Here is a 137,249-nt window from a genome sequence, read left to right on the forward strand (position 1 = left end):
CCGCAACTTTCTGTTGGTGTCATCAGTGCTGACGGAGGTAGAACAGAAGTGTGTCTAAAAATGTCCTTTGGTTCAAATGACCCCCTTCTGAGTCTTAGAAATGCAAGAGCGAGGACATGCTGCTTTCCTGTAACAGTATAGAAATAAAGAAGTGGATAAATATGCAGTGGTGTTTGACCTTTGAAAAAAGTCTCTCCCTGAACTAAAATGTGATTAATGTTGGTGTGGGTAAAATTCAGATGTCACTCTTTAGAAGTCAGTTGGGTTGGGTTCAAAAATATTGATCATTTTAAAGTTACGATATCAGTTCATAAAATCCTTGGATGGGTTTGTGAACACACTTCAGTTTGTTTTGTAAAACCACATCACTGTTGCTTTCCTCTGATGAAGGCATGGGTGCAGACAGTGCCCTCTGCTGGAAAACATGGAACTTACTTCAATCTGTCTGATGCGCTTCTGGGCTGTATATTTTCTACTACTTTTGAATCATTACTTATAAAGGTACTATAGAGCTGCACAGTGTGATTATTCTATTCAATAAAAATGTAACACATTAATATTGTTAATGATGCACCAGGTTAGGGAGATCCAAATGATTCAAATGAGCTCATCAAGACTGAGCAGTATTTAACCTCGGTTTAACACTCTGCTCTTTGCTGACTTGGTCAGCGTAGCATGTGGTATTGACATGCAATGGGTTAGTATTTATCTTTTGAGTCTGCTTTTTGAAATTTCAACTGTGATAATCCAGTGTTTTTTTTACTCTGTGCTCAAGGTCCACCTCTCTGAAGCCTTATAACCTTTCCTTTGCCTCGAGTTTTCTTTTCAAGTTCATTAAATTTCAAACTCTAAACAGAGCCTCTGAATCCAGTTTGTGGGTCCTACATTGGGACATTGTGAATCAGAATTGAAATCATTTCAGGAACTCAGTCGTGACAACCAGCCTTGTAAACCAGGGCAACCAATGAGTGATATTTATTTTGTTTGGCCAAATGATAAAACTTCACTATTTAAAATAACAAATGATACATGCAACTGTGCACCCTAATTAAACATTTATTGAACCGCACTTTGAGTCCGTCTCCAATCGACACTTTGTGTCTGCACTGTGAGGAGTTTTGAATATAAATAATTCATAACATAGCAGTAAATCAAGCAACTCAATGTTGTCAAAGTTTTAGCAGCATTTATCTGACAACAAAAATCTTTAAATACATGAATAATTATTAGTTAGCCATTAGTTTAACCGCCCTGCATTTGCAAACTTTCCATACTCTTCTTCAACTTGTTCATGATCCTGTTTTGTCGTTATCTGCATCTGAGAGCAACAAACATTTTTTTTGTTTTACCCTCAAAACTTTTTGGACTAATTGCAAAAATACAGCACAAAGTGCAGAACGGGTGTCATAAAAAACCAAAACACTTTTATTGCACTCTGTATTTTATTGCAACATGTCATAAAGGTAATTGTCCTTCACAAATGCTCACTCTATAGCCCAACACACTGCTATAAAACGTCTTTTCTAACAACTGTCCCGGGCAACACGGTCTCAGGTGTCCCACTTAACATTCTGCAGAGCTTGTTCACAGAGACAAACCTTGAACAAAAGTGTTAAATCACAGTAGGTGGTTTCGCTGTGTTGCTGAATAAATACAATCCTGTTCTTTTATTTGGGGTAAGAGTGCACTGATGTGTCACTTTATGTCACATCTGTTGACCTTCCACTGTGGCACCGTCTGCCACTGCTGAGAAGTTGATAATAATGACTGGGACAGAAATAGCGGTGCAAGTCTTTCTAAACAGTGACTCTTTGATATCAGACAGAAATACAGGATGTGACTCACAATTTGTATCTTGTATTTAGAACACTAACGTCGGGTGATTTTTCACCCACACAATTATGAATATGTGATTTTAATTATGTTGCTGTTGTCTGAGTTGCATGGGTCCTTGTTTACCTTCATGTTGTTTACTGACACTATCAAAGGTAGGAGTGATTTTTTCAGGTGGGTTTTACCTGAGGTTAGGCTCATTTTCTCCCCAATGATGATTTTTTTGTTTTATAAGATGTATGTTTGGAAACAAAATAAGAGTATTTTCGATTTACCTTGTATTGTTTTACAGCAGATAGTGTATTTACTGACAGCGTGGTCACCTGGGTGAAGGTGGTCATTCCAAGCGAAATAAAGCATAAATATCCTGATCCAAGGATATTTAGGCTGCACTGACTAGTTATGGACATTGAAATGAACTTCTTTTCAATTCACTTTTTACCTTTACTACTATGAATGCAGTCTAGCATTGAACGGTAAGTGGTAAAGAAAAATAAAATTATGCAAAATGAATGTAGTATAGATTGACCACTAAAATGACACAAATGTGGCTGTGTATGATGACCTCCATAGTCATAGATTGTGTTATTTGTGCGTGGAGTTATAGTTAAAAGTAAAGTAACCCCTCAAAAACACCTTTGAGAAATGACTGGAAGCGGTACTTAGAAAATGAGTTTGTGGTATACAGTATACAGTATACAGTATTACACAGTGGTATACAGTCTTAAATAAGTCTTCCATTGTAAGTCGCTTTGGATAAAAGCGTCTGCTAAATGACATGTAATCTAATGTAATGTAATGAAATATATGAAATAACATTCAGAGGCTTGCATATATAAATGTAAATGATATAAATGATGTATTATTATTATTATTACTATTATTATTATTATTATTAATAATAATAATGATAATAATAATAATACTAATAATAATAATAATAATAATAATAATAATAATAATAATAATAATAATCAAAAGTGAGTTCATTTTTGTTGATTGGTTGCCATGGTTTCAGTTCCGGTAATCGTTGAGGGAGCCATTGCCCGTACAAAGGCCGTAGTCCGCTCGCCGGTTCCATTGTTGCCTGTGTCACTTCCGGGTTAGAGGTCGCGTCACCGACAGGTATGTCCGCACGTTGTTTCACTTCGCTGGTCGTTTAGTTTAGTTTAGTTTAGTTTAGTTTAGTTTAGTTTAGTTTAGTTTAGTCTCGTCATGATGCTGAAGGCCTTGGTGTTGTGTTGTCGGGCGCCTGGTTGTTGTGTGCGGCTTCGTGCTCCCTGTGCGCGCTGCTGCGTCTCTCTCTGGTCGCTGGTTGGTGCTAGGTGGCTAATGCTAGTGTGGATGTAACGGTCCGTTACTACAGTATAGTTGTAAGGTACTGCGATTTATTAAATATCTGATTTGTTTTATTTTGCCTTTTCATTTTATAATTACACAACATGTATGTTTAAAGTTTCTATTTTTATATTTTATCCTGGTTCATTGCTAACTATTTGTATACTGTATATATTTCCAGATTGTCTACTTTATTATTGTATTTTATTTAATATTTTCTCATTCCAGCTTATTGTCTATTTTACTATTTAATAAAGGTAAATAAAGAAGGTATTCACTGTACGTGTATTAAAATGCAACTGCATTAGTTGTAACGTACCTGGCAGTTTCTAATGTTCTTCTTGATTAGGTGTTATTGTTAAGCACCTCTTTGGGCTGCTGCTGCTGCTTTGTGTTCACTGTGTTTGCTGCTGCTGCTGCTGCTGCTTTGTGTTCACTGTGTTTGCTGCTGCTGCTGCTGCTTTGTGTTCACTGTGTTTGCTGCTGCTGCCGCGGATGCTTCACAGCTGACTTCCATCCCAAATACATGCTGCACAGGACGATTGTTCGGCCTGTTTGACTGGGTACTGTTCCCCTTATACAGAGTGACTGTGTGAAAGTGTTCATTATTTTTGCGTCTGGGTTAAACGGGAATTTGCTTATGTAATTTTATAAGACTTTGTTTTGTAATTTATGTAATTGTGTTTGTTTTGGTTTTCTTTTATTTTCTGTTGTTATCTATTCAGTGGTTGATATCTGGTTTGTTTAGGCCTGTGACCTGCCCATGTTTATAGTTTTGTTGGGCTTGGAGTCGTCTTTTTCTTCGGTTTTGTGTAACGCCACTAATTTGTTTATCCTCCCCTTCTCAGTTGCTGTAGGCCGGTTGTGATGTGGTGGTGGCATCCCCCCGTCTTGTCTTGCTGTGTCCCTGGGAGCGGGTTTTTCGTCACTGAGAGTGTCTGCCACGTTTTATCGAGATTTTAGAATTAATGTTTAATAAAAATTTCATGTTAACTTGGAACCATGTCTCCTGCCCCCTGAGTGACCTGAACTTGTGTGCCTTGTGTCCAACAGTAATTCCCTGGGTGAAATTCAAGCTTTCAATATTAGTTTCCGACCTTCTCACCTCCTACGCTCGCCACACATGTATGCATCGTTACTACAAGGTATCAGATAATCTGTTAACAGTAGTTACAGTATGAAATTGAAGAATCAGAACATTAAACCTAAAGCAGATTGAGTCATAAACAATATAAACACTTCTCAATGGTTATCTAAAATGTGTCATAAACATCAGAGACATCCTATGTTCAGCTGTGTGGGGTCTTTGGTCTTCAGTGGACACGAGTGTCACTGGTCTTCAGTAGATAGTGGACACACGTGTCTTAGGTCTTCAGGTCTCGTAGTTCTGGATGTAGTGGTGTAGTTTTCTTCTCATTCACGTCTGTGACACAATAACATCAGATTTCTTGTTGAAGTAACTTTGGTATCTTGAATAGAAATATGTCATTTTTATTAGAGGACAATTCAATGACATTGAAACAACTTTTTAGTGAAAAACAGTGTTTGTTTAGTGCAGTCAATACTATTATAGCCTACTAAATGTTTATCTGATGTTAGAGGTCACCTTACTAACTAAAAACCAGCAGCTATTTATGAAAATAATATAAACAATAACCTGAATTACAGCCAAACTCAAGTGAGTGAAACAACTGAAGACATAATCAGCAAATGTGACCATCAGAATATCCACCTCCTAAACCTAGAATAAAGTCTAGTCTCAAGTTCCATTCCAAAAGCAGTGACGGCAGGATTATATTTTACAGTAATTACAAAACCAAAAAACATCAATCGTGTGCTTTCACTCAGAACTGTAAATGGCACCAGAAGTGTTTACCGAGTTACATTTTCTTGCCTGAACCAAAACAAAGCAGCGGTCAGCTGTGATGCAACACCGGCTACTAAAGTTAACACGTACTTAATAATCCAGGAGGAAGAAGTCAAACTGTGCGACCATCTTGAAGCACATGTCGTTGTCCACTGAAAACCTTCCCAAGGTTAACTCTCGTTTTGTCTCTCGCTCGATCAAACTGTCTTTTTCATTTTTTAGGCGTATCCACTTTGCTTTCATTGGCTTAACCCCGATCTCTGCCTAAGGCGTGTTTTAACACGCTGTGTACTGTGAAGCAGAACGTTGTCCATGCGTACTTGGACCTAACGGTCCGTCCCAGATCAGAGGCTGAGGAGACAAAGAAGGAGAAATACTTACGTTGTGGAAATGATGATCATTTATCATATCTCATCAATAGAAATGTTGCCCTGTGTTACTTTAATCTTGTTATTGTCCGACTGAAATGAATGTAGATGCCCATTTTTTTTGCTCCAAAATCACATCCATGTATATGGAGTCATTTTTCTGTGCGTTCACCCGCTTCACAAACCTCTCGAGTTTCCAAAAGTTGCTCTCTGAGGCACGAGTCTCAAAAAAGGCCTTCGCTCCCCCTTTTCATTGACAGTGTCATTTAATGAGAGGCACTTACAGTAGACTCTAACACAGTTAGGAGTTTCATGACAACCTCAGGAGGGAAATTAATCTCTCAAATGAAATTGGTCTCAGTGCTCAATATGTCACCCAGTTGGATGCAACTTCATTCCTAATCATTGAACCTCGGTGAATTAAAGCTCATTTTCTGAACGTGTCGCTTCTTGTGGGCTCTCACAGCAGGATTCAGGCTTTCAACCTCACCAGCTTCGAGAAACCTTCCCCGCTTCCCATTTGATTCAGGGATTAGATTTTATTACAGATTTGAGCTGGACAACCTCTGTGACAGCCAAGCAATCTCCCCTTTTTTTTTTTTTTTTTTTCCAACTCGTGTTGATAAATTTACATAAAGCTAATGGAATTTTGGATTGAGATTCTTTTCCAATTCTCCTACGGTTTATGAGCACCAGAAGGATGGATTACAGCACATTAGGGAAAAACAATCTTAGTCATGGAACCAGGAAGTTATTTGTTGACTGATATATTGTTTCCAGCAACTGTGTCTGTTGCTACTACAAGTACTAAAATGACAATCAGCTGTTTTCATTTGGCCGTACCCACAAACAATACACCGTTTAACTGTACACATCTTCAAATGTCATGTTACGGGATAATAAAAAGACTATTTTCAACAACAAGACAAAGACATGGTATCTTTTTCCCTTTGGTGGAAGTGTATTGTATAAGTGTGTGTAAACAGTAGCTCTCGTATGAAGAGAACCGTGTGCCATACAAGCAAACAAATGATACAACCACTCATAGTCCACATCTAGGACAGGTCGGCAGCAATAGAAAACAAGTAATACATCGTTTCACTTTGCGTATTCATGAAAATATCTGTTTTTATACAAAAATTAAATACAGTTACAGTATGTTACAACTTTTTTTTTTCCATAAAGTGGAGCTGAAGCATGACCGCGAAGCTTCCTAGAGAGGAACAAAAATAGACCGTACTACACTGGTACTTGTCAAGGGGCTTGATAATAATACATGAGCAGCATTTGGCAAAACAACAGACACCCTTTAGCAAATAAATCACCAGAGTCACCAAAGCACAGGAAGTGAGAGAGGAAAGGGAAGAGTGACAGAAAGGAGAGAAGAAGGTAACGAGTAAGGAAGGAGGCAGCAAGGCAAGATGTTTTAAGATGTCCCGTCCACATTGTTATTTTTTAATGACTTCAGATGACGCTTCAAAATCACATGTTTGGATTTGTACACAGAACATGTTTGTTCTCAGAGGGTCGTCTTCAGTCATCAGCCAATGACACAATCACTCCAACTGTTAAAGACAGCAGTGACTTCATCACAAATCCTTCTCTCTCTCCATATAACTTCCTTACGAGTAATACCGTCACACAGGACTGTGGCCGTGGATACACAAGAGAGTTGCTTATGCCAACCGAGCTTATTGTTCACATGTCCTTTTTTTCCCTTCATGTCCTCAAGGTTGAGAGTTAAGTCTCATCCTATGTAGTCCTTGGGTTTAGTTGAGGACGGGAGGTCTGTCCAGTTTCTCAGCAAAGGGGAACAGTCAGCAGCGGGAGCACTATGAGGGCAAGAGCGAGGTGGCAGGTGATCAGTGGATGATGGAAAGTGGCCCGTCCAGACAATTGGTCATCACACTCCCCTGGGCCCTGGCAGCTCGCTCGCTCGCACAGGATGCCCGTGAAGCCAGGGGAGCAGTGGCACCGCTGATGATGGTGGCACGTGCCGCCGTTCTGACAGCGCAGCATCGCGTTGTCACACACACGAGCTGCAGAGACGGAGCAAAAAAAAAAGGAGGAGGTGATTAATAGATCACTCAGGGATACGGCAGCAGAGAACATCAACAGGCAGGTTCACAGGGCACAAGCTGCCTCCTCTGGTCCTGTCTGCATCGCTCTGTGTCCTTACAGCTCAGCTGACACATTAGAGAAGGCGAAGCCAAGGACTTTTGTGAAGGAGTGCAGAGAGGAAGAGGCGACAAATAAGCAGGCACATGCTGTATAGATACAAGAAAACAGCTCACAGCTTTTCGTGAATGCATGTCCACGACAAAAGCACACACACAGACATTGTGTGGATATTTTTTGTGTGGAGTACACAAAGGACTTTAGAGGAAATAATGCTGGCCCAACAAAAGAGCAAACAAATCATTGTGACGATGAAGTGAAGTTAACGAGTGAATGAAAGGATGTCAGAGTATTAACGGCCGTTGTTCAGAAGTTAAATAGTTTCCTTGGAAATGCAGAGAGCAGAAGATGAGGGAATGACATCTGGTCCCACAACAACAACAACAACAACAACAACACCGCCAATACTTTTGATAAGCAAATACAGTAAGTGCCTCCAGGTAATTCAGAGTTTGCTGTTATTAAGACTACAAGAAACATTGTTGAGCTATTAGCAAATATCCTGTACGATTTTAGGCTGTTCCAAACAAAAGATGCCCAGCATGAAACAATACTGGCAATTTCTTTGATTTTGGCTTCTGAATGGTGGTCCTGCATCAGTGGTGTCCAAACCAGGCTGCATACAAATGCACTGCATTTTAATAAATGCATTTGCTGCTTAATGATTTCCTTCATTCAAATAACAATGTCATTAAATGCAAGCTACTTAGCCAAACGTTTGCAATCTCCTGCTTCTTTTCAGGGCAAATGTCATCCACCATTTTTATCACGCAACTATTTGACAAACTCATCCTTTGTTAAAGGTTCAGCGATTCAAACGGCCACTTCATAGCATGCTTGTGGTGATGTTTTCAGATGATGTACGAGCCACTGCTGGGAGCTGGAGCCAATCCCAGCAGACACAGGGCGAGAGGGGGGGGTGGCGACCCTGGACAAGTTGCCTGTTCATCACAGTGCCAACATACACAGACAAACAACCATTCACTCTCATAGTCGGAGAACCCGGAGAGAACGCACACAGGGAGAACATGCAAACGCTACACAGAGAGGCCCTCGGTCAGACTGGGTCACAAACCCGGGTATTTTTTTGCTGTAAGGTAACAGTGAAAGCCACTAGGCCGGGGTGTGGCCCCCAGTTAGTGTCTTTTTACACTGAATTCCTTGGCGGCAGCAACACTTTATTGGCAATTTAAGCAAATCAAGCAAAACATTTTTTCAGTCCTGGAACTGGGTTAGGGTTAGGGTTCTCTTCTCGTATTAGATGTGGGGGCCGTGACACTGATAAGAAATAAATTGCCGCTTTGTCTTATTTGTTCTTTTTAAGGAAAATATTTACTGACAGTGTCAGAGAGTTAGGATGACCATGTTACAGTGTGTTTGCTGCTTAGGGTTACGTCTACTAACCGATGACACCCTAACATGAAATGACATTTTAATCAGCATGACACAGTCAAATACAATTGTTATTATGGGATGTGGGATAGAATGTCTGGAATCTGCTGCCTCCTCTTTGAATATTTCTCCATACACTTAAAGAAATGTATGGACCAACTGCCAGAGTGCAATTTGTCTGCCTCTGCTGTGCAGCACTAGCACATGCTAATGATGTTACCAACATGCATTGCAGCTAATGACATAGCTAATGACGCTGCTAAGTCGCGTCGCAGCTGGTGTTGGGTCTGATGACTTGCGGTGTCCGCGTGCATCATCATTGACGTATTAGCCAAATGTATCTGCAACATGCACAGTGTGATTTCTAATCTCATTGTATAGAAATTTACAAATGTATCTGCAACATGCACAGTGTGATTTCTAATCTCATTGTATAGATATAGACTGTTTCCATAAGATAATACTCCTATTTCCAGACAAACAGAGACAGAACAGTTCCAAATTATTCCAGGAAGCCTCTCTGCTGGCAGAAGGTAAGATCCAGGGAGAAGTAATATTTACTAAGCGATTTCAGTGTAATTGGATCGCTCTCTCTGCATAAATAGTAATCACAGTTTTTGGTTTTCAGAAATGTTGCTCATGCATCAGAATAAACTCAACAAATAATCATTGCTGCTGCCAAAACTGATTAAAAGCTATTGGGAATGTGTTAACGTCATGATATTCCCACCTAGTTCACTCAGACAGCACTGCTGGTACAACACAGCATGTGTTACCTGTCCATGCAGACTTTTAGAATCACTTTGGGAAGTTGTATGTCATTTTATGCAACTTTTTTGGTGCATCCACTTTTGACCACCCTGAGACATTTGGTTTGCAGGCTTTGTTGTATTCAGCTATGGAGCGATGAGAATTGATAGCATTATAAGAGCGACCGCTGCAGTCATTCAAACTGCTTATTTAAAAGGCGGCAGGTTTTGTGGCTGTGTTGCATGATAGATCCCTCTCTGTATGATTGTTGAACACAGGGGCAAAATAATGAGTCTGGCAACAAGCCTCTGCTCTTTGATTCAATGACTAACATGGAGACCTGACATTTATCACTGGTGTTTCACATCGAGTAAAGATTTTCCGCCACTAAACTTCCTCGATTGATGCTGGGATATTATGGTGTTTTATATTTAGACACACACACAAACAAAGTCCTGAGCGAGTATTCTTAGCAAGGACACGAGATATAATGCATTCCCTCGCACCTTTGTCATTACAACTAAATGTGTAACCGTAACCTAAACCCATTGCCATTGTAGCCATAAAACCAAGTCTTGAAACATCTCTTTAAAGTTGTGAGCACCAGCCCAGATGCCCCAACAAGGTCAACATGCACTGCATAGACTAGAGATAAGCTGAATAAAAATTGTGGCATGCAAATTTTGCTTGGTTAGATTACTGAAAACTAGCTTGTAAATCTACAGCCACTGTAAATTGAGTGTAAATTGAAATAAGGCAAACTATTGTATTAGCTTGTTAGTAGTTACAGTTTAACATAATCTGTAATATCCTATTAAGAGAAAAGAATGTCTTGTCTTAAAACTTGATTATTCTCTGTGTGCAAAACTTTTTACACATGATTATTCACCTTTTTAAGGCAAAATATAAGAACAATTTCCCAGAAATTAAAAAAGTCTTACACGAACACACACACACTGATTTGTTTCACTAGATAAGTGGTTGTTGTTCACGTCCATTTCCATTTAAAGGGCAAATCAATACTGAACAAGAAAACATATTTATTGTGCAGATGTGTTTGAGTGCAAGGAACTGATTCTCGATCATTTGTAATAAGAGGCAGCAGTGCCATTATGAGAGGGGTCAGAATATGATGGTTATTATTATTCGTGCCAATATTAAAAGCTTTAATCAGTTGTTGAAAAACCGTTCCTTGAAAGCATTTTTGTGCGCATGTTTTACAACCAAATGACAGAAACCTAAAAACAACAATTTAGATTCCTTCAGAACGATTTTAAAATGATCCAGGAGAAACCACATTTTGGAGTTTGAGTGTGTTCTTTTTAGGGTGTTATTTTTGGTTAGCAGCAATAAAAAAGCCTTTATAATGCAGTTCATTGGTTATATAGTAGCACTTTTAGCATCTTAGGATACATAAAGCACAAAAAGAAGCTACAGGATAAATATTGGACTTTGTCAGGTGGTCAGAAACACAACTGAGCCCTAACCCCGCCTTTCATAACTGCTTTCCATAGATAATACTTAGCTGATAATATGTGTGTGTAATGTTACTTCTGCCACCCTTTACAAATTCAGACATTACTGGTTCAATTAGGATTAAATCCTAATGTTTTTAATTAAGCCTTATCCTGTAACTGCATGCAATATTAATAGTATGCTACAGCCTGGCCCAAGTATGTCTCAGGCTCTTATCAGTGCCAGTCCAAGAACGAGACCAAGACACAAGTCACACTAGTCATGCGTGATAAAAATGATCACCTCACCAGTACAAATGTTTGCAGGCCCTGTCCTCAGTGGTTTCAAACATTCAATGGCCTTGTGGCAAATAATACTAATAATATTACTACTACTACTAATAATAATAATGATAAAAAAAAGCTGGTTTGCTCATTTTGTCAGTTAATGGACCATCGCTGCGCTGTGTGTTTTTTGTGTGGGGTCTCTGTTGCCTCGCCTGTGCATTAAGTTTGTTGTGAGTGGTCGAAGGATTATCTGTCTGCCCTCCACCAGACCCGCAGGACCACTGTCACTCTACAAGCATCTGCAGTTCAATTAGTCTGTTTAAGCCCAGGGAGTCACAAGTCAGCAATGCTGTCATTTCAAAACAAATCACACAGTGATTTATTATGTGTAAAATAACATTTGACAATATGCATTTAAATCAATTTAAAGCTTCTTTAAAACCATAACATTTCTTGTTTTCTTATTAGTCCATCTCTGTTTGGTCTTTGTGAACAACATTTGTGTACCGCGTCCTTCATCTGACTAAAGGAGCATTCGTGTGTATACAGCAGCAGATACAACACACTTTTTTGTGTTTTTAGTTGTACTAAAACCTATTATTGTATTATTTTATTGTATATATATATATATTACCTATTTTACAGTTTTATGTATATATATATATATATATATATATATCTTTAGCTCTTGTCTCCACTCTATCCTACTCTGCACGGAGCATCTGGAGCAAAAACAATTTCTCCCCGGGGATTAAAAAAGTATTCAGATACTGATCTTTACTAGTGCAATGTTTCTGTTGCCTTCATCAGTCTTAAAGTAATAAATAAAATAAATGTAATTCTTGTCAGACTGTATGGTTTTAATGTTTCACGTCCATAAAAATAGAGGTCAGGTGAATTGGAGACTCTAAATTGGCCATCGTTAAGAATGTGAGTGTGAATGAGTGTGAGTTTGTCTCTGTATTTGCCCTGCAGTATGTAACCTTCCTTCTCAATGATAACTTACAAGAGATGGATAAAAAATAAAAATAAAACATGAAAGCAGCAGTGGCTGACATTCTTTCACACAGAAAACATTATACTGTACAAATGGTACAAGGTGAGGTACATTTCATGGCTAAAATTGGTGGGATGTCCCTTTAGTCATAGAGAAAATACAATATCATCTCAGTGTGAATGATTTTCCACACACACAATGATTTTGCCTTATATTGGAGTGTTGACAAACTTGGCCCTGACACTCACTACTTCTCGGACTTGCTCTGGCAGCAAGTGACAACACAGCAATCAATTCCCAGCTGAGCACCAGCTTGCTGTCCCTGAGACATATGTGCAGCTCACACCTCTGTCACATGTGATGTTTTAGCAGTAGATGTGTTATGACAGATGCATTCTTGGGCCTTGGTGTTGCACCAAGCACCAGATAACATTCTACACAGCAGCAGCAGAGAAGTAAATAAAATGTCTTCTTGCTGCTTATCTGACTAGAAGTGTGTTTTTTAATGTCAGTTCTATTCTTGACATACTGTAGCACAAGATATAATACAATATACGGCAGTGTGGAAATGTTTGTGTTGTTTTTATATCTGTGAAATTCTGTGATGATTGGCATTTGGATTGGAATGATACAATGATGTAATGCTCAAACACAATTCGACCAGTAACATCAATTAGATTCCACTCCAGGTTTAAGAGAGCCAGGATCATGCTTTCGTTCAAAAAGCTGGAAAACGCATAAATTTTCTAGATGCGTTCAACGAATTGCGTGGCCATTATAGCATTGACAAAACAACAAATCTAGGACATTTGCACAGTATTGTACATCTGATTATTTTGTAATTTGATACACGCTGGATCCACTTTGATTCACGAGATATACATCAGGCAGTTCTCTGCTCCTCAGATGAGAGAACGTCCTCAGACACCACACTTGCTGTCCTCAGATACTCGCAACATGACGACTGTCAGATACACAAACACATTGGAATGATAAGAAGTTAAAAGGGACAAATCTTTTCTATTACTGTTTATATTTAGTAAATTGGTACTTAACCAGTTATTATGGATCCAGTTCTTGCATAATATAACATAGATGTGTATAATTCTTCTTCTTCTTTTTTCATTTACTCTGAGTATACTTCTAGGTTGTGAATCTCTTATTTTCTGTTCTTGGTTGTTTGAGTTTCTATAAAGAAAGTGTCTTCCACCCCCAGGGATTAATGCAGTATTTTAGATTCTGAATCTATCGATCTATACATAAAATCATGTTTACATTTGTTTTATAGGGCCTTTAAAACCATAGTGTCCCCAGTGCAATTAACTATAACTGGAGACAGTTTTCAGATACAGGATCTGCTAATTATATGCACTGAGACAGAATAGTGTTGCTACAATTACACTGGATCAATATCTTTTGCCATGGTGTCAGGGTAAGTTGAAACCTGAGTTCAGCTCTGCCTCCTGTGATCATATTAACATGAAGGCTTCATCATTAGTCATGACTCGGAGCTCTAAAGTTGTCAGCTGCACAGGATCACTCGACAGTGGCAGAGGATATTACTGCATCTAAAGTCAGCGCCAGTAAATGTGTGTCACGTCACAGAGAAGATTAACAAGACCTGTCGGAACTAAAACATCAAAAACCACTACATGTCACTACCTGATTCAAATAAATGTCAAGTGTTATGGAAAATTGCAAATTAATTTCAAGTTAGGTGGCAGAAAGAAAATGTTCCTCATGGACACACGAGCACCCGGATGGATCGTAGGTCAAAGGGATCACCATTCACTGCCCCCCAACAACTGATGGCTTAGCACAAAGCATTGAAGAAGAGTAAACGCATGACATTTGTCCAAAGTGAAACCGAAACATCATTTAAAATATAAGTTGTAGTTTCACATGTAACTTTTGGCAAACAGTAGGGCTTTGTTACTTTGCTACCTCTTCTTCCTCTTGACTTTCAATGATTACTCTTGGGGGGGAAGAAGCATGTAATAAGATACAGAACACATGTGCATGGTATTTTCTTTCTTTTTAAATTTTAAGCACAGTGTTGCTAATTTAGCGACTTTGTCGCAATATTTAGTGACTTTTCAGACCACCAGCAAAAACCTACGAGTGACAAATCTAGCCAAAACCTCATTTTGTGCCGTCTAACATGGGCGAAATATGCAAATACAGCGTGGCGATGTCTCGGATATGTTAATTAGAGTGGAGCATGTTCTGGTGACGTGTAGCTACTTTTGAGGCTTCGTTTATCTAATTTCCTTTCAAAGTAGCCTAGTTAGCTACAGTGTGTTAGCCATGCAGCTTTATCGTTTTCACCTGTGTGTTAATTAGGTAGCTTATTCTAAGCTACGGCGAGACAACAGAGCTCATACATGGCATTTCTGAAATTGTCTCATTGGTCCTTGAAACTGCTGCCACTTTTTTGTCTCTCACTATTTGTATTCACTCTGTTTTTATTTTATTTTGTTATTCTTTATTCCAGTGAAGACTTAAGTAGGGATTTGTAGGATGCATAAAAACACTGTTATAATTCACGAGGGTACGTAGCTAATTAAAGTTCCAGTGTGGAACCTCTATTGCCCCCTGTGGACCTCTGAGTAATTACCACAACACTGCGGTAGTGACTTGACCTAGTTTTTTCTTCCCAGCCCCTCCCCACACACACACAGACACTCAGGTTCATGCAGCAATCCTTTTAAGGATTTGTATTGACTTCCATTCATCTGGATAGCCTCATCAAAGCCTAATCCTTACCCATAACCAGTTCATTTGAACCTAAAATCAGTTAAAATCTTGGCCCTAAACTTGACTAGTTTCTCAAAAATGAGGTTCTGCTTAATTAGGTCATCACATTTTGGTCTCAACGAGAACTACTGGTCCTGAAAAGGTCAGAGCTTAAGAAAGAAAAGGTATATTACGTGTACTTTAACTCTACTTTACGTCCATGTTCATTGTAAGCAGTAGAATCCACTTCTGAAACTTTCTGTGGGTGTTTTCAGCCGTAGAGCTGCTGTATGAAGCTGTTTGGCTTATTTTTGCTTTGGGCTTCTTCTGCCTCGTCTGCTCAGTCATGATGTAATATGCGGCGCTCTGTGTGCAGCATGGGAATGTTGCCACAGCCACGAAAACAAAAAAACAACGACACTACACTGAAAGAGTCACACAGAGAGTGATGTGGAGCTGACTGACTTCAGCAGCATCGTGTGAACTCATTTGGTTTAAAGGTAACGCATATTTGTTTCATTTAGAGCTTATGTAGAATTTTGTGTATATTTTTTTGTTTTGTAAGTCACAGTGAAAGGTTTTCCAACCTTGCCAGTTCTTATTACAGTACCAAGAAAAAAAATGAGAGAAACTTCCCCCCTTGATCATGGAAATCCTAAAACTCCTCTTCCTGTGACTTACCACTCACTACAGAGGATATTTGCACCTGAGGATTAACGGCAGATAGCTGGAAATCAATCTACACAAATCCCCCCTCTCTTCCTCTCTTCTTCTCCTTTTTCTTTATTTCCTGAACATGGCAGAAAGAGTGCACCTCCAGAGAGCATTCAGTGGTAATTAAAAAGGGGGCATGATCAAAGAGGTGAGGAAACTGTGGACTCGGTGATCACGGGGGCATGAGGTCTATTCCCAACAGTGTCCTCACAACAAAAGATCAGTCTTGTGAGGATGAAAGTGTGCTTGTGTGCATGCAAGATGGAGGCATCTGGGCTTTGGAAAAACAACCTCCTGCAGGTACATATATGTGTATATATACACACACATATATATATATATATATATATACATACACTGCTAGTTGCATATTCAACATTACACTCACCCACCAAATTGACATGAGGCATTGCGTTTGTTTGTCGTTGTATTGTTAATGTCATGCTGAAGTTACAAAGCCTATAAGCCTACCTTGGTTACGATTTGCAACACCAAGAGATGAGGCATTTGCTCGATCTGTGTAAAAATGGAAAAGGTTATATATTAAACTGAGTTGTCATATTGTACATGCTGTTGTGTGGTTAAAGCACAGGGACAGCATGCATGGATTTGTTCATTGGGAAGATTTTGGGCATGTATTTAGATAGATAGGCCGTGTTGGAATGTGCATGCAGCTTAAAGCGGAACTTTGCAAGTCTGGTCGCTTTTTCGCCTTTTAACTCGACAGAGCTCCCCCTACAGTTTTGGGGTAAATATTTTTTACGACACCACCGTAAGCATCCATCCATTCTCAACCCCTTTTTAACAGAGCTGGGAAACACAAGCCGTGGAGCCATGTATGTCCATGCTGGCTGGCATCCGTTTTACATTACTTCTGTGTTTTTCCAGTCCTCCAACAACAGTTTTCTCTGCTTCTTTTTCGCCAAGTCTGCCATGATGAACATCTAAAATAACAGTAACTGCCTTGATATAACAGCCGGTACCCAGCGAAGGTGTGTGTAGGGCTGTGAAGCAATTACACAATACACACACACTCGGGTTCTCTCAAGACCTGAGGCTCCAATCTCCCTGCAACAAGCTATTTAACCATCACAATGACCCCCATGCTGTTAAATTAGGGAGGGTAAAAAATCCTGCATAGTTCCGCTTTAAACGAGTGAGTTTTCCACAAGGCGAAGGCAGAAAAACCCACATACAGTCACCGCTTTTGTTATCCAGTTGAGATGAGTCACGTTCAGGCATTAACATGCACAGGGATGCATGGTGGGAACCACATATTCATAAAAGTTTTTGTTCCTCTAGATTTGGGCAAATACAGTATCTGTTTGCACTTGTAGATCAAATATGTTCACATGGAAGGTACACATCATTCTAACTAATGCCTGTTCATTATTTATCCGTCTGTCTATCACTTTGCAAACCTTTGCAGCACAGTTTTGAAATATTTTTGCTAACTAACACTAACTTGAGCAGTTTCTTGTCGTCAGGCGTCCATTACTTTTCTTTGAGTTGACTGAATGGAATTAGAAGCTGCTCAAAACCTCCTTGTGATGCATAATTCAAAACAAAGTTTTCCAGTCTCCACTGACATAGTGTTAACTGCCACTTGCTGTTGCACTGGCATCAGCAAATGGACTGACGTCATCAGCCACCACTTTCTTTTCAGGAGGACAACATCTCACACAATATGAACTAGAACCACGGCTTGCAAAACTGTTGGCAGGAAGTTCAGTGAACATGGTTTGAACAGTAATGAAAATGTGTGTTGTACGTCTTTGGAGTTGTATTTTGTTCAATCAAAAATAGATACAAATGTTGTCAGTGAAATGAAACAATTCTACGTGTTTCAAGAATCTTAAAATGAAAATACATTGGAGAAAACTTGTTTCTTACTTGTATTTATTGTTGTTATAGAAGATTTAATTCTACATTATTGCTTTATCAGGATTATATTCCCACTGTAGTAAACAAACGTGGTACTTTTAAAAGTAAAGACCTACTTACATTGGTACAGTAGACCAGTCTTTTTTTGTTTTGTTTTTTAATAATGGGAAACTATCATGGCCAATATTGCAATATAAATCGTGACAAGTGTGATTTGGTAAACGAACAATTTCCAAGAAATGTTTGGTCAATTAATGAAAACTTTTTATGTATGTTATTTAAAATATACATACATAAATCTTCACTAAAAGATGGAAAAAATCTGGCAAATTTGTACCCAAAATAAATCTCCCGTGGCCCATCTGTGGGTCCCCACCTGGAGTTTGGGAATCACTGCTGCAGTGATTCTACCAGCACGGCTACATAAACCTGACACCTGTCACTGTAGTTTTAGTGTCTGAAGCTGAAAACCAAATATTTCATCTCAAAATATTTTAGCCCTTATGCAGACTCTGGCACGCTCTCCTGAGTAAACAAACACCACATGACATTCTCTGTCAGAGATAAATCAGACAGTAAAGTCATAATCATATTTGTGGTGTGGGGAAAGAAACGTGTGAGCGAAATGCAGACGAGACGCAGCACAGACGCAGCACAGACGCAGAAGGTGCAAGGACAACAAAACACGGAGTAAAGCATCAGTGACAACTTTAGCAACGTCTCCACGTAGTTAATAGGCAAGTTGGATTTGGTTATTGGTGATTTGGTTGATTAGTCAAAACTCGAGCAACATTAGTTGAGCAGCACTACCGAATTCCAAGTGCAAGCACGTTTACTATAGGGTTAAACCTAATGAATCATTCCTCCCACCAACACCAACAGCCAAGCTCTTCACCAAGAGAGGAAACCATTAGTCAACATGCAGGTATATAAAAAAACATGGTCAACTTACGCACTGGTCCATGATTGCTGGGAATACCTGCAAAAAGAACACATAAACGTGTCATTTAATTCTCTAAACGTCATACAATTACAAAAGGAGACAGGTTTTTGTTGTGTGTTGCCTTCAAGAATTCAAGCCCACCATTACTAATTCAATTGTTCGCCACAGTGTGAACTGATTAAGGTCAGTGTTGGATTGAAGAACCTGAGAACCTGAACAATGCATGATTCAACGCCTGCCTTCCTCTGATGATAATAACAGGTCTGTCACTGATGAAATGTCAACAGAATCAAAACTCCCAACATGGACATGGAGTAGATTCATTAGTATTCTCATATTTTGAAATAAACATGTAATTGTGCTTAATTTGTTATTGGTTTCTCTTAAAACAGTCATTTTTATGGTAATATTTGCTACTTTATATTTCAAGCACTGAACTAGGTTTTGTTTGTGGCCTGGAACTGACTTTGGCAACGTGATGCAGCTTTTGTCTGATCCCTATTTGTTATCTGCCTGAATCTGCTGTCGTCCTGTGATGTTAATGTCATCACTGGGCAAAACCAACCCCATAATTAGCGCAATTTCTGATTCTTTTCACAAGCTTTTATTGCTTTGTCCTTCTGTGATTATGTTGCTGTGGAGGCTTTCGTGTTGTTTGCACCCCATTCATCACCTCATTACCAGTTTGGGGGCTTTCACAACAACTGTTGGCGACAGCACAAGGATGCAGCAGCAGGAAAAGTAGAGATTTTAAGCGCCAATTTGCAAGCGACCTAACAAATTCCTTATTCCTAACAAATACTTGTTATTTTTGAGAAATGGAGGGCAGACATTATTGCCCTTTGAAGACAAAACACATTCTACAAACTGATCAAACTCTCAGCCCCTACCCCTCTTAACCTGTGAACCTGTTCGGGAACACAAGATGAGTTGACGCTCCCTGCAAAGTGGACTGCCAACATAATTCCCGAAGTGATTCTTCTTCTGATCTGCAGGCAGCTTGTGGATTTTTATAACAGACCTCCTCATTTCAGGGAAACACTTTTGAATAATACCTCCTCACTCTCTGCCAGCAACAGCTATAGCCCATAGAAACCCAGGGCTCCATTTTTGGCTCTAATTTATCAGATGAAGGGTCACGGACGTCCATTATATCTATACTTGTGAGGATTTGAATATGTAATGGACCTTGCCCTATTTCTACCTGTGAGATAAATGACCTCCGTGATTAAAGAGGAAGACTTGGTGACAGATGAACGCTATTAAACCATAATTACATTTAGCATGTTCAGCACATTTGTCTTGATACAAGGGCTGTATAGTTAATATTCTCATTGGAAATATGAGCTTCACATAATGGATAAAGGCATGTTACAGGGCCTGGGCGTTACTTATGAGAGAAATGGGAATAATTCAAGACAGAAGTGTCTTCATCCAACACCTGAGGGACCAATATTGTTACGTCATTTTCACGTGCAACATTATTGCATTTTATGCCACTGCCAAACAAGTGCTAATATTGCTTTTGATATGGCTAGACCTCGGTTTCATCAGTTCAGTGCAGATGCGGCCAAGAGTTGGATTTTTTAATAACAGCCTGTCAATCTAACCGTGAGCACCACACTCAGAGGAGACTCATAACACAGAGGAAGACGTGCAGGGATAAATCCAGCAATATCTCCTTAGAGTTCACAAAAGTTCCCACAAGCGAAATCCCACACACAATCTTAACGCGTTGCATGTGCACAAAGGCCAGACACATACAGTTCTGTGCACATGCATGCATATTCACAGCCACATAATTATACCTTCTCATGCTTCCTCATACCAATAACTGCATAATCCTCCAATTCATCGCTGACAAACCACAGAAGAAGAAGAAAAAAAGAGAGAAAAGTGATAAAGAGCACTTTTACTGGACAAACTTACCCACACAAAGTCAGTGGATCAATAGCAATATCACATTTCTGAGCAAACCTAATCAAAGAACCACATCTGAGAATATGAGTCAGACAACCAAAGCGTACATCGGAAAAACCTGCTGTCAAATCCACCGCTGCCATGAGAATTTCTGACTGTAAGTCTGACTCTGTGTGAATGGAGAACCAGAGGGCTGGATCTTCTACCATCTGGCCTTGCTTGTCTGTCCACCACATCATCCCTTAGTGGCTGTATTAGATTTATTGAGGCAATGAGCCCCCTGCCTCAGGCATGGGATTTGATATATGTGATTCAAATCCCGTCCAAGATTATAACTAGAGATAATGTAAAAGAGCACCTTCTGCCTCAGAGATAGCACATGAGCAGAAAAATATCCAGCATGAGTCGAGGCGTGAATGGAAATGCACCGTTTGTATCTAAAAACAGAAACAGGACAGTGGCCAAAAAAAGACATTAGTAAATGCTGTTATTACATGACAGCGTGATCAGCACTTTTTACCTCATGAGGACGATCTGGTAATGTTACTGAATAATACAATTTGTTTGTCACTTTACTTAGTATGGTTAAAGCAACAGTATGCAATTTAAGCATGTTGACGGGGTCCTCAACATCATCATCATCAACTGTCCTAATGTCCTCCTTCACAACATCCATGAATCTTCTCTTCAACATCCTTTGTCCAATATAACCACAATCCGTCCTCTGCACGAGATCAAAACTGTCTCACCCTTTCCTCTCTCCAAACTGTTTAACCTGCTGTCTCTCAAACATTGTCTCTTGTTTCTGATCCTGTCCATCCCTCCAACAAATCTCTCAGCATCTTCAGCTCTGCCACCTCCGTGCCGCTGTCTCCAAGCCACACATCATAGCATGTCTCACGACCATCTTGTGGGCCTTCCCTTTCACTTTGCTGATATTTCTGTCACACATCACTCCTGACAGCCGCCTCCACCCTCTCACTGATAATAGTGTATTTTTGCATTCCCACTCTAGATCTGAACCTTTGGGAAAGTGTGAGAGGTTTGCAACTTGATTAGAAACTGTCAGAATCTGGTCCAGCTGGGTCAAAAGTGGTGCTGAGCTAAGACTTTAAAGTCAGTAAAATTAGGTTTCATTATGGTTCAATTGCTACAGCAACAGAACACCCGGCCAAAGTTGGGTTAAAATGTGTTTATTTTCTGAAGTCACGTTAAATCACACAGGTTTATGTGAGACCCCAAAATCCCTGGAATGGCCTCCCTGACATTGTTTGATTAAACACCAAGTGTGTGGTCCTGAGTCTTCACTGGATCATCTCGTCCGTGCTTTCTTGGGATTAAAACATTGAAAATCAGTTAATCAGTTTTGTTGTGTCTGTGGTCTCCCACCTTTTTAAAGTCAAGTCAGATTTGAAAATCCTTCCCTTATTCCCAGCCAAATGATATCTTTTCTAATTATATGTCATGTTTATACCCACGTCAGGGGCTTACAGCACAAAGACTGGGTTTGCGACCCAGTTCAGACGAGGGCCTTTGTGTGTGGAGTTTGCATGTTCGCCCTGTGCACTAGTGGGTTTTCTCTGGGTTCTCCGTTTTCCTCCCACAGTTGAAAAACATGCAGAATTGGACACTGTGAATAGTTGTGAATGTCAGAGTGAATGGTTGCTTGTCTCTGTTCACACTGTGTCAGCTGGGATTGGCTCCAGCAACCTCCGTGAACCTCATGTGAAGGATAAATTGCTAGACAATGAATGAATGGATGAATGAATGAATGAATGAACATCCATGTCAGACCTGTTCATTTAACATCCTGCCTTTACCAAACCAAAGACAGTAAGACAGTTCTCAGGGCTACATTTGAAAGAGATGCTACCCAGAGACAAAGATGCTACGAGGTGCATAAATACCCCAAAGGCAAGCAAAACAACAACATTGAAAGACTTACATATATTTGCAGTTCCTTTGGGTATCGGGAGGTAGGAGCCCACACTCCAGGCTCTTCCATGGTAGTGGCGCTTACAGCGGCTACAGTCTGGCCCCGTGGTGTTGTGTTCGCACTCGCAGCCCAGCTTCCCCTTGTCAAACACACAGCTGTTGGCATGCAGGTTGCACTTGCATCTGAGACAGAGAGATAACAACAGAAGACAGGGACATGGATGAATCGGTCTCATTCTGAACCTATTGAATCAATGCCCTCTAGAGGGAGCGTGCTGATTATTTGTGCATCTCAACATTTTTGACGGGGGTAAATTGAAATCCTGGTGGGTTATCTGACTTGGATCATGTCTCCACAAAGATCCATTATGCTCTCCCTAAACAAAAAAGTAAACGAATCAAAAACAAGGCCTCATTTGTCGCTAACCCTAACCCAGGTGTAATAAAGTAATGTTTGCCACACAAATGAAAGACACTGTATGTTTCACTAACTGAGCACAAAACAGTGACCTGATCATATCTTAAGAAATTCACTTTTTTAAACTATTTTCATTAAAATGACTTTGTTACTTGCTGAGGGAAGAAAGCCTACCAGTCAGTGGAGGTACTTTATTAGACATGAAACCGTGTTGACGGATTCTACTGACAGCAGCAGGGAGAAGCCCTGACGGCTGCCAGCGCACCAGCGAGCCCACCACTCCTTTTTGACCACAAAAAATAAACGTACTTGTATTTCCAACCCTTTGGAAAAAAGAACAAATTGGCTGCAGTTTGAGTCTCACTCGTGTAGACCTAAAAACCTGAGTGGGCAGAGAGTAAAGCGCGTACGCGCAGAATATAAGCTTTTTGATTTCAGCGGACGTTGTGTTTACTTCCAGTAAAGAAAGAGTTTAACCGGAGGGAGAACAGCCAGTGTTTGTTGTCACATGAGATATTACAGTTTCATATTCCACTTGATTCCAAATATAATCCACTGTATCTGATCCCTGCTCCTAAGGGGGTAAAAGGTTACAATCGGTGACCTCAGCTGATTGGGAAATTAGTGGGGGGGGGTTTTATAGCGTTAGGAATGGAGGACGATAGAAGACCAGACACAGAAACCCTCCCCAGAGGCTCGGGAGGCTCATGGTTTCATATCATGCCGATGTTTGTTTTTACAAAGTGCTTCCAAGCGAGGATTCCTCCCGTTTGATGCAGAGGAGCTGCGTATCTGTTGCATACAATCATCAGTGAACAGCAGTCAGAAATACATCCATTCTAATTGACTTCCTGGCCTTACAGTGGCATCTCACATTATATAATGTATAACTATACCATGTTCTACTTGAGAATTTCTACTTCAAAAATGTCCGGGTTTTTGAATCAGTAAAGTTCTACAAATCTACAATTACAAAATCAAAGTAGTGGATATCTAGCAATGAAAAGCCTTTATGTAGTTATAAATCATCTATGCCAATAATTAATTATTTTAAAGCGAGGCGAGCTGATGAATACACGCGTGTAGAAAAGCACTCACAAGACGCTGGTTACTCCCACAATACAAGAATGGATAAATATAGAAACCTCGCATGTTATGGAGGACATTACTTTCTTATGTTATGGACTATGGGTCAAATATGTGGAACCTTTGCTGCCAGATTTTGTAGAGGTGTCAATCAAATGATAATGTAATGCCTTGTTCTCCTGCTATTTTATTGATTCCAATTTTATTTCATTTTTTATTTTATTCACCTCTCCTGGACATACTTCAAATATAGTTTCTTGTTCTAATGGGCACTTTTACCCTCTCTCAATTTGTGTGAAAAGTTCATAAATGTCTGGACGGCAGCTGCTTTTCATTGGCTGTGCAAAGTCCAACATTCTGCCTCCCTAATTCAAACGGTAATAGAAATAACAGATTCAGGTGTTCTGGTTCTATTTTTAGAGATTCAAAGTACATCATACTCAAAATGATCATACAAACAAAACATCCATGCTTCCCCTGCAGTAATAGCCATATTAAAGTATAAAGTGATTACTTAAAAGAAAACAATCATCATCTTTCCTCAGGTTAAGCACGGTCTCACACTAGTGGATGCAGCTGCATGAGCCCACATCACAGCAGCTAAACACTATGTGCCTCTCACCACATCGTCCCTCTAGTCCTTAACTTTTTAATCAATTAAAGTCCCTGCTCCATAAAATTAATGACTGGCTGTAGCTCTTCTGCCGTGCAGACAGCTGCAGCTCCCTGAAGTCACGAGTGATGAGATTTGACCTTCCACTTAATTAAAAACCAGCAAAATCTGGATCATTGGGCCCAACCGGTGTAGGTTGCGCGCTGATAGAGTGGAGAACGTGGGCTCGGGGGAGTTTGGGGATGTGATGCTTTTGCCGCTGGCATTGTCATATTGAAATCTGAGAGTTTCTCTGTCCCTGGTTTGGGTCACAAGGGGAACACGATCCCCCTGCATGTCCACCCTCTTTGAACTGGCACCATTACAAAGACACGTTTTATAAAGTTTTAATGACCTTTTATACTGTGTTCAGCCCAGTAGCAACTGCTATTATCCATTATCCAAACAAGAGACCGTCCCGGAGGAGACACTGGAAAGCAGCTCTTTTCCTTCTCTTAGAGACAATTAAAATGAATGAGGTTATGGTGGAGATGTGAGTAAGTTTTCATGTTATGTAAAAGGACTGAAGCTGTTGGGTCTGTAAATGTGCAACAGCAACAAAGAGCAGGTTACACCGCTTCAGTCGTCCTCAAATCAAATCTTCTGTGGTGGAACTGTGAATTTTTCACTTTTTCATTAATCTCTGGTTATTGTTTTTTTTTTGAGAGCAAAGGCAGGACGGTCAGCGGCAGCCAACCATTCCATATCATCCAAACTCAATGATCGATTGTGTTTATTAGAATATGACAATAAAAAGCATGGTATGTGAAGAGGTTTTCAACAAATAAGACAAAAAGTGTTTCATATACAGACTTTTACTTACATTTACTTTACACACACACACACATAATTTATATAGTTTATATGTAAACAAATGTATTTCTTTCTTTTTTGGGGGTGAGGGTTTTTTTCTCCACAATTTTGTGTGTTTAGTTTCCTTGTTTTTAAATGTATTATATTCTCATGTTTGAAATGAAGCCTTAATTTATTCATGTATCAATATAAAACTAAAATAACTGATATTACTGAACGTAATGCAATGCAACTGATGATGTGACCATGAAGGCAGCTGTATCTGCCCCTGGTCTCACTCTTCTGTCTCTACTTCGCCTCCCTCTTTCTTTTTCTCCCCCATTTTTCCTTTTACCACAGTCGGTCGAGGCAGATGCTGCATATTCTTGAGTCTGGATCTGTCAGAGATTTCTTCTTCTGTGTTTTCTCTCTCCTCTGATGCCTCGTGCTCGTGCTCATTGTGTGAACTCCTGGGTTTCTCTTCCCTCTATAATATTGTAAGGTCTCTGCCTTACGTTGTGAAGTGCCTTGAAATAGTGCATGTTGTGATTTGGTGAAATTAATTCTGATTTTAATTTCAAAGGCTCATTGTACATTAGGTTGTCTTTGTTTAGGGTTTGTGAGTTTACGTCGAAGATTCCTGCCCACCCCCAAGTACAACAGAGCCAAATACAATTGAGCCTGTGGAGCTCATATCACTGAACATGTTTTAAAGAAATTGACAGTGGCATCTTTGTGCAGAAGTAAAACTATTGAATTATCCACTGGACATGGTCTCACCCGTTTCCATGGGGGCTATTTCTTCAATTAAATTTTCTCACAGCGAGGTCTGTGAACAGTTCAGAGCGTCCACAACATTAACGGTGGAAAGAGATATTGCTGCTGAACTTTCTGTGAATGAGAGGTTTCAAACGGCACAAAGGAATTTATCTTCTTTGTAGTGGACGGTCTGGAGGCAGGAATGTCACAGACAGCAGACAGAAGCACATAAAACCAGTAAAAAAAAATAAACTTTAAATAGACCGACCTATTATTAGCACGGCTAAATGAATTAATATGTACCAATGTTCATTTTTACTTATTTATCTGGTCTTGATGCTCCTGGCTTTTTATTTAATATTGAAAAGCCTGACTATGAGATAATCTACATCGTCATATGGCAATTATACAAATATCGATTTCTTTGGCCTGTGTACGCTACAAATGAAACCATGACCCAATCTCTATATAATGAAGAAAATGTGAGGTTTTCAGGTCGACAGTGTGTTATCGTGGAGGAAGACAGCTGCACTGCCCTGTATCTCTTCTTCTGGCTGCTCCCTGCACTATTCTGACAGACCCAACGTGTCTAACACAGCTTTCCATTCCTGTGACAGCTCCTTGCATCTCTGATTCATGACAAGAGAGGTGCACAGAACTTGTTAAAAAAGAAGCTCAAAGAAAGGGAGACTGAAGTGAAAGGTTAGAGGAAACTTTCAGTCACTAATTTTCAAACTGAAAGCTGGAAAATAACTTGATGATGCATATAGTTATTCTGTAAGATTCTCATGATTCAAAGCCAGGTTGGCCGAGACTCTTCCTCTGTGGAGTTTCATGTTCTTCTGTGAGGGTTTTCTGCAGGTGATGCAGTTTAAATACATGGACACTGTGAATGTTCCAAAAGTGTAAAAGTGAGTGTGTTTTCAACCTTAGACAGTGTGTGATGGTCATGTGTTGCATTACCTTCTGGACCAGTTCACAGTCAGTGTAAGGAGTGGGTAAAAAATCTAACAGACTTGTTCGTTAGAATACAATTTTTCAACAATCACACCTGAAACACCTGAAACTTCATGCACTTGTTTGCTTGATTTTAAATGAGGTTTAAATGTGGTTGTGGATCAACTGTGTTTGACTGCTGTCTCACTTTATAGTTGCAAAGTTGAATAAACCACAGTTTTTTTTCCATGTGAGACATTTTTTAATAAGTCACAGATAATAATAGTCAAATAAATGATGGCTGGATTCCACACAGATACTTAAGTTTCAGATCTTGTCACATTAAACAGTTTTTTATGAGAATGTTCTTCCATTAAAAAAACACACAAATCATTAAGTCTTTTCTGAGAAAGTGTCAAAGTGGCTGTAACATGTATGACGGGATCAGTGCAGGAAGTCAGCTCATCAATAATTACATGTAATGTGAATATTGTAATTTTAGATATTTTTATGAATGGTGACATTGTTTATTAAATTATAATTTTATCTTTACTTTACTTTTTTTAGAAAAGCCTAACCAGGGACAGCGGCCAGTGATTAGCATGATTAGCTTCCAGTTATCAGTGAAAACACTGGCTCTTCTTCAACAAAAGTCCCGCCCACAGTTCATGTAAAGTGTTATGGGCGATAATGTGGATAAATCGGGCTCTGGATCCTCCTGCCGTCCACATCATTTTAAAGTTCCCAAAAAGCTGAGAAGTTAGATTTACGTCTCATGAATCAGACAGATTCAGAAGAAACTGAGAATCCTGGATTTTGTTTTCTGATGTTTTCTTATCAGACACAAGCCAACAGTCATTTGAATAAAAATGTGATTAAATATAGTTGAACTTTTATCCATTTTTGCTTCTCATGAGTTGATCTCTCTTGACACTGAGAAAACAACTCCCAAGGAGAAAGGCAACTTTTAGGATTTACACCAGCATGTCAATGTCGTTATGGTCACATGACATGTGTTCTGTGTTTGGTTTAGATGTGTTAGTATAAGTGAAGGCACGAAGTTCAAGGTGACAGAGCTGAAGATGCTGAGATTTTCATTGAGAGTGACCGGGATGGACAGGATTAGAAATGAGCATATAATCCAGGGACAGTTGAGGTTGAACTGTTTGGAGACAACGTAGAAGAGTGAGGGTTGAGATGGTTTGGTCGCGTGCAGAGGAGGGACAGTGGTTATGTTGGACAAAGGATGTTGAAGATGGAAGAGGAAGGCGAAAGAGAAGGTTCTTGGATGTTGTGAAGGACGACATGAGGACAGAAGAGGACACAAGGGAGAGGACAAGATGGAGGCAGATGATCCGCTGGTGTGTTAGTATGAATACATTACTTCTGAAACTGAACGCTCATCTGAAAATGCCACTTTTAAATGAAACCATAAAGCCTAAGATACACTCTATCTGATAAACGTCTACTGTGTATACGAGGATTCAGACAATTAAAGGGAATATTTTCTGACCTGAAAATATAAATTGTCTGAGTCCTGTTCATGTTTATGCAGATTTTCCTGCTGGAAAGCTTGTAGGCTATTTTAAAATGTAAAGCCATTACACACTGAGTGATATGACTCAGCAAACCAGTCTCCTTCAGCCCTATATTTGACCTCTTCCTCGTACAAGGTGCCCATGGTCAGGACTTGTAATGTGCTTCCACGCTGTATAAATACATTCCGAGGTTTAATGGAACTCAAGCGCTCACATTCTGACACTTTGACCTCGCTGAAAGTTTCAGGTGAATGTCAGTGTCTTACGCGGACAGAGAAGAGAAAAACCTGCCAGCAATGTGCACGAAAAGGGAGAAATGACATGAAGGACCGCTAATTATGAGAGCTGCTTCTATTCTATGTGGATGTTTATTTCGTCTCCTTACAGGTGTTTTATTTTGGGAGAAATATACGTTTTACATGCCTCCATGTTGTTATTGGGAAAGGACTTAGTCCAGTGCACTAACATTAGCAGACTCAGCTTTGTTTGGTGAAATTTAAATACAATAGGCTTCAGCAGTCAGAGCTTTAGTAATATAAAAATAAATTATAATAACCCTGGACATGTTGGTGCGTTCTCCTTCCTCAAATCTTAAAAGCAAACTAATCACAAACCTGCCATCATCCCAACATTTCAGGATTGAAACGTTTTATGATTAACGAGGATTTATTAAACATCCGTTTTTTCCTTTGCAGGCTTTGCCATCGTGTTTTTTTGAGATTGGTTAGAAATCAGTTATTACACTGTTTCTCTCGTCCAAAGTCCAGTAAATACCATGTGGTTTGCACAAAGGCCTTTGGGCCAAAATACATTTTACCTGTTGCTATGTTACAGACTATTCAGTACTTTCAAGTTGTCTGCAAGGTCTACAGAGTTTAAACTAAACCCACTCTTAAAGTTTCAACACTTTTCACTTAAATTTTCAATTTTATTTGTATGGACAAAGTCGATGCCCAGTATAATGTTACGTTGTGAAATATCCTCACTTATCTAATTACTCCTGACATTTTGACTCTCTTTCCAAATAGAATTTGGTGCTTAAAGTTTCAGGTTTTATTTTAAATTTTTTATTATAGATCGCTACAACAACAGAAAAAAGGTAAGATTGATCTTGGGGGCGGGGGAAACTGATAACCCCAGTATTGAAGTCTCAGAGCTGCTGATTTTATACACATGTTATAAATAAACTTCCCTGGAAATGTTCAAGTGAAAGGGCATACAAAGTGTTATGTGCTTTGCTTACACTTGATTAGACTTGATTAGGACTTTTTAGGTTCATTACTGTGAATTAAAAACATATATTACTAATTAATGCCATGCTTCCAGGTTGTCTTTCAAAGTCATGAAGATGCACATTTGCAGGAAGAGTAAAATGACTCTTTTCCTACTTTAACAACAGCTTTTTGAGCAGGAATGAAGACAATCCGGCTCATTTGAGAGCAGTCCTGTACACGGACTCCTCACCTTTTCAGATGGCATTGAACTTTTCCAGGAGGAGAGGGCAGAGTCTGCAGAGTCACCTCATTACCCCGGGCTGTGTCACCGTGAAATTGAAGAGTCTGATTAGGCTTGTTTTTGTCGCTCTGTGCTGTGGCCAATTTTGCCATTCTTTGGGACGTAATGCAATACATCTCAGGCAAATTGTTTGCATCGCGCCATCGAAATATAAAGCAGCCCCACCAGAGCTCGCTAAATTGTTGGAGAAATATTAGGAGTGGATTACAAGTTAAATCCCCCTGCTCCAATTTTCTGCCGAGGCAAAATGAAATTTGAATTTGCTTGGCTGGGACAAGTGCCACTGGAAGACTGTGATTTGTTTCAATGACAGGGCTTATTATTGAGGTTGTGCACTGATGTAGGCATACTGTATGCTAATGTCTACCTCCAACCCCCCTCCACCCTCGTTCTACCACAGCCTGCACAGTGGAGGGCCATTTCATTCATGTGATGTCACTGAGCCACTGAGACGCCATGAAAAAATATTATAAACATATATGTATATATATAGCCATCATATATATATATATACACACATATATATATATACATTAATATGGAAATCTGAGCCCTGCTGCACGCTCTACTGTGTGTGTGTGTGTGTGTGTGTTCAGAAGTATGCAATTGCTTACTGCAGACACTCACCCACTACAGTTTGAATGTAGAAACAAATAGTAGAAAAAGAAAAAGTAAAAACAAACAAAAAAAACAGTTTCAGGCTCAGTGATGGAGCGAGTCGTCCTTCAACTGGAAGGTTGTGGGTTCCATTCCCGGCTAGTCTACATCCCATCCCATGTATCCTTGGGAGAGACATGTTGCTCCTGATGGCTTTGTGGGCAGCGTGTGTTTGGATATGAAAAACGTGTGTTAGAAAATGCTGTATGATTACAAGTGAATGGATACGAATGGGTGAATGGCAGAAACTGTAGTGCAGATTCACCACGGCGTGCGATGAGAATGAATTATGATTTGCTCTGTATTAATCAGGTGAGGACATACAGACGAGCCTTGACACAATTTGAATGCAAAGAGCCACAATAACCTTGTATGTTGTGCCACATGTAAGACGCGATGGTGCAGCAGGTGCAGCGAGCGGCCGATGCGGCTCCTCCACAGAGACAGTTTATGTTGACGTATTTTCTCTGGCACCAATGTATTATTTACAAAGAAAGCCTGGGCCTTAATGAGCACTAATTAAACGCTGGAGACGAGGCGATGACTGGCAGGAAAAATCGCAGCATGTGACAGACATCTGGTGGAAGATAAGTGAGCAGGCGTTTGGCAGAGCTGGAGCGAGAGCCGCTCGGTGGTTGTAGAGTAACACTGGGGGCTGCACGAACCTGCACTTGAACCTGACTTTCAGACTCTGTCAATCAAGCTGACTACAGCTGTCACGGTTCACAGGGCACCAGCTTGGTGCTGATGTGTGTGTGTGTGTGTGTGTGTGTTGAGTATTGAGAGAGAATGTGTGTATTGTACGTTAGACGCTGGATGAGAATGAAACGGTTTATGTGCGTACATTATGACATATGCAATATAGAAATGTGATATATGTGTGTAGCAGATTCACCTTAATTATACCCTTTCACCTCTTTCTTCAGCCGAGTGTGGTCTGAAAATACTGATATTTAAAATTAATCCTCAGGTTAAATTTGTCATAATCTGTGTCTTGTTGCTTGAATGATGAAGATGGAAAACCTAGGCAAATGATCACTTAAAGGCCCTCACTCTATACCATAATACTTTAAAGCTGATAGGCTGATATTTTTACACCTGAAATCACAAAAACATCCACCTGAGGCAGCGAACATTAAATGGAGGAGAAGTGAAATCTGCTGAAAGATGAGGTTGAGATGACGTTTTTTTTGCGTGTGAAAATTCTGAAGGTAGAATTCAGTATAAAAGACGTGGGTCGGGAACACTTTCATCCCGACTGTTTTCAAACACTGTTGGACGCTGGGTTCTGTGCTGTAACCTGTGACACTTGGCTGATCATTACATTTCATTTGGTTACGTTATGGATGGATCAGTTGTTCTCAGGGTTCACTGTCAGCTCGTGAGCCCCAGGTTGACACTTCTGACACTGTCTCTACTGTAATTAGAACATTGCTCAATTACGACAGTCTAGTGGCAACTTGGAGAAGCGCTGATTTTAAAGTATACTCCATAAACTCCCTGAAGCATAAGCTGCTTTGTTTTTACATTTACAAAATAATTTCTACTGTGCTGATGATTTTTACTGATGTTATAAATCAAATGGGAAGTAGGTGTCAGGCTTCTTTTTTCCTCTTGATGGCCATACAACAGAATACAGGTGACTATGTCCATAATGTTGGTATTTACATTGAATGATTCATGTATTCATTTGGTCATGAATGTGCTGCCATTTATTCCAGTGAGCCACTTAAACAATCTTCTTTTTTGCTTTCAGAGCAGGAGACACAAACAGTGAGAGAAGGAAAGGATGGAACAATATTCAAATGTGAGTGCTTTCAGTGTGTGGTGCAGGGAACGGCACAGGGTTATTACACATCCAACGTCGCTTCAACCTTTTTTCCTTGGATGTCTATGTGCATCCATCGGAGACCACATGCTGAAGATTTCCTCGGGGTTATTATCATCATCTTCTGTAGGTGTTTCAATAAGGCATGACGCTCCTTCTATAAATGCATGGCAAAGGAGCTACATATTTAGAGTCATTTTTAAATGTGAGTCTCTGTCTCTCTGAGCGTGTGTGTGTGTGTGTGTGTGTGTGTGAGAAAGAGAGAGATTGAGGCTACAGCACTTTTATGAGCTCACGATTCCCACCGGGAGAGTGAGATAGAGGGTTTGTCTGTGGCTCGAGGGAACCACTAGGGAGCATAATGTAACAGTAAAATATTTCATACTTTATCTTCAAGATTATTCTTTTGTATCCAAATTGCCTATGAATAATTCTCCTGTAAAGGCTACCTCAGAGGGCGGGCTCAGGGTAAAATATGTTTTTCTTTTGTCTTGGAAATGTTGCTTTTGTTTAACACTTGTCAGCATAGACAGTCGGTTGGTAACGAAACATCTTTCTCTAATTTCCATGAGCCTGCAGTCACGTTAATATTAGACACGCTGAACTCTTTGCATGCTCGAAAGCAGCATCTGCAGTGCATGACTGCACCAGGCAAAATGACGTGGCACGTTTTTGTCAAGAAAACTTGATATGTGAACAATAAAATGGATAAAAAGACCTGTAATGATTTATGGCGTGGAGGCAGAGCTGGAGCTGGCACAGGGACACTGGGAGTGACCAGGATGGACTAGAATTAGAAATGATTAGAAATGAGCAAATGTGAGGGACAGCTCAGGTTTGGAAATAAAGTAAGAGAGGCAAGGTTGAGATGACAAAGATGACAAAGAAGAAGATTTTGTAAAATAAAATAAATTAATGAATGTCAAGCCTCATCTGTATGCAAATGAGCAGTACTAACTGATCATTATATGCAGATGTTTCCATCCTCAACATCTGTCTTTGACTTAAACACTGCTGTTGTTGTAACATTACAACATTGCAACTTGGAGATGTGTCACTTCATTAAAAATAGTTTTTGAATAGAATTTTTTGACTTTTATGACAGAAAACTTCCATCCACTGTTGCATAGCTGATGCATAAACTGTAGCTAACTGAATGACTGACAGGAAAAACAACAACAGACAAACTGGTGCATACACTCTTGAACTCCCCATCGGGAAACAAGAAGAAGTCCATACATAAGTTCTTAGTCAGATCAGAGGGGCTGATGTCTGTCAACACGACATTGAATTCCTCTTTTAATATTTAATTGTTCATAGAATCAACACTTTCATACTGTGAAGGACTGAGCCATGTTGGACGGTTTGGTTTTTTAAGGTCACTCTCACAGGACACTGGGTAAAAAGGCAGTGAAAGAGAAAGAAACTGAGAAGTAGGAAAGGTGAGGGTGGAAAAAAAATAGAGGATAACATGGGTGAAGAGAGAAATAGCACATTAGCACTTATGGATTAGCTGCCTCTCATTCCCAGGCCCTGCTGCACCCTGCAGATGTGCAGCTCTGACCATGCAGCCAGTCAGGAGTGGTCGTGTCTTAATTAACGAGCAGACATCTGATCAATAAGTGAGGAATGATGGAAACGGAGATGTGAAAGGCAGGGGAGCCTGCACAGTTCAAGGTTTCTATTTCCTGTTGATGCAGAATAACATTAGCAATCGATAGCATGACAAACACAAACTCCAAACAGGAGCGGAAAAACAAATCACCATGTTCTTACTTTTCCACCATACATTTTCCATCATGCAGGAGCTCAACACTGGAAGATTTGCCAAAATAATTTAGTGCAATGGTATTCTCAGTGTCATAAAGCCAGTTTTATAAAGTTGTTTTCTGTGAAACTTCTTAGATTATTAAGAGAAATCTAGTGTGATTCTTTGTTTATTGTGTTGTGCAACATCTGAGGCTCCTCAGGATTTATCTGTATATGAAATTTTATTTACTTTTATTAGTGAACAGACTTTTCTTTTCTTCAACTCACCGCAGGCACTAAAAACTTGAAATTTATTATTTATATAATAGATAACGATCATTATAAATGTACACACACATCAAAATACATAGGTTTGTTTCTTTTAATCATTTCTATAGTGTAACAATTGCATTTACAGTATACATCATACAGGCATCTGTTTAGAGCCCTGACTTTCATCAACATATCCACAAGTTACCTGACATTGCAAATATTGAGCCCTATGTGTATGTATGTATGTACAGTATGTGTGTGTGTGTGTGTGAGTCAACGTTTATCAGCATTTATGGAGTATTTTAGAACAGGATGGCTATTGTGTGTGATAAAGCTTCCACATTTGGTTGTAGCCATGAGGCTGCTGAGGCTGATGGGAACTCCAATCAGTCTCTCCCCACCCACCTCTATCACCCTCTTTCAAGTGAGTTACTTATCCACCCCTGGACAGAAATCATATGTTTATTTTCTTCTCTCTCTCACTGCAAACCTTTAGTAGAAAATTGAATTTGACGCCCAAGGGCAGGATGGAAAATTGGTCAGAATAGCTTATTTTCCCTCATACAACCTTTTGCTTCTACTTTCTAATGAATGACCAAATAAGATATCTGTGGGAGAGATGCTGGTCTGTGCTGGGCAGCAGGTCTAGTCATTTAGAACTCACTTCATGTTTACAGTAAGGGTGAATATTAGAGATGTTTGTTGCGTCTCTGTCTGATAGGGCTGAAATTGCCACCCTCACACCACCATTATGAAATACATGGCATGTCATCTAAAACATAAACATCAATAAACGATGTCGACAAGTTGGTCCATTTTTTTTTTAAAGAAAGTACAGATTTCTGATGGTGTGAGTTATTTAAAGTGAAAATTGCATCTTACTTAAAAATGAAACAACAATTGTGCTCATTAATAAACAGGACAAGGCCACACTTGGAACTAGAGCCTGGCAATTCTGAACGTCTCTGTGTTTTACTGACGTGTCCCTGATGATTACCATTTAATCAGCCGCAAATGCTCTTAATTACAAGATTAGTCTCCTACCAATTAGCCAACATTGCTAATGGTTCTAATCTCCCACTGAAGTCGACTGAATTCTAATTAGGGACTAACTGTTTCAATTCACCTAGGCCCCATCTGATGGGTCATTACCAACCTAGTTATCCTCATATAAACCAACTGCAGCAAGCAACATGGGCCCCATTTGCAGAGCAGCTGTAGAGCCTTTATGAGCATCATGTGGGCCATTTCCATGTGTTGTGAAACGACAATGTTTCCATTCCCCAAGAATCACACAAGCATTTTGATGACTCACTGGAAATATTCTGCCCTGCAAAATTGGCAGCTGTGGTACTGACACGTTCAGGACATTTTAATTTAACAGAATTAAGGTTCTAAAATGGGGAAAACAATAGAACCATGACCTTGTATCTGAAAAGGAAAGAGATTAAACCAAACCTGACATGTTTTCTTTTTTTCTCTCATAGATCTAAGAAAAGTAGGCACAAATCTGAACATTGTGGAGAATTAGAAGAAAGAAATGGTTGAGATTGTTGGTGAAGACCAGACAAATGGGACTTGCATTATTTGACAAGACACTATTGTTGCAATAAACCTAGTAAAATAGACAACTGTTAGAATAGACACAATCACATGGTACAGCTTCACTTCAATTATCGCTCACAGGAAGTAACTTATTTTTTACTGTCTTTGTCAGGTCAGCGTTTAAAAGATATCTCAGACTGTTCCCTGATTTCCTTCACTCAGATTTATTTTAGTAACTGGGTTGAACTTAGTGTAGACCCCATTAACAGTGAGCAACCAATTCTCGGCTTAATTTAGACATTGAATATCTTTTTTCTTAGCATTTTGAAACTTCAAAGGTGCTTTTTGTGACGACAGCCACATACTTCCATTTATTCATTTGTTCATATTTGGTCTTTTGGAATGTCTGCTGCTATCTTGATGGTATTGTGCCTTCTAAAAGTCACAACCACATGAGAAACAAACACTGAAAACAAAAACAACAAAGTAAACTGTTGTGGTTGTTTTTACCAGCAAAGGGAAAGTTGGTTCCTGAGCTGGCCAACTGTAACGCCTGTCATTTCGACTCATTATTTCTGCAGGTTATTCCCCAGACTTCTTCCTTTCTCCTTGATGGAAAGCTGATCAGTATGTGCTGTCTTTGTTTGTGAGTATACAAACTTGCAGAAGATCTGCTGACTGGCACATGACTTGTTTATGCTGATGCTGTAGAATAATTACCACTCACTCAAACAACCCATTGATACCTTTATTCCATTCCACACCACTTTTTTCTGGTGTATACCAGTGTATATGGGCATGAAGCACGGTGTGCGTGAATAGTCCTTCTCTCAGCTCTCAGCCCACTTCTTGGTATTTTTCAAAATCAAGCATTGGGTGGAGTTAGCTTCAGAAGAGGGGGTTTGGTTAGGCTCTAAAGTGAAAGAGATGCTAATCTGTTTTAATGTATGTGAAGTTGAAAGTTGAAACCAGCAGCAGTACAATCCACCTGTATAATCAACAAAAGCCACCAACAAAGGAACATGTAGCTCTTACCTGCCCTGCACTTTGATGTCAGAGATTGCGTAGAAATATCTGGACAGGTTGTTCTCGTCCACCATGGTGGCTCCTGTGGCTGGCTTCAGCAACTTTATCCTCAGGTCAGTGATGGTAAAGAAGTCCCTCAGATTCTTGGTGGTATCCAGTTGGCCGTACAGAGAGGCCATGTTGTGTAGTCGAGGCCCGGCAAAGAGGGCAAACCGGTCCTTTATCTCAAAACGTACGGTCTTGTCGTTCTTCCACACGTAGCCTCTGGAGTAGTCCTCAGTGCAGATGATGTCCAGCAGGGTGCGCTGGGTAAGATCGCTCACTGTTTTGGGTTCCATAGTAAAAGCGTCAAGGCAGTCAGTGGCATAGAACTGGTATGGGGTCCAGGTACGGCCATAGTCGAGCGACTTTTCCAGCACCATCTGCTCAGGTCGGCCAGACTCAAAGGTCAGGACGATGTCATCAGTCAGCTCAATGGTCTTGTTCCATGACAGTGTGATGTTGACCTGCAGGGGCTTTGGATATTTCTTCCATGAGGTGGACTGCCAAAAAGTCGTGGGGTTGCGACCCTCAAAGTCAAACATCAACTCAGGAGGATGAGCCAGCTCCTCAGTGGTGGCGTCACATTCATTGTTGCACATGTAGGGATTTTCCTGTCAAGAACAACAAACACAGATACACACACACGTCAGTGCACATTGCAAAATTGCTGTATAACAAAATGTGGGGCAATTCATTAGAAAAATGTGTTATTTTTAATAAGTCATTTCTGTGAGATTTCACAAAATAAAGTATTTGTGCCTGAGTCAAAAAAATGTTTTTAATTTAGCTTTCATGGGTAGACATATGAAAATAATACAGTTAAGTCGCTCTATGTAGATTGAGGAGAGGATATTGAAATGTGGTCAAATATAGTTGAATTTTAAGTCAGAATGAAAGAGCAATAAACACTTGTTAACCACAAATAGCTCAGTGTAAATGTCTCTCCTCTGTGTCCAACTCTTCGTCTCTTGGGTCAGCTGTTGGTCTGCGTGGCCTTGAAGGTGATTTACTATTCCTGTAAATCCCTAACGTATCCTTCTACCATTGTACTCAATGGGATTTTCAAGCCAATGCAGGTCACAGTGTATTTTGTAATGTTGGCCACAGAGCCACAGAGGACAGTGACCCTCTCATTAAGATGACACTGAATCCCATATTCTTGTTCAGTGTATTCAAACCTCATGCTGCCGCCCAAATTGCCAGTGTAATTGAAATTCCTGTGCGGTATTTCAGCTGAGATGGGAATGGAATCCCGATGAGTGTTTTATATGAAACGCACAAAGGGACATGCATTTTTCATGGACCTACGTCTGCTCTCTGTACCACATAGACAGCCACAGATTCTGAATGTGTGTGTGGGGAGAGAGAGGAGATGAAGATGTGTTTGTTTGTGTGAGGGATAGAGAGCACTGAATGTGTTTGCCTGTGTGTGCACATGCAGTGTGCGTGTGTGTGTGTGTGTGTGTGTGTGTGGGGGGCGGGGGGTGTGAATGGGAAAGAGAGAGAGAGCTGAAACCAAGCCAGAGAACACAAACACACTCCAATTGACATTCCTCTCACCTCTGCTCTTGGAACAATGAGGTTAAGTGCTGATGAGATTCAGATCAACTGTAAAGCGGTTCAATAATAAGCAATCATCTGACATTCTACCCACAAAATTATCTAAAGGTGAGAACAGTGTTATCTGCAACATTACCCGCTTGCATCTCCACTGCTGCAGTGCATTCAACCCAGACTGCCTCATTGGCGAGTGAAGATCACAGGCAGGAATACTGATAAGCAGGCGCCATTACATTTCATTTGAAGAAAACACAATATGCACTTTTTGTCTTTGAGTCCTAAATGATTATCCTGTTATTTTCCTCAAAGAAAGAAGTACGATCTTTCCTGCTTTTTAGATACAGATTTCCTCAGTCATTTTTATTTCCTGCAGGGCCGTAACCTGCTCCTCAGTGATATGAGTGATAACTTTGCAATGAGGTACAACAAGACAGGAATTGTGGGTCACTAGGCCTGCGCGGCTGATTCAAAGCAACGTTTCATGATCCAGTTCGGAGGGTAATAAGGCTTACGCGTCTAAGAGTGGGAGAATAAAAGAGCGGGAGGGAAAGGCTTTAGTAGGAGTTTTGTGCGGCTCTACAGGCCTGAAAACAGAAACAAAGATGTCAAAGGGTTCACCCAGGCTAATAAACTGCACTTGTGTCAACTGTTTAACTAAGGTGTGTGCAGAAGCTCCTTATATTCCCTTCTTGCTCTTGAACAGCCTTAGAGGTCCGTTCCAAGACCTTGACAGTAGAGAGAGAGAGAGAGAGAGAGAGAGAGAGGGTGGGAGGCAGGGAAGGAGGCAGGGAGAGAATGATTTCCCTATTGCCATGCAGTAGTGTGAATGTTTCACTTCTATTTGTTTCATTTGTTTTAACGTTGGTCGGTGTAGGCGGGGCAGTGGGGTGGCTGCCTTTGCATCTTCTGAAACGGGCGCCTCATTCTCAGACAATACAGAGACGTGAGACCGCAGCTTCCATGGCTAATGAGAAACACTATTTCCCAACTGAACTGTGAGAGTAAATAGAGGCTTTAAAGAGAGAGAAATGTTCTTCATTCAGCCAGCACAAGAAGTGTTCAGAAACCAGAGGAAGGCGGTCATGAATTCAATCCATAATCATTCTCTCTGTGCCTGCCTCAAATTCAGGCCTTCAGGGAACAGATCATTCTAACAGAGGAGTCAGTCCCCCCCTCCCCCCCACTGTTAATAACACTCAATAATGCAAAGGCAGTTTTCCAATTGAACATTAACTGACATGTACCGTATTTACTTTCTCACAATAAACTGCGGCATATATACTGCTCTGCTTTCTCGCAGCATGGTGAAGGTGAAATGACAGCGAGAGGGCGGGACCTTGTATTGGATTTCCTGTGGTGGTTATTTAACAACAAAAACATTTCCTTATGAAGATCAATATTCTTCTCTGGTCATCTAAGACCCAGGGCTCCAGGGGAATGTATTGAAGAACAATAAGCTCTCTCAGCTTGATCCTTTACCTGTGATCATGGCTGTGGGAGAGTGAAATGGTCAACAGAGAATTAGAGACGGACGAGGGTTTTGTTCTAAAATGAGATATTGACTAAATGAAATATGTAACCTGCCTTTGAAGAAATTCATTTATAGGTTATTGTAAGGTTACATATATCCAATGCATAACAGGCGAATGAAACATATCACCATGTTGTCATTTATTTTCTCATATTTGTATTCATTCTTTTGAGTATATCACAGAATTACTACACTTATCTAAATGTATTGAGTTTACAGTTCTATATGTTCTAGGATGCCGTGATGTTCTCTGAGTTTGGAGGACTTCTCTACACTGGAGGTCTGCAGAGATAGCTTCTAGGAATCTAATTTTGAAAATTGTCTATACTGTTAGTAAGGTAGATTTTTATTTCTGTGATTACAAGACACTGTCTTTAACTCTTTCCCATTGCAACACACAACGGATATTTAAACACACTCTATGTATACATAGGTACATATATTGAAATAAATGTGATTTCATAATAATGATAACAAAGCTGTACTTGAACAATTCATTTCAATGCTAAGCTGGTGTAACCTTGACAGTCTCTTATTGGTATTGCTGACATCGTGCTTGCCACCATGGCTGCAGTGTAACCAAGCCCAGCCGGGTTCATCAATGCTATATGATCCGTCCGGGGGCAGTGGCTTAGTGCAGGAGGCCTGAGCAGCAAGTCTGCGGCTGGTCACAGCTAATGATGTCCCGATCTCTGCAGCCTATAAGGTCAATCCAATACCAGGGTGTCACACTCAGTGCAAGAGCAGGAGCACAAGTACAACAGTGAGTGAGTGAGTGAGTGAGTGAGAGAGAGAGACTTGAGCTTGGAATGTGAATCCAAATGTCATTCACTGGAATATAAAGCAATTTGGATACACGGCTCTTCAGATCCTCAGAAAGGCTCAGGGGATATTTATATGTAAATTGATGGGTTTGTTCAATAGTTCATATATTTTCAGTTATGGGAATCAATGAGCCATGACAACACAACACAACACAACACAACACAACACAACACAACACAACTAGAGAAAGAAAAGTCTTTCAAACATGCAAACACACATAAATATAGTAATAAAATATCTTATTTTCTGGACTGGCAGCACTGATGACACCCTCACACACACACATATGCATGAGCATACACAATGATGTAAGGGAGGTGTTGAGATGAGTGACATATGGCCTATGAGATTGACAAAGCGCAGCCTACTGTTGATGTGCCTCCTGACACGAGGGGTGGCTTGGCAGATAAATTCTCAGGCCAGTGACAGCTGCTGTTGAAGGATGGGTGCAGGCGATCCAACTAATCAGTTTAGCTGACAGATTTCTGGACACGAGCTCAGATCACAGATTGAACACAGTTTCCCTACAGCAGCCAAGTCCCTTTTAATTCCATTTTGTGATTACCCCTCATTACATTAATAATGCATTTTAGTTGTCTGTATATAAATAAACTCCTCATAGACGAGGTTGCTATTTGACAGCTCTGTTTGATGAATGCTTACTGAACTAATTTAGCTTGACATACTGAAGCTGAGTTACCCTTTTTAGGGAAGAAAAAAATATTGCGCCATCAGTTTCCAAACAGTTCTGGGAGAAACTTATGATGTTTATTTTTGGTGTCAACAGAGACTCACACGATATAAAGAGACCATTTAGTAAATAAATCACACAGCAGGTTAGTCTGAGGACACAGCACTGGTATTTATACAGTTTGTCAGTGTGTTGCAAAAATTATACAGACTTTAAAGTCTGTATTTTTCAAAGGTCTACATCAACTTTCATAAAAGCAACACATGCACGCCTTCAGTAAATATGGGTATGTTTTTTAAGATGAGAAATAATGTAATGTATTTTAACTGCAGACGTGTTTAGTAGGACAATAAATCTGATTTAAAATAGGATGTTAAACATGAATTTATACAGTATATTGTCTGGCATAAGAGAGGACATTACAAACTTTAACGCACAATGCTTTTATTTGATATTATTTTATCATTATTATAGATTTCTGTGATAATATTATTTGAATGACTACAATCTGAGAGATAATATACATTTAATGAGCCTCAAGTTTTATTTTGGTTTGAATGTCATCACTATCACTGTCATAGTTGGAGAGGGCAAAAGGCCACTGTTTTATTATCTCCACCACTTATATGAAAGTAAAAGTAAATGGGCAGCCTGTGGCAGAGTGGAAAGGAATTGCAGTGGTAACTGGAGGGTTGCTGGTTTGAATCCTCATTGTAAAACTGGACACCCTTAATTGACCCCAGCCAGGGGGAGGGGACCACATCCAGTGTATTCATATTACTGGTCCCAAGCCTGTATAAACGGAGAGTTGTGTCAGGAAGGGCAAAATCTCTGCCAAATCAAATATGAGGATAATCTGCTTTGGCAACCACGAGAAAGGGAGAATGAAAGGAAAGGAACATTTCCATCAATCCCTTGAGGCAATAAATCAAATCATTTCACAGGTCAAAATTCAGATTAAACTGTCTTAATTGTGATGGGTGTGTTTCTGTATGGTAATCCTGCAATGTAAAAGTACGCTTATATCACAATGACGAGGCTGTGAACTGTATGTGCAGTACTTTGTGCAGCTATGAGAGAAACTCTCCTTCTGGAACTGAGGTGTTGCTGGATTAATCATCCCATCACGATGCTCTGCCTCACAACACCTACAGACCTGTCGCTGGCCCAACCACCCCTCCATCACACCTCCAGATGACCACCGTTGCTCTTGAGTGCACCAGAGGAGGGAAGAACTTGACAACAGCTCGGTGGCACAACTTGACCAAACCACACGATACCCATCACAGAACACAATGAATTCTCACCTTCAGCAGGTGTGTAAAAGGCATACTCTCTTTGCCCCGCACTCACACAATACCTTGATATAACTTAAGGATGATGTGTTTGTGGTGATACACAGATGACAGGCCCAAAATGATATCAAAGAAGAGCTTGGTTTGCTTTTTAGAGGAGGAAATGGTCAAGTGTATAGTGAACACAGGCTGGCTGCGGATCCTTTCAGCTTGGTATAAGCCTTGACGGAAGAGAAGGCAGCGATGGGCCATGGTGAGATATTGGAAGACTCAGAGCTTTGGCAGAAACTCAATAGAGCTTTAATAACCAGCAGTCAGGGCCAGAGTGGCTCACAACAGAGCCGTGCTTTTCACTCCCCTGACCTTCAGAGAAATGAAGGACAGCAGGATTGCACAGCTGACCCGTGAGTGCTCCATCATATCGTGAGGTTGGAGGGTTATGGGTGTCAGAGATATGATAGCAGATAATGCCAATTCAATATCAAGAAGCATCATTGTACATGAGATCCTGATAACCTAAATGGTCAGTACATGTGAGTAGCAGCTTCAACATCCATCATCTGTGCCTTTAAAAAAACAACAACTACAACCTGCAGATATTTCCAAATCACATGTACAGAATACTTGCTGAACAATGCAGAGCATGCTTTAAAAAAAACCCCAGTCATTCCAGGCAATAATTGGCTTAACAATGTATTTGGATGAAAGTGAATAAGCCCAAATATGCTTGAGTAATTTAATTAAGTTCAAGTGTCTCAAAGAGAATGAAAAACAGAAATGAATGGAGCTTATTTTTCTTCTTCTTCTTTGTTTGGGCTGACAAAGAGACAAAGTTTATGTTTGGTTAGTGTAGAGAATTGAATGGATGGACCCTTCCAGGGTGTTCCCGCCTTTCACCCTATGTCATCTGGGTTACCAAGCGTATTTAGCCATGAGCAATAGAATTTAGTGGAGGCTGTGCACGTAGGGATGCAGCAGTGTTCTGTTGTTGATACCTTTTTCATTTTCAATCCCTCATGATTAACAAGACATAAGGAATTGGGTAAGGCATGAGGCATTTGCATCAGGTGGTTAAATAAATAGCACATCAGAGGCGGCAGACGTGATGGCCGTAACTTGCTATTGACCCAGATGTCAGATCAAAACAAAAACACAAACTTCTCCCCGTGCTCATGTTTCCATTTGCCACATGCCAAGCACTCCGCCCTTTGGAACGTAGCCCTCGCTAACGCAGTCCCTTTGAGGACTGTAGCACAGCCAGTCTGGCCTTTTGAAGTACACTGCTTGGCAAATCAACCGCTCCGCGATCCAGGGCCACAGCCTTCCTTAGGATTCATGGGGTGTCCGCAGATGAGGGAAAACGTAATCCACATTAATTAACACCTGGCTTCATTATCTATCCCATGTGTCAGGGTCCCACTGCGGTAAATTTAATACTGCCTTATTATCATGGGGAATGGCGGTGGTGAGCTTATGCACATTTGATTTAGTTTGTGAAATTCTCTCTTCTCTGTCTTTATTTCTGTGTATACAGAACTGCAACATAGCAAGTTGCTTGTGCATTTGTTGTTTTTGTGTATGTTTATCTATAATTGTGCATACCTGGACATTTTTCTCTGTGTGTAAGTGAGTGCATGTGTGTGTGTGTGTGTGTGTGAGAGAGAGAGAGAGAGAGAGAGAGAGAGAGCTTGGGTGTGTGAAAGATTAGATTCCCTCTGATGTCAGGATTCAATAAAAAGCTTTACCATTGCTGGGATGAAAGGATGTTTAATTCTCTCTCTATTCCAATGCAGCCACTGGATGAAACGTCTATAGCCTACGTGTGTGGTAAAAACTGATATTGCTCCTGTCAAGATACTTTGGGCACAATGTTTATTCAGGTTTGTATTTGTGTGTAATACAAACACATCAGAAGAATTTACAGGCTTTTATTGGCTTTAGATGAAAAAACATGTACATCCCTGATTCAGAGAGACACATTAACCCAGCCACAAGGCCACATCCAGTGTACCAGTGCTCTCTAAATCTCTATTTTAAAAGAGGGGTTTGGTGTATTTAGCAACAACACTGACCAGAGTCAGACGGAGTCTGTGCTGAGTCAGACGGAGTCTGCTCGCTCTCAGACGGAGTCTGTTCTGAGTCAGGTGGAGTCAGGCGGAGTCAGACGGAGTCTGTGCTGTGCCGTTCCATATGACACTAACTACCAGTGTAATAGATAAGTGGACATTTTCTTGGACCACCCATTGTTTTCTGGGCCCACTCATACTGTAATATCTGCGTATGACACAGTACTAAACTACACCAGCTGCTCATATATGAAGTGATTTTGGGGGTTTATCTATTCAAGCACACTAATGCAAATCTATTTAAATGTTTATTTGTGCACCAATGGCCAAAAAACACATTTGAATAACCACAAATAACATGAAATAATATTCAAATACTATACATGGGGTGTTGCAGCTTGTGTGTATGCAGTTAATATTATACGTTCCTACTTTCCCGATTGTCTTACCTTAGTGCTAATGCAATAGATCAACTTCAAAAGTATTTTTTTAAAAGTATTTTTTTAGAATTACATGGGCACCAATCATTCATGCCTGTGCATTAATCATGGAGCTAGAGCTGAGAGGCAATTAGCTTCACTTGGAAGCAAAGAGAAAGCATTAGTTTAGCTCGCTCCAAATAAAATAAAAGCCTTTCCACACCTAGAAACTTTTTTCTTTTTCTCTTCACACACAGTCATGTAAAACGTATCAAATGCAAACATGTACTTGCATCTGATTTTCTCAGCATTATTTTTGACATGTTGGACTTTTTTTTAAACAACCTTGGATATGTGTATTTTAAATGTTCATATCTTGCACCGCATCTCATACTGTGTGTGTGTGTGGCTATTAAACCATCTTTGTGTGAACATTTTGACCTTGTAAAAACATTTTAGCAGGCTTTTAGCAGGATGTGTGTTTGTGTGTGTGCATGTGTGTGTGTGCATTGCATGTGCTGTACATGAGATGGAAATTAGCTACAGCTAAATCTGGTACAAAGCATATTTCTTGTAATGTATTTTGTCCCTGACACAAAAACATTAAAAAATCTAAACTAAATGAATTACGTTAAATTCAATGGATCTTTGCTGTGGTTCATATTGTGTTGACTGGACCAACTAGACTTTTGTGTATTTGAAATCCTGGTGTTCATTTGCCACACCTCGCCTCTTAATTTAACACATAAGGCATGTGTTAAATCTAACTTCTGTCACTTTGACTCCATTTTATACTCTGGATGTCTCAATCCCCCCCCAAAATAGACCAATTAAACTTTCCTCTTTGAATTATTGATTATGACTTTTGCCGGTTATATATAAGCATCTTTTAAACATTAAAACCAGTCACTGAGGGACTCGGAGTGTTCCGGGGACACAGACTCAGTGCACTGACAATGAGATGCAGAGGTCATTACAGGGAAATGGATAGAAACTGGGATGAAACTGAAAGAGTGACAGAAAGAATGAGATGGTGTGAGAGTGGAATTGCGGCATTGTTCATCAGTGTGTTAGCTCACAGTGTGTCAACACCCCCTCAATCTTTTCATCCTGCATAGTTATTAGAGGCTTTTATTAATTTGAAATGTCAAAGAGAGGGAATAAAGCACTACTGAAATGTCACCCTTTCATGGAGCATGATAAAATCACGCCGGCCGCTCTGGACACCGGCATTTTCCCCCTCTGTACTTCCATCCCTATGTCGAGTCGACTCTCCTCTCTGCTGCACAGTCTCTTTCACTCTTTCTCGGCGATCAATATGGCCTGACAACATGATGGCTGGGTTTCCTGAGGGGAGCTGGGTCACAACAGTTGGCTGTCATCTCACTACTATTTCTCTATTTCAAGTCATGACTCTTTAATTCAGCGCTGCATTTCTTAAGATAAAATAATAAAAACAAATATATAAAAACTATAGAATTTTAGTGATAGCTCTCACCTAAAATTTAGGTGAAATTATTTTAATTTGGCAAACAATAATTGAAGATAATATAATTATACATGTATAATGTGTACATTCACCTGATTACACCACAAAGAGCCTTTCATATGTATATTAGGAGCCAGATTCAACTTCAACATTTTGAACTGCCATGTTTTTACAGTAGCCCGCAAAGGACAAACCGAAGGCTACATAGGTTTTCCATTACACTTGAAAGGAAAGGGTGAGGTGAGGATATTCAGCTGCAACATGCAACCAAATGCAATGAATGCTGCAATATTTACACACTGTGCCTTTAAAACAAAGTGACCTTTGCAAACTAGAAAGAATGCTGTCGTCATGGTAGCATTGAGTTGTACATCAGCTAATAAGTTTCACACTGCTACAGATGTTTTAAAGCATATTTATTATTCAGTTAGTAGTAGTTTAATAGGTAATGTACTAGTAGTGGGTCATTTATGTGGGAAGTGCTCTTGTTCTTCTTTTGTGGGTATTTTTCTCAGACATGGTTGGGCAAGATGGCTGACTTTGCTGAAGCACTACTCATTTCTGAAGTACATATTCTAAGGCTATGACAACCAAACAGTGTTTATACACGTATCCAAAAATACTTATTGTTGTTTAATCTCTTTCAATTACACACTGGATACATACTACTTTATGTACAACTTGAATGTGTGCATATTAACACTTTGTAAGGTCAGCGTTATATATTTTTTATTTACCTTGTTTCTGTGTTTTATTGGTTTTATATAGATTTATTAGTTTTTATTATATTTTAATAGACTTTGTATGAGCTTGACTCGTACAAGTTACGGTACTCTTGTCGCCAGGATTGAGGGGAATACATTTTCTCATAACTTGAAGTCTTCTCTGTTAACATGAATGTGAACACTGGAAAGTTTAAGTGTTTTGGTTTCTGCTAAGACAAATTGGAGTTCCAGTGGCAGAGGGGGAGACGTTCTTTCTCTCTGCAGTCTTTTGTTAAAAGAACAATAGGAGGTTCATCAAATGGAAGAAGAGATGATGTTGTTTTAACGAGGCTAAGGCGGGGGGATTGTGGAATGGATGGTTTATTTAGAAAATAAGTCTGTGTCAATTTTTCTCCTGACATAAAGTCAGCAGCAACAGTTGTTCTGCGACCTGTCGTCCATTTACAGTGTAAAACTCATGCCATTGGTAGTGTAGTGTAAAGAAGCCAACACAGACTTTTACGATAATGCTTTCAAAGTATTCTCCACTATGAGAGCGCTGCATAAATGCTTGTGACTAATCAGACTGGCCTGGACAGTGTCTTGAAAGAGGTGATGTCCTTCACATGTGGGAAATAAGTGGGCTGAGTAAAATATATTTAGACAGCAACAGAGAGCCAGGCTGCCAAATAGCTTTTGACTAATTCAATTACTGTATCTTATACAAGATTCCCATTCAGCTTGTCAAGTGTAGAAGGAGGTTCAATGGGACGTTTAATCACCGAGGGCAATGAGAGTGTGAATAATATAGGAAGGAATTCCTTTTATTTTGAACATTACAGCAGAAACTGTACCCTCTTATTTATGTGAAGTGGTAGAGGAGCTGAAATAGAATTGGCTGAACAGGATGCAACGAGGATGGGATTGAAACTGTAAATTATTCAAATGTTCTGTGGCTTTCTAAGAACTCATTGGTAATGAGAGGCACTCGATGCATATACTGATATTACGTGTTTTCTGTGACAAACACAATGACTTACTGATGTAATATTCATGCTTTCCTGTACTAAGCCTATTATGCACATCACATGTCTGCAGGAAATGAGCTAAATGTGGCTAGCTGAATGAAGTTAAAGCATTTCTTCAGATTATTTCTTATCTATAGCCCTTTAGGTCCCCAAGCATGGTCCAGTGAATGTCTATGAGCGTTTTCTCTCTCACCAAAAAATCAAACTTACGGGTGGATTAACTATGTGTAAACACACATAAACCACTTTTCTCAGGTGTAAACCAGTGTCCAACCAGTATGAGGCTCATTGACCCAAGCTCCTCCCCCTTTATCAAAGGTGGACCTGTTGCGTCACAGTCTTTCTCTCTTCGGCTCACACAGCTGCAATTCGATGTCAGATTACCAGACCATGTCCCCTGCACTCCTCCCCACTCTCCCTCCCGCCTCTTCTCGCTCTCAGCCCACTTCTTGGCATTTTTCAAAACGATCTATTGGACATAGTTAGCCTCAGTATAGGGGGTTTAGTTACCCTTTGATATCTTGTAAACTTCGTTAACGGTGATATTGAAAAGTAATTTAACTGAGAGATGCAGTTTAATTGTTTGGATCAAGTTTAGTTAAACTGTCATACTGTTCAGGACTGCAAGTAATGATTATTTGCATAATTAATCGACCAAATTAAGAAACCTCCTAATGATTTCCACAAACCAACATAAATACATTTTAACGGTTTCCTTGTTATAAGCAGCAAGGAAATCAGAAAATGTTTAAATTTTAAAAGCCGAAAATAACTTTAAAAATTTAAAAATAACCTTGAACCGATATGATTAGCAAAATACTTGACAGTCAATTTAGTAATTGATTAATTGTTGCAGCCCTAAAACTCTTTGAAACTTAATTTATAATATAATTTAGAAATATTTAAAACATGTTTGTTATAATATGTATGCCACTTGCTTACGGCAACCTAAAATACAAACTGACTGCTGCTGAAGAGCAGATGATTATGCAATGTCATGATAATTCAGCTGAATCTATACTTCCTGACTTATTTGAATCAAAGTTGCACTGACTTTAAAAAGTGGACAAATGTGTTGATTTCAAAGTAAGCAAGCATAATATCAAAGAATATCAAGGTTTGACAATCTGCCATGATTCTCAGTGAAAATAGACAGAACAAATATTACAAAGATTGTTGTTTCAATTTGGATGAAACTTAAAAGGGGAAGAGAATGTGTGAGGTCTTTCTGAGATTATGGGCAACAAAAGTTCTAAAAACGAAAAAGCATTTTTCCTATAATCCTACATCAAAATTAAAAAGTAACAAAGCACTAAAGTAAATAATTACTTTGCCCCATTTCAGACAGCAAACACGCTTTCACATGTTAAGCTGTCCAGAAAGTCGATCCACAAAGCCCATCGCTTTCTTTCATATCGCCATGCATAATTCATGTCTTTGTATTTACAACTCTTTGAGAATGAACCTATCACAGATACCAGGGAATAATTCAAGACACACACATCTCTATGTGTCAAGTGCTCATCCTATATGGAGCATTTAACCTCCACGCGTTCAACCAATGCGCGGATATTATGCATCATCAGGTGACGGAAAACAAGCGAGGGAGGAAATTAAAAAGCGAAAGAGGTGGCAGACGACTGAAAGAATAAATGATGACCCACCTCCCGTGCCCCCGTCCTGCAGTCAGGGGACATGTTGCATGTCATCTCAGTGTCTCAGTACGCAGTGGTGCGGTTATGATGTGCCGGGCAGGGCCACTTCACTACAGAGTCAAGGGCACTGGGGTGACAGGAAGCTAAACGCTCCAACTGTTCCCTGTCTCCAGACAAATATATGGCTGAGTGAATTTTCTGCCTGAAGAGGGAAAGGTACAAAGATCAAAAAGGGCCAGTGGCAGTTTCAGGTTTGACCTCTGAACTGTTTGGTTATTTCAGCACCTACATTGACACTCTGTTCATGATCGTGATGCTCAAACTGGTTAGTCACTGACACAAGCTGTGTTAGAGACCCACTAGATGGTAGACTCTGCTAAGGCTGGGAGATATGGCTTATAAATAATATCTTGATGTTTTCATACATCACATATATCGGGATATGGCGAACACAAGCAGCGGAGCCATGTCCATTCTTGTCGGCATCCATTTTGCACATTTCTGTATTTTTCAATTTCCGCCATTCAAGAAAAACGGGCCAGACGTTTACTCGTGTGTGACCCCTCGCTTGGTCAGACAGTCGTTTCCTCTTCCTCACTTCCTCCCACAACAGCTTCATCTGCTAAAATAATGCTATTGCGCCTTTGATCTTATGTGTGTGTCGTGCCATGAAGTAATCTGTGTTTCTCGCAAGAACTCCGGATTGTGAGGATTCCGGGTCCGCGGCTAACAGACAGTAGGGGGAGCGGACACATCCCCCAACTTTCACGCATTTAATCATCACAATGACTCAGGAGCTGTTGAATTAGGGCAAAAATCAGGCATGGATCTGCTTTAACATTAAAGGATATTTACGTGTCTGAGAAACAATAAAAGGGCCAATAAATATAGTCAAATTCTGCTATAACAGAAACAATTAGGCTCAACTGTTATTAAGTGAGTTTAGTGCATTTCACTTATTTATTCAACATTAAAAATATGATGATTATCAATGCAACACAGATACCTTATCTCGATATGGCGATATCCAAAATCTAAGACGATGTCACGACATAGACATAACAAGTATATATTACCCAGCCCTACTCTGTACTGTATAACAACCAATACATGAGCGTCCATGTTATAGCTGTAACATCTATATGTGCAAAAAAGTGCTTTCTGCTGTGCAATCCCTAACGAATGTGTCATATTAGATGTAATCCAAATTCTGACAACTCTGTGTCCATAAAACCTCTATTATTGTTCAATTTGTCTTAAAAGAAATGAAGGAGTGTGATCAATGCTCATTTCATCTGATCAGTGCTCATCACCCAAACATGATGTTTTGCTTTAGTGCAACTCTTTACATTTAATTTCACCCAGAGAGAATCCTGTCAGTAAAACAAGGCAAGTTTTGATGAATAATGACATTGCATGTTTACGTACAGTATATAAGAAACTGAAAAGCCTTAACTTGCTTTCGTGGATCTCTTTTGGGGAGAGGGAAACTATGGCAGCACTGATAAATCATCAGCTTGTAGGCAAACACATTTGCAAGGGGTTGTGTATTTGCACAGTCAGCAAAGACAGAGCAATGTTAGCATTTAGTTCAAGTCATGCTCTGGGCTTGTGTAATGTTAAGACTAATACTTTTGTATTTGTACTTTTATTAATCCCCGTAAGGAAATTCCTTCCCTGCATCGAACCCATCATCTACGAGGCACCTATGAAAACCTCCAGAATAAGGAGCAGTGGGCAGCCACTGAGCAGCGCACTATGCTGAATATTGATCTATATTTTTGACTAAAATTACTAACATAAATTAGGAGAGGGAGGCACAGATAAACAGCTGTTTGTGACTCCCATTTCTCTGTTCTCCTCCTCACATGTATCTTTTGTTATTCTTTAGTTTTCTACATAAACAACTAAAGAGACCCCTTGTGGAGCATGATGAGTGGATTGTTGTTGATTTCTAAAGGCCGTGGTGCACTTCTGCGTACAGCGCGCATGGACCCAACACGCATCGTGTGCATGACATGACCTGTGTCATCAACACGCACCGCGCACGCTGCACATGCAGCCCAGATTCTGGAACCGCGGACGTTTACCAGGGTCTGAACTAACTTGATGAAGGTACAGGTTGAGTTGCAGTCTAAGGACAGAGGTTCAGACTACATGACGTGAAAGAAAGAGGCATCATAATTCATTTATCATCTTCAATCAATTGTTGTTGCTGCTGTTTTGTAGTGTAGATTAGGTCAGATTAGATTAGATAAAATGAGATGAAATTAGATTGGATTAGGTTAGATGAGGTCAAATCATATTATTATATCATATTATATTATATCAGATTAGGTCAAATCAGATTAGATTAGATTACATTAGATTGAATTCAATCAATTGAGATTAGGTCAAGATAGCTAATCTGAGATTAGTGGTTCTATTCAGAGTGAAATGCCTTTTCATTTGCCTGTATGTCCATGGCACATTGGCAGAATCGGCATTAAAGCTCTTGAATCTTGAATCCATACCCGTAAAAAATACAAAGAAATAAATCAGATTAGGTCAGATTAGATCAGGTCAGGTCAGATCAGATTGAATTATTTTATAATGTATTTTTAAGCCATTATTTTAAAACAAAACTAATTGCATATACTACATATCTTTGAATTATTTAATCGTTTTCCTGACTGTAATTACATTATTTTACACCTGACAACAGGAGTGATGCGGGACTCCGACTGCCCTTTCAAACCTTTACAAGACTGGAAAGAAATGTTGGCAGCAAACTCACTCCAGGCAGCAATTAGGTTTCCTTTAAAAAACTAAGTGAGTTATTACTTTACAAACACATTTCCTATAGGCAGTAGAGTTGACTCAGTAGCCATTCTGCAGATTTGCTGTTTATGCCCCTGAACTCTCAGCCAATGCAGCAAAGGTTGCGTCTCCTTTCTTTAGTCTGGAACCTGTTTCTCGCTTTTCTAATTCTCTTACATCAGTTCTAGTGAGCATGGAAGACGCACATTGAAAGTTTACAATGGCTCCTGTCATTGCCATCAAAGATAAGTCTGCTGCATTGACTGTCAATAACATCGCAGTCTCCGAGCAGCTTAGCGGGAGCTCTCATCTTGTCTTTCCTCCCTAAGCCTCGGAGGGGGGCCTTGTGGTGAACCGACAGCCACAACCCCTTTCATCCATTCTGAGAGAACTGAATAATGTCGAGCAGAATAAAAAAAGACTGGCCAATAAGATTGAGAGGAGCTGGAATAAATGCCGTCACTGAATGAGCTTCACAGATGTTTATACAATTGCCAACATAACGCAGATGAATCAGCATGTCTGCAGATACTGTGGAGCAGTATCTGTGGGCCGCCGACTCCTGACTCAAAGCTCACATTCATTCATTTAGATCAGCAGCCAGACCACTGAGGATACTGTGTGAGGACAGAATGTCTCTTAGCTTTTCTTTCCAAGATTCTCCCTGTGGCTTTTAAAACCACCAAAACACTGTTCTAACTACTAGTGAGTCATTTAAACACTGCCTGTGTCTGTCTAACAAAATGACTTTTATTTACACTGCATATTCAGATTCAGCCAAAATAACATTGTGTGTGGATTAAACAGGCATGCACATTTACCTGGCAACCACAAATGATTCTGTCTCTCTAAAAATCAAAGGTCTTCCCTGAATGATATCAATTTCCCCTTTTCTCAACTGCCATTAAAATCCTAAAATGCAATGTGACTAAAGAGACTGGGAAAAATACTGTGATTGAAACAAGCATCATGGGAGGTTTTCGTTGTTAAAGTTGTGCTAATTTAACAATAGAAAGACAGAAATAGAAGCACTGAAGTTCCTATCCATCAAATATAAGGACAAAGTGCCTAGAAAGAGAGGAGCTGAAGGTAGAGAGCAGAAGGTAAGGAAAACCATTGATTGGTACTTGATTGATTCGGATTTTAACATCCAATAGAGCAGGGGTGTTAAACTCAAATGACCTGAGGGGGTCATTTGACCACATGGGCATCACATCTGGTCAGGTGGTCAGGTCGAGAGAAAAAAACGTTCAGTAAGCAGTGTTATGAGTTTACAATTCCATTATGATATAGCAATAATGACCTTTGTGGCAATATGAGGCACATTTTACTCTTTACGTGAAGTGTTTTATTTAATACAGAACAATATAAAGTTCACAATAAAAAAACATATTTATTCTGCAAAATCTATAAATATCAAAAACACTCCAAAACTCCAAATCTTTCTGCCCTTACGGAGAAACAAGAAGTTCTTGTAGGATGACTTTGGAACCCGACGTATCTATCAAGAGAGCCACGCAGAGAATTGGCATTTCAATATTTAACAGCCTCAAGCCGGTTCACTCCCATGATATTTACAGTATAATGATGAATTATCTACCTGCACACGGGGCTGTAATGTAATAACCATGTCACCTATGAATGGGTCTAATTATATCACTTGAGTCAATACTGAAGATTAAAAAAATCATTATTACAGCCCCTTCTCGCCACCTGAGTTTTTTCAAATTCAGCTGCGTGATCTCTGGCCCGGGATTGGTGCTCCCAGCTGTGCCAACCTGGCAACCGATGCTGATTGGAGACTTGACCTGAAGAAGCAGCACCTGACTAATATAACAGCAAGCTGGTTCCACAATGCAGGAGACTCCGCTTACCTCATGTGGTTTGTGATCGTCCGAGATGTAAACTTAATTTGTACAGTAAGAAGAACTCATTTCCCCAGACTGGACGAGGACAATGACCTTGTTTCGTCTGCACTTGAGTTTTTCCAAGTCACGATACACTAAAAGTGCTTTTTTTTGTTTTTCTGGTATTGTATCCAGTGAGGTTTTTATTTCTCATTATCCTCGAGTTAGGTAATATTTATTTTGTTTCCAGAGTCCTTTTTTTCTTGGGTCATTTAATTGATTTGACAGCACCTGTCGGCTGTTTCTGTTATAGTTCTGCTTCCCCGTTAGTTACTAAATTGCTGCCTAAGTAATAATTTTACTCATTGTTGTAACAATATTTTTTTGATCAATTGAAACTGGAAACAGCATAAAGGTTGAAACATATTAAGACATAAGTTATCTTGATCTGTAGAATAATTCTTTTGCACACTCCCTGTGTAACATGTGAACAGCTTTTAGAGGCCCTGATGTTCTGCACCTTAGAATCAGAACATGACTTACCCCCTCTCACCCTTTCACCTAAACCATCTTTATCCTTTGTTCTCAACCCTCAAGAGAACATGCCATGAAATTTGAATTAACACCAAAATACCTCAGCCATGTCAACCAAAGTCAAGACCCTGTCAAACCTTAAGATGTAAAATATCCACTCACGAACACGGACTTGGATAACATGAAAGACTCCAGAGGAAAGTGATTGGACCAGACCCACAACTGTAGGGAACTTAGTGATTGACTGAAGCTCATTTGCACTCTCCTCTCATCTCCCAACACAGTGTCAGGAAGCACTGGTGGAAAAGGTCACTGGTGTCAGTCTGCCTGTGTGCAGGCCCACAATGTGAACCCATCAAGCACACAACAGCCAAGTTCCCCATCATCTGCACAAATACACGTCACAGGTGATAGATGTACATGCCGTCACACGCAGGGACGTCTGAAAAGTATCAGTGACAGCAGGTGAGCAACCTGCAGACATTACAGCACGTCAACGTCTGATTTAATTAGTCATTAAGACACAAAACAAACTACATTTATTTTGAACTGTTGTTTTGCATTGTCGATTAGATGCGGTGAGATTAGATTAGATTAGATTAAATCAGGTCAGAATAGATTAGACTAAATCAGGTCAGATTAGATTAGACTAAATCCGGTCAGATTAGATTGGATTAAGTCAAACCAGATTAGATTAGACTAAATCAGGTCTGATTAGATTAGATTAGATTAAATCAATTTAGAATAGATTAGACAAGATTAGGTAACGTTATATTGGATTAAATCAAACCAGATTAGATTAGACTAAATCAAGTCAGATTAGATTGGATTAAATCAAACCAGATTAGATTAGATTTAATCAAGTCAGATTAGATTCTATTTGAGTAGAGTAGGTCAGATTAAATTCAATTAGATTAGATCAGATTACAGAGTACAGTAGCTACTATTAGGTCAAATGAGATTAAATTGTATTAAATTAGATTGATTTCGATTTCATTAGCTGTTATGAGTTGTTTTATGGGTGGCGCATGATGAAGGATCTTTCGTTATGTTTCATTTATAAAATGAAACTTTATCATTATGTGATAAGGATAGGGAACTGCAAGGAGAATGCTTATTAGCACTAAATGGATAATGTCTTTAGACAAAGCAGAATTAGTGACTGATAATCGTTTTACTTTATCTTCCGTCCACATTTCAAAGTCATAAATCAGCCTCAGGGTAACATGGAGGTCTGTATTAGGCCTGAGCGATAAGTCAATATCAATTAGCCAAATAAAGGTTCCTTCAATAGCAATCTAACACAAATCAGTACACTGATGTGATATTTATGTGTTGCACAAACACACTTTGGAGAATAAGAAATAATTGAAGAGCACATGAGCACATGTATTCACCAGTAACAAAGAGTAACACTGGTTAATACATGATTAATGATAGTTAAGTTATACTTATGCTGGACTTAACTTATAGTTAAGTGATTCATGTTTTACACTTACACTTACAATAAGTGTTATTAAGTTATAGAGTTAAGTAATTATTTAGTGCAAATATACTGGACATAAAGTAAAGTTTCAACTTTACACATCCATATGAATAATATATTAATTAATAACTTAATTAAGGTAAATAACATTAATAAGTGGTTAGTTAAAACATGAATTAACTGTTAATGCTGCTTAAAACAGCAGAAAGTAATGTTAATTAATGTAACCTTATTGTAAAGGCACACCAAAATGAAGGCGTCATGTTTAAAGTAACTGCATATAAAGCTTTATCTCTGAATAACTGAAAAGGGAGTTATTGTTACAGATACACTGTCATGTAGTGAAGTATTTGTCCAACCTCTTCAGCTCTCTGTCTTTGTCTTGTTTTATGTTAATGTTGTGTATTCATGATAATCTGGGCTGATTTTTTTTTTTTTCTCTCTATTGTTTTGATATAAAACTTGACAGAATGTCACACACGACTGGAGACCGGCTCTCTTTTTTTCTTCTCATCCTACAGTGGCATTAAATGTCTCAGTGCCATCTGGAGCCGTGCAAATACAAACTCTCTCTTTTTAAAGATGCCTATTTTAATTGGTAAATATTTACTTGCAGGCGCTCTCAGTGGACGGTGCACGTGACTTTTAATAAAGCACTTTAAAGCCTATTCTTACTGCTTTCTTTGAGTGTCATTCCAAACAAATGCAACCTGGGGTTGAACTGTTGATAATAGATAATAAGGGCCAGTGGAACATGATCCTGAACACTGCAGTGAACATGCGACGAATAACAACTCTGCCAATGTTAACTGTGATCTTTCCCCTGACTCTGTTTGTGTTTTTTGTTTGTTGTAGTTGAGTATGTGAATTTATTTATAAAACGGTGCTGCACAAATGTGTGGATTTCTATTGGGGATTAAGTGTTTGAGTAGGATTGATTGAATTTGGTGACAAAATTATATTAATATTAATATTAATATTTTCTCAATATTTTTCAATAAGTAACCAAAACCCAAACATTTTGGCTGCTTTTCTCCAAAGTCTGTAAAAAGATGAGGAAAATGATGTATTCATCCATCATCCACCGCTTTATCCTCCACCAGAGGGTCGCGGGGGGTGCTGTGCCAATCTCATCTGACATAGGGTTGTTCGGAGAATTATGTATAAATAATAAAAATAAAAGAAAGAACGGAAGCTTTTGTTTCTACAATAATGCGTCTTTTTTGGGCAAGAATATAAAAAGTGTTCCAGGGAAAGCAGAACTTAAGTAAATTATTTTTGCAGGACACACGTACACACGTTCCTCTGTGGCCTGTTGTATGTATGCAAGCTTTTTCATGTCTGTGTGAACGTGTCCACACTCACTGTGTGTGTGTGTGTGTGTGCATTAATCTCTGCTGTTGTCTTGTATGTACTGTTCTCTAGCCCTGACCCAGTACGCTGTGAGATCTTGCCCACAGCCTCATTTGTCTCCATCAGGGGACAGACGAGGTTACGACTCACCAAAGCGCAGTATGTTTCTGGCGGATCTCCACACGTGATATTTGGGGGGTCGAGGGCCACTCGCAGGTACTTTGTCATGTCAGTGGCTTCCGGCTGACAGGCCATGTAGTCCCATGCCAGGCCCTCCTCCGTATAGATCTGGGACTTACAAACGTCATAGTGCCCCCAGGCTGCTGGGTAATGTTGCATGGTATGTGCCACGCTGGTGCAGACAGCTTGTAGAGTGAACAATATGGGCCAAAGCATCGTTGATCTCGTTCTGTATGGTTTCTCTAGAATTCTTCTTTTCTTTTTGTTTGTCTTAACAGCTGCTGCTTCGTCACAGAAACAACAATATCGCTAAAAAACGTTTCTAAATGGACTGCAGCTTTGAACGGTGAAGTGAAGGGTTTGGCTTCATGTTGCTACTTATGTGTCAGCAGCTTCAAGCAACGATTAGCCCCACGTTCATTTATTTTGCCTTTGCTACCACTTGTGCTTGGCTGATGAGGTGTGTCGACAAGTAAGCCTCTCCAGAAGAGTTGAGTCCTGATGACGACGGGGTCAACTGACGGTCAGATGAGATGAGAAGAGAGGAGTGACACTCCTCATAAGTCAGCGGTTGTCAGACGCCTCAGCTTGATCTCCCGTTAATTGAGATATTTCGCCACAAGCGACATCCTAGACGTAGAAGAGAAGGACAGTTTGGTGAATAAAGTGCAACACATGAATACACCACAACACTTGAAACAGAATTAAAATGTCGGTTCGGTGCAAGGGCACTGAGGTGGATAATAAGTGGCTCTCAGTTAGAGGTGGCAAGAAATATCGTCTAAGACCATGGTTGTGTATCACCGGCAGAGCAGTGTGTGAAGTATACTGTATGTGAGGAAGAGGAGGATGATGGGAATAAATCTGCATCCTGTGAAAAGTCTGGAATAATACGTTTCAGAACCACTGATTCAAGGATAATGTCCTGATCGTGAAAAAGAGGCAATGAAACGCACACTGAAACTCCACACGTTGCCCGAATGAGCAGGATTCAGTGTCACATGACCATTAGTGGACTTACTTGATCACATGACCTCTCGCTGGCATCCTTAAGTGCGTGGCTGAAAACTTAAATGTTTCTCCACTGTAGTTCAATTGTGTCAGGAATTTTTACTTGAATGCTAAAGTTTAAAGAAAACAAAATTTGCTTTCCTGAAACATTGTGTCTATTAATGTAATCTGTAACAATTAATGACTTAAACAATCAAAATTTTAAAGGATGTCGTCTAATTATCATTATCATCAAAATCCCCCATAAATATAGACGTTTTTTTCTCCCTTCTCAGTCATGCATAATAATATGTATCCCTCTATAATAACCTTGTGAAAATTACTGTATACAATTCAAATCTAACTTGTACTGTGAGGCCTAATCTCCATTTGATATTCATACAAAAAGGCTCATTTCCATGTGTCGAGTCGCTGAGTTTAACTTATTGCTTTTGTTCCCCTGACTCTTGCTCCTCTGTCGCCGAAAGTGGAGACGTGTTGTCCCAAAGCCGTCAGAGGCATTTGGGGGAATATTAAAGTCAAATTGGGAGACAGAAATGGTCTATTTGAGGGATTGTACGTTTCTCAGAGCTATCACAACTCATCAGTCACATGGCCTAACTCATGGGATAATGGTGCCTGGCAGCAGTCAGTGGAGACCGGCAACATCTTAGTGTCTCTGGTGAAAATTGCATGTGCATAAAAAGGAGTAGCTACATGTCCATACAGCTGCATCTCACACAGTAATGACACCGTAAATAGACGTTAAGTTACAGACAATGGGCTCATATGGCCTGAGGTTTTGCCAGGTTCATGTTAGTGGGCACAGCTGCACAGAGAAAAGTGGTTAATTTAACATTTAATCTTAACAAACATGTACAGAGTCTTCGCTGCTTACAAATCCCATTCATTCTATTACTATTGGAGCAATTCAGCAGCACTTGTTGATGGAGAAGTGTTATTCAGGCGCTCTGCTTCCTTACATGGAGCTGCTGAACCACTAACTTTCCGGTCAGCAGCTTTGGTCTCCACCCTTCAGGCAACAGCCGCCACCCCCCCCAAGGTGAGTGGCAGCTGCTGCTGACATATAAATTTTCCAGTAACCTGGTGTCTGAAGCCTGTGGTGAAACTTTTATGTTCAGAGGAAAGAGCTGTGTTTGGATTTGTGTCAGACGATTGCATTTTCTATTGGAACAAAAAAGTAAAAGTAAAATCACATTAATGAACGAGAGGGCCATTAATAACACGATATGATGTAAAAAGATTTGGATCAAAAGATTTTGAAAAACAAACTCTTCTTGATGCATCCACTGTGACTGCGAACACATGCAGGCAGGTTCCGGTGCTCCCTGCTGATACGGCGGGGCATTAAAATGAGAACTGAATGCGTTTTGACCACATCTAAGGCAATTACTACCTTCCCTCGCCAACCTAATGCCCCCTTTAAAAATGACTCCAGGCCTGAATACATTACAAAGTGTAATGAAAGAGTGTTGTACGAGTCACAGAAATGATCTGCGCTGTTATTCAGACCCTTCAAGTGAGTCGTGTCAGGAGGTTCAGGTGGAAGGTGGAGGTGAGAATGAGATTCAGTCAATTAACAAGATCACTAAGAAGAATTTAATTGCAATTAAATATGTGATAAATAAGTATTTTTTTCTTTGAATTGGACATACATTACATGCTGTACAGAAAAAAGAGGGCAGGTTTTATCATAGCAATCCTAAGCAACAGCAATATAAATATGAAGGAACAAGGAAACAATATCAAAGGCTAAAAGAGGAACTGGTAATCGCAGAGTGCCTCAGTCCTAAGTCTAAGACACTGTGAGGAACCTTCTGTTTGAGGTACCGAGTTTGAAGGAGGAAACATGCACCAGGGGAAGTGGGGATTTATTTTTTCATAAGCCACTCCCTGATCTGACACAGACAAGCACCAAGATAAATCCTTTTTCATTATATCGAGGTCGACTTTCAATAAAAAGACAGTCAAATTAGGTACCGGCGGCAGCGTGAGGGAAAGTTCAAAGCTAATAAGCCATGGTTAATGGAGCTAGCCACAGGAATATTGGTTTTAATTCATGGACACCTGGAGGAATGCAATCTATACAGCTGAAAGTGACGGGATGTGTGACAACATTAGATCACTATATATATATATATATATATATATATATATAAATATACACACATATATATATATATGTATAAGCACAAAGTTTTTTTTAATCTGTGCAAATGCTAAAAAGAGTGTTTATGTAAACGATATGTGTCCTGTCACCTTTTATAAATAGTGTTGCAATAATTGTCATAATCATTTCAATTTTCTCACCAGGTACCTCATGTCCCCGCCTCTCCACCACATACTCACTGACACTCAGAATGCAAGCAGAAACCCCCGGAATCTCATCATTTCCCTGAGAAAAATATGAGGTCAGATTCTATATTAAAAGTCATCAATATTTGAGCAGCTCCCGATATGCAGAGAGAGAGAGAGAGGGAAGGAGAGAGTTTAGAGCTTAGGGTGACCACCTCTCTCACTCCATCTATCTCCCCACACACACACACACATCTCTTTTCCTTCACTTGTTTCTGAAGCCTCTGAAACACCCCCTTGTGTCCGCTTGCATTCCATCCCCTGGGCAGCTCATGCATGGCGGAGTGTTTTTAAAGTCAGCAGGCAGCCGTGTCCTGTGGCTTATATTGGTTACAAACTCTCAGTCAGACTCTTAAAAGAAAGCATGGTAAATGGATTCCATTCATTTTACAGTAATCCAGCCAAAGTGTGTCTTTGCTGTGTGTCTCTGACTGGAGCTCTGTGATCGCCTCTCTGTCCCCATACAGAGCCAGTGTGGAGGGGAGCTTTCCATGGTGCTGAAATCAAGAATCCACTCATTTACACCTCACTAATTACACTCTGCTTTGAGTTACTATATATTAAATGGTACAAATTGGTACACTGACATGACAGACAATTGCTATTTTGTTGTTTTCTTTAGTTTTAGTTTCGAGCACCTGGAAAGGATTTTGGATTTGCACATGCACAATGCCGCTGTGCTGTGTTTATTGATTTTGCTGACTTCCAACCAATAACTCCTGATCCATAGCCAGTTTGAGCAGACTGATGCTTTGTGGCTGGCCGATGAGTGCGACAATAAATGGGTTAATGCTTCCAATGCTCTGTGAGCCAAGGACAAAGCCCTCCGTATGAGTCACAGTGGGATCAACTGGTAAAACAGAAGCATGACGATACTGGCACATATTTGTCTTCTGATTGTCTTTTGCTTTCTCGTTGCCTCTTGGATCCATTATTCAACCTCCCAGTGCTGCCAATTCTCCTTCCCTACCCTCTCCATTTCTGTGTGACAATCCTTTCTGCTTCTGATCTATAAGCACATAAAACAAACACACGGGTTATATTGCTGCACTTGTAACCTGTGAGACTGAAGTCACATTGCTGTGCTTCCTAAAGTCTCCTGCAAATGGTATTTTTCCTGAAAGCATGTGGTTGATGTGGTGACAATGTGAGGATCCCTCAGTGTGGAGTCTACTCAGCTCACACGACGAAAATCTGCCGCCATGCATTATTCAAACTTCTTCTCCTGAACAACTAACGTGCAAAAATACAAAGCATGTCGCACACATTTGAAATCCAGGACATGAAACATTCATGCTCTCTGAATCCCAGGTCAGAAAACAAGGCAAATGTTTAACACGTTTCCTTTTGGCAATTTTAGTTTGGATGCAAGGGAAACAACACCCATTTACGTTAGGTGCATCATTAAGAGAGGCTTTGTCCGTTGTCTTCTGGGTCACATTTTGGCGCAGAGGCGAGACACACCTTGATCGGACTTTTCTGATCTTCTGCGCAACAGGTTTAAGTGGCATTCCTCAATATCCTGGGGATACATTTAAAATTAGAGCAGCTTTAGTTTGACACAATTTCTTTAAAAGCTTCCTCACCTACGATCATTAAGGAGTAAAACTCCTTAACGAGTGGGACTAGTGGATCTTGTGGAGTGGAGTTAAAGTGATCTCGCATCAGCTCCCACATTCCTCTTTCATTTGAGCCACTTTAAACCGGATTGCTGTTAACGATCCGCCCATGAAACAGCCCACTCTAATTACCCCCGTGTTGAAAATGAAAATACACACATTGAATGCTGAAAACACAACACTACTTACGTTTAAACGTGCTCCTGGGACGAGCTGCTCATTCAACAAGTTATTTACCAAGTCTCTCACTGATTCATCTCCCTCTCATTTCTTCTGATTTCCTCTCCAGGCGCACGAGGAAAAAGTGGTGAATGCGCAGGAAGCGCGCATTATTGTTATGGGAAAGCACGGGGTATTCTAGTAGCCCCAACTTTAGTTCACTTAGTAACTTATGGGGTTCAGAAAAGCAACATTTCCTCTCTGAAGAAGAAGAGTCCGCCACTCGTGCACATTGAGACTTTTCTCTATCGCCGCTGAATACGTGAGACAGGAATCCACGCGAGCTGTGTGACTTTACGCAGCGCTGCCGTTGGCGCAGCGTTCACCGAGAGGGCGCATATGACAAATACTTGAACTACGGGAAGATTCACGGTGGTCTCGATTCATTAAAGTCCTTTAAAAAAAACACATCCGGAGAGAAACTCTTTGAGTCTTTGGCAAGATTTCTCAGCTCTGCCGGGAGAGGAAGAGACAGAGGAGCAATCGTCTTTAAACAGAACCAGAGTCCAGTAACATGTGAGCGCTCCGCCGGGTCCTAAAGATAAATCCCATCTCCAGCCTCTTTTTTTTTATGCGGCTCTTAAATCCGTGTAACTGTGCCAATTATTAGTCTTTCTCAGACTCATTTATTCCAACAGGCGAGTGAGTCATTGGAGCACAGCTTGTTGTGCCACCAGGGCTTATACTGTGCCTCAAATGCAGTGTGTGGTTTTATTCTTTCTACTCAGAAAATTGCTGAAAATGTATTTCTTGAGTTTCTAAATTGTAAGGAAATGAATGGAAACTTTTGCACGTGACAACTTTACACATTTACATCGACGCTTACGAGCAATGTCGTATTTAAAGTTGCCCCATAACTACTTACTTATCAGTGCGTTCCACAGCAAACCGCTGCAAGTGCAACCTAATGCAAAATACTATATGACCCATACATCAGTAAAGTCAGTGAGGTTTTATGATCACATTCCAGGGGATATAAAAGCACAGCCACGCACGTGGACTTCACTGAGACGAGTCCTGCAGGGCACACAGTCTATACACAACACAATTAGAAGCCAGAAAAGGAAAAAGGGGGAAACCCCTCTGTTTGAACATACAATATCATTAGTTGTTTTCCTGATAACGCTGATAACCACCCAGAGGTCATACACCCAGATTATTACCACTCCAACAGCGCTTCAGTCGTCCCTGCTTTAGGAGAACAACACCAAAAACAGATCCTTACCTTTCATCTATGTGGGAGATTTGGAAGCGCTCTTGCGAAGAAGAAGAAAAAGGAAAAAATCAAAGGAGATAAAGAGAGAAAGAGAGAGCGAGGGAGAAAAAAACTCCTCTGGTCGAAGTTGTTGGTGTAATTATTCGAAGGCAGAGCTGAGGCAATAACTACAGTTAGGTGCGTGTGTAGCGGGCTCCCTTGGCGAGGAGTCAGAGATGTCACCCTCTCCACTACAGGGAGCCGAGCAGCACGGCACACAGCCGCGCTGACAGGTCGCTTTGAACACGCATTTTAATTGTGGTGTAATGACAACTGGATAAGAGTGACCGCGCCCAGCTGAAGGTCACCACTGTAATTGAAACGACTCTGTGCCACGATGTCGTCACAAATGAAACCTTATGATGCAGAATTAGTCACATTCATGTGTCACACACATTTCTGTGTGCGCGTTAAATGGATTGTGTTCCTTCCTGTTGCTGTTTGTAAATCGTTTAACAATAAAATACAAACATGCTTCCTGCTCTGGAAAGCACCTTCACATCTTGTGGAATGGACTGGTTTTCAGCACCACGGACAGCTCCTGCACGCTTCCCTTTAGGAAAACTTAACCACGTGCTCGAGTTAAAATCCAGTAGAAGTCAACATTTTAACAGTTGATGAATGCAGTTCATTGTAATAATCACTAATCTGGAAAGCACTGGATTAGATTTGAGTGCAATAAACTGCATTATTGAATACAATTAAGCTTTTGTGGATTGGTCTATTGTAATATTTTATTATTCTCTGTCCTTAGTTTTTAACGCTTCATATTTTACTAATATGTTATGCCTTCTTTGAATAGCTGTGTTTATGTTTATTATTTATTTTGATATATTATTCTCGTGTTTACATGAACATTTACATTTCATATCTTATATATGTCTGTCTATCTATCAATCTATCAATCTATCTATCTATCTATCTATCTATCTATCTATTAATACTCCCCTTCTATTGAATCAAGATGTTTTCTTCTTTCTTTCATTCCTATATCATTCATTGTGTCTCAAAATTAAATAAATCCAATGGAAAACCTCTTTTCTATTTCTTTCAATCCATCCTGTATAGCAGTGCATAATAATAACAAACTAACTCCCAGTCCTCTTTTCTTTGCTCTTCATCACTTCTTCCTTTTTGCAGAATGTAAACTCAGTGGCTAAGTGTTTCAAATTCCCCCCCAAAATAGCACCACAGTCGGTATTGATTTCAGGCAAATTAATATGCAATGAAGGACCTGTCATCCCATTAAAGTAGTGACAATGCCATTTCTGCTCTGATAAAGGCGGATTTTGGTGGAGGGACGGAGCTGAATGAGAACAAGACTCTCATCCCCACTGAGGCAAACGGCTCACATTGTATGTGAGGGTTCAGCCTTTGCTTGGAGCAACTGCTGCTCTTGACATTTCCATTAAATCATTCCTCCCTAGAAATACTGCCATAGCACCCTGCCAGTCACATCCATGACTGTACTGGATCATTTTAATTCTAAGCAGGATAGCTGGATAGATAGGTATATAAATATAGATAGATATAAATAATAAAATAAAACAATCATTTACCTGTATCATTATTTCTTTCCCACAAATATATTTTTTTATTTCTGGTTTCCTGTTTTTTCTTGTTTTATTTTGTCGTTCTTCCTAATGTGTGTACATGGCTTTGACTTCCTGTCCTTCTTGTTGATTGTCTGCTCCACCCTGACTGATTATCGCAGCCTCCCAGCGGTTCATTCACTCTGTTTGTTTTAGTGCACGGTTCAATCCATGTTGATTATTATCACAATGCTATGTCCGAGTTTTGCTCTAGAGGGAATGTTGAAGAAAGCAGACGAATAAAGTGTGATTTTTAAATATTAGACAGTTTTTTTGAATTTGTTGAAACAATTTTAAAATATTTTGGTTTGTGTTTTTATCTTTTATGGAGTCAGTTTTTACTCTGAAATCATATGTTGGTTTGGCAACCTCAGCATTGACAGCATGAACCAGAACAGACTGGGACATATTAGTGTTAAGCTGCGGACGAACGTTCTTGGCATTAGCTTGATTGACCTTGGCCACATCTTTAGAGTCAGAGTCAGTCAGAAGGCTAAGGTTTGTCCTGTGAGACCCTCAGCACCCACTGCACGGCACATTTAGACTTCTGCTAACAGGGAGGACGCTCAGGAGGGCCACATCAAAGTTTGTCCTATCAGCTGTAGTTTTTTAAACAAGCTGTAGTTGCCATTAGGTCATATGGCTCATAGTACATGTGGGGGGTGGCTCAGTGGTTAAGACCACCAGTGGTTAAGACCCTGTGAGCAAAGACTTCATGGTCGCAAGTTCAGCTCCACCCCTGGCAGGTTGTACTCAATTCCCTTGTAAGTCGCTTTGGATAAAAGTGTCTGCTAAATGACATGTAATCTAAAGAACATTATCATGATGACATTTTATACATTTATTTACTCTGTATATGCACTTGCGTATCTGTGCATTTTGTGTGGTGTGTGACTCAAAGCATTCATAGCACATACAAATTTAAATTGTTAATTTAATTATTTCCTGTCTGAATGTGAAACTAATCTTTATACTTGAATGATAGAACTTCTGAGTCTATTAGATGTCATGTAAAATCAATGTAAAGCTGTAAATTGCGGATGAACATGAATTAAAACCAAACTAGTTTTGCTAGCAACACCCCAAACTTAAAAAAAACCACAAAACAAAAAAACAACGATCTATCGTCTAATCTTTCCATCTTTGTGTTTGGAAAGTGACCATTTAGTGACCATTCCTCGAAATGTGTACAGTAGTTCCACAACAGCTATTAAACCATAGTTCATTGAATAATGATGCCTGCAAACTACACTAGCTCTGGGTTGTGGGAGTAAAAATGCTCCAGATGCCTGCTCTCCTTCTCTCTACTGTGGCTTCAGCTGGGCAAAGGTTGCGGGGTCAGCTGAACGAATCCACAAAGTCTTTTTTGAAATCACATCAGAGTGTCAGGAATCCCTCCATGCTTTCTTTCAGCAGAGTACCTCAGTATATGATGAGGATACAGAGGTGGAGGCTGCCTTCACTGCACGTCCTCTCCCCCCGGTGCCACCGAGAGCCCAGGCTGACAGAGATGGAGGGTTTCCTGTTTGATTCAGGCTTCCAGGGGTCTATTGATGGTTTCAAAGTGGAGTCCACCCTCCATGCTTTAATCATCTGTGACCTCACCTGCATGCTGGAAGGCCGCAGAGGGGGACGGGATCAGCAACACTGTATGCTTGAGTGTTTGTGTGCAAGCAGCCGAGAGAAAGTGGGAAAAGGCGAGAGAGAAAGGATAAAGGAGCATTCAGACATAGAGAGATAAGATGGGGTGAAAGAATGAGCATGTTGAGCCACTTTTCGACCCGGTTGTCATCAAATCTAACCGTGGGCTGTGGTTTCCTCCACACATGCATTGAGATTTGGAATAACACTTTCTCTTTTAATCCCATGCAGCTATGTGTTTCATCCTCTCATACAGTTTATTTTCCTTTAAATGTATTATTAGTGTATGAAATTCCGTCTTTGTCCAGAGGTGGAGCAAAGTGAATCAGCATGCAGGCACAATTTATGGCTGCCAAATTAATTCAATTTATTCCAAAGTCTTTCTTAAGGCCAAGGTTGTAATTATGCCATGCAATTAGGGGGGATATAAATATTAGATAACTTCCAATTAGCTGTCAAAGTTAACCTAAAAGTTGTTGTTTTTCAGGTGTGGGTGATTTACACAAAGACGTCAGAGTGCTCCAGGATTTAATTGATGCAAAATTCCCGTAGCAGCGTTCCCATTATCCACGATGGTTACATTTAAGCGAGGAGGTCTCTGCAGCTGCTTGCGTTTGTTGATTGTCGTTAATTGCAGTGACGTATTCAACCTTTTTAGAGTGAATATTTCAGCGACTGTGTGTCAGCGTGTGACAGTGAATTTTTTTTTAAGCAGGTGAGATATAGTTGTGACTCTGGGTTGTTACCACACATGAAAGTCTCTGCGTGTGTGAGGAGTGTGACATTTTTTTTCTGGAGAGGAAGCTTCAGCACAGCAGCCTGGAGCTGAAAGTGATCCGGGTAAGGAAGAGGATGGGAGAGTCAGGAAACACTTTGGAATTAGTTCAAGCACTGCAGTGTGTGTACTTGGGTGAGTTTAAATGTATTTGCCGGGTACAAACACTTTTAACGTTCATTTAAAATGTGTGTGAAAGTGTGTAAACAACCCTATTTGTTTCAGAACATAACATACAGGCTTATAGTCACATGTGTCTTTGCCAATTATGTGCTGTACTCTCATACAAATGAGGGGCTGAGCCCTCTTATAACCCCCCTCTGTTTCCGGCTCTGTGTTTTTAAAGTCCACATTGAATTAGTTTATTTCTTTTACGGGCAAGGTAACTTGATAAGTGTGTCAATGGAGGAGCAGGAAAGACGTAACATATTATCTCATGAGCTGAATACAATTATATTGAGTAGAGTTTGACACGTGCCTGATATGGATGAACGTCAACGTCTGTTACTGGTTCTGCCAAATATTCTTCAATTACTGTACAGCTTCTATGTAATTGCTGCAATTGATTCATCTGCATTTTTTTGAATACAAAGTTTTAACTTATTGGAATCTGTCGTCAGAAGAGTGAAAACAGGAGGATGGTTTTCTCTGCCTGTGTTTCCATCTCTCTGGATCTGTTTGTGCGTGGTTGTTTCTTGATTCGCTGCACCTCTGGGCCTTTCACGGCCTCTGTACAACTCCTGCTGCACTTAGTTTCTCACTTTTTCTCTTTGCTTCACCACAAAAACACAAAGTATAACGTCGGCTGGTAATATCAGTGTCTTTGTGTTATGTTGTCACCAATTATGTACAAAAATGTATTGACTTAAAACAATTTTAACTAATATTAACTAACAAACTGGAAACAAATACATTATAAGCACTCTCACCTTTTGGTGGCGGTAAATAAATCAATCCATGTGAGAGGAAAAGAACAACCTAGTCAACACATTGCCAGTCTATACACACCAGCCTCCTTTAACATGCACTGATGGTATCTGGACTTTGCTTTGTTAGCAAGAATCCAATTTAAAGACAAACTAACAGAGAATATTGATCAGTGCATTTACTACCAAAGCAAATTAAATGACACATAGAGTTGAATGTGTGTATTTGTGCTTTCCTTGCTACACAGATAAAGGAATGAAAAAAGCCTGTCATCTTTGCACTCCTGAAATCCAGAATCAAAAGTCTTATTGTGTGGGAGGCACATTTCCATGCTTTGCCAGATATGCGAGCACGCGGGTGGCACCTCAGCTGCACCATAACCGGGGCATATACGCAGCTGGGGCCCGGATCACGTGCCTTGAGGGTGGTGGGCATCTTGCCAACCTCTCTGGGAGCTGTTCTACATTTCACAACATGATAAATGGCACAAGTCACTTCTAACCGTAACAACAAATCAGTTGATCAAGAGCCCTGCCTTAATGTTTGAAGAGATTTGAGAAGCAGGGTAAAATATACAGAGGCACACAGAGAAGATGCTGCTGTGGCTGCCTGCAATGGTTGGCTCATACTTGGCACAAACTCATCCAAATGAGCTGACCTTGAATTAAAAAGGTCACTAGTTTGGGACCTTTCTGTGTGGAGTTTGCATGTTTTCCCCATGTATATATGGGTTTTCCTCCAACAGTCCAACAACATGCACAGGTTAATCGGAAACTCCGAAAAAGTGTGAGTAAATGGTTTTATAGCTGAAAGAGACCTGGAGAAATCTTGTTTTAAACAATGAAGCATTGATTCCAATGCCTCCAACAGTTCTGATTCATGTCTTCAAGGACATGTGAACCAGTTGAAATTTAGTAGGTGGGACATGCCAAAAATGTCCACATATTCTCCGAGCTTCTTCTTCTGCTGTGCTTTGACAAGCGTCAGGTTTATCACGTGATGAAGAGAGCAGATATGTCCTTGCATGATTGCTGGTGCACTGATAATTTATACTGTACTAATGTATACGGGGCCACACAGTGGTGTTGTGACTAACACTTGCGTCACAGTAAGAAGCCACCAGTTCAAATCCGAGTTTGTCTCTGTGCACGTGTCGTCAGTGTGATGAAAAATGTTCGTCAGTGACACTAAAAATAAAGTTGATATGACAAAAACTATGAGCAAAATCTACTGACACTTTCGTCAATGAGTAAAAACTACAGGGAAATATAAGGGCAAGAAGAACCAGGAAGAGAACCAATAAGAAGAGAAGAAGAATAAGAAGAGATCCAATCAGGATATTTGTGAAGCACGGAGGTTAGCTTGATCTACGCAGACGTCAACACGGAGGACGACACACAAGGAAAGCAGCAGATATTACAGCGTTAGTAACAAAGAGAAGAGACCACATAGTTCAATTTCCCGTACGTTTATAGAAGACAAAACCTGGACATTCTAAAATGTCTGCAGGTGTGAATATGAGCGTCAGTGGTCTTTGTATGTTGGACATATCCACATCAACTGGGACTGGCTCCAGACCTCCACGACCCTCATGTGGAGGATTAAGCGGCAGACAATGAATGAATGAATGAATGAATGAATAATGTGCACAGGCTGACCAAGACACTTCAACTGTGCCTCAATCTTTGCCAGGATGACATCTGGTGAGACTTAACGGCCTCGTCTCCTGGAAACAGTGGTCAGTGGTTACTTGTTGAATTGGAGCATATTGTATAAGTTCACATCTTTTCTGTCATGGGGAATAAAAAGGAAAATCAATAGCACAAATCAAGCCAAGATACTGTTATTGGCTGAAAATTCATGGCTCAAAGATTTTCAGTCTTGTGTGTGGCCACTATCTCTAAAATGAATTGTATCACAGATAATTACAGCTGAATCGCTCTTGTGATGGCACTCTGGAGACAGGTAGCAGCAGAGTGTAACCAACCAACCAACACTGGAAGCATGTTAGCATGGCTTAGCAGGGAATATTGCTGCTGTTATTAATCAAAATTCCAAGCTCATTACTCCTTGTTTACACGCATGTCTTTCTTTCACAGACAGTGTCATGTGCCTGTTGTCCTGCAAACATGAAACTATTAATTGATAGGAGTTTTCCTGTGTTCCGCCTTATTAATCAGCTGACTATCAATGAAGCCCATGAGCATGTTCCTCTCATATATCATGCTATTTGTGTCTGTCATGTTCTGAGCAGTTCATTATTTCCAACATGGACCGCTGGCAGCCGACAAGGTAGTCATTGACCTCTAGCTAATCTAATTTTGATTGAGGGTAACATATTTTGAAGTGGTGACTGCTTGATACCGTTAAGGTGCACTTAGAGAATATTGATTCAGTTAAGGCTCGAGAAGACTGTAAAATAAAGTCCACTTTCTTGATCTGAGAGTGTAAATGCTTGATTAAACACTCACTCACCCATGTCTACTCTACTTTTTGTTGAGTTTCACATAGAGGAGAGAAAACTCTGAGACTCTTGCCCCACACAAACTGAACCCATTTGCTAAAGCTGCCACGTCAGGAGGAAAGAGATCAAATCATCAAAAACTCAGCTCAAGGAATAAACGTAGATCTCATTTCTCATTTCAGGATTAGAAATGAGACAGCTGAGGTTGAACAGTTTAGTAATAAAGTAAGAGAGGTAAGGTCGAGGCGGTTCGGTGTCGGGATGTCACAATTCTCCAAATTTCGTAGTGTGGTTCCAGTACGCCAATGAAATTAAATTAAATCCAGGGTTTTTCCATGTATGATGTTTAAAACAGTGTGGTTTACACACCGCAGTTCTCTTGACAACAAAGTGAATGTTGTTGACAAAACTCAACATTTTTTACACCTGGGATTTCAGAGAAGCGGGAGTTAGTGGGAGGAGGCAGCGTGGAGTCGTGCAACAATGGCTTCCACCACAACACTTTTATTCCCTCTAGTGCACCTGCAGGATGTCACGCTCGGGGTGTGGTTAAATCGTCGATTCCACCTTTGCTTTCAAAGGTCGAGGTTGTGGCGTCAATATTCGATGTTCGTGATCGTGACGCCACTAGTTTGGTGACGTGGCTGTGGAGGGATAATGACGCCAGGCAGGAGGAAAAGAGGAAGACCACTGAGAAGGTACATGGAAGTACATGAGTTGCGACACCGAAAGGGAGAAGCTTAAAAAAAGAAAAAGACAATGTCTACCCTAGTTACCTAAAGTCTACCCTAAACTTCAGGAGGGGACGATATATTCCTCCTTTTCTGTATTGTCCTTTTTGATTACTGTGTGTGTGTGTTTGTGCTTTTCCGGGGTGTGGCTCTGGTCTCCTGCACACCTGTGGTACATCCGCTCATTAGAAGCTCCTTTTCTACTGGTCAAACCCCCACTAACACCTGCTGATTATCTTCTATCTTATTTCTCCACAGGAACTTGACAACATGGACCTGCAGCCATTTTAGCAAGTCACAGGTGGGGATAAAGTCACAGGTATAATCTAAGAAATGATGGCTGAGTTCCATTCTGTTCTGAAGTTCCAGGGTGCAGCATTGTCTTGACTTATATGAATTGACCAGATCAATCGCTGCTGTGATTTGTAACACCTGCCAATAAAAATGGCTGCTCTGTTCAAAGGCCCATCAGAATTCACTCCTCGGTCAAATGACTCTGTCGTGGTCTATCTCTGCTCAGCAGTGAAGTAAACATGACATGTGTGAAAGCACTCATTTCTTCCTCTTTATTTTGGCGGTCTAGATGCTGACTCTGCTTCTTTTCCAGCACACATTCAAGCAGCAATCGAAACTCATTAAGCCACTGCTGAGTTTCAAAGAATGACTGAAAGAAAGGAACTGTAAAATTTTCTTTTGCCCATCAGCTGTTTAATCTGACTCACTGGGGGAAATAACAGGCAAATACCTCAACTGACAATGGGAAAGGTGGTAATTGGCTTTTTGTGTGGGGCGATATGTGTTTATCGTTATATACTTTCCACTGTTGATGGTAATGCAACAGTTGCTTCTCCAGTTTCTGATGTTTTGTCCGTTTGAGTTATTACTGTTTCATGTTCAATATCCAGCTCAGTTTGACAGTTTGGTTGGAATTCCTTCACAGTGCACATCTCAACAGCCAGCTCGCTTTAGAATCTCTTTATATTGTTTTACAATAGACCTCCTGATTGTCTCTTTGATTGTGTGTCCCTCCACTCAGGTCCAAACAATTTCAACAGGAAGCCCAGCAGCTCTTCTTTCATTGTTTTTCTTTCATTTACAGCAGTCAAACATGGACTCACTGCTGTTTCTGTGATTGGTACTCCATCTTTAACCACACAGACATGACAAACCTTTATTTGTGAATAAACCCAAACCAGACATTACCACAAAACATCATCTGTCAAGTCTGAGTTGAGTTGGTATCAAGACCAGGTCCAAAGACTTCTGTAAATACAACACATGACACACAAACCTGATATACTAACCCTTGTACTTGTGTAAAGTCTCTCTGAACTTCCCAATAATATATAGGGATCATATATATATATATATATATATATATACATAGATGTTCCGATACCATTTTTTCCCTCCCGATACCGATTCCGATACTTGTGCTGTGGGTATCGGCCGATACAGAGTACCGATACCGATACCAGTGTATAAAAAAATGTATATCATACTACACCTGCATGACTGTGATATGATTTTCATTGGTGGTAAGATTTGGCTCAGGTTAAACCCTCTGTAAAAACATGAACAAATAGAGCAAATGGACACCATTTATTTTTACCAGTGATATGTTATTTTGTTTTTCAGCTTGTACGTTTGTTTTGACTCTGGTCCAAACAACGCAGCACTGGCAGAGCTACATGTTTCCATGGCGACTGACGCGCGTGACATCATTTTTACTTGACTCCAGATTGTTAAAATGAGTGTCTGAAGTAACGCTAAACTTTAAAAACAGAGGCGTACATACGCAGGACACAGGTACGCTGGTTAGTTGTAGCGCTGCTCTTTTCGTTTAATAAACGGGCTGCTCCAGTTTGACTGTAGGCGCGCAGCTAACAACGCTAACGGAGCTCACTGGTAAATACTGCCAAACCGCTGACATGATGAGCTAACGTTAGCTCCTTGTCTACAGGTGTCGGGTGATCAGTTCTTCTTCACCTCTAAAACAGCACAGCGCAACTGTTTCAAGAGCGGCGAAGAAGAACCGTGTCAGAGCTAACGGAGCTCTAATAAATGACGTGGTACGGGATCAGTGCATGGACTCCAGTACTCGCCGATACCGATGCCCACATTTTCAGCAGTATTGGAGGCAACTCTCTCTCTCTCTCTCTCTATTTATATATATATATATATACATATGTATAGTATCCCTATATATCTGATTTATGGACTTTAACTTCCAGCTGGTCTTTTCAGTCTGACCAGTCCTGTGAAAAGTGTTGGCCCTGCAGAAGAAAGGATCCATCAAGCATTTAAATTAACTCTTGAAAACCCGAGTTTGTGACCCAGTTGGGATAATGGCCTTTCTGCATGGAGGTTGCATGTTCTCCTCATGTGTGTGTGGGTGTTCTCTGGGTTCTCAAGTTTCCTCCCACAGTTCAAGATCATGCAGAGGTTAATGAGTCACTGACTGTAGGTGTGAATGTTTGTTTGTTGAACCCTGTGATGGACTGGCAGCCTGTCGAGGATGTGCTCCACCTTTCACCCTGTGTCAGCTGGGTGAAAGGTGGAGTACTCTCCAGTTTCTCCCAACGACCCTCATGTGGAGGAGAAAGTGAGAGACAACGAGTAAGAGAGTGAAAGCAGCAGCAACTCAAGACGAGACCTTAAGTGGACTGCTCTCCTCCTTATCCATTTACCTCTTTGAAGTGAATAGCAGTATGACAAAATATTTTCTACCCAGAGATTTTTAATCTCTTTAATAGCTCTCGCTGTATGAGGCCATTGAGGGCCAATGCAAATGAAAGAGCAAATCCGTTGTATGAGAAAATTAGATTTTTAAATGACTTTGACATTGGCAATATGAAATGTATTAATTCAATGGAATGGTCAATAGCAGGCATTCATTTGTGGTTGATTCATCTTCAAACTGTTTCTAATTTGATTTCCCGGGAAATGAACTCTAACCCACTGATATCATATTATAAAATGACACAGATATGGGGTCCACTTCTGCTCCTCTGCACTCTTCATCAGTCGGTGCCATTTACCATTAGGACACACTTAAAGGCTTTCTAAGTTTTAACTAATGATTCTAATAATGTTTAAGGATTGATTTATTTCCACTGACCCTTTATTGAGCAGTTCTTAATAATTAACAAGCCCAGTTGATCGTATCAAAGTTTAACTACGAAAAATGATTCAAAATGCCACTGGCTCCTTTCGACATGTCAATTGACTCGGGATTCAGGTTTCAGGGGGGTCCAATGCCACCCCTGCCCTCCCTCTAGCTCCACCTCTGGACAGTCCACAGGTCCTGGGGCTGTTGTCATTGGTTCCGTGTAGATCCTTCCAGTGACGCAGCTCTCTGTCAAGCGTGTCATTCAAAATCACTCGAGTGATTATGTTTGCATGCATAAAGTATCCCAGTAACTCAGAATATAGCTCATCCCTGTAAGCAGAACCCGAATAAATCGTTATTCCGGCAGTCGTTCTGGATTTTTCTATGAGCCAAGCATGACCCGTCAGGTCTGTTGGGCTTGAGTCCGGGATCTCGTTCACACACATCCAATCATTCTTCGGCAGTATCGAAAGCAGTTTGTTTGTCTTCTCTCCAAATATTAAGAGGCATCGACCTCCAGCTCAGATATTTCATCAGAAACTCTGGTGATTAAAAGTAGAGGGGGAAGCAGATTTTTGATTGTTGGGATGTCTCAGCCAAAAGTTCTTTTTTTGGGAACCTGGCTGAGCTGACTTTTATGTGGAATATAACTGTCATCACATTTTTTTTTCCTACCAATCTCATATCTCCACCAAAAAAAAAAAGAAAAGAGAAAAGATATTTTGGGAGACAGAGCTACTGTATTTCACAGGCTTCACCCATAGAGTTGTCTGTTCTCGCTCTATAGAACCCATGATATACGGTACTTTTTTTTATCTATTCCTCCCACACTGGCAAATACATGTGCCCACCAGCATGCTGACAACAACACACATACATCTTTGTAACACAAATACACATATTTGTATACCACAGAGGCACCCTCATCAAACACTTCCTGTTGTTTTCTCAATCAGGTTTTGCGGCGCTCCTTGAAGTAACCTCTCTCGTTCTGAGAATCTGCAATGCAGGCTCTCTTTAGTCAGGCGTTTGGTGGATGGGCAGCGTGGAGACTGCATTATTTATGACGAGGCAAACCGGCGGCAAGTGATAGGCACCAAGCAGACATGAGAACAGCCACTCATACCAGAGCCCCCATCATTTAAGTGAAGCCTTGTGACACATCTTTTCATTTTAAACTTAAAACATTGCATCCTTCCCTGCTGGGAGCCTCGCAGGTGGTCAAAAACAATTGAAAGGCTTCAGAATTGGGAGTCCTGAGGGAGTGTACCGGCGTATTTCCCACCAAAATGTTGGTGTAGCTGATTTGACAAGAGTGCGTAGGATTCGCGATAAACGGATCAGCGCTGGAACAAGCAGCTGTCTCTTGGATATAGTCCGATCTAATGATTTCATATTACAATGCAAATAGTACCAATATGTTATCATCCACTACTGAACCCTCTTTGTTTGTGAGGATTTACATTAATCCTAGTATGTGAAGAGTGGCTGACAGTCAGAGGCTCACTTGTGCTCTTTATGTTATGGAAAATGAATAAAGCATGATGGCAAAGTGTCAAGGTGCGGACCAGGCCTGGTGACTGGAGGTTTGGGTTGGGTGGCTGGGAGGGCAGGCATGGAGTGCTGTGGGATCCAGGGTGATGTGGAGGCCACAAGGTCCACAGGCCAGGTCTGCTGAGAAATCCCTCCTCAGTATGCAAGACAGATGCTGGAATCCAGAGAAACCTCTTAAATATTAAACGCCAACCACCTGCAGTTTTTCTCTCCCTCTATTCAATAATGGAGTGCAGGAATCCAAGCAGTGGTATTTCTGTGTGCGAGAGGGCGATCGTTGCATAACAGTGAACGGAACAACACAAAAACATAAACAGCCAGTCATGTCTGTGTATTTACCAGGGCATATCAGTATATCTGGGAAATTTAAATAAGGAATTTGCATTTCTCCTATGTCACACTTTTAATAATATAAATAAATATAAAAATACCCAATCCCTAGAGGAAATTGCTTTGGTTACAGCCACTCCACCAAGAACAGAAACAGAGATTCACTACTTATAAAAACTAAGAATATTAAGAGCACAGAGAATATATAGGAATTATTATTATATTATTATATAATAAAAATGCATCTGTAACATAGCATCGATGTCATTGTTCATAATAATGAACAATGACATCGAATCCAACACAACAGACAACAGTGGAGGACGTCCAGCAGCTCATTTGACTCAACAAGTGACCACAGGTGTTGAAGAAACACCGGTTGCAGGGGAGTGATGCTTTTCTGTTGCCCAATCAGCTGACTGTCATGGGTCTAGCTCCGCCTCTACCGTACACTCTGGTATGGTAGTTGTAAAAGTTGGGTTTGGTTATTTTGGTACTATTCCTAATGGAATATATATAGTACTATATATATAATGTATATATTAAAAGCTGAACTGTTCCACTAAAATATGTGACTATATATTTGAATTTTGCAACAAACATTTTAATGTTGGCCTGAGACGTTTGCACACACCCAGAATCCACAGGAAACATAGATGCAGTTTTAAAATAAATAAATAAAAAAATAAAAAAAACAGCTTCCATGTAGATATATATCTTTTCTTTCCCTGAATTGACTTCAGTCCCAACACCCAAGGCCCAGTGTTGGCCTCATTTTCTGATCAAAAGAGTTCTCTGTTCCTTTCTGGGACAGATCTGGGATTAAATGGCTATCTTTGATGACTCACTTAGCAAAATTACAACCTTGTCTCCAAAGATTACCCTCGCCACAGCTTCTTTTAATACCTGCTTCGGAGATTTGATCACTTAGAATACTTGTTTTTTAAAGCTTTTTTGTCTTAATCCGTCTTCCCTCTAATTGCTGTGTTTCAATCAGACAGTGATCTCTAGGAAAACAAGTGAATAGTGTTCTTCAAGAATCCAGAACCATATTCAGAGACATATGTTGATTAAATCATGCTATAAGCAGTTGTGAAAATGAATTAAACATGCACAGAAAAATCATCCCTTGATAGCAAGTGTTAACTTTTTAAACATTTATAATTCAATACCCACAAGTCCAAAAGGAGAGGAGGTCCTAATGATTCCAGATCCGGACTTTCAGATGAAGCAGTTTTATATTTCTTTTTAATATGAGAGAGGGGATCAAACATCCCTCATATACTGGGTGTGGAGCTGCAGCTAAGCCATGATGATTATGATTGATGCAACCAAAACAGTGAATGCCATTTGAATGAATGTCAAAGATGTAAGAGAGCATATCCCTGGTGGAGCTGTAGACAGTTAATAAACTGTATACAGCATACAGTCTCAGTCATTGTCAGTGCACAGACCACCAGGGCAACGTTATGTGGAAATGAGCTTCCTTCAGCCTTTATTTATTTATTTCTATTGTGGGAAGTCTAGAATTGGTGTCAACAAGTAGCAATATCTACTAATATCATACTACACAAAAGGTGAGCAAATGCAGAATAATGAAAGAGTTAAATCAATTTGATTGTATGTTGTAGAATTTTTCTTTTTACTTAAAACCCACTTAAATCTGTGTTAGAAGAAAAAATAATAATGTCAACCACTTTAATCCGGATGGAAATACCTCATAAATAATTGGATGGATTACAATTACAGGTGTTTTAAACAGATATTGATTGTGCTCACATGATGACCTTTCCGTAATAGGGTGTGACCAAAAGGAAGAGACAAATATCACAGCAACACGACCGTGGTTAATATTTGCAGTTATGCTGCGTCACATTTACGCTGACACTCGGAAGTCGGACGTGGGAGTGACGCCACTGCCGAGTTATGAAGTTTAGAAGTCCAAAAAAACATATTCAAGCGTATCTTGGGCGAGCCATTGTTAACAATACCAAAATAAACAAAGTATTAGGTTGGAAATTGGAAAAATAAGTTGGAAAGGTACAGAGTGGTAAAAATAAATGTGGAAAAACAATTACATTTGTATAATTAACTGACAATACTTTAATCCCAAAATACTAAGTCCATGGATCAACAGTATCTCCATCACATCAACTTTAATACAAATGTTATGAAATGATTATTCTCCATATTTTCCCTTTTCCTAACAGATCAGCTTTCACAGCCGTCGAACATATTTTACGTGATGGTCTTTGGGGAATAACATATGCTAACATACACACAGTATACACAGAGTATACACAGTACAACAGTGTAGTTGTAGTAGCACAAAAACAAGAAAATATTTTCAGTGAACAGGGACACTTGTATATTGATTATCTGTCACTGGAAATTCCACATGGAAAAACCTGAAAGGAAATACTTCTGGACTCAACCTTGTCACAGAAAAGGACAATATGATTTTATTTTCATTCATTTCTTAATCTTTGTGCTTTTTTGTGCAGGCACTGGTGAAAGACTCGGGTCCTTATACAACGAGTTAAACTCATCTTCCTTAAAAATATTGTAAACTACATAATTATATATTATACAAAAACGTTTGATTGTTTCATTTATGTGAAAGCAGCATTTTACTGCTCCACAATATTTCTGTGTATAAATAAATAACAGTGTAAGTGTTACTAGTGAAGACTAAATGAAGATGGCACACAAAAAAATGACAAAATGACAAAACAACATGGATGAATATCTCTCTGGAATGATGGAGAATCAGCTCTAAACTCACTCAAATCAAAGAACAACCTGTGAAAATAATCTCTGCAAAGTTTGACTTTGATCAAGTGAAGCAGAAGAAAATTAGAGAGATTTTAGTGCAGAAATGACAAGCGAGGACTCATTTGGCACATTTTGGGAACATCTGTGCCATTTGTATTTAAACCATGTATTAAACTACTTTCTTCACTTTTATATAACTATTTTAGTATGTTTGTAGTATGTTTTCCATTCCATTCAATGAGACTTGTCTGTCTTTGCTGGCCTGTATCTCAGCGAGGGAACGGTTGTTTACAGCACGAAAATCAGGAAACACCAAAAGAAATTATTATGCCAATTCTGAACCATTGTTTTTTTCGGTACTTACGAAGTTTGATACATAGTTAGTGTTATTTGAGCTGTGATTGTCACTGTTGAGTTAGCTGCTCAAAGGGGACGAGAAGAGAGAGAATGTTCTCCTTTAAGGTGTGAAGTGAATGTCGGGGGGAGTTCATAGAGAGCTTTTGTTCAGAGAGACTTTCCAGCATTTAATAGGTCCTGTTCCACTGTGTACTCACATCTTGTTGGAACCGTTTTATTGGTGTTCCAAACTGATCTTGGTGCTGGCCGCGGTTTTTGCATGCGTCATCACAACGTCCTGATTCGGTGTTCAAAGTATTTCGGTCGAAAAATTGAACTGAACCGAACTGCATTTTCTTTGCATGTTTAATATAAACTGGTATAAAGTATGAGGTTTTGTAAGTTTGTATAATATCAGTTAAGAACCAGGTGTGTCTGTGCACTTATATGATATTTAAACGGTGAATGCAGGAAACTGAAAAAGTGTATGATTCTCTGCTGAAGTGACAGATCTGCTCATGTGTTCGGTGGAGGTGCACAAGCAAATCATCAGCAGTCTGCTGATCTTCTGTTCCATCAACAACTCCATTAAACTGCACCAGAAAATAAATTGCACCGACATTCGACTGCACTTTACTGATGAAGACGAGAAGGAGGAGGAACAGTGTAGTGCTTCCCTGTGAGTAACATGTACCTACACCTACATTTTCCATGGTATTATGGGCTGGTCTTTAAAATGTACCTATTACTGTTTGATCTGTCAAGCCACACGCATGTTTGCCAGTTTACTCATTTTTAATTCATTCTTTTTTATTTTTGGTTAGTCATTTTTTTCATCTTTTTGTTTGCTTTGACTCTGCTCTTCTGTGAGCCAGCGATCCACCAGCAACCTCCTCCTGCCTTTTATTTCTCTATAATAAACTCCAGTGACTCTTTTTTAGGATTGTTCAGCCTCTCACTCTGTGGTCTTTGGGGACTGTGATACTTAACATGCACAATTGATATAATTTCATAGTTGTAATCTTTATATTCTTGTTTTTTATTGTGCTGTGACTGTTTTTTGTCATCAAAATGTATGAATAGAACCCAGTATTTCCGTGGTCATGGGTGTTCCTTCAATGGGAACGCCCCCTTAACTCAGGTTTGCAACCTCATATACCTCGAGCGAGGATTCCAAAATGGTTGCCCCATACAAACGCTGCTTCTTTCACTGTTAACAGCATTTCTGTCATATCTGTTTCACAGTAAATCATACAGGTGATGTTGTTAGTGATGTTGTATGTTTTATGTGTGTGCCAAATATTGTGTAGAGGTTGTTATCAACTCTTCCTGGACTTTTTTGTGAATTTCTTTCTTACAGACCAGTCGACCATGTCACAAGCTGGAGCCGCCATCTCAACACTGCATTACATCTTAATGAAAGAAAAGGCAACACTATCCCCTTTAATGGAGCAGTTCATCAGTTTCCCCTCAAACTGTGTCATCCCACATGTGCACTTAAAAGTTAATCCTATTTCAAGGGGGGACTGTGAATGTGTCACTCCATTGATAGACTATAAACCCTTTCCTTGGGTGGGGTTGATGGTGGTAACAAGGCCCAACAGGGCACTATTAAGGTCCATTTCAAATGTTGCTATCTTGTCATTGTGTTGCCTGACAGCTGTGAATGGCAGAGACAGAGAGGTCATAACGGGGAATTTCATCTGCTCTCTGGTGAGGGCCGACCTGAGACATGTGCGTCTCTGTCAAGGCGATCCAGAGCTCGGCTGACAGATAACTGATAACTGGGCTTTAAAAGAAATGAGAATGAGAGCAAGTCAAGTCTGGGGCATTATAATCTCTTCGGAAAGGTTTTCCATCTGTCACAAACGTCGGTGACCGGGATTGGGTAATTTCCCCACAGGATTTACAGGGAACAATAAAAAAAGGAGCCATGTAATATCCCTCCCCACCTCCGAGAGGCTGACAGGTAGAGAGGAGCAGCTGTGCCGGCACAGAGGGATGTGAGGGTCCACTTTTGTCTAATCTTACATCCGAGACTGACGTTTTAACACTGTGATTGCCTCTCAGCTGTGGCTTTGTTTGTGAGCATCATAATTACATTCCCCACATGCATGTACATTATGTATGTATGTGACATGCAAAGTACTATACAGTACACTTGTAATCATTGTCTTTGCTGCTGGTGAGGGTCTTGGGGGAGCAGAAGCTGACATGCAGGGTAAACTCAGGACACTTTGCCACCCTATCATACATATATTATACTTTAGCAAATGTATGATCCCACTGTGCTGGATTAAACAAATCATTTGGTTCCTCTAGGTTTCATCCATGACAGCACGAGGATCATTGTCTGGAAAATAGCAAAAACATTTCTCATGATCTTCTCTGTGGGATTTGTTTGTTTTCATTTGGACTAAAACAGTTTCTCTTCTCTTCTGTGTTTTTTAGGAATGGTGTTTATGGTGGTGAGACAGGTGCAAGGAGTGGGGGCAGTGGAAGTGGAGGAATTTAAATACTTGGGGTCAACTATCCAAAGCAATGGACAGTGCACAAGAGAGGTAAAGAAGAGAGTGCAGGCAGGGTGGAGTGGGTGGAGACGAGTGTCAGGGGTGATGTGTGAAGAAAAGACAGTGAAAGGGAAGGTTTACAAGCGAGTAGTGAGACCTGCTATGATTTATAGCTTGAAGACAGTGACATTGTCTAAAAGACAGGAGGCAGAGCTGGAGATGCTGAGATCTTTGTTTGGAGCGACCAGGATTAGAAATGAGCATAATGAAGAGACAGCTCAGGTTGAACGGTATGAAGATGAAGGAAGAGAGACAAGGTTGAGATGGTTTGGTCTCTGGACAAAGGATTCTGAAGATAGAACTGAGGAAACGAGGAAGACCACAGAGAAGGTCCATGGATGTTGTAAAGGAAGACATGTGGACAGTTGGTGTAACTGTGGCGAGAGTAAGGAGGAAACCTAACTAAGTAATAGATTTTATAGTTAAGGAGCCGACAACGCCACTTTGGGACTTTCACCCAAAGATTATTTTATACCAATTAAAAGGACACGCAAGTAAGTTCTACTCATACTATAGTAGACTATATACTATAAAAATGCAGGAGACGTGATTCCAAATGTTAAAATAATGCACACTTTATTAAATCGTTTAAAAGCACAATGTGTTCACTCAAAACCAAAAGAAATAAATCTGTGCAGGCTTTGGCTCGTGGTGGAATGAAGCTAGTGAGACGAGGAGTCTAAACTAAAATACTCAAATCACCAGGTTATGTGACACGCACGCACACACACACACACACACACACACACACACACACACACACACACACACACACACACAGGTCACCAGCACCACCACCAGCCTTGGCACTAAAAACAAGATACAGAAATGAATAGCATGAATAAACTCAGGATTATAATAACAATAATAATAATAATAATTATTATTATTATAATAATAAGACTGGGCAAATTATGTTCAAACTAAATATAAATTGCCCAGAATAAGAAAAAACAAAGAAAATATCACTAATCACTCAAAGGCAAATTATACTACCAAAAATAATTTACATATAATTCCTCAAAATAATAAACATAACACGATATAAAGCACTTAAATAATATGCCCTAAAAATATATGTAATACAGCAGTTAATCAATCAAACCAAAATCATTCTCAGAAATCAAAACAAACTAAATAAAAATATCTAAAATATCAAAATAAAACAAGCGCACACAATTCCGCGACACAGCCGCACGACAGCGGCAAAAGAAGAAGCCGTAAAGGGACACGGAATGACGTCAAGGCGGAGCAGACTCAGCAGCAGGGGACGGCTAGTCGTGACGTCATTCAGTTCACGTTTTACTCAGCCAGGTGGCCAACATTCATCTTGTTGCCGAGTATGATCCAGTTTCACCACCGCAAACTGGAGAGACTGCGCACCTTGAGCGTGGCGTGTAAGCGCAAACACTCCGACCGGAAGTGACGTGTTTACAGGAGTGCAGACAACGAGAACCGGTAGAATATGCCGCATTTATAGTCCCGTCCACCTACAATGCTGTTACCATGCTGCTACATAACAGAAGAGGACAACTGGGGTAAGAACAAAATGGAGGTGGTAACCCCTAAAATGAGAAGACAAAAGAAGATTTCTGTTTTTTCTGGTCCTTGTGTCCATGCGGAAACCTGTGTTGACGTCAGACATGAGAATCTGATCTCCTGTTTTGAAGCCTTGACATTTGTTAGAACAGGAAGCTCACAGATGTACCTGCCATCTATCAGTCACACTGATGTCCACTCTTTTACTTGTTGTTCCTGCCTCTTGTAATTGCACCTGTGTCTCTTTATCTACCCTCCCTTTAGTATACAGCTCAGTCTCTGTGTTTCCCTTTGTTTCTCACCAGCTTGTAAACTCTTGTACAAACCCGTTTTGGCTCAGTACCGTGCAGCCTGTTTTTCCGTTTAGACCTGCATTTGAGTCATTGTCTTGTAGAGGTTGTTATGGTGATGTGACAATGTGAAAAATCAGTCAAGTACCCGTCAAGTATTTAGAGCACTTACTGGTATTTTACACGACTGCTCAATGGTTCTAATAGTAACATGATAGGGGCCATGCTAATATTCCCTGTATTGATTCCAACCTCGACACAATGACTTCCTTTTATTGCCCACCTCAATTGGCCAGTGCTTGGGTTATGTTGTATTTAGTGACAGTGACATTGTGAGTCCAATCACAATGTTCCGTTCAACCGCGTTTCAGCTCAGTGGCCGTGTCAGACGGAGTCTGTGCTCCGCTCACGCAGGAAGTCCTGAACCATTTGGTGAACAAATCTTTTCAGTGAATGATTCACTTTCCCCGTCACTAATTTGAGTCTCGTTTGAGTAATCAACCAATGAGTAGATAAAAGAAAAAATGGTTTAATGTCATAAAAATGTGAGTCAACCTTTTCAAGGAAAATTTGAAAGATAAATACTTTTTTAATATGAAGTTGATCATTTCACGATTATTTAAAATGAGTCAAAGCCTCCATGGTCATTCCCCAATAGCAGAGATGGGTCAACGGGATGAGATCATTAAGGGAACCTTGAATATAAATCTGAATCGGAATTTCAAGTGTATTGGAAAATGTTTTTCCTAATGTAAGTACACTTATCAAAAGTAAATAACAACACACACTAAAGATTTGGGTCCCGAGACAAGAACCACTCCATATCTGAAGATACACATTTGGAAGAAAGTTGCCTCACTCTTACAATAGTTTTTCTTGGAGATTCCAGAAATCTGCCTAAAATAAATTAAATCATAAGAAGAATCAAAATGGGACCATTTTCACCCCACAGGTACAGACACACATATTTCTTTAAAAATGTAAATAAAGAAGAAAAAGTTATTTACATTACTAATGCACATTGTATGTGTATGTTTTCAATTGTACATAGATAAGCTTTTTATTCACGCAAATAAACGGACTGTGGGCAATTATTGTTCATTTGTGTCTTTTTTAAAGAAGTGTTACGGGTTCATGTATTGCATCTTATTTTGTGAGGTCCCTGTTTGTCTGTAGCTTTGTGTTTCACACTCAGTCTCCTGACTTAGAGCTCTGCCAGTGAAGCCGACCAGCCTCTGCTCTTTTTGTTGGATTCTTCACGGCTTGATTTTGTGTTTTTTTCAAGAAGCAAGTTTTGACTTCTGTTTATTTGGTTTCAGTTTGTCTTTTAACTTTTAATGACCGTCACAAAAAAGCATCTTTTTAGTGTGTACCTTTTTTATATCACAGTATTGTAAAAATACACATATTTCTTTTGGGCTACTAAAAGTACATAAACGTAGAGTTTGAGGAAATATTAACTTTCACTCACAAGCATTTGTACCCTTTTAGACATCAGTGCTTCTATGTGTGAGTCTTTTAAACATTGCATCTCTTAAGTTCTACCTTTCGAACAGTGTTCAGAAGATCAACTCTTTCTCTTTGACAAAGTTGACAGAATGTCATTGCAACAGTGATACGCTGCAGTGTTGTGGAAATGAAGATGTAGGCACTGACAAATCGACTGCAGGGTCAGGGGTCATTAAAGCTCATTGCCCTTGACAAGCTCCTGTCTCCTATAATTGGATGCTGCATCATAAATAATGTTGTTCCACACAAGAAAGAAGAGACAGATCTGGGGAAAGGATTTGCCTGTGGATGATATTAATAAACCACTCTGCTGTTGACATTTCACAGACAGTTCCTCTTTCATTTGTTGATTGTAATTTACACAAAGAAAAAAAAGAAATAGTTTTCACTGTATTGTGTAAGTTCCATGTCATAGTGACATGGTACGTGTTTCCAGGCTGTAAAACAGGTAACGCTGTAGCATAAGAGTACATTAATTAACATCACTTAATGCTGTTACAAGCATTTACTAACAGTTAATGTTTTAACAAATGTATAATGACAATTAATGTTATTCAGGTTAATGAAGCTATTAATTCATATATTAAGTCTATAAAGCTACTGTTAATGTCAGTAATATCCTCTGATACTTTATTAATGCACATAGGGCCTTTATTTTAAAGTGTAAACATGCATCCCTAAACAATGACTGCATAAATGTATGGGAGTACAGAATAAGTATTACTTAACTTTTCATTTTACTTAATTAATATTCTTGTGTTTCTCATTCTAAACCGTGTTCCACAGATGTTTATAATCTGTGGAGAATTCATTAAGATTAATAATGCTTAGTACGTGGTTAATTGTGTTCATTATTATTTATGTAGTTTTAGTCTTTATTAAGCAATGACCTACTTTACAATTAGGAGTAGCATTAATAAAGGTTAATAAATGATTAATTATACTTAAGAAATGCCTATTCACTACTGCTCCATAAACAGTTAACAGTTTTATTACTGTATACATATTACTGTGTTAACTGATGTTGAAAGTGGCTTCATAAATTGAATAATGTTTGAAATAATACCTTGGCCATAATGACATCATTAAAAGTTAAAACATGAATTAACAGGCAATGCATGCTTATATTACAACATTTACAACTGTTATTGTAACATTTTAAAGTATTTTTTATTGTAGGTGCAAAAACTTTGAATCCCAAACATTTGTTCACGTCTCAGATTAAAGGAGGCCTCTGATGCAGAAATAGAAGGATTTATTTTACAGAAACGTAATATTGCAACATTGCCTGTATTTGCACTCATACTTTCAGAACAGAAGGGTTCATTTGAAGAGTGAATTGAATACAAAGTAATATAACAGTAAATATCATGAATAATAATCACACAACAGTTGTATGTGTCCAGTGAGTCCAGAGTAGCCTTTATTGCAGCGTCGACAGTGTCCTGTCTTTGTCTTCACTGGGAAACGTGCAATCATGTCCTTGTGCACATGACCTCTTTGGAGCAGTCACAGGTCTCTGTGGTGTTACTGTCATGGACATCAAAGTAATGCCATGATGTCACTGATGATACTGGGTTCCCACTGCCTGAAGATGGTTGCTCTCGCTCTCCTTGTGTTGACAGTTGTGTTTGTCTGAATAAGATGAGAAAAAAGATCAATTACAAGGTCAAACAAACTGGAATCAGTCAAATATTAAATACGGTAAACAACAGAAATTGATTCTTACTAGGATGAGGATGTGCCTGAAACTGTCTCCTGTTCAGGGTCTCTTTCTTGCTTTGAGATACTCCTACAATGTGTGTATGTGATACTACCCTCATGTACTCGTTCTAATCGTTAACATACTAAAAGGACCCCCGACCATTTACATCCCATTCACACCTGTTCCTGCACCCATGCAATAACCATCCTGGCTTCAGATATTTGAGCAAACAGAGAAACATATATATCAGATATCAGACTTATAATTCATATAAATATGATGCGACATATGTGGACATTTGAGAAGTGTAATGTCCTCATGTAACAGGTGCATGTGTTATTTTGACTATTGTTCTCACCCAACGTTGTAAAATTACAACAAAGACATAATACATAAACTGAACATCTAATTTGATGCATGTATTCTATAATAATTTAGTATTTAGCTGTTCTAGACATTATAATAATCACAAAAAAAAAAAAAACTTACTTACGTGTTGATTTATTCATTCCAATGATACAAGGAGATGTGCATTCAGGGGAAATTCAAGTTGTATAAGTTCATGGCCTGATGGCCAGACCTATATAAACATTTACCATGCAATGGCATTGCACGGCCTAACAATAGGACGTATAACTATGTAAATGTTTCTTGGGACAGCTAAAAGTGATGTTGTCATTTTACATTAGTGGGTCGTACAGGGTTAAATCATATGAATAATGGATGTACTTGTCAATGTAAAGTCAACGCAAATGTGTTCTCTTCAATGACTGTGAGACGTCATGGCTACAAAAATAAGCCTGAATGTAATTCTATAAATAACGTCTGTAAACTTCTCCCTTGATTTGTCAGTGGACATTTGGTAAAGGACTTTATTGTCTTCATTGCTAATTTCTAGTAAAAGTAAAGAATGACACTGATGATGTCCATATCTGCTCTGTGTCTGTGTGTGTGAGTGTGTGGCTTTCTCTGGTCTGTGGCATGATTGTAATTCACACTCTTGCCTTTTTTCTTGCCACCACCTACTGTTCGGCAGCTGGGACACCTGATGGGTGGCATTTGCTGCCTCCATGAGGGTGATGTGGGAGAGACCTGTGGATGTGAGAGGCAGATGCCTGGGCCTACAGTGCTGTACACTGTATCAAACCACGTCTGATCAACAGCATGATTTCAACACCTTTTGCTGAGAGGCAAACCTACGTGGGAAGCGGCATATCACCCTGATGGGTGGTGTGTGTCAGCTCCTGTATGCACTGCTGTGGGTGAGAATGACGGATGCTTTTGTCTAATACGATGCACCACACTGATAGCAGCCCTCTGTCAGTGAGGCTGTCTAGTTTCTGTGTGGTCAAAGCAATATGTGATGTGATGATTATTCTGCTGAACGTGCTGTACAGTGGAAGTTACTGAGCTCCATGTTTTAAGCCAAACATCTCTGCTTCCCTGTCCTCTGTCCAACATCTCTATGGATGTATTTAGAGAGATTTTTTCCTCCCAATTTGGTTTAAAGTTTTGAATAAAAACTTGAATAGCTTGTAGTGTGTGTATGGTTATCATGCAACTGACAGACATTGTTGGTTTATTATTTTAATTCAGGAGTAGAAACAACACTGTTGCAATTATGCATTTTGAAACTATAAAACTGTATGAAATGAAGTAGAAAAAGGAAAACTGATGTGTACTGTACACGTTTATACTTTATAAAACAAGGAAAACATATTTTGTGGTTCAGCAGTTTACAGTTGACACAAAGATGGTGACGCTCTGCTTCTCTGAAGGTGTCACAAGCTGGACTGTGACAGAGTGAGCCTTATGGGACCACTTACAGCATGTTACTCTGTGTCAGTGTACAGCATGGGCTACACTTGCACAATTACACTGTATGTGTGAAAACCAAGGGGTCAGCCAATGTACTGTCAGGAAAGTGTAAAAGTAGACTTGTGGATTAGCAGCCTGATGGCCACATGACGAGGTTTTAGGCACTTTCCGGACCCAGCGACTACACCCATTATTTCTATACAGTCTATGGTCAAAGCAGATTATTGTGCAGATTATAATCCATTATTGTACACTATAACTCAAATTCTAAAGGCAGAGCCTTAAAGAGTATCCCACTCCAGTATGGGATGAAACTATGTTAATTTATTTATGTATTTTAATTCTGTTTGTTTTAAGTTGACGGAGTAAAACAGTTTGCGTTGCTGTATTTGCATGAAACATGCTACACTATCAAAATAAAGGTTGTTATTAGTCTACATGCCGATGTTTAAATACAGATCATTTTCCTTTTACTGTTATTATCATTATTAAGGCAGTAATGTTCTGAGCATTGAGCAGAGAAATCCAAAATGTAATGAATAGACAAGGAAACATCATATGACTCCAGCTGAGTCCAAAGATTACATTTGTTTACATACATGTGAACATGTGTTCTCCTTTATACCTGCAATGAACTGGCAGCCTGTCGTGAATTCCTACATATTTTCAGACTAATGTATACTGTCATATGCTCTGGCCTCTGGATGCTGAAAAGGTTAAAGCAATGGAAGAAGATGTTCTCTATAAATAATTTATCCTGCAGTCAATGATTATTTTTAAAGTCCTAATACAAAATCGAAAACATGTCTGTGTTGTTTAAATGAATCAAACACTTCCTCCAGTCTTACCTGTTGACGCTTTCTTTTCTCAGCTAAACAGGTAAATATGGCTCTGAATAGCAATGAGAGCAACGGTGCATGGTGTTGAAATTATGCCTGTCTGATGCTCACCCTTGAGACACAGTTGAACAGTTCACCACTGAACCAGAGCAGAGCATTGTGAATGAATATGCACTTGGACTGGGTGAGTGGAAACTATAACCCCCTCAGCCGGGCTGCCTGACAGCCTCCTGCTGTTCAGCACTTGGCTCATGGCAGCTTACAGAGTTTTTGTTTTGATTATGTTTTGGCGGATCGCATACGGAGTCACTCTCAAATGAGCAATGAAGTTCTTAAAGTAGCTCAGCCTCCTAAACTACTTCATTATTGGGCAACTGACAGAGAGGCTGTTTAGATCTACATCATTTCAGTTTGAATATATTTTATGTGAATTGTCTCACAGATTCATTCCACATTATGGCCTATGGGATACATTAATGCAGCCATCGAGATGGTAGTGATGTACATTTTGAGTGTTAGATGAGTGAAAACATTGTGGTCTGCTAATCCGTAAGCCTTAAATTGGCAATTCATAAAAACATATAACATGGCATAATGTCAGTGGAATATAATACATGTATAACAACAGCAATTATGTTATGTTGATGACAGCCCGAGTGATAATTATCCAAAAGGGTTCAAGGATATACCTGCACACAGTTTAAATATAACCACTTTCAATTTAGCTCTAAGTAAAATACAACATGCTGATAATTACCTTCCTGAAGGGAAAATGAGTCCCACTTGGTCAGCCTTGTAATTTCACCAGTCAGTGTTTCATCAATTTGAAAACTAATCAAGCACTGACTGATTTCCACGAGCATATGCACACACTTCAGCTAAACTATCATAGATAGGGAGTGAAAATCATCTTTATTCATGTTGACAAAAATCTAATTGTCAATTGACCCCTGGAAATCTTGTGTGTTTCTAGCACTTTCTACACATTCTGCATTAAACATACATTATAAAGTGGTGCTATGGCTGTTTGGGTCGGCTCACAGAAGCACTTAACACTTTCTTAGAAATAAAGCCCCGTTCCAGTAAAGAGGAAGTTGACTCACTGTAATGCTCTGCACTGTACAGCCTGTCACACTGAACACAAGCTCAGTGGAGCGAGAGCAGCGAGGACCAGAGGGGATATGGAGGGGAGAACTGGGGCTAAGTGTTATGCGAAGGCAGCCGCTGACCTCGTGGGGAAGGTACACACCATCTTGGTTCATGAATTGGCTCCAGATGGGAACTGGCAAGTGGGAAAAGCGGAAGAGAATTGTATCGACAAGCTATGCCTGGGCAGGCCCTGAGCAAGGCCATTAGCCATGTTGCCAAGTCACCAGGGAAAACTCAGTCAGTCTGAGATTTCACTTCAGCTGAGTGTTGATGGGAGCTCTCTCCAGCCATTCTGTTCAGCAGCCAGACACTGAGGCAGAGTCCCAATCAAGGTGCTGATGAGAAAAGCACAGCAAAACTAAAGTAATAAATACCTCTAATGTAGGGGAAGGATTAGGATAATGGTCCTGTGCTTCTCTCCCTTGTTTTAATGAGATTATTAGAAACTCCTATTACCCAAATGACTTCCCTTAACTTGTACTAATTCAAAGCATCTATTGTTAGTAACTCGGATGGGGCTCGGATGTGCTGTCTGTATAGACTGATTACTGAGAAGGTATCACTGATGTGAGTCTTTGAAAAGAAGCATAACGTGTTTTAGACATTGACATAGAATCAAGATGACAGGTAATATTGCATGAAACGGGGAAACAGTGCTTACATTGCAACAATCCACCTCTATCGAGCCGCTCGTGTGTTCCTCTTCATATTGAAGAACATATAATCTCCCTCATCGACTTCAGCACACTAAACAACACTAAAGCTTAAAAAGTAAAATACAGGACATTAAACAGTATATGTGCTAAAACTGCCTCAGGTACAGAAGTGCACAAAGACAGAGCAGCAAGTTTTATTTTGGATGTTCAAGATGGTAATGCCATACAATGTTCTTTGGAAGAGTGCACTTGGCTGAGAGGGAGCATGAGGTCGGCTAGGTGGGTGCAGAACTTGAGGTTGCTGTGTGGGTTTGCATCAAGGGTCATTTATGCTCAGTGTTAGCTGTGCTTATAAAAAAGGACTGAACCTTTTTCTGTAGTTAGTGTGTCCTTCCATCTTTGTGCATGTCTTCTAACAGCATACAGATATGAGACAAACAAAGTGGAGTGATACCATAAGCCATTATGTAGGGCAGTCGAACCAATAGATCGAGATGACATGAGGATGTATTCTCAATTCTGGACTGACTCCATATCACTTATGGATGCATTGCTTAATAACGTGTACATTGATGCATAGACGTACAGTGGCAGTCACATTTGAAATGGACGTATTGCTTGTCAAACAAAAACTGGGCCATTAGGAAGCCCCCGTGGAAATGAGAGGAGCTCAGAAGGTCAGGAAATGTAAGAAGAAGAAGAAGAAGAAGAAGAAGCAAGTGTAGCAACTGTATTAGCAAGTGTTGCTAATGTTGCTAAAGCAGTCTCATGGTGTCTGTTGTGTCCACTGGTGATCGTTACACACTGACTGACCAAAACTTTGGCAACCATGACTTGAATTTGATCTCTGCAATTACCCCACCTTTCTACAGACCAGTGGTGGACACACAAACTGAGTGCAGGAGGGGTAGGCAGCACTTATCTGCACCCCCAGGGTGCACCCCAGCCCTTGACTTTGATTTGAACCAGTGACCCTCTGGTTAAAACCCCAATTTCTTTCCACTTGGCCATTAGCTACAATAACCTGGTCTGTACCTGCAGTTTGAGGTTAGATGAACTCAGAGAAGGGCAGCTGATGATTATGTGTGACACCCAGGTGTCTTGCAACCTTTGCTGTGGTGACAGATGCAGAGATGAAGTCGATGTTTAGATTTTGATAAACAGAGGTCTTGGAGAAGTACGATCAAAGCTCACAAGGAGTAAAACAGTCTAACCGGTCTAGACCTAGAAAAGAAACACTGATGTAATTGAGAGTTTAACAGGATGTTACAGGCCACTGTCATGTTGTAAAGTGAGCATTCTGCTGCAGTCTCCACTTTTTGACAGCGGTGATAGACTGTGATGTGGAACTTGCCTTGCTGTTCTGAGAGACGCGTCTATTCTGATCAGCTCCTCTTGGGGCAGGATATTTGGAGTGAACACTGTCAAAACCCTCCGTCGTTCCCATCTCAGCAGAAGACAACGGTGCCACAGCACATCAGTCAAAGACGAGCCTCAATAGCTCCGTCGCCACAAGAGGAAATTTGGTGTGTGAGTGTGGCTGCATAAAACTGCCAATGACATTTTCTTTAATGCAGAGCAAACACATCTGGATCATAAAGCCTCAGTCAATTTTTAATAAACCGCACCATGCTAACAGCTGTGGAATTAAACAGGAGGTGGAATATAAAAGATGCTTTCAGGAGAACTTTTAAAGTATTAGCTGCATTTGGAATCACACAGAAATGTCTTGTTACATTGACAACAATGTACGACAATTGACAACAATGCTTTTTTTTTTGAAACTCATAGGATTGTGTGATTAATTAACAACTGTAAAATAATGATTGAGCATGTGTTTCTGTCTTGTAAACTACTCCAGCCTGCACCAGCATTTCTATGCATGTGTTTGTTTGTCTCACCTTATACAGTACGTGAGTGTGTGTGTGTGTGAACGTGTTCCTGCTCATAGTTGTCTATCACCACCTACAGTATGTGTTGGCGGGGGCCTGTGTGTATGCATGTGTTCGCTGTCTGACTCTATAAGTCGGGAGAGTCGAGGGAGTTGTCAGAAGGTGGTTGCCCTGGTTTCCTTTGCAAGAAAGATGAGCATCTCCTGCACAACCTCAGAACAAAGCAGCAGAGAAATAACAATCAGGAAAAGCTAGAGCTGAGACTAATCAACACCTCTGCCGTTTTCTTTGTTGTTATGTGCACTTACAATAAACCCCACTATGTACTGTAACTTAGCACTCCTCATTTCAGGCAAAGCAGCATGACTTGTGACTGAGGATTAAAACTCTTCCACACACCACACCTCCAAGGTGAGACATTCATTCAATGCATACATGACCATAAGTGGAAGAAGGATATGTCAACTGTGTCACGGTTTGGTGACCATCACAAAAACACTGAGTGGATCTATCCTCATGACAAAGACCTAGGACTGTTAATTCAATTCAATTCAATTCAATTGTATTTGTATAGCACCAAATTTCAACATACATTATCTCAAAGCCCTGAACACAGACAACGTCATGGAGCGCAGAGAAAACCAACCATTCACACAATGAGCAAACGAAAAAAAACCTTTAACACAAGAAGAAGGGTCAGGGGAGAGGTGGGAGACATAAAGGGGGGAGAGAAATGGGGAGGTGAGGTAGAGGCAGAAGCAAGAGACCAGTTGTATATTATATGTAAATATAAAACCAACAAACCTTCTAATTAAAAAAAACAAACTCTTAAACTCGTCCAGATACATAGATACATAGATGCAGCATCTTGGAGACAGTTTGCTTGCTGTTCTCCCGTCTAAACCTCAGCTGATGGATTTGCAGATCCACTGCGTAGCCTCCTTGGGCCTCACTAAATGAATTAGGGGAGGCCTGAGTAGCTACATTCTTAGCTTCATGCACTCAGTGCACATTATCTTGAGCCGCTGAAAGCCTAAATACCTGCTGGGCCTCACTATGACCATTCAGCTGCCATCAAGAACCCACAGAGAGGTCGAGAAGGAAGAGAGACTGCACAGGATAGAGAGACCTGTGCAGGAGAGAGAGTGGCTGATGACAGCAAAATCAATTCATTGAATGAGTGGACGACTCTTGCATGGATTGGGTTGCACTTGTGTGATAAAACAAAGTGCACATTATGTTTTAAAAAATGGAGGGAGGGGGGCGAGCCAGTGCACCTAGAGGCCAGGAATTGAATAGTATTCAGTATCTCACATGTGTCATTGACACAGTAGCTCCCTGTTGCTTTGCTGCGGCTCAGAAAGACACAGAGGCACCATGAAGATGCTTTTGTTTTCCCTCACAGGAGATGTGTGTCCTCCATCAGCAGTTTGTTTATGTGTAGCTGTTGCACCTTATTGACCAGCTCGCGGTGCTTTTACATTATATGAACTTTCTTTTAATAACCAAGAGGCTGCTGCTCTGCTTTGTTCAGACAAAAAAAAAAGGTATGCTATGCTCTGTATGTAAGAGACATCATCAAGGCTTTCTGTGAAACACTGTGAAATATCTCGATATTCATCTAATGTGCAATAATATACATCTTATCGACATCTTTCAATGTCTACACTGTAAATATCTCGATATTCATCTAATGTGCAATAATATACATCTTATCGACGTCTTACAATGTTTACACTGTAAATATCAAATCATATCATCCTTGAATTTGTATCTGATATTCAATGTACCACACAGTGTCTCACATTGTCTCTCCATGAGATCCGGTATGCCATTGCACTCTTTTATGCCATTCCTTTTTTATTGCACTATTTCTTTTTCCCACTGTTGCACATTTTACATTTTATGTTTATAATATATTTGTTTGAATTGTATTGCTGCCATGTTAAAACAATTTCCCCTTGGGGATGAATAAAGTATTTATATTCTATTCTATTCTATACCACACTGCATATGCTCTTTAATTTATATTCTAATAGTGCAGATTATAATCCTATCACAGTGGATGAGTCAAATATTTGGCAGAGATTTTTATACCCTTCCTGACGCACAATGAGCATTCAGGATTGGTTAGTCTTTAGCCTAATTTATCTAATCTTATCTCAACTCATCTCTTCTCATCTTAATTATATATATTCTGGATTTCTCTCAGCTATTTTCCCCAAACACTAACATGGCTATAAGTCTTATAAGCAGTATCATTCACATCAGATATGCCATTTTCTCCCCTCGTAACTCCCAGTTTCATGCTTACCACAGCGGAACATGACTCAGTGATCTCGGCACCTCACCGGTTACCGACCAACTTTGTCCACCTTTAAGATTGGACGAGATAACCAGATCACAGGTGTACTGCAGCACTCTCTGCCAGCGTCAATGGGATTACCTGTCCTCTGTAGCCCGAGCTGTGCAGTGGGAGGGTTGGAGCAAATGGGCTGGGGAAATAGGTCAAGCACACTGATAAGGGCAGGTGTTCCTTTAAAGATGTCCCTCCAGACTCTGGGGACGAAAAGTGCAGTGAAACATTCACACTTGGATAAATAAAGACGAAGCTCCTGTTGAAATCAATGCAGCAGCTTGAAAGTTACACTTCCATGTGTTTGGTTGAACTGTTAATTCATGTCCAAGCCTTGTAATGGAGGACTTTCCCACGACACGTGCTGATGATGCTCTCAGACATGGCCTCTTCCTCTCTCCCTGAGCACACAGAAAAAAGATAAAATATGAATTTGCGTCCACACATGTACCGTACAAGTATCGCTTAAGAGACACGAGAGATCCAGATAAGAGTAACCGCAAGAGTTTAGATAATCATCTGGTAAAAATGATCCTGATACTGCAGCAGCACTGAAGGAACAGCAGGGGAGCTGAGGAAGCTGCAGTTAACACACACAATGAGACGTGACTAGAAAATGCTTTGCCTTTATAAATAAAAATGTTTTTAATAATACGGTAAAATTAACTGAAGTCTATCTTCATGTCTCCTAGAATTCACATCTGTCCTTCTGTGCAAAAATGTATTCTCCTAATGTTTAGTGATGTGTAACATAAGCCCAGTTTTAGTTACTTTAATATAGCATAAATATTTAAATAAATAGATGTTGTGAATATGACTAACATATGGTATATTTTATTTCATGTTCAAATTGTTGTGTTATAACATAAATGGCTCACACAGATAAGGGGAGTACCAGCCTTTATTTTACCCTCTTCACACACTGATCTTACCCTGGATACCCATTTAAACAGTGGCCACTCGTAGTCTTTTGTGCACAGAGGAGAAGAACTTTAAGGTGAAGCACAGCCCTCTGGGTGGCGCTGTTGTGGAGCAACATCATTGCCCTCTTTTCTCTGCATTTGCTGTGACTTTTACTCCTGATCAATGAATATTAATTGAATGATCATTAATTTTTCTAGCTATTTAAGAAGCTTGCAAAAGCTGCACTGAATTACAAGTTGATTACGACGGGGAAACTGGTGCATGTATGGCTGTTTTGGACTTACCTTTCAGATGAATCCTGCACACTTTTTATAAATGAGACCTTCGGTGAAGAAGGAGGGGGGTTGGCAGGATGTGAGCAAAGAAAGATGGATTACCTGGTAACTTTAGAAAACATGCTTCTGTTAACTAATGGAGCTAGTGATTGCACTTGAGCACAGTAAGCACTAGCAGTAGCCACAGGTGACATTGTGTGGGTTGTTGTTAAACACAAATGATTTTAAAGCCAGTTTTCATGAAACTTTGTTTCATGGTTGCTTCACATCAGTGGTGTAGTCTGCGTAACATGCAGGAATACATTGTATATCCACTACAAAAGGCCAGGATTTCGTATCACCACTTGGGGTTTTTTGCAAATGAAACCTTTTTGTTGGTAATTGTACTGTGGTCTCCCTGTGGTCTCTCATGTATATATATATATATATATATATATATATATATATATATATATATATATATGTATATGTTAAATACATATTTAACATTCAAGGTCATCAGTGAGACAATGTGGAGATCCAAAATTAGTATGTAAAGATGGTAAAATACAAAAAAAAGCTTTTGGGAGCACAAAATGCTTTTAGAATGCATCAATGCAATTCATATCAAACAAAGAAAATACACCAAATATTGTGATGCCAGTTAACTCTCAGGAGCACCAGCTGTTCTCGATTCCCTGGCGATAGACTAAACCCAAAGGTCTAAACTATGATTAAACTCCCCTCAACAAAAGGAATTATACAAGGATCTTTTTTCTTCCTTCTAAATATTTAGCATTCCACTTTAACATAAATTTTCAGGTACAGCCAGATGGATGATGTCACTGTAATGAAAAGCAAAGTGGTCTTGTCTTTCATGTTGGCAATCCCTCCATTAAATTACAGATGAAAGAGAAGCTAAAGAGAAAAGAGAGCCGGTCACGCTGGATAGAAAAGACAAAGCTAATGCTTAGAACAGGATTACAAGGACAGGTGGCATTGTGTCCCTGCAAGGACAACGCATCTGTCAACCCCTCTGTCATCTTGGGAAGTAGCTTTGACCTTGGTCATGGATTTTGAATTTGGCATCCTTTTGACTTCCCTCCAATGCCAACATGAAATAGAATCTAGGTACTTTGAAGTTAGGTGTCAAAACATGAATCCTCACTTGCTATTGAATAAGATATGACGGCACCTCTTGTGGTCAGAAGTTTCCTTCTTCAAGGTTTGTTTGGGAGTACTTCAAAACGCACTCTGTATGGCAGAATTTTCCCTTCAAGATATTACATGTAGCATGTGAACTTTACAGTTATGTTCCCATGTAACAGACAACTGCAACTAAACAGAACACATCTGGGTTCAGGGCTGGAAAGTCACTTTTTTTTTCCTCCAGATATGGCGTACTTACACAAGTGTTGGTCTTCCATTTAATACTTTATTATGCTCCAGTACAATCATTTGACTTAAGCTTATACTTGAGATAACCTTGCAAATTAAAAGATACCAATGGGAAGGCTACATCAGTGGCATGTATTCATTTACAAGTTATCCCATGTAAACTTCCTTCTCACGTAGAACTTTAAACTCTTACAAGGTTTCAAGTCTCTCAACCAGCTTCAGTTTAAATTTGCTCTGTCAGAACAGAAACAGGCAAATCAAGTTGTTCTCCTCCATTAACACAGAACCATCTTCAGTCTCCATGAATGATTCCAATGTAGGAAATAGAAACACAAGTTTCACTGTAAAACAAATCATTGATCATTGCAGCCTTGTACTTTGTTTTACTGTCTGTTATATTTGAATTGATTGTTTTTATTTTTTAACATGTTTGTGTGGCGATGGTGACTGACCCTGTCTTGGCTTGGTCTCACTGTTGTGCCACACGCTGGTGCAGTGTCTAGCATTGTTGTTGCACAGGCAGAAAGTCCCCGGTTGGGATCCCAATGGGGTTCTTTTCCTGGCTTGTGGTTATTGGTGGCCTGTTGGCTCCAATGTCACGTTTCAGATGACGACACTGCACGTTGTTAAAGAAGAAATAGACAACTATTTATGTCCCTAATGGGAAAGTTGTTTTATTATTTGGTCACTGCTTTTAATATGTTTCTGTAACAACATGCTGATAAAGAGTTTTCTTTCTGTTGTTTTCTTATGCAATAAATATCAACAACATAATAACTTACCTACTTATCATAATAAGTTGAAGCCAAAACATCTTAACAGCTTAAAAATTGAAGTTTAAAGGTCCAGTGTGTAAGACTTAGCGGCATAGCTCGAGCTGCTGTAGAAACATGAACATCAGAACTGGGAAGTCAAAGAAAACAACAACATTTCCCAGGCTACCCATTGGGTTTCTCAGTCCTGATCTTGGGGACCCACTGACCTGCATGTTTTAGAACTTTAATGCAACATAATAAAAAAAAACTGTCATTATCAGGCTTCTGCTGTGCTTGCTGATGAGCTGACCATTTGATCAGGTGTGTTGGAGCAGGGAATGAAACATGCAGGGCAGTGAGTCCCCAAAACCAGGACCCAAAAACCCTGCTCTCCATGGCGTTTGGCACAGACAACATATAATCAGTACTGAGTGTCCGGCTGATTTACTGTGAAACAAATACAACAGAAAGCCTATTAACGTTTATGGAGTCTCTTGCCTAGGGTACATATTAACTCAAAAGCTACAAAAAACCCCAGCAATTTTCATTTTAAAGTAATTATACACATCTTATGGGTAACATATGCAGTTTCTGCCTCAGTTTCAAATGCTGCAGTGTGACACAAACGATTGTTTTGGGTAAAGTATCTGAACAATACTCTGACTGCCGCCTATGTTTTTGTGTTTCTTTATGTACTTTTCTGTCCAAATATGTATTCTGGTGCAGAAATACTACTGCAACATAAGCGTTTAAATCAATCTTCATAAATGAGGGACAGCTACTCCACAGATGAATTATTCCGCTCACACACAGTCACTGTTTACCCTTCTGAAGGTGTCTCGTACCAACTACAATGAGACGTCAGTGACAGGGAGACGGGCCGCCGTTGACACACCCTATTTTACTCTGAAACCACACCTCCGCTTTTTCTTTCCTCCCACGTGCTACAACACTCTACATGTAGCTCATTATATCGATTTCAAACAAGCCGTCATGACAGTGCACTGCAGTTTAGCTTGCCAAGATTTAATTGTCTATTTCCCCAATGTCACTGAATGCATATTCACTACATCCTCCCCTGTCTCCTCATCTCAACATTCCCATCCCGCCCCCTCGTTAAGTGAATCATTTCTTGAGATGCTCTAATGGCTCCTAAATTGTTTATGGGGCAATTTCATTTGTGTGTGAGGAATCCTAATAAACACTCTTGGCACACAGATGAGTAATTATACATTTGGCTAAATAGATAATTGGATGGGTTTGAAGATAGATCGGAGCATCTGGGTAATATTTATCTTGTTGTAAAATACAGTAGCTTGCACACACACTTGAATTTACAGTAACTGTGCTCCACATTTGCTTGATTTGCAAGTTTATGAAACTGGAAGTATAATTGCTCTTTGAGAACACATTAAAATGGGTATTTTCAGCTGTTTTGGCAGAAAGCTTGTGTATCTTCATCTTGTTATCTCAGCGCCAACTGGCAATGAGTAAACACTGAAAGCACTTTGTTGTGGTGTTTTCAATATCTAAGCTGCAGCAAACATTATATATCTTCATTCAATAATAAACTCTCCCTGGAAATCTCACATATTGTTTCAGTTCACAGAGGAATACTCACCTCTGACACACAAAAGCAGGCTCGCACTATTGAGGTCAAGCACAATATCAGTGGCAATATAATCACAATGAGCCTGTGATGGGATAAACATTGAAGTTGCCCCACTTATTCTTACATTAGTGCATTTATTCAATAATATACGTATGCTCACTGTTGAGAGTCCAATACTGTCCTCCAGTGACATGAAGCAATTAACTCTGTAAAATTGCAGTGTAAAGTCAAATCTGTGGAGACGTCGTGGAACATGCTGGTGTCTTACACCATCACAGGTCTCATGATGAAGTAGGTGTGAGGTTTGAGCGACAATGCCAGACACATCAGTGATATGAGCCTTCTGTGTGTTCTCCTGGATTCTTTTTTTTTTTTCATCAGTGGAGCATCAAACAGCATGAGACTGTGTCAAAGTGATATCTCCCTACTCGACAGAGCCTGAATGATTTATGCATTTGTCATTTCTCATTTGTTGAAACAAAGTGTCAATGTTTTTGTTCCATTGCACCAGTCAAGCCTACAGAGACAGCGAGATAAGGATGGGGCGAATGCCCTTGAAGAAAATAGCAAAGTCGACCAGGCAATTTATCCAGACTCATCGCTTTTTTTCCCCAAGTATTTTGTCATGAAGGTGCAATGCTAGAAGACAATCACCTTGCAATTAGTTTGTAAATCCTCTCTGTCCTTGGACAATATGATCTCACTGTGCATATTCATGAGCTGAGGAAGGAAGTGAAAAGGTGCATTTGATTCCTTTATAAGAGAAATTGTCTCACTTGCTTTAGACCAAGAGAACAACTATGGCAGACTGTTGTCGTATCATTTGGATCACTCTGGTTTTTATTGGTTTTGGCATTTTAATGGATTTGCTGACTGTTTTTCTGTTATTTATATTTTACTCAAATTTAAAACCAGCGGTGGGAAATATGTCACGATCATAACATTTTCCAACAGTTTACATCAGTAACTACATTGTGATTATTTAACTCTGCCATGGAGGTTGTGATTGTAAAGTGTTGTTAACCTGTGAAGTGACACTGTGGGAAACTGAGTGGCTTTGTTGGAAGTTAGTATTCTCTAAATGGTTTCTATAAAGATTGATTTTTGAGTGAAAGTTGAGGAAAGCAGTTAATTGTGCTTTGAAACGTTTTTATGGACAGAAAATGAAACACAGAGGAACATTTTACACATCTCATGTATTTCTAGTGTGATGATTATTGTTCTTATTGTTACTGTGTGGAGCCATGCCACCTGAACTCTGGTGAACTCTGGTGAAGCGGGACTTCAGATGTACAAACAACCATGTCTTTAGACCAAGGTACAGTAGCCTATGATATAGCATTTTATGCAAATATAATTACATTGTTTCATTTTGTTTAGATATTACAACAACAAAATGTACCCTCTGAAAAGTTGAGTTTATTGCTTATTGTACGAGTGCATTGTTTTAATCACATGATTTATGAAGAAGAAGAATGAGAGGACGATGACTTCAATAACACGACCTGACACACCACAAGCTCAAACAAGAAAACTTTTACTTTTACACTTACGTCCATCAGTTGCAGTCGAGTATCCCTCCACTTGTGGAGTGAAAGGAACGTCGAGCTAGTAGAATGTTGTAGAATGTCTTTTTGTAAAAATCACCCTGAAACCCGATGTTCTCCATTATTATTAAAAAGGTTGAAATCCTCCATTGTGGCGCTTCAATAAAGGCGGTCAATGCAAAAGCAAGCAGCAAACTGCAGGAGCTCAAACCGAGTGTTAGTCATCTCACTTTGCCGTCATGTCCGTCTGTCTGACAGTGACTCACAGTCGTCGACACCACGTACAGAGGGGACCTATCACTTCACTTGTTATAAAAACAGAGAATACAAACTCACCATAAGCAGCCTTTTTAGCATCGTATGAATGGATTAAACGGAGTGAAACCCTCAATGTGAGGCTGCTGGAAAACAACACTTTCCTTGACATTAATACAAACCTTGTAAAGTTGAGCACAGGATTTCATCCTTGCTCATCCCCCATGACTGCTCAATATTTGAGACTCTGATTGCTGGAAACTACATTTAAACTAAAACTTCAATCAGAAATGTTGCTGTAACGCTTGTGCTATAAAGGCTACGAGAAAATCATTTATTGAATGAATATGGAAGTGACACGTTCTGGAGTTTATATGCAGACAACATGTGCTCTGGACTTTTTCAGAAATATTTGACAGTGAGTAATGCATTAGCTACTTTCACAAACATGACATCACGCGCATGCAAAAGTACTGTATTCATGTGGCACAGTCGCTCACCCACACCATGTTTGGGTGAGCTTGGCCTCATCCTGTCAGTGCAGGAGCTGACAGACAGGCTTTTGCTGTGTGTGTCAAAGGAAGTGGTCCGGTATAGACTTGAGGGATTCACTAACTGAACACTGAACAGGGGAAGAAAGAAGGTGAGAGAGAAGGAGAGACAATCAAGAAGCACAGAGAGAGTGACAGACACAGAAAGCAAGAGGAGAGAGGAAAACAGGGTGTGTGTGTGTGTGTGTGTGTGTGTGTGTTCATGTCTGTGTAAATAACAAGGATGGGGGGGGGGCGGTTAAAGTGCCCCAGGCTAAACCACATGTGAAGATGGCAGGGTCTGAGGACTTCCTGTTGCTGGGGAAACAAGACACAACAAAAAGCCCAGATGTATAAACTTTAACACCCTGTCCTTCCTTGTTAATGCAGAAGCTAAGCTGATTTTCACATTTCACACACATAGTTTGGGATGGAGCACTTTAAAACTACAGTTTTCATCCAGGGTGCAGCTAGAATTGATGATGCTCTGGGTCAGTGGTTCTCAAACTTAGCACCTGAGAAAATATTGAGCTCTCAAAGTAACACCATTATCACAAATGTTGAAATACAGTGTAATAAACAGGCCGGGGCAGAATATGGACTTTTCACAGGAGGCAGATTTATTCCCAGTAAGATCATTTGCTCTCTCATCATCCTCCTCTTCCTCACATGTACTTCGCACACTGGTATGATGAATTAGATTAAATTGGAGTGAGAGATAAGGTGAATCTAATGGTTACTGTTAAATGTTTTTATACCTGCCAATCATATATGGCAACAGTAACAGAGAACAGGTCTTATGACCGGCGACCTATCCAGAGTGTTCCTTGGCTCGAGCCCAATGCCACCTGGGATTGTCTCTAGCAACCTCTATGACCTTTAAAGGATAAGCAGGTTACAAGATAATGGAGAGACAGATGGAACTAGGAGCTGCAGGTCTGTCAAACTGTGGATTTCTCCACATGTCTACTGTAAGAGTGATGCTCACCACAGTATTAGCCTTTCCACCACAAAAACTATGTGTGTGTGTGTGTGTGTGTGTGTGTGTGTGAGAGAGAGAGAGAGAGAGGGAGAGAGAGGTGTAAGTCAGTAGGTGTGTTTTTGTTTTTTTACATTCTTCCCTGCTCCTGGAGAAAGTAACTGAGTCCTAAACTCAAACTGTTTAACCATGTTCACTTAAGACTGTGATGATGATTTTAAAGTTGTGACATTTAAAATATGTTTGTGGTAAAATTAGCTCCAAAGATAAGCAAATACACACATATGATATTTAAACTAACAGACTTTATGTTGCAATAACTATAATGCTGGTCTTTATACAACATGATCATCATATATGTGGCACCATGACTCACATGGACACACATGGTTTTAATCAACAGAGCTGATAACTGTGGGCCCAGCCGTCACTTCACCCTGCAAAGCCTAAATAGAATGGAAAATTAGCTTTTATAGCCGCTCGTCTAAGATTCAAGAACCAGATGTTTTATCACGAGAGCTTATTAGCTTAATGTGCAGTTGCAGCAATTGTAATTTGTAGGACGGACCTAGCAAAGTTCAATCAAGTAGGAAACTGAAGGGGCTGAATTTTACCAGATGCAAACTGTAGGCTATCATTATATATTTATGTAACACACTATCTCAAAGAGTTTCACTGAAAAGGAAATAATATAAACACACAATGAAATAGCAGGAATAAGATATAAAGTACAACGATAACATTCAAAAATTAAGAACAGAGCAAAGGTGTCATCGTGCAAATGAATATTACAAATCATTCTAAATAAATCAGTTTTTCCCAGGAAATCAGGGGAAAAGTGTTCCAGAGCTTGGAGCAGCGACTACAAGCAGCTAATAGGGGACGTTCAATACTTGACCAGATGCCCTGATGTGGTTTTCACAGAAAAATTTAAATGTCCGCATAGTCAGGAGGAGAAAGGCCATAAATGGATTTAAAAGCAAAGAGTAAAATCTATTCTAAAGTGAACTGGCAGCCAACAGAGTTCACAAAAACAGCATTCAATGACTCCACCCAATACACAACATCGGGGGAGGGACAGAACATTTACCAAATCTGAGACGGAACCGAGAGACAAGACACTGTGAAAGTCAGGAGGCTGAGGACATAGAGACGACTGCAGCACATCTGTAGCCTGCTCAATGTTCAATTACTGCTGATGAAAGGGACATTTTGTGGGGCGCACATCAGAGAGTGGGATTAGTGAAAGTGATTTCCTTGTCCTGGATTGTTTGACAAAGTCTGCCTGTAATCCTCTTGAAAACTTTGCAGCCTTGGCTTTTCCTGACCGCTGGCTTTTCTCTGGGCTAAAGATGTCACACAGCTCCTCGCCCTACAGACCCACAAATATCACAGAAATATTTTCAATGTGATGTTTAAATGTCTTGTTGCGGGGAGATTGGCGGCTGTCTCAACTCCCCCTCCATCAGCAGAAAACCAGCCTGGTAAGATCAGGGTCCTCCTGCAATACACACACACCCTTGATCTTGTAGCCTGTAAGGCACCAACAGCCTTATTTTAGATGTTCATCATGGCAGAAAAAGAAAGAGAAGGTGATTAAGAAGCAGAGAAATCTGTGAGGAACAGGAAACAACTGTCTGACCGAGCGAGGGGCCACACACGACTTAACATCAGAACTGAACCGCTGCTGACCGGCATGGACGTGGCTCCATGACAACAAATGCACATGGCCAGGAGAGGGAAAGGGAGGGAGGAGCATCAGCGGCTGGGTTATTTTGACAGTGAGGATCAGACATGGACAGAACATCTGGTGTACCGGGCAAGGTGCGGTGGCCTGGCGCAAATGTTTGTGCCTGGGCTGTCATAATTTAATCAAAAGAGTCTGTTATAAATAATTTCTATCAACCGTGACTGTATTTAAGACACGGAGCGCGGCCCATTGGTTGATATTCTTGAAGAGAAGTGAGTGTCCGTCTGTGGGAATGGATAATAAACAGCAGAAGAGCTGAGAGAAAAAAGGCTCAAAAGTGTTCGACTGCAGCATCGAGTGCAGGGCCGTCGACATCAAGCACAGAAGCTGTCCCATCGAGTGCTCAGGCTGTCGGCGTGGCACACAGCTTTAATGTGCAACAGCGTAGTAACACAGAGGAAGGACAGTAGGTGGATTCAGAGGAGGAAGAGGAGGAGGAGGAGGAGGAGAAGAGAGGTCAGAACAGCTGCTGTCAGCCCAGTCAGGAGTAGCCGAAATGTTGAGGAGAGAAGTTTCATGTTTGTGTTGTGTGAGTGCGTTTGTCTGCAACCTGCATCAGTAGCAAAGAAGCCTCGACCCTGCATTTCACATTATACGATGTGACTGTCGTCGATGCGGAGAGGAGAAAACTCGAAATACGATCAATATACGAACAAATCAACGAGTGGTTGGCTTCAGCACGCCCTCAACTTTGAGATCTGAAGTCAGTCATGATTGACCAATCAGCCTGTTAAGATCAGGCTGAAGATCTTCAATATCTCTAGCTCATTTGATCAGTTTGTTGTTCTTTAAGATAATAATATGGACAGTAATGTACAGTGAACAATACATGTGCAGCTTTTTGTAAATGAGGCAATGAAACAATGTCAATTATTACAATTTACTGCTTATTATTACTAAACAGATGCTGCATTTAAACATGAATAGTTTTTGATATCGATACTAGTTGCTTTTCTGTAGCTAATTCCTTAACACCTTCAGTCGCCATCTGTTAAAAAATACAACAAGTGGAAGCAGAGATTAAAGTCTGAAAAATGAATGTTAAAAGATGGGATTAGCTGAAATCACATTGAGTATAATTCCACTCATGGATCACATGCGTCATGGATTTAATAAAACCTTTGCAAAACACTCACGATTATTCTCAGGCTTTTTGTTGTGTCCTTCTGTGAGCGACAATAAACAAAACCAGTCTGATGTCACAAGCAGAGAGAAACTCCTCTTTGTAGCATTTTAGCTTCTGATTGGTCGTCATATTGTGGAATTCAGAAACTTGACCCCTGACCCTGACCCTTGGCCAAACACAAGACGTGGTGCTTCCTGCATTGACATTAAACACTGACATTCAGCACATCATTCCTCTGCCAGCAACAAAGGAGTGAAATAAAAGTGAGGAATAAATTGAGCAGGCGGATCCATTTGTATTTTTTACATTACATTACATTACATTACATTACATGTCATTTAGCAGACACTTTTATCCAAAGCAACGTACAATAAGTGCATTTAAACATTTGGGTACAAATAAGAGCTTCAAGCTTTTTTAAAGCTATAATGTTCTAGTCAAACAAATAAACAATAGTAAATGAAAATTAAAGAAAGAAACACATATATAACTCTCAAAAAGAGTATCATACATTAAGAGAGTACCAGCATTGGGAAATGATATAAAACAAACATATTTCTGTCAGTATATGTGCACATGAATGACAGAACCTGAGGGAAAGATTGGAAAAATCCTTTGTCTTCGTCTTCTGATAAGCTGGGAACCTTTGGGTTGAGCCTGAACTCATTATCACACATAAATAGACATTATTCTTTGCACAAGAGATTTTTGATCACAAAACTACAAATAAACTACAAAGAAGACCAGAAGAAAACCTATTTGAACAAAAAACAAAACACGCCTTGTGTGCTGGAAATAAAATGTCTGTATATTGACTTTGCCCTTCAGTAGAAATCCATTTCCACAATATTTATTAAAATCAAGACGTAGCATGTGGTGATGCTCAGTATGTGTCAAATTATTTGAAATGAAGGTGGATTACATTTTAAATCTCCATACTGGATTAAAATGCCAGAGGAAGAGCCCAGACAAATCCATAGCTCTCTATTCATCAAGGTGTGCTGGCCTCTGTGCATTATATATAATCTGTTTAGTATTTCTAGGCAGTTCCACTGCATTTCCTTCACATACTCATCCCTTTTTCTCCCCGTCTACTGAATTGTAAGAGCATGTTAAAATTTGAAGAAATATGTTACGCATTAGGGGGCGAAGAAACAATTTCCCACAGAGGCCATTACTCCACAGGCTAATGGGAGAACACCCGACAGAGATACACAGTGCAGTGTTACACTGTGCTTTTCACACACGTCACAATATGAGCCACATATCAACAAATCAGGGTTTAAACACTATTTTAAAGGAGATTTTTGCATGTTAAGTTGTTCCATTGTCATTCAGTGGATCCCTCCATGTCATTACTTTCATGGTTAGAGGGAAGGTTGGGCTTATTCAGAGGGGTGAAGACAAAGAAACAAATTACACAAATGACTTCAGGCAATTGATGTGATATTCTTACTCACCAGGTCGACATGTGCAATCTTAAAGATTTGATGTGCTGTTACAGATCCATTATACACCACTGCATAATACTTTATTTAGGGTGATAACAACTCAAATCCATTCCCGGGCATTTAAAAGCCTGGTGTCATTTGCTGAAATGGAACAGTAATTACTTCCATAGGTCATTGTTCTATATGAACTCATTATTGGAAGAAAACAAATATATGAATGAATCAATAAACATATTCATTTAATGATGTGTCACTTGCTCTTCCAATCATCTCCCTTTAAAGGAACACTTTACCAATTATTGACCATCATGTAACTGACACAATACGTTTGACCATATTCCTCAATGATATCAAAGCCAAAACTACACCATGACACCAGTTTTAATAATGCTATCATCTCACTGTCCGTCTACTGTCTCTGCTTTGCTCTGCCATGCTCTGCCACTTGATGAAGATGAGGAAATGAAGTGGAGAAGAATAACAAAAGGAAGAGCAGACTGCTGGTGTGAGGCTGCAGTATCACTTCTAGAGAAAGAAGGAGACGTGACTGTTGCGAAAGCAGCTCTGTTTGTCTATAATTTGACGGTAAACTGCGATTGAAATGGAGAAAATATCGCTTCACTTCTGTGTGTTAGACGACTCTCATATATGCTTTAAACAGGTTAATGTTGCTTCTCTCTTCTCTTTGTTGAACTTTGAAATTTAGTACCGGTGCGTTCACATTTATGTCCTTCAATCAAATTTAGTGAGGTGGTTTATCACTTTACTGGGACTTTGAAGGACAGATTTTTGCCTCCAAATCTGCATTTTGGGTCCGAACCTGTGGTACAATGTGATGACCTCAGTGAAACAACTTACTGAAAGACATGAAACAAAGTCATTGTCACTAAGTAGTTTCCTCCATAAACTCATGTGAATGCTACTCCATTGTTGTGTTGGATTGTTTTGTATTTCTTCTCTGCCCTCCTCTGCTCACAGCTCTGTTCAGTGACTCTGGTGTTCTGCATACAAACCACACAGTTTGTGTTTGACCTGTAGTACCTGCACCACCTACCACCACGGAATCTCTTCCTCTTGCTCATTTTCCTGACCTCGTCACCTGCTCACTGAGCTGCGACTCATCAGTATTTACACCAAGATGAACAGAGAGGAGCTCAGTCACTGCCAGCTGCAGCGGCTGTTTTAAATTTCACCTCTTATTTTGCTCCCTACACCTCTTTGTCATTAAGAAGCACTGAAAGCATCAAATCTTTGTGGAAAGTTTTGCACTTCTCGTCGCTGTTCGCCTCATGACTCTTATCTCTGGAATGAACTTTGTGCATCTAGCTGTGATGATGATGATGAGGATGATGATGATGATGAAGGCAGAGCTGCTGTGTCAGATGTTGACAGGTGAAAAGCTGTGAAAACCTTGGTAATATCAGCCAAAATGAAGTCAGTGTGCTGCAGTTTCCCAGATGAAAACTGAGGTTTGACTGTATTCATGCACAGATCCTGATATTAAAGGAGCTGTATTTTAGAAATGCGTCATATGTCGTTATAAAATGACCACACAAGAGCACAGACCTCCACTTAGGCTCAAACTATTTGTGTTTTACATGTAGGCACCTGAGATGACTTTGTGGATCTCTATAGACCTTTACCTGCTTATATTACCATCTTATACAACCATGACACAATCCATCCTGATCTGTTAAGATATAAACATCTGAACTTGTTACTACCAATGTTGCATGACAATTTACACTTCTGCCCACTTCTAACAAACTGACAGTTTTCTTGAAAATGTAATATTTTTTGTGATGTCATCAGTGTGTAGATTCTTACCAAATTTAATGGGAACACACTTGAGTGATCTGCCCATCACATACAAATGTTGATCTATCACAAAGCATAGCCAGGACGTTACTAACAGAAGGACAAACATAAGGTAAAACTTCACCATCATCATCATCATCATCATGTTCTTTGTTTTGCCTCTGTGTACTTATTTACAGCATTATTATTATTTTATTATTGAATAAAGCATTACGAGTATTAAGCCTAAATAATACATAAAGCATATTGTATAAAGCATTAATGAGTGCTTACTAACTAATTATAGTGTTATAAGTAGATTATAGTGCATCATAAGCGTGGGATGCATGAATTATTACTATAAATAAAAATATTGAGTGTGTGGTGCTAACCTTGACTGGGCCAGCCATACATTTACCCGCATGCCACAAAGTCTCACTCCAAGGTTTTATGATTACTTGTGTCCATGTAAACATAGCTGCTGATAACAACAGTACAGCCAGTAAAGTCAGTTGAAAACTGTACATGTTTCTGTTGAGTGGTATGAGTGTAGGTTTTTGTAGATCCGTCTGGCAGCCTACAGTCTGTGGGGAGGATGGAGAGGAAGGACATACCGTACATGGTCTGAATAAGACACTGCCATGTTAACAGCATGATTCAAATGTTTGGAGTATTCAATTCAATTCAGTTTGTATAACGCCGAATCACAGCATACATTATAATAAGGCACTGTACATAGTGTTCCTGTCTTCATTGCTTTATGTTGCCAAGGGAAAATAGTCACAAGCACCATTCAGCATTGCACAAAAGCATAATAGGTTGTAATATTGCAACTTAAAGAACCAGACAATTGTATTTGTTGGACTTTGATGATGCAGCAATTACGTATGGTATAATAAAGTGTGTGTGTGTGTGTGAGACCAGTGGTGCAACTGCCTCTGGAAACTAGCATAGTAATACAATACACACAACACACAAGAGGCTGTAATTATCACTATAAAATATGTATTCAGCACTGAACCACTGTTTCCCTGGGTCAACCCCAGACACTCTCATTTATATGCAGACAACTACTTTCTTGCTATTTTGCAGAAGCTTTCCCCCTTTGAAGCAACTTTAAAAAATAATTCATGCTCTTTGACTCTGTGACCTCGTGGTTGAGTCACTCTCGGGCTGCTTGACTTCATGAACGCAGAGTTCAACAATTTCCTGCGCTCCAAATATGTCAGAACCAAAAACACCGGGGAGTCTCCATCACATCCGTCTCCCACACAGGAGTCAACCAAACTTTAGGGAAGCTTTGTAAATGTGTCACTGGTGCTACGAGAGAAACAGGGAGAATACATGATGACATGCGATCGTACAAAAGAACAGTCAGATCTGTGCTTGTGTTCACACTTTTTGAGGTTCTCAAATTAAAGATCCCGTATGTTCAGACTAGACGAGTCGACTGTGCAGCTGTGAAATCTCAAGCGTGTGTCTGCAGCCTTTAGTTTATAATACAAAGATACTGCAAAATAAATAAGCACCAAAGTATCTGTATCTGTATCTGTCGTCGTGGGTGTTTATACACCCACGACGACAGATACAGATACAGAATACAATGTTTTTAGATTTTTAAACCCACAGTATAATATTAGCATGTACACCACAAGGTTTACTTTATGACGATAACTTGTATATTTTAAGAGTCCTTTTGATTGTTGCCAAAAAAAACAATACAAACACGCACCCCACCCTGGAACTGTAGACTAACACCACCAAATACACGATTTTGAAAAATGGTCTGAGACCAGAGTGGGATGGAGGAGGAGAGCGAGTGCAGAGCAGTGAGAGGGTGTGGTCTGGGGTGTGGTCTGAGAGTGAAAGTCTGAGACAAACCTTCATATTCTGAAATGCTTCAGCGATCAGCTTTTTACTTAATTGTATTCTAATGCACATAGTTGTTGCCAGAGTGGAGCCATGATGATGTTGTAGCAGATGCTATTGCAGTTGCCATCGCTTTCAACTCCAACAGCAGCTAATTTGTCATCTGACAAAAGCCCATGGGCTCCAAGACTGATCTGAGAGCTGTGTGTACGTCACGATGTATTCAAGTGTGTTTTGTACATTTAATTTTACTCAAATCCATGAGTATGAATCTTTCTGCCATGAACTTCTTTCCCTTTTACAGTCACAAATAGAATGTTGTTGTTTTTTTACATGAACATTTGGGAGTAATGAAGCTGAACCCTGAAGAATGTTCATCTGCTAAAGGACAAAATAGGAAATTAATTTATCCGCCAACAATTGACCACTGATTTAACACAACACATTTGTAAGTCAAAGAGACTTGAACTTGTCTTCTCATATTGTAATATTTAGTTCAATGTGCATGTGATGGTCTATTGTCAGAACGTTGTCTGTTGTGATGCAAGAAAACATAATCATCATCATCATATAGAGAAGTTATACATATGGAAAAACCTTTCGACATAATTACAAAGCAGAGAATTTGTGCACAGTTTGCTAGACTCTCAAAACCTCAACGGTGATTGACAGCCATAAACACCTACATACATAAAGTGGAGTTCAAAGGGGTTCATTTGCATCCACAACAAGATGGTTTTTGACAATTTCACAGCTGCTCACTGTGGGAAACTTTCTAGAGATAATGATGCTCCCTGACAGATTTGGTGCAATCAAACTTGTTTCTGCAGTTTTTTTTCATTGCACATACTCCACCTTAACAAAGCAATCTTCAAACATAGCAAATGACAAGGTGTGCAACTGGAGCAGAAATCCTATGCGTCCAAGTGGTGGGATTGCCATGAGTGAACAGCTCATGTAAGAGGCAGCACTCTAAAAATGTGGAAGTATGTGACAAATGACCCAGTGGAGGAACAATATTGTGGTGAAGTGTGAAGTATCAGTTTACCTTTCCAAAGACCAGCCCTCAAAGACGGATGAAGCTCTCAGCAGGACCTCTTCAGTTGTCTAAAGGGAGAATGAAAAGCAGGCAGAAAGGCTGAGGGTGTTTTTTGTTAACTATCATCTTGAACTTTCAAAGCTCCCCCAAGATCTACCAACTCTTTTTTTGTATCGTGTATGTGTGAAAAGCTCAAAGTTCCCTCGGGGAAGCTCCACTGTTGAGTTTTTTAATGTTTGAATGCATATGCATTGCCTGTTACCCTTGGTGAACCTGGCTGAATCTGCCAGAGATTTGCTTTGGCTCTACAAACATATCAGGCAAGCAGGGTTCCCATGGGTCCTTGAAATCCTTCAAGGTTTGTGAATATGAAAAAAAAAATTCAAGGACTTTGAAAAATTTCACCCTAAACAGACATGGACCATTGAAAGTGCTTGAATTTTGTTCAAGAAATATGTCAAGTTTATATTTAGGTACACTGATGTACCTTTGTTTGTTGTGTCAATTCAATGTTATGACAAGTTATGACATCAATTGCCAAAAAGTTGATATTTTCCAATCAATTCCACAGAATTGTATGTAAGAAATACGTCTTGTGCAAAAGTTTAAAGAGTCAGATGGAATGTCGGTGATTCATAGTGTTCCTTCCGGGAGCAGAACCTCGGCCTCACCCCAACAACACTGGCATTGTTGTTCACTTGATCATTATTCCAACCACATGTGGTCTGAATGTTGATGCTGCTCGGTGTTAATGTTTTGAAGTAGTGTACCTTTGTCTCAATTTGTAACAACAAGGGGTAGTGTGACAAAATAACACTGGATAGATACGCAAATAAATACCTTTGGGGGTAAAAAGCAACTTTGTTTGCTGAGATTATATTGCTCTAATGATATACTAAAAATACAGTGGGCTGTTGAATATTGTATTATATACACAGTAAATACAGTAAAGAGACACCTTCATGTTTTATGAAGACACAACCATTGCTGCTCATCAGCTATTATGACAAAAAAAAGAGATATTGAAACAATTACAGCAATAAGGCTTGTTTTATTTTGAAAATCTCTTTTTTCCTGTTCTCCAAAAGAGCCAACAATGCAGAACTAGCCATTTAGAACAAATACAATAATGTAAAGTACAATGAAAGGAGTTACATTGGTGTGAGAAGGGTTTTTTTTATAGCTAAGAGCAAAACAGTGAATGTAGGAAAATTTTAATTTGTGAGGTGTAGCATTGAGGGAGCTTGTAATGGGTTGTTTTTACAGGGTAGAATTATGTGAATTCAAATTTGATGATACAGTAGTAGTAGTAGTAGTAGTAGTAGTAGTAGTAGTGGACCTTTATTGTCACACATACCGAAGTACAGCGAAATTACATTACACATTTGTGACTTACTGGCACAAGTACACAGTACACTTCATATGTATCGTGCTTGTGTGAAACAGAGGCTGAATCATCATCTGTTGTTCTAATCCTGACAAAACTATGATGTCCTACATTCTATCTAAATGGTGTCTCAATTAGAAATTATTCCAAAAACTACCGCTGTGGTTTAAGCAGAAAGATAGAAAGAAATGACAACACTTCACTATTCTTCACACCCTGTAATATTGCTGTGTAAGTGCAGAACAAGTAGCTTCTCACTCCAATCTAACCGAGTCTCCAGATTGCAATCCTTTTCCAAACACACCCAGGCAAATCGACAGCACAATTGATTTCCTAATTAATGTCCTTGCCCACCTACTCCCGCTGAAGCCTAGAGACATAATTTCCTTGTGAGCATGATCAATAGCTGCATCAACATAAATACAGGCTGGAGGAAAATAAATTATGTTAAGCCGGAACACTGAGGCCAAAAATCTAAGTAATAGCCTTATTTTTTTTATCTTTTTGCAGCCATAATTAGTTTATTTCTATTTTAATTGAGTTACTTCCACAGTGTATATACAAGTGTATAAAGAAAAAGAAGAAAAACAATGCAGATGAATATATAACACAAACAATGAAAGGTCTGTAAGTTATATTCAAGAGTCCCTTGCATAATATTTGGTGTCCTGATAATGAATTGCTCTAAGACAAAAACAAAGAAAACTCATTTGATATAACTAATCAGCTGCAAAGCAAAGAGAAGAAGCACACTCATTCCCAAACGTAACATTGGAACATGGTGGTGGAGGCGTTACCTCAGTGCTGGACTGTTGACCTCAAAACTAGCCTTTATAACGATGAGCAGAGATAAAATATGTAGTAGGCCGTCAGCTAATTATAGCTGCTTGCTCTTCTATCATCACTTTTCAGGTTTTGTGCCTAAAAAAACCCTCATCATCATCATTATCCTCTGAATATCATTTAAAGAATGCGTCAGACAGACACAGCATGTGTCACATGTGAGAGCGTGAAATCTGGTCCAGCGCCGTATGATTCATACGGCAGTTGAATCACAGCAGTTATTTTCAGTGAATCTTTCGATTTCACTTCATTTTTTCAGTGAATCTTTCGATTTCACTTCATTATAGTACTTCCTGCATGACCGGCGCGCAGACGTGTGACTGAAGTGAAATAAGGCAGAAAGGGTTGTGATGCGGCTCACGCTCGCTAAATACACCACCACACTCCTCTGTTAAATATTGTGATTTTACGTTACATTTCTTTTCTAAACGTAGGATATTAATGATTTTAAAGTCTTTTTAACTGATCTACATTTCCACATTGTTTGGTTTGATTTCTGTGTCTCACATTTATATATACAGTCATTATAGAGGAGGGAAAAAACATGCACACACGGGGAGAAAGTGGAAAGGCCCTTGGCTGACGCGGGATTCCAACCGGTGAACTTCTTGCTGTGAGGCATCATATCATCCCACTTTCACATACTTATTCTGACTGTAGCAGTATGAGTCATCTTGGTTTACTTTCCCCCCTCGCTCATTTGAGTGTGTATTGGTTGCCATGGTTTCAGTTCCGGTAATTATCCACTCTCCGGCTCTTCCTCTGCTCCCATTGTCACCTGTGTCACTTCCGGGTTAGAGGTCACATCCCCGACAGGTATGTCCGCACGTTGTTTCACTTCGCTGGTGGTTTAGTTTAGTCATGATGCTCAAGGCCTTGGTGTTGTGTTGTCGGCCGCCTGCTTGTGTGCTGCTCCGTGCTCCGCTCCGTGCTCCCTGTGCGCGCTGCTGTGGTTCGGTCGGCGGGTGTAAGTGTCGTCTCTCTCTGGTCGCTGGTTGCTGCTGCTAGGTGGCTAATGCTAGTGTGGACTCAGGTAAATGCTGGCGGCTGACTGCTGGAGCCCTTTTCATCTTCCTCCTCTCGTCAGTGTGAGTGTCTGTTGCTGCTAAATATATATATGTATATATATATATATATATATATATATATATATGTGTATATATATATATATATATATATATGTGTATATGTATATATATATATATATATATATATATGTGTATATATATATATATATATATATATATATATATGTGTATATATATATATATATACATATATATATATATATATGTGTATATATATACCATGTGTCTGGTTAAAGCAGGATTTTGCTTATATAATTTTATTTATTTAATTCAGAGATTTTGTTTTGTAATTTAGGTAATTGTGTTTGTTTTGGTTTTCATTCGTTTTCACTTGTTTTCTATTCATTGGTTGATATCTGTGATATCTGCCCATGTTTATAGTTTTGTTAGGCTTGGTGTCGTCTTTTTCTTCTGTTTTGAATGTAACCCCACTAATGTGTGTGTCCTCCCCTTCTCAGTTGCTGTAGGCCGGTGGTGCTGGTGATGTGGTGGTGACATCGTCCCGTCTTGTCTTGCTGTGTCTTTGGGAGCGGGTTTTTCGTCACTGAGCGTGTCTGCCACGTGTGCTCGGTGATTTTGTGGTGGTTTTCTTTGGTGGATCCCTTCCCTGCCCTAGCCTTCGTCCATCCACTTTGGCCTCAGCCCTGATTAGGTTTTCCCCCTTTTTTGTTGGTATGAATGAGTTTTATTGCGATTTTAGAATTAATGTTTAATAAAAATGACATGTTAACTTGGAACCACGTCTCCTGCCCCCTGAGTGACCTGAACCTGTGTGCCTTGTGTCCAACAGTAATTCCATGGGTCACATTCCCAGAGTGACGTTGTCAAGCTTTCAATATTAGTTTCCTACCTTATCACCTCCTACGCTCGCCACATAAACACACACAAACAGAGCCAACCAGAAGGTTGCGGGTTGTATTCCTGGCTCTGCTAGTCTACATCCTGATGTAGGTGGCCACGCAGCGAATGGGAGTGAGTGGGTGACAGAACTGTAGTGTAAATGGCCATCAAGCAAGGAAATGTGCTATATATATATATATATATATATATATATATATTTTCCAACAACATATCCAGAAACTTTTATTACCAGGAACTTTTACCTGGGGAAAAGAATTCCTGGTGATCTGTGTTTTGCATTTCCACCACACCTCAAAGTCAGAGTGTTGTACAGTCAAAACAAAGCCCTCCCATCTTAAGCACATTTGCTCTTTGAATTTGATGAAATTCATCCCAGGACGTCCTAGAAAGCCCTTGAATTTGATGTCGACCCAGGTGTGGGAACCCTGTTTATTGTGACATGAGGTGAGATATGGTCTTAGATTTTGGATATTGTCATATTGCGACGAGGTATCTCTGATGACTTCCTATAGTATCTACACTGATTTGTCACTCTCCTTCGAGAAGCGCAAACATTGTGAAAGAAAACTTTTCATGAGCTCAGAAAAACAACCAGTGTGCAGCTTTATATCGGGATATAGCCTTAAAAATACCCAGATATTATTTCTAAGCCATATTGCCCAGACTTACAGAGATATTTATATACAGTATACGAGTGTATGGTGATGCCCTGGTGGCTTCTACCAGGTGAGACATCAACCAATCAGGAGACCACAGTTGGAGAGCAGTTTGTCACCAAACATCAAAACATGTGTTGCAGATTGTGGAGGTATTATGAGGACATTATAGTTTGACAGGATGCTGCGACACTAAGGTTTCGCTCCGGTGTTTTTCAGGCCTGACCCTAACCACGCGTGTCTAAAGCTTCTATCCAAACTGGCACAGCCGCCTCTTATCCTCAAAATATGCAGTAAAAAAACACCATCAAGTTAATGTGTATGTAAACATGTACATAAGTCACATTTATGTTCCTTGTGAAACATAATTGACAATGCAGTTGTAAAAAAAAATGGTGTCATATATAAATTCATTTGTATAATTTTTAAGAGACAAAGTTGCACGAGCAGATAAAACAAAGATGCTTCAAAGGAATAAAGAAAAACATGTCTTTGAACTCAAGTATATTTATCAAAACTTAAGCACCTTTAAAGTTTGTTTGCTTCCTAATACACAACGATTCCCTCCTCTTCACTGAATGCCCCAAACACAAACTTCTGTGGTGGTTATCATTCATCACCACACTCCGCGGTGTCGTAAAGCGACCCTAAACAAAAACTGGGATTCATTTGTAGTATGCTCCAGACCAGTATTGGTTCCAGCCACTGATGACTTTGAGAGAATAATTAAAGTGTGGTCTAAGTGTTGCTCAGGGATATTTTACATGCAGTAGGAGGGTTGGGACAGGGAAGCGGCCAGAGATATTGATTACTGCTGGGATTACAGCTCCATGAGCATCGCTCTCAGTCCAACAATGTAATCATCAGCCCTCTACTTGTAATGCACAGGTTGCCTCAGCCTCACCACGGGAGGGAGGGAGGGAGGCAGAGGGAGAACTGGACAGAGAACAGATGGATAATGTTTCATCTAATGTTGTCCTTCAACTTATGACGAATATACGGTTGAAATGTGCAGACAAGTCTTTTTAACGGAGCGGTGCCACACAGTAATTACACTGATATCAGCACTTCATGTGTAATTCTTGTCAAAAAGCATCTTTGGCAAATAATTGTTTTGTCCAACACCTGTTCTGCTAAATAAATGACATCCATTGCAGTGAAAGAAGGCTGGCTGCGCTCGACTCTGACGATTGTTTCTCCCTTGCTCAGTGACTGTCACCACGGCTGCGAGCACTATATTGGATTCAGGGAATGCACTGATGTAAGTTGGCAGATAACCCTTTTAAAAAATGCTCCTTTTAAGAGTTTAATCTTCAAAATGCATGACAGTGCTGATCCCGCAGTTTTTCCTCTCACCTTCCTCACTTTTAGACAAATAATTTTCACTGTTGTCTAACTCTCAAAACTATCAACTTCCTCAGTGAAGGGCTGCATTACAGTCGTCTCCTATACTGTGTGTTAATACTTTTCCCACATTGATTGTAAAGTGCCGTAAACCGCAGAGTGCATCTCCCCTCGCTCCACCTGCAGTGTTGCACCACTGGCTTTATTTTTCATTACTGTCATGCATTTGTTTCACAGGGAGATTCTTCATCACGGCCTTTTAGATTAGACTGTTTGGTAAAGGTAATGGATGTAAACCAGGAAAGAAATCTTCTACACATTCAGTGCGTAAAGAGAAAGAAAGATCGATCATTGAGAAGCAAGGAGACTCTTGAACACTGTCTGAACTTGCAAGAATACTTTTATTCTTAGTAATACAATTAGATTTGTATATTTTAAAGGTAATGGATGTCCTAGCATCAAGATGTTACTTAGCTGTGCCTGTAAGGTTGAGTCTACGTGACAATATGTACTGTAAAAGATCACATGTTTTTTCATCATCATTTTAATTATTTATTAAAAACAACCCAATCTATATAATCCAAATTAAGATACACCCATCTACCACAGTTCACCACACTACGGTCCCACAACCATACATACATGTTAACTGTGGGTCAGGCACACATATTTACACAATATTTAGCTTGTCAAGCTAACCTAATGATTTCCCTCATTAATTCTGTAATAAATTCATTGCACATCTCACAAGGTTAACAAGAGTTTTAAACAGAAATCCTGAATCACTCTCTGCTTAGGCATCACAGACATAATCAAATAAAAGCTAAATATTAATTATTGTGCAAGAAATGCTAATAAAATATCCTTGAGACCCGTTTATGCACAGAGGGCTGCACGATGGACAGAGACGTGACTGAGATATTCTCCTGGCAGTGCAAGGAATCGTTATTATTTATTATTATAAATAAATATTAATTATTCTTATTCACATATTCAAACTTCTGTGACCAATAACATTTAAATGAAACATTGTTGAAAACATCTTTTGAATCATAGTGATGTAGACAACAGGCTTGAACCTCATTTTCATCAAAAACAGATATCTTCCATTCAGTAAATGTCACAGTGGAACTCTCTACATCAGTCATGTCAAAGTCAAATACACGGGGGGCCAAAATAAAAAAAATGGTACAAGTGGAGGGCCGGGCTGGTTCAATGTTTATTAAAACTCGCAATTATTGCACATATTGAAACAATACCAATAACACAGCCTATATTGTACTTAACATTAAATTAAATTAAATTAAATTGAATTGAATTGAATTGAATTGAATTGAATTGAATTGAATTGAATTGAATTGAATTGAATTAAACATAAATAAAATCAGTTGCAATATTTTCTCAAGGCTCTTTCAGTAACAAATTGATAACGTCTTTTCTTCTTTTTTTAACAGGTAAACAGCAAAATGTAATTTTCCTTCAAAGCTCAATGGCAAGATAAATGCAAAAATGAAACGGCATGCATTAAAAACAAATCAGTGTGCAGCTCTGATCGTGCCAATGCACTCGCAGTGCATCTTGGGATTTGTAGTATTATGGTGCTGTGGGCACATAGTACTGCGGGCCGGTTTTAATAGTAATTGACTCTGGCCTTGACTCTGACATATGTGCTCTACATGATAATACACAGTTCCAGTGCTGCGGTCGATATAGTTTTTCTAGTTCTTGTTGATGAAAATGAGGCTGTAGCCTGTTGTCTACATCACTATGATTCAAAATATGTCTCGCATGTGTTTAAACAGTGTTTCAACTAACATTACGTTAATGTCACAGTTTTCAATTTCTGTCAAAATCACTCCTTATTTTTGGAATTATGCTGCTCACAGACAGACAAAAACCACACCCCCTTGATGGTGATATTAATAGCTACTCTATGGTCTGTTATATTAATGTGTGTAAATATATTTGTAAAGAGGGAAATTGTATTAAAAAAATATTATTCTCAAAGCTGGAATAAACAAATTTAAATTGTCATGATGGTAAACGTGACCCACATGAATATAACTGACTTGACAGTGAAGTAATGAGAGCAAAAGACCAACAGTTTTTATACTGATCCCTTTACTTAAGCCTTGTTTTCACTGTTTTACCCAGAGACAACTCCATTTACAACACAAAGAAACAGTGTTATTCCATATTACATTACATTGCATGTCATTTAGCAGACACTTTGATCCAAAGCGACTTACAATAAGTGCATTTCAACATTTGGGTACAAACTTGAAACACAAACTATGAAGTGCGACGTACAAGTATTTATTTACTTTTATTATTTTTTTCGTTTAGAACCTTTTAGACAATCCCTTTACCAATTAATTGATGAAATAAAATAAAAAAGTTTTTAATAATTTACCTCTCAGGATTTGAAATTCAGGGCTCTCAAGTCTCACACTTTGAGCATGACAGTCACACTTTTCCGTCTTTTGTCACAGTTTTCACCACACATTGTATTTCTCACACTGATTCCATAGGATCAAGCACGTCTCCCATGGAGTTCTAAATCAAGGCTGCCACTTATCAAACTTATCCAAAATAAAGGAAAGGGGCGGGCTCCACAAGAGTCAATCAGAATCACTATTGTATCTGAGTAAGATCACGCAACAACCAATGACAAACAGCATCGTTATCCCAGAATTCTTCACATCCTTGCCTTCTTTACTCCTGAGCAGTGCTCACTTTAGCGGATACTCCACCTTGTGGCCAAAAGGAGAAAGCACTCTTCTCTGTATGTGCTGCTTCTCGTCACAGAAACTGGAACACAGATACTATTTTGTGAGTGAAACTGCTGCACAGAACAATACATAATTATAACCACTTAACATTTGAAGTGAAATAACTTGAAAAATATATAGGAATGGGGGTGTGGCTTATTCTGTTATCAGTGTCCTTACTCTAGTGTAGTCATATTTCCATCATCTGTTGTTGTCTCTTTTCTTTTTGAAATAACAGTTTGCAGTGCAGTTGCAATAAATACAGTTTCATCGTTGCATAGTTCATTTTAGTCAGGAGGCTGGAGGCTCGTTGTAATATTACATTTTTACCCCCTCAAAATCTGCCACCAACACCTACAACACACACTCATAACCCCACAAACTTAAGCGTGAGGCTGGCCCGTAATGAGAGGACAGTGTAGAGACTCAGCTGCCGCTCAGCTGCCACCGTGAAGAGACGAGGAGGACAGTGCACTCTGATCTCGCAGACGTCGAGACGTCTCAGTGCTTCTCGCTGTGAGGAACCAGTAAGATTTTCACTGAACATCCTAAACAGCAGCTGATCCAAGAACAATGCCAAACTGTACAATTCCAGAAAATATGTGTTAAACGCCAACATTTATCAAGGAAAGGAAAGGAGAGCCGGAAGTTCTGAACTGAATCACAACCCCATTCAGTGAAAAAGTCTTTTTAGTGAACAGATTCTAAAGATTGAAAACACCAGAAAGATTCTCAAAGAAATCTTGAGAAATGCGTTGGCAAGTTTTTACTGTTGATATTATTCAATAACTATCTTTAGTGCCTCAGATTTCTCAAGTTTTCTTCGATATTTTTACTGAAGAGCATGAGAGGGATATTATTCACCACACTAGTACAGGTGTGTATTGTTACTTGCATTGTTCTTTGTTTGACGGCAGCTGCACTTTGAAGAGGAAGCGCTCCTGAGATGGTCAAGGGTACTTGAACTTGAATTTCTTTGAGGCGCCGTAGCCTTGGGGCATCCCTGCAAACACTTTCCTCATGTGAAGTCTGCGGGCCAGGTGACATCGCAGTGTCCCTGTCGTCTCCTCGCAGAAGTTGTCACACTTTCCAAGTGTCAGCTTAACTTTCCTGCAACTTCCTGACACGGATTCTTATATAAACGTTGCTCCTGCACTAACAGAGTAACATTTTCTAATTTTGGCTCGTGTTCTTCCTCTGTTTGCTCATTTATTCGGTGAAGCCCACACAGCAGTCTGTAATTTCTCTCTGCGCCCACACTACACTATTAGAAATGACAGGCCTTTGTGTTTTAACTTGGTAAATTGAGGAAACCGGGGTGTTACGGTTTATATGTGCAGCATGAGACTTATTTAGTTACTGAATGGATCTATCACCAGGTGGCACCTAGCAGTTGGTTTATAATTGGCAAGGAGAGGCTGCAATCCATGATGTCAATACTCAATCGAGTCATGCCTGGTAGTGGTGGGGATCTAGGTTTGATCCTGGATAATGACACCATCCAGACTCATATGGGGAAAAGTGGATGTTGTTTCCTTTGGGGCAATAGAGGGAGATAAGATCCTTCTGTGTCGCTCACATCTGACTAAACTGGAACTGGAAGAGAGAAATATAAACACACAAAACTCCACAGTGCAACAGAATCTAATGAGAACACATCTGAAAGGTATTCAAACATTATCCTTTTTATACGTCTGTAAAATAAACGTGTGTTTTCATTTTCATATCTAAGCACCAGTAATTATACCAGGTCAGTGACGCCAGTCATGCCTGAGATTACACCATTTGTTTAAATGCAGCCTGGTCAAAAGTATAAACTCAAATCAACGGAAGGGAATTGCCAGCTTGCTTTCCACCCTGTGTGTGTTTGTGCTGGAAGCTGAAAACAAGAGCAACTGGCACAGTGTTGACCATCATCAAACACAGATGTTCAAATCCATGCAAAGGTATTGCCGCAGCTACTTGTTTGCGCTCCAGTGTGCAAAATTAGAAAAAAATAAATAAACACACCAATGATTATCAGACACATGGTTCGGATAAAAGAGTGGAGTTTCTTACTCACAAAACATGTCGGCACCAAACCTGTGATTAACCGCGTTAACAACACGGTTGGATTGTAATCTGGGAGCAATAATTGCACCAGTTAAAACAGCAAAATGAATCTGTTGTTTGCTCGATATGTATCACAGAAGGAAGAGAAAGCCAGCGTGTGCATCTCTTTGTTTAGGGAAAAGACTGTCCGCCGGACTTCTCTGAGGTGGCACTTGTCATTGAAGGAGTAGAGAGCGATCACCTGGGGGCCTGCAGATAAGTGAATCTAAAGACCTCAATAAAGCTTGAGCCGGGAGAGGAGGAAGACGCAGGCAGGTATTAGTCCATCCATCATTTCCTTCACCCGATCAGAGAGTACAAAAATATACCACTCTCATCTAATCTGCCTAGTTCTCTCTATCTTTGTCATCAGTGGCTTCAGATAACCAGCACAGGCTGCAAAGGCTAATCCCTGGATCATTGGAGACTAGAGGTGCAGAGCAGTGGGGGTTTAGTGGAGGGTCGTCGTCTTCATTTTTTAAGAGGGACAAACTTTTCTGTAGTTCTGGTCTTATAACATTCAACAGTCACAACAATGTTAATGCAACAGCAGTGAAACTACAGGACAAGTCACACGTGGTCTGGTCAGGTTTATCTTATTTTGACCCATTTTGGGGGTAATTGTTTCATTACCACTGATTGTTGCTGGCTTATTGTGACTGGACATGTATGTTTGATAAATGAATCAAAATATCAACAATTCTCCGGGAGTGACTGATATGTGACGACATAAACAGCAAAAAAAATCATATTTGAGAAACAGCAAATGTTTAATTTCAGGTTGTTTGGGCCTAAGATTTATTTTTAGCAACTGAATTGAGTTCTGTTCTCCTTTTCTCTCTCTCCCTCTAACTTCCTCACATGCTTCGGTGTCTCGTGTGACTTTAAACATAAATGCTGCAAAGCTCTTATCTCTTGTATTAAAGGAGGCAAACTGCACATGCACACGTTATATTGTATAGAGTCCATGCAGGTGTCTGCACTCTGGACAGGAAGTACTTCACCTCTGAGCAACTTAAGATAACACAGAACATTTTAAATCTTCAATTTGACTGCAGATTGTACATGTTACTCACTAACCTTGATCATTTAGAAGGGTAGTGAGTAACATATATACCTTATACTGTATATACAGTATATATATAGTGTTTAAAAATCAATTCAAGTCTCCTCTATGTGAGATCAGTGTGGGGGCTCCCTCTGCCTCCTAACGAAGAGCTGCTACTTTATGTAAGTTTCTAACAAATCTGTCACTGAGGGGTAAAAATGTGAAAAAACAAATAGGTGACAACATGTAAATGAGTGTATTGTCCATTTGATAAAGTCAGAGCTAAAAACAAGGCTATAATGACAGTACTTAGTATTCAACGGTTGTTGCGGTTGTGATTGTTGCTGGAAATATTATAATTACAAATGAAGCACAAACAAATTAGGAAATATGTCTAGCAAACATTGTTAGGATGGTGTTTAATGGAGGGTGACTCTGACTTGTTTTGTTGTCAAAGCTGCAAGGAATGCAGATGCTGTGCCGGGATTAAGAAGTCACTGATTCATCTGATGTTGTCATTTCATAATACAACATACTTTTTATATATAATATAATGCAAATGCACAGAAGCACAAGTATAGGTAAGGCATGGTCGTAACTGGTTATGATTTAATATCTCAATGTCTGTACTGTAGGTATTTATAAATAAGGTGTTATAAGAAATCAACGGCTCATTATTAGTGACAAAATAGTGAAGAAGGGGCAGCGTTAAACAGGTTTATTCTTCTATCTACTCTTATTTTAAATTTGTATTATCTTCAAAATAAAGCCTTCATTCATGAGAGGAGACGACAAGGCAACAATGACTGACCATAAAAATATTATATACATTAAATAGCCACAGACAAAGGAAAAGACGTGGGGAGAGAGTGTTAGCTTACGCTGGCTGACGTTTCCTATCTTGTTTTTCTGTCTGGCAGAAAAGTGTCCGTCACAGTCTGTCATGAACTTGTCCGTCTATATTATATTCATCTCCACCGCAGACCCTCGTTGTTCTTCTCCATTGGTCGAGATGTTTTTGAGAGAAGTACCAAGGCTTTTTAGGTCCTGCATTTCTAGCAGCTGTGTTATTAGGTGTGCGGCAGTGGGTGGAGCAACAGACTAAAGCAGACAAACGGAGTTTGTCCCTCAAAAATGAAAAGTGATGATGTGAATATACGACTGTGGAACTATTATCAACATAATAGTCAGAGGGATCAGACTGTGTGCCATTTATTCTGTGAATGTATGATGATCGTTGAATGGTTTTGCTTGGATGTGGATGACTTTCAGATTAACTGATGTGGTAATTTAATTGGAACCAAACACTATATTTTTGTAAATTGATTGCTTAAATCTGCTGATATTATATGGGACGTTTTATACTCATAAATGTAAATGGACTAAAGGAAAACAAAGAACTCCACAGTTCAAAACCCAAATTAATCTTTATTACTTTCTTTACTTTATTACTGAGTCTTTTCTGTCAAAAAACACTAAAAAAACACTAAATACGTAATCGTTTTTATTTATTTTTCATTTGTTTGCATAGATACATTTCTGTTTCTTTTCTTCTTTGATTGTCTTATTTTTGTTATTGTTGGATTATGACATGTGAATTTGGTAATAAAAAAAATGGTGCATTTAAACTTTTACAAAAAAGACAATGCATCACAATTCATATATTAAAAATACCCACACAATAGTACATAATGGGTATTTATTTGTTCTCCGGTTGGATTTAACCGTGGTGAAGTAAAACATTTTTGAACACAGCACATTTTGATGGACTCTTCTGAGTGAAGTGTTGTTACATAGCTTACATTCAATCCTCCATCAATAGACTACATACTGTAAATAAACTGCAATGGCATTGTATGTTATTAAACGTCTGTCATAACATACAGAGGAATGATGCTGAATATCGCCGTGGACGGATCAATACAAACTGACCTTGGTCACAGCCTATACATGACATTAGCTCCTTCCTTTCTGAGGTCATAGTAAGGGATCCTGGTTGTTCCTGCCACATTTGGTCTTTTATTGTGTGCTTTAATGAGGATCATTAAAACAGGTCATTTGCTTTATGTTCCCCTCTGTCCCATCAGCAGGCAGATGATGTTGGCTTTACTAAAACTCGAGCCAGAGGTCATCATCAGTGAATTAATTGTGTGAGTGCGAGGGACCGAGTCGCGGACAACATATTGATCCTGGGACGTTGAATATGCTAAACATTCTGTCTCTGGGAGGTGCTTTAAAAACCTCCCCAGAATCCTGGCAGTGAATCTGTGAATCGGAGAGTCACAGTGAGGGCACTGACCAAAATAACGGATGTGTGATTGTCATCAGTACACATTTAATAATGGTCCCATGCTTTTGTCACCAGCAATTACCGTGTCGGATAAGTGCATGATTAAATTCTTAATGCCTCTATTATTGATGTTTGCTTTTGTTCAGAGCGGATTTAACCGTTGTGCCTCCAGCTAAGACATGTATTATCATCTTTATGAAGATGTGTGTGCGCATACACACATTCTCCTGTTCTTAATTGCATATTTGTGTGTATACATGTATGCGTGTTGAGCACTTTCTCCACAAAACTTGGTCATTCCTCGACTAACTTAAAGTTTTGTTTTGTGTGCGGTGACACCAGACTCGTTCGTCTTCGTTCGTTATTTAGCGCTCTGTCACGTTCCCTCAGCGTTGCCGTACAGGTGTCCTACAGGTGAGATGCACATTTGGACGCTCAGATCAACAGTGGACATCCACTAAGCCTAACCTGGATAATTATCCTGCTCCTTGGGGCAGACACTTGACCCCAAATTGCTCCTTGCAGCAGAACCGACTGCATGAGAATGAATATGACAGATGTGAGAGAAAAAAAGCTGCACACACACAATACATGGACAAAAGTATCGGCACGTCTGTGATGGCCTGTTCAAATACATATCCAGTAGTGTTATATGGTGTCCGTCCCTATATATGTGACAGCTATAACAGCTCCCACACTTCTCGGAAGACGTTCCTCAAGATTCTGAAGTGCTTCTATGAGAACTTGTAGAGCATTTATGAGGTCAGGCACTGATGCTGGCTCACAATCTCTGTTTCACTTCATTGCAAAGCTGGGTTTGAGGTCAGGTCTCTGTGCGGGACAGTCAAGTTCTTCCTCACCAAACTCGTTTACTGCCCTGCATCAACACACCTGATTCAAAGAAAAGGGTTGTTACTGACTATTTGAGTCGGGTGTGTTGAAGGGAAACGTCTAAAACAGTGAACATTTGTTTTACAAACCCTGCAGCATTTCACCCCCTTATTTCATTGTGAACTTCACCCTCGTACCCAAGAGTCCGTCATTCATATGAGATGTGAGTAAAAAACATGCTCCATCTTCTAGCAGTGTGAAATGGAAATTAGTGTAAATCCTATTTAATTACCTTCAGTGCTGTCCAAGGCCTGTCTCAGGACAGTTTTTTCCCACCGTGGTGTGAGACACCACCACGGTGTGGGGCCTTCTGTGGCGGAGACATGTTTTTGATAATCACTTGTTTTTAAATCTTTTTGAATTTTAATGAATTCCCCACTGCTTGCTTTGATGTCACACAGGAATCAGTGGAATAATCTCTTTTGAACCTGAAAACCTTCCAAAACATTTATATGATTTAAATCCAAGTGTACTTTAAACCTTCACTATACATTGTGTAGGAACGTTTGTTGAAGTTTTTAATACATGACATTAAAAATGTGATTGAGTGATAAAATGACTCAAGAGAAAAAAGCAGAGGTGATTCAATCCATTATTATTTTTTACTTCCTTTTACATCCCTGGTGTGTCAAGCGCCATTAACTTAAACTTGTCCTTCTATCCTTTTACATTCGCTCCAAAAGTTGATTTTCCAACAAGTAAAATAAGTCTTGTGTCTGGGAAAAGGAAAAAATAGACAAATAATCAAAATGCCAGTTTTATAAACCGTCTGAAGTATTCCAGCTAAGCAAAATTTGCATAGCTCAAAACTGTCACAGAGGGGATCAAAGGAACAACAAAGGTCTTCACTGATGAACAAGAGCAGGAACCGAGACCTGATGAAGGCTGCTAATGGGTTAGAGAGGTAAGCTGATAGGAACAGGTCAAGGATTAGTGAGATTAAACTTTAGATTAGTGTTTGTATTTTGTTAATCTGGTATCTGCGTTATTAAGTGAGACTTTCTTTTTCTCATTCTCTTTGTGCCCTTTGGTTTCTGGTTTTGCTTTACCCTTCTTTGTTGTCATCAAACTGATACTTAATACTTAATAAATCATTTTACTTATTTACCGTTTCACTGGGTTGTGTTAGGCACATTAGTTACTGCATTATCCACAAATCTGGCCCTTATCAGAAATAAATTGGGTAATTTGTGTCAGGATATTTTAGCCCCTCGAGAGATATGAAAGAATGTGATGCTACAGGTAAATCATCAGTTATCATTCCTATCCCTCCCTACTTCAGCTCATGAACATGTTTGGTGTAATTATTATTTGTGGAACACTCTGCTTGTTGTTGTTGTGGTGCTTGCCTTAAATGCTAACTCTTTGTTGCTAATGCATAGGTAAAAATAAATGTAATTAAAAAACAACTTTTCCCTGAGTCATTTTACCCTGGTGCCAGGCTTTGGTCTAATGAACATAAGGGCACTAAGTGCTGCTTCACTTTGAGAACTTGGCATTTTAAATTCCAACAACAACAACAACAACAACAGCAACAACAACAATAAATTTCACAAAGGCCAAAATTTCCAATCACTGCTCCCTGCTGTTTGGAAGCTACACTATACAGAGGAATGTGCGGTTCTGTTTCAGAGGACAACAGAGCGCTGCTGAGCACGGGTCAGAGCTAATGAGAGAATAAACCTCGTAGCGTTCAGCTCATTATGCTTTTCTTACAAACTGGGGCAGAATCAAAGGTCCGCCGAGGAAACAGTGCTAACCACCCGGATCTGAGTGGCCTGAGCACTTTCTCTAATAGCCTCATTAGCTGCATACATTTGAACTCAGACAACGCGTCGCAAAGTTGAAATTTGAAAACTAAGAATGTCCACGTTCACAGACAGAGAGAAAGAGGAATAATCTGTAAAGAACAGAGACATCACACGCGGTGCGCTACGTTGTTTTGTTTCGAACGCAGCCAACATGGCGTCGAGGCAGAAGTACTTCAAAAGTTTGGCTATTTAAATGTGAAAAGATGACACCAGGACCACTTGCAATGCTTGCAAAACTGTGACTATGTCTAAGGGGAAAATACTTCCAGTACGCAGTAATATTTGTCCACACAGTATGCAATTACTTTGCATGAATATCCCACTTTTGTTACACTATCAAGCAGCAGCAGCGTGGCTCACATTACTGTTGTCAAAGGTAAACCCCTCCAGACCCGGTTTTCTGCATAAGAACAGTTGTTGTTTTCAGCTACTTCATTGCAGAAGAATTCTTGATATTGTTTCTAATTGTTTTATTCATATCAAACAGCCGTGGGCCAAATTACTGCTTTGCCATTTTTTGGATTTTGATACTAAACACACAAGACCCAGAAATAATATATTTCATAATGGCAGCCATGTTGTGTATTTTTGTGTGTGTTTTCTGCTCCATTCTGTCCATTGTTTTTTTAGCACTGACTTTTTTCAGCTCATGTATTTCTTTATTTGATTGAAATAGTTTCTTTCTTTATGTCGTCTCTTCTGCTCTGTATGCCATTTATGACTCTTTGTCCTTTGAGACAACAGGGCATTTGCAGGCAAACAGTTTTCTTTTTCCTTTTTTTACTGAATGCCCTTCCTGATGCAGCCCTCCCTTTATCCAGGCTTGGGCATCGGAGAACACAGTCACTTGTGGCTGGGGTCAATTTTGAATATCCAATTAACAATAAGCAATGGGGATTGGGTAACCCCTTACAAGCCAAGCCAATTCCCTTACGCTTGACCAGGGGTTGCCCCCAACTATATGATATTAATGTAACATTTCCCATTGTGAGAAGGCAAGATAAAAACAATTTGATCATTTGAGATTGTTGAATGTCACATTTATGTTCCTAAAATTACATCACATGTCATTTAGCAGACGCTTTAAATGAGTTTATTGGATAGAAAGACATCCATAGATTGAAATTGACTGTTAGATTGTAAAGCTTTTGTTTCTCCATCCCCACCTCTCCGGTTTCATTATGCGCTGCACGTTCCAACGACGACACAATACAAACCAACAATTCCTCCAACTCACATCATTGTCATGCAGCCGCTCCCAGTTCACTCATATCCTCCCCTCACATCCACCGACCAAAGCTCCCTCACAAAGCCTTATAAAAACTGGTGCCCCGGGAGGGAGCAGAGTGCAGAATACCAAAGCACGCCAGGTGCTGGGTTTAAAAAAAAAAAGTAGGACTCTGCTTAACCAGAAATGCATTATTTAAAAGACAACTGAGAGGCATAAATAGAGTGAATACATGACAAGACCCAACATTCTGTAGCCCTTAATAGGCCCCCGGTGGTCGTGGTGTAGAGATCAGTCAAATGGGTCCCCCTCTGGCTCAGGATAACATGCTGTTTGTCTTAGTCTGACCTTGGCCGGCTATTTCCCAGTCATACCATGATAATTTAGCCCGGTTGGGCTGCCATTTAAAATTGTAGAGAGGTTTTTTGGAATGGAGATAAAAGATAACACACCGTGTTGTTACATGCACACGCACACCGTGTTGTCTTTACTCATCAGATTAGACAAAGATGATGAACAGACAACAGATCAGACATCAGTCCACCCATGATGTACTGTCAACAGCAGTCATTGTGGGTCTGATACACAGGAGGGTTGTAGAGGGAATGTTTGCTTTCACTGTTCCAGCTTTTTATAACATAAACATTAAATGAAGATGTGATTCACCCGTGTGCAAAGTGGCAAAAAAGTTGTCCCCCATATAAAAAATTGTAAAGTACTGTGAGGATTCTGTTTTGTTTAGTTGTTTGTTTGTTCGCTAGCTGCTGCAGAGTGTGTGTGTGTGTGTGTGTGTGTGTGCTGATGAGGTGTACCTGTTTCCACACCGGTCTCCTCTTCATCATTTCCCTGCATATAAAAGCCTGATCTTCACTCCACCACTCTGCCAGTGTTGTTTTTGTTTAAGTTGCATCATTTGTGATGAAATTCTGCTTTAGACTTTCTGTGCTCCCAGGTCTTTGTGTTCCAGTGACATCAGGAGACCCACCAGCGAGCATCCACCCCTCTGCTGCCACTGTCTGAATTTTTTTTCTATTTCCTTTGGGCTAATGAAGTTCAGTAATTTTACCATCATCTCTAGTCTCCACTATGTGGTTCTCAATACAAATACAAAATCAAAACACTGCTCGACAGTACCTGCAATGTGGTTATTGTTGCTATATCTGTGTTTACCTCTGCAAAAATATCTGCTTTCTGAAAATATTTGCTCCATTCTTGACATGAGCGGTCTTATTCTCTAGACGTAGCAGCAGAAGAAGAAGCTTCACTTCCACTTCCAGCACGGCTCGTCTCCTCACTGTCTCATATCCGTCTCATTTCCTCCTCTTCTGCATCTGTGACTTTAGTGTCTGTTCATGAATCGTTTTTAGAATGCAAACACAGCAGTAACAAAACAGATGTACGCCATGTTTACGTGGATCAGATGTATTGTTTATATGAACACCAATCCGAATGACAATGAGCACAAACCGTCCTGCTGAGAATGACATTTGTTTCTGAATGGGCTGTAGTTTTTATTCAGGCTTTTGTTACGATCACTCGTGTCCATGTAAACGTCGCCTGCAGTCTGTTGACATCTTGTTGAGAGAAACAAACCGAGCAGGGAAAAAACGGTACAACGGCACGTTCTCATGTACTGTTCTCAGTCTAAACCCATGCCTGACTCAGGGCTATACCATTCCAAACCGTACCGTGCTGGAAACACTCCTCACTGATCACTGGAGTGCAGGTGTGCCACAGAGACTCACTTCTAATTAAAACCTGCATTACCCCTGTCTCCCCGACTCCTGCCCCACCCAACCCCGCTGTAACCATATGGACCCCATACCAATTCTCATTATACAGCATGAAGTGAAGACATTCCCATGAAGACAAGGAAAGCCCAGAAGTGCTTGTTTTTATAATCAGATTCAAATCTGGGGACGGGAAAAGAAGGTGTTATTCTAGCGATTGATAAGAGATGATACTCTTCATTATAGCTATGAAACGTCTATGATCAGGCAGCAGCACCACACTGTCTAGTTCATTAGAAGTGGAAACTGCTTGTATTAACATTACTGTGAAAACTTAGGCAGTTTATCTAAAGATTTGAATTGGACATTTATACATTCATTATGTTGTCATTATATTAGCTTCAGTAGCTTTGAAACTCGGTCGCTGTACTTCTGACTGATTTCCTGATTAATAATCACCAGGAAGAGGTGAATCACTGTGTATTCACAGTTGCAGTGGACACCAAAGCGCTTTCAGTCATTTTGAGGTAAAGTTACAGCATAAATACAAGATATAACCTTTTAAATTAAACTTTCACTAACAGTACTATAACATATTCAAAAGCAGGATTATGCAGCATCGTGCATCTTTTTGCATTTAGAGAAGAATCTCACCGAGTCTGCACAGCTGGGTATGTTGTTTTAAACAATAATTTGGTCAGTAGCAATTTATTTTTATTGATGTATGTGTAAAAATGACAGTTTTTAAATAATAAACCATAGTTGTTTTTTTTACTGCTACAAAACAAACAACATGCACACACTGTTCTAAACAGATTAAAATACAAGAACCTGTGTGTGCAAATATTGATTATAAGCAAGTGGGCAGAATAAATGGATAATAAAATATTTCTCAGCTCAAAGAACACATGGAACATTTTATTTGATTTGAAATTTATTTCACTAACCTTCCTCAGTGGTTGTTTGTATAAGAATAACTTTGTATATGTTTTATAAATATGCTTCATATTTAAATTTAGATTCATAATAACATCATTTGTGGTTTCCTATATATATATATATATACTGTATATATGTATATATATGTATACATATACAGTAGATATACACATTTAAATGTATTTCTTGTTACAGACTTGTTACAGGCTTGTTACAGTCTTGTTACAGTCTTGTTACAGGCTTGTTACAGACTTGTTACAGGCTTGTTACAGACTTGTTACAGGCTTGTTACAGTCTTGTTACAGGCTTGTTACAGACAGGCTTGTTACAGACTTGTTACAGTCTTGTTACAGGCTTGTTACAGGCTTGTTACAGACAGTCTTGTTACTTGTTACAGACTTACACTTGTTACAGCTTGTTACAGGCTTGTTACAGGCTTGTTACAGTCTTGTTACAGTTACAGACTTGTTAGGCTTGTTACAGACTTGTTAATCTTGTTACAGGCTTGTCTTGTTACAGTCTTGTTACAGTCTTGTTACAGGCTTACAGGCTTGTTACAGTCTTGTTACAGGCTTGTTACAGCTTGTTACAGTCTTGTCCAGTCTTGTTACAGGCTTGTTACAGTCTTGTTATTAGCTTGTTACAGTCTTGTTACAGACTTGTTACAGACTTGTTACAGACTTGTTACAGTCTTGTTACAGGCTTACAGACTTGTTACAGGCTTGTTACAGTCTTGTTACAGGCTTGTTACAGACTTCTTTACAGGCTTGTTACAGGCTTGTTACAGTCTTGTTACAGGCTTGTTACAGTCTTGTTACAGTCGCTCATGTACACACACATACCCTCACCCATCCTTCCTCTAATCCATTGCACACTCTGACGCTACATATCCTGCAAGGTGGGGAGTGGACAGATGCACTCTCAGCTCCAAAGTCATTATGCCCCCCCCCCACCCCCCTCCCTCCCTCTGCTGACACAACAAAGTGAACAACCCACATAATCAGATGACAAGTGATGGAAAGAAATTAGGCGTGGGAGTGTGTGTGTGTGTGGGGGATGATGAGGAGGACGGAGGAGAAGATGTCTTCAGC

The 137,249-nt window shown here is 39.8% G+C and overlaps 1 protein-coding gene and 1 long non-coding RNA gene across 4 annotated transcripts; one reads left to right on the top strand and one right to left on the bottom strand.

Annotated features, from left to right (window-relative positions):
* Positions 1-4,641: 4,641 nt before the first annotated feature.
* On the bottom strand, positions 4,642-65,455 carry LOC122768699 (netrin-G1-like). 3 transcript variants are annotated; one of them, XM_044024997.1, is made up of 7 exons: positions 65,305-65,455; positions 58,846-59,505; positions 37,381-38,024; positions 22,608-22,780; positions 18,752-18,778; positions 16,387-16,431; positions 4,642-7,445 (listed from the first exon to the last, which is right to left on the bottom strand). In XM_044024997.1, the coding sequence occupies exons 2-7, from the start codon at positions 59,089-59,091 to the stop codon at positions 7,207-7,209; spliced, it is 1,374 nt and encodes a 457-aa protein (XP_043880932.1). In that variant the 5' UTR covers positions 59,092-59,505; positions 65,305-65,455; the 3' UTR covers positions 4,642-7,206. The 3 variants fall into 3 exon arrangements, with proteins under 3 accessions (XP_043880932.1, XP_043880857.1, XP_043881022.1); XM_044024922.1 differs by lacking the exon at positions 65,305-65,455 and adding an exon at positions 64,050-64,296; XM_044025087.1 differs by lacking the exons at positions 16,387-16,431; positions 65,305-65,455 and adding an exon at positions 64,050-64,296.
* Positions 65,456-118,170: 52,715 nt separating this feature from the next.
* Positions 118,171-119,235, top strand: LOC122778977. Its single transcript, XR_006361489.1, has 2 exons — positions 118,171-118,443; positions 118,957-119,235. It is a non-coding gene; the product is annotated as an uncharacterized LOC122778977 (long non-coding RNA).
* Positions 119,236-137,249: the final 18,014 nt, after the last annotated feature.

This window comes from Solea senegalensis, linkage group LG1 (genome assembly GCF_019176455.1).
Source record: "Solea senegalensis isolate Sse05_10M linkage group LG1, IFAPA_SoseM_1, whole genome shotgun sequence".
Classification (NCBI taxonomy): Eukaryota; Metazoa; Chordata; class Actinopteri; order Pleuronectiformes; family Soleidae; genus Solea; species Solea senegalensis.

Excerpts from the sequence above, each read along its gene's own strand:
- LOC122768699 (XM_044024997.1), bottom strand. The coding sequence starts at position 59,091 with ATGCTTTGGCCCATATTGTTCACTCTACAAGCTGTCTGCACCAGCGTG. Across the intron at positions 22,781-37,380 it reads GACATCAAAGTGCAGGGCAG|ATGCAAGTGCAACCTGCATG; the intron begins GTAAGAGCTACA and ends TCTCTGTCTCAG. Across the intron at positions 16,432-18,751 it reads CAGCAATCATGGACCAGTGC|ATCGAGCAAATGCCTCATCT; the intron begins GTAAGTTGACCA and ends ATTTTTACACAG.